This window comes from Mustela putorius, unplaced genomic scaffold, assembly GCF_011764305.1.
Source record: "Mustela putorius furo isolate JIRA1106 unplaced genomic scaffold, ASM1176430v1.1 tig00003834_pilon_pilon_pilon, whole genome shotgun sequence".
In the NCBI taxonomy this organism is placed as follows: domain Eukaryota; kingdom Metazoa; phylum Chordata; class Mammalia; order Carnivora; family Mustelidae; genus Mustela; species Mustela putorius.
In genome coordinates this window covers 58,899,468-59,043,646 of record NW_025421987.1, presented here as the reverse complement: position 1 = coordinate 59,043,646, position 144,179 = coordinate 58,899,468, and the positions used below count along the sequence as shown (strand labels likewise).

General features: G+C 39.6%; 1 protein-coding gene and 1 pseudogene across 5 annotated transcripts; both read right to left on the bottom strand.

The window, feature by feature from the left end:
* Positions 1–30,548: 30,548 nt before the first annotated feature.
* Positions 30,549–127,722, bottom strand: MME (membrane metalloendopeptidase). 5 transcript variants are annotated; one of them, XM_004755595.3, is made up of 23 exons: positions 127,589–127,722; positions 122,830–122,996; positions 122,058–122,093; positions 94,527–94,688; positions 93,489–93,569; positions 93,307–93,402; positions 93,072–93,190; positions 91,305–91,370; positions 79,128–79,262; positions 76,731–76,832; positions 74,683–74,819; positions 74,481–74,574; positions 73,223–73,351; positions 72,373–72,471; positions 69,971–70,051; positions 68,580–68,683; positions 51,688–51,746; positions 45,264–45,383; positions 43,627–43,760; positions 42,737–42,802; positions 39,662–39,757; positions 39,273–39,349; positions 30,549–31,738 (listed from the first exon to the last, which is right to left on the bottom strand). In XM_004755595.3, the coding sequence occupies exons 2-23, from the start codon at positions 122,984–122,986 to the stop codon at positions 31,639–31,641; spliced, it is 2,250 nt and encodes a 749-aa protein (XP_004755652.1). In that variant the 5' UTR covers positions 122,987–122,996; positions 127,589–127,722; the 3' UTR covers positions 30,549–31,638. The 5 variants fall into 5 exon arrangements, with proteins under 5 accessions (XP_004755652.1, XP_004755654.1, XP_012913190.1 ...); XM_004755597.3 differs by lacking the exon at positions 127,589–127,722 and adding an exon at positions 127,316–127,409; XM_013057736.2 differs by lacking the exon at positions 127,589–127,722 and adding an exon at positions 127,270–127,300.
* A 14,444-nt stretch (positions 127,723–142,166) lies between these two features.
* LOC123394668 lies at positions 142,167–142,331 on the bottom strand (annotated as a pseudogene).
* Positions 142,332–144,179: the final 1,848 nt, after the last annotated feature.

The following is a 144,179-nucleotide window of genomic DNA, read 5'->3' as shown; positions in this document are numbered from 1 at the left end:
CGGCCCAGCAGCTCTCCTTTCTCCCTGATGTCTCTAGGCAAAAGGTGAGCATTTTTAAAAAAAAAGATGTATTTATGCATCGAGAGAGAGAGTGAGAGAGAGCAAGAGAGAGAGAGAGAGTGCACGGGGTGAACAGTTTTGCAAGAGGGATGAAACGAGCACCTCACGACTGGATCCCTTCTGAACAGCTGCCGCTCACACCGCGTGGCTGCTTCACAAGATCCCGAATGTTCACTTAGTGGCCTGGTCATAGATGTTGACATCCAGTCTCCAGGATTCCTGCAATGGCCATGATGTTCCACAGAGGCCAATGGGACAGGGGTGGGAGACATCCTGTCTGGCACCAGGGTTGCCAACTGAAATGTTTACTAGAGCAGATGCCAGCAAAGTGCTTAAATGAACTGGCACAGGGGGGACGAGGTGAACTGCAGTGCGCATGCTCCATGGAAAGGACTTCGTGGGGCGTCAGTCCTAGCTGCTGCTGCCCAGCGACTCCCATTTTTAAAGAGAAGCCAGATATCTGTATTTTTATGAGATTCACTAACTCAGTTCTGTAATATTTACGGAGCCCAACAAAACATGCATGTGGGCTGGGTGTCCATTTGAAATTTCTGATTTAGTACTATGATTTTATCTTATTTTTAAAGATTTTATTTATTTGACAGACAGAGATCACAAGTAGGCAGAGAGGCAGGCAGGGATTGGGGGGTGCGGGTGGGGAAGCAGGCTCCCCTGCTGAGCAGATAGCTTGATGGGATGCCATCCCATGACCTGAGCCGAAGGCAGAGGCTTTAATCCACTGAGCTACCCAGGCGCCCCAGCACTCTGCTTTTAGGTCTTTCCTAGTCTCTCAGTCATTGACCAAGGTTATCGGGTTTTGTAAATATTCATTCCATATAACTGACATTGGCCTTATAGAACAATATGTGCAACAGAAGAGGAGTTGAGAGAAAAATAATAAGGGGATCCAAACAAACACCATCCAATTTTAGTATATGTGCTGCCGAAGCGAGCACAACAAACACCATCCTATAAGGTGCACTAGTTATAGTAATAGTAACATTAAAAATATGCATATATTATATTCATTTATGATGAAATCAATCACTCACTACATTACCTCCGGTAAGTAACTTAACTTCTGTTTCAATTTCCTCGTATGTCCAATGGGGATGTATTAGTACTGACCTCAAAAAGTTGTTGTGAAGACTAAATGAGATAATGCGTATAAAATAATTTGCAGAATTTATGATATAAGAGGTTGGGGGGATCCAAAAACACCATCCTTCTTCATTGCCTGAGATCTGAACCAGTTGAAATATAATAAAATTCTTCCACAGAGACCTAAATATCACCACTATCAATGGGAGGGCTAGGTTGCAAGTCATGTCAGCTTGACCAACGAAATGGACTTACTAGCTGCCTATGTCCCATTGTTGGCCTTGAAACAGTCTACGAGAGAGAAATTTTGCTTTCAGGGGAGCACTTAACCCAGGGCACCAACTATCCCTGGTCCAGATGCGGAGGGAAAAGAGGCTTCCTATCTTCGTTGGCTCCCACCTCTGGTATATTAGATCTATCTAACTGAGAAACATTGTCCAAAGGCTTCCTGCTAACAAGAGTTCTCCCGCTCCTGTCAAGGGTGGGTGGGACAAGAAGCCAGGGATATTGAGGGGAAATCATCTTCAAGGAAAAAGGTAAGGGAGTAGGGAGGGAGTGCTTTCCCTAAGATTTGGTAGGTGGCACTTACTAGAATGATCCTGAATCTTCCCTGTGTTAGCCTGTAGATGAATTGCAAGATGAGCCTTGCCCAGATATAATCGGTGCATCCCCAAATTGGAATTCAGCAAACTGTGTTCTGTAGGATCCAAAAGAAAAGCGGGGAAAAATGGATTCTGGGTTCAAATAATTTGGAGAAAATGCAAATTACAGAAAAAATAGATTTCTCCACCATGGGACGTCTTAGAGTTTTCTATATGCTAATTTGTACTTGACATGGTGATAAATATGTAAAATGAATGCCTCTGTTTCAGACTTATTTGCGCCAGGATACTTTTCTCCTAGCATGTTTATCAACATTCCAGAAACGCTGTTCTGGGCATGATGGTTAGGGAAATGCTAATTTAGATTAATTTTAAATCAACCAATTTATCCAAATACTTAGGAAACACATTACCTACAGCATATTGTATGTCAGCTTACTATAGACTTACACCAAGAAAAAAAAATGAGCACACGGAAAGCAAAGCAAAGTATACTTTATTAAATGCTCCTGCCTTTAAAAACATTGGGGGTTTTTTGGTGTGTTTTGACTCAGAAAGGCAAATAAAAGTGACTAAGCTAATTCTTTCTAAGGCAAAGATTTATTCTTTTGTTCAGTTTGGGTTGCCAGTGCCTTTGTCATTACTAGCTAGGCCCTCCTTCCTGCAAGTGAGCTGGTTTCTGCATGTGGGCCACGATGTACACTTTTTGGAAGGAGGGGCGATTTGAATTTGGGGTCTGTCACATGTAGGTTTCTAATTAAAGCAAAAGATTCTTTAAAAAACAAACAAACAAAAGACTAGTTTGTTTGCTTTCCTCCTAAAATTTTCTTTATAACAATTTAAAAAATAGTTTAAAATTATCTATAAATAATTAAAAATAATTATAATAATTTAAAAATTCTATAAAATAATTTTTAAAAGCCACGTGCCTCCAATTCCTTTATAATTCTTGTTCCAAATGCTCTACTAAAAATGATTTGTTCAAACATTAACTTCTGAATGTTTTTGGCTTTATTCAGCCAGTTTATTTCTGCTTTGCACTTGGCAGGTATAGAAGTCTAACCAGTTTCTAAAGCTATGGATAGTTGTTCTTGCATTTTCTTTGTATTTTATATTTCTTTGTATTTTATGTTTATATTTCTGTGTATTTTAGCCTCGGTGTGTTGTTAATAAGAAATATAGCAACTAATATTTACAGTGTGTGTGCCAAGCATATTATTTCATTTGATACTCACAAACATCTTCTGAAATAGATGTGACTGTTTTGCCCATTTCACAGATGGGGTTTGGGGTTTATAGAAAGGCTAAGCAGTTCCCGAGGCCACCTAGCTTGTCCAGAGCAATGATTTGATGGGAACTCAGGCGGTCTGAACCCCATTGTCTCCCTTAACCACATGTCCAGCTTAAGAGTACTTGGAGATACCGTTCTTAAAACCCATCTGGTTCTTGAAGACTTTTGTAGAGTCATAAATTTGTATGAATCCAAACATACTTTGTTTACTGTTCACATGAATGAATCTATATTTGCTAACTCCCGGGGCGCTCTTAATAATTTAAAAACCACAATGTTCAAACTGTCCTGGGAGGAAAAGATTAATAGGAACAAAGAGTTAGCGGATGCTGTTTAATTGGGCAAGCATGAAAGGCCAAATAAAAAAGAGAAAGACTAGTTCTGTTATGGACGGGATGTTACATCGCCGGGAATGCGGACTGTCTTCCTGAAGGCATAAGTGGAAAAGGATGGGACCGACGCACGGCAAAAACCCATGCCATGTAGGAACATCAAGGAGACTTTACAACTGAGGCCAGGGTCAGATAAAAGCAGCAGAAATGCTAAGGCCTCGGATATCTGAAAATTGCTCTCAAAGTATTTGCCAGAACTAAGACTTATCATACGTAGGGACCTTTGCAGATGTGCCAGAATTTACACTTTGTCAGATCTGAATTCCTAAAGGGCACGTGATCACAAGTGAGGATAAATGACCTCTTCAAATGCAGAGAGGTTCCTTCTTTCATTGGGATACATTGGGATTTTTTGTTTTTCCTTCTTTCTGTTGTTACAGCTTGAGAAATGTCCCATCCATGTGAAACAGATTATGCTGAGTGAAATCATCTGAAAGAATATTAAAGACACATTGCAGCTTTGCGTGGCATATTCCTTACTTTGGGGGTGTGAGAGGGAATTAGAGTTCATGATCTTAATAATCTTAATAACACTCAGGGATGAGTATCAAGTTTGATCTTTCAGGCAGAATTTCAAATTATGCTCTCATGTTCTCTTTCCTTCCCTTCCACCCCTGCCCCATTGAGAATAGAGGTTTTCAAGTAACCTTTCTTTGAACCTGTACCAATGCTACCAGATGAGATAACGACATGCCTGAAATGGAGTTTCTACCTCCACAGACGTACAGTGGCATGGAATATCCCGCACTCACATCATGTGAAAGAGGACTGTGAAAAAAGCTCCAATAGAGACTTGAAACTTGGTAGAACCCAGAGTCGGCAAAGTCGAAGTTGGCCTGGGGTTCTTAGAGATGTCACAGAGGAAGAGACTTCTGAGTTGGTGTGAAAGGATAAGCAAGATTTTTGACTAGCAGAGGAAAGTAGTAGGTAGGAATTTCAAGTTTAAGATTAGCTTCACTCCCCAAGGAGCAGTGGGATTTGCAGGTAGTGAAAGGTTGCATCTCCAGTTGAAGGATGCAAATCTAAATCTAAATGAAAGATAAAACAACACACAGGCGCTTTTGTTTTGGTTTCAGCCTGGGGATTGCTAGTTTTCAATCTTTGGGTTAAAGATCAAAGGGCATGAGCCCACCGTCAACAGATCCCCTCCACCACTTGGAACTTCAGCTCAGTTTTTTTTATTACCTTTTTCTTAAAAGGGAAACAGAAAATCAGGTACCTGAGGAAACTTAGCATAAATGACAAAGGCTAAAAAACACACAAAAAATAGATAACACTAGGAAACCGAACATGAGAACAGAGAAAGACAAACTACCATCACTAGCTTGAGAGAGATAAGAAAAGATATTGCATCTTTGAAGCATGAGCATGATGCTCTTATAACGGGAACATTAAAAAACCCAACTCTCAGAAATTAAAAAGTACTGGGATGCCTGGGTGGCCCAGTTGGTTAAGCATCTGCCTTCAGCTCAGGTCATGATCCCAGGGTCCTGGGACTAAGTCCTGCGTCAGGCCCCCTGCTCAGCGGGGAGCCTGCTTCTCCCTCTGCCTGCCATTTTCCCTGCTTGTGTGCTCTCTCTCCCTCTGGCAAATACATAAATAAAATATTTTTTAAAAAATTAGAAATATATAGCAGATAAAAGAAAATTTTAAGATGAATGTTATAAAACAGAGAAGAGCTCCTATAAAGCAGACTATTAGTTTTCTAGGGCTACCATAACAACGTACCACAGTCTGGGTGGCTTAAACAACAGAAATTTATTTTCGCACACTTCTAGAGTCCAAAAGTTGAAGGTCAAATATCAGCGGGATTGGTTTCTTCTGCAGCCTCTTTCCTCAGCTTGTAGATAACCACCTTCATGTTCACATGGCGTTCTCCCTCTAGGTGTGCCTGTGTCCAGATTTCCTTTTCTCATAAATACCAGCCACATTGGATTAAAGCCCACCCTAATGACCTCACTTTAACTTAATTGTCTCTTTAAAGATGATATCTCTTTGAGGTACTGGCCAGGAGGACTTCAACATATGAATATTTGGGGAACACAATCTAGATCATAACACAGACCAAAAAGACTTAGAAATAGAAAACTGGAGAGAAAAGTCAAGAATGGTAGAGAACTGGGAAAGAAGATCCAATATTTGAAAAATATGAGCTCCAGAATAAAAGAACAGAAGAGAAAGAGAGAAGAATAAGTCACCAATGAAGAAATTTAAGAAAAATTTTAAAACCCAAGTTGCAAGACTAAAAGGTGCTCTATAGCAAGAAAATGGATGAAAATAAATCCACACCAAGACAATTATCGACAAATTTTAGAATGCCAAAGGCAAAGGAAAGACCCCATAAAAATGTAGATGGAATAGTACAGATCATAGATGAAAGACTATGATCTTTCATAGATGAAAGACTAGGGATCAGAACACTTTCAGGCTTCTCAAAAGTGACACTGAGAACTAGAAGAGAGTGGAGAAGCGCCTTCAAAAATTTGGAGAAAGAAAATATTTTCTAGTATGAATTCTGCATTAGGCAAGTTATAAGTCAAATGGACAGCAAAATATAAGCATGTTCATGTAAGTAAAGTCTCAAAATTTAATCTTTTCAGTACTCTTTTCCAGAGTTTCTTGAGGTTATATTCCACCAAAATTAGAAAGCAAACAAAGAAAACTACAGATAGAGTAGTTGTTCTCATTCTTGTCTATCCACTGGTATCAACTGGAATGCTTTAAGAAATACTGATTTTTGGGTCCCATCTCCAAAAGTTCTGAGTTAATTGGTCTTAGACAAGACAGAGGCATCAGGATTTCTTAAAGTTATGCAGATAATTTTTATGTACACTCAAGGTAGACAAAGAAGAAACAAAAAACAGGAAGGGACTCTCCATGGTGATAGAGAAGAAATTCTCCCAGTAAAAAAAAATCCAGAATGAGATGCCTTCACAAATGTTCTACCAAACATTTAAAGAAGAGGTAGTACTTTTCTTCTCAACCTATTCCCAAAAATAGAAGGGGAAGGAAAACTTCCAAACTTATTTTATGAGGCCAGAATTACCCTGATATTGAACCCAGAGAAGGACACTACAAAAAAGAGAACTATAGGTCAATATCTCTGACTAACATAAATGTAAAAATCCTCAACAAAATATTAGCAAACTGAATCCAGCAATACATTAAAAAAAAATCATTCAACCACAATCAAATGAAACTTATTCTCAGGACACAAGGGTGGTACAATATTTGCAAGCTAATCAAGATAATACATCACATCTACAAAAGAAAAGATTAAAACCATATGATCATTTTAATAGATGCAGGAAAAAGTACAACATCCATCCATAACAACCTTCAACAAAATAGGCTCAGAAGGAACATGCCTCAACATAATCAAGGTCATATATGAAAAACCCACAGCTAATATCATCCCCAATGGGGAAAACTGAGAACTTTTTCTCTAAATTCAGGAACAAGACAAAGATGTCTACTCTCAACACTTCCATTCAACATAGTACTGGAAGTCCTAGTCCTAAAAGAAAGGAATAAAAGGCATCCAGACTGGTAAGGAAAAAGTAAAACTTTCACGATTTGCAGATGACATGATACTCTATATAGAAAACCCTAAAGAGTCCATCAAAAAACTAGAAATGATATATGAGATCAGTAAGGTCACAGGATACAAAATCAATATACAGAAATTTGTAGCATTTCTATATACTAATAATGAAATAGCAGAAAGAGAAATTAAGACAGCAATCCTATTTACAATTACATCAAAAATAATAAACTACTTAGGAAGAAACTTAAACAAGGAGGTGAAAGACCTATATTCTGAAAACTATAAAACACTGATAAAAGAAATGGAAGATGACACAAATGGAAATATATTCCATACTCATGGACTAGAAGAATTAATATTGTTAAAAATATCCATACTACCCATGACCATCTACAACTTTAATGCAATCCTTATCGAAATACCAATAGCATTTTTCACAGAACTAGAATGAATAATACTAAAATTTGAATGGAACCACAAAAGACCCTGAACAGCTAAAGTAATCTTGAAAAAGAACAAAATGAGAGGTATCACAATCCCAGATTTCAAGATATATTACAAAGCTGTAGTAACCAAAACAGTATGGTTCTGGCACAAAAACAGACACATAGATCAGAATAGAGAGCCAGAAATAAACCCACAATTATATGGTCAATTACTCTTTGCAAAGGAGGAAAGAATTTGTAATGGGAAAACGATAGTCTCTTTAACAAATGGTGTTGGAAAAACTGGATAGCTACATGCAAAAGAAAGAAACTGGGATAAGGATTAAACTCAAAATGGATTAAGGACCAAAATGGATTAAGGACCTAAATGTGAGACCTGAAACCATAAAACTCCTAGAAGAGGGCTTAGGCAGTAATTTCTCTGACATAAATTATAGCAACAATTTCCTAAATATGTCTCCTAAGGCAAAGGAAACAAAAGCAAAAATAAACTATTGGGACTACCTTGTAATAAAAAGCTTTCCCACAGCAAAGGAAATAATCAACAAGAGTAAAAGAGAGCCTATTGAATGGGAGAAGATATTTGCGAACAACATATCCAACAAAAAGTTAGTATCCAAAATACATAAAGAACTTATACAACTAAAGACAAAAACCCCCAAATAATCCAATTTAAAAATAGGCAGAAGTTATGAACAGATATTTCTCCAAAGAAGGCATCCAGATGGCTAACAGACAAGTGGAAAGATGCTCAACATCACTCATTATCAGAGAAATGCAAATCAAAACTACAATGAGATATTACCTCATACCTGTCAGAATGGCTAAAATCAAAAACAAGAGACAACAGGTATTGCCAGGATGTGGAGAATAAAGAAAACTTTATATACTGTAGAGAATGCAAACTACTAAACAGTACAGATGTTCCTCAAAAAATTAAAAATAGAGCTACCATATTATCCAGTAATTATACTACTGGGTTTTAATCCAAAGAATACAAAAACACTAATTCAGAAGGATACATGCACCCCTATATTTATTGCAGCATGATTTACAATAGCCAAATAATGGAAGTAGCACAAATGTCCATTGACAGATGAATGGATAAAGAGGATGTAGCATATATACACACAATGGAATATTACTCAGCCATAAATAAGAATGAAAGCTTGCTATTTGCAACAGTATGAATGGAGATAGAGAGTATAATGCAAAGTGAAATAAGCCAGTCAGGAAAAGATGAGTACCTGATGATGTCAGTGATATATGAAATTTAAGAAGCAAAACCAAAGGGAGAAAGACAAACCAAAAAATAGGCTCTTAACCATAGAGAACAAACTGATGGTTACCAGAGGGGAGGTGGGTGGGGGGGATGGGCAAAATAAGGGAACGCCTCATGATGAGCATTGAGTAATGTACGGAAGCATTGAATTGCTATATTGCACACTTGATGCTAATGTAACACTGTATGTCATTTATACTGTAATTAAAATTTATTTATTTACTTAAAAATTTTTTTTAAGATTTTATTTATTTGTCTGAGAGAGGGGACACAAGCAGGGGGGAGTGGCAGGCAGAGGGAGAAGCTCGATTGGAAGCCCGATGAGGGTCTCAATCCCAGGACCCTGGAATCACGACCTGCGCTAAAGGCAGATGCCCAACTGACTGAGCCACCAAGGCGTCCCTGGAATTAAAGTTTAAAAAAAGAGATCAGTATTGTGATGCATTGCAGATGCAGATGGTGTGTTTCAGACCACCCCATAGGAAGCTCTGCACTAAATTCTCAGTATGTTAGCCTTTTAAGCATTTAGTCTTCTTGTATCACCAATTCTTAGCCAGGTGTCTATCACATATTGAGTACCTAATAACTGTTGTTGAGTTGGTACAAACTTATTCCTAGGGCTGGTATCTTGAACCACAAATTACTCCTATTATGAAAAGCAGAAGCTTTGGGGGAGCTATAATAAAGCTTATTTCCATAGACCATCATTAGAGATCCTCACTGTCTCTCTCACAAGGCACCTTTTCAATCTGACCTGGAATTATACTTGTGAGTTACCTGGCATATCACCTAAGCCTTCTGGAACTTACTCTGTGTTCTTATACATGTCTATCCTTTCTTGTGTGATATCCTCAATGCAGGATCTCGTTCATCTCATTTTTGGCCTTAGGAAATTTGCTGATGCTTTAAAATCCAACTAAATGTCACCTTCTCACTTAAAGTCTTCTCCAAATGACTCTCTCCTTTTTATGTTTTTCTAAAGTACTTTGTCAATAGTCTGTAATGGAGGTTTTTAAAAATCCTGTTTACAGCTGACAGTATTCTTCTTCTTCTTCTTTTTTAAGATTTTTATTTATTTACTTGAGAGAGAGCATAAGCAGGAAGGAGAGGAAGAAGTAGGCTCTCTGTGAGCAGGAAGCCCAGGGGGCTTGATCCCAGGACCCGGGGATCATGACCTAAGCTGAAGGCAGATGCTCAACTGACTGAGCCACTCAGGTGCCCTAACAGTATTCGTATTCTTCTTTTTTTTTCTTTAGATTTTTAAATTTTAATTATTTGACACAGAGAGAGTGATCACAAGTAGGCAGAGAGAGGAGGAAGCAGGCTCCCCACTGAACAGAGAGCCCAATGCGGGGCTCCATCCCTGGACCCTGAGATCACGACCTGAGCCAAAGGCAGAAGCTTAACCCACTGAGCCACACAGGCACCCAGCAGTATTCTTCTTACAGAAGAAATTGCTTTTGTTTAGGATAAGGTCTTGATAATCCCCCAAATAGGTAAAAGGAGAGCAAAAGATCTGGCATTAAAAAAGTTGCCCAACTGCTGTGCATGAGACGTGAGCAGGAGTATGCAAGTGCCTCGAGTAGGGGGTGGCATTGTGGGAAATGATAGAGTAACTGGCAGAGTAGCCTAAAGGGTTAGGATAGGGACTTCGATATTGCATTTTAGGATGTTGCATCATTATGGTACATTTCTGAAGATTTAAAGATAAATAAAGATTTAAGATAAATATTTTTTATAACAAATTATTTTTAATTAAAATTAATAATAAAAATTTATAATAACAAATCATAATAATTAATGATAAATGATTATTTTTATAATAAATTAGTTATAAAAATCATTATTATAAAATGTATTATAATATATTATTATTTAAATATATCTTTAAAGATAAAGATAAAGATAAAAATAAATAAAGATAAAGATTTAAAGATAAAGATTAAGATTTAAGATAGGTCTTTTAGGGGCACCTGGATGGCTCAGTGGGTTAAAGCCTCTGCCTTTAGATCAGGTCATGATCCCAGGGTCCTGGGATCAAGCCCCACATCAGGCTCTCTGCTTAGCAGGGAGCCTGCTTCCTCATCTCTCTCTCTCTCTCTCTCTCTCTCTCTGCCTGCCTCTCTGCCTATTTGTGATCTCCCTCTTCAAATAAATAAATAAATAAATCTTTAAAAAATCTTTAAAAGATAGGGCTTTTAAATGTGTGGCATACATTTAAAAGACTAATGGATGTAAGCTTCATTTTAGTCCATTTGTCTTTGGGGAGGCACATTTGGCTTGAAAGTGGTCAAAATAAAGGTGCACTCAGAAGACAGAGTAAAAAATAAGGCAGCAGAGCAGAACATGGAGGCTGACGGTGTTACGAGTTATGGGACAAACATGGTGATTTAAGTCATCTTCTCTAGATCTCAACGGACAGCAAAAGCCTTGGCTGCTTTCTGGGTTGCAACTCATCACAGAAGTTATCTATAATCCATTTTAGATTATAGATGATTATAGGTGATGTGTATAGTACCTGGGGGTCCCACTGAAAACATGGCTGCCTCTGCTGTAGTCATGGATCTGAGGCAACTCAGAGAAGGAGAGCGCTAGGCAGAAAAGCAGTGTATGTCTGTGATAGTCATTGTGAATGTCACCTACTGGGCTCTTACTCCCGTGCTATACATTGTACTGCTATTTGAGAGATCTTATATAGGTCTAGCCATCACAATATTCCATAAATTTCTTGTAGGAATGTTACACTTCTGTGAACTCCCTTTGCCTTGAATGCAAGTTTACGAACAAGCTCGAGGGTGGGTTTTATGAGGGCAGAGATGGTACCTGTTGTGTTTAGCACCATATCCAAGGACAGTGCCTGGCCTGCTCTATAAATAAAAGAAATATTTGTTCCAGTAATGAAAAAAAAAATTAACAGTTGCCCAGTAAATTTTTAACTAGTTTCTTGAATAATGCTTTCTAATGACCTGGAACTGGAAGAAATGTGATTGGCAGCTGATGAGAAATAAGACACAGAAAATACAGAATGTGCTGATCTGTGTAACCTGTCTTTAAAGTTGCTTTTTCTTTTCTTGGTGCCAACTAACCTCATGTGATACACAATGAAAGCATGGTTATCTTAAATCTGTGTTGGATGCTTTTCCAATTAGTTCACAAGTGAATTTCAATATTTGCTAACAGATTGAATTGGGTCCACTAAGACACAACCTTGCTTTCTGTGCTATTTGAATTCTATTCCCTTTGTGCTTTAAACCAAACTAGAAATGCATATGAAAGTATGATCTGAGTTGGGTTGTTGGAGTATACTCCTAAAGGTTCCAGGGAAAGGTGTCTAGGAAGTGTATCCTTGCCCGTTGCTTTTCATTCCCCAGGTTTTCAAAATCATAACCAGCCTGTACTTAGCTGAAACTTGGGACTGAGTTTCAGTAGTTTCTGGGCAGGATCAGTTTCCTCTGCGACTTGAAAACACGTGTGTCAGTTTCACATGCATGAATCTTGAAGCACACAGTTCCAGGAGGCATTAACATTACTTCCCAGACTAAAAGCTTTTATCTTTATGAGCAATTAATGTAATTAAATACTTGGTTACATCTGATGGCCTCATTTTCCAGATACACGATCAGAGTAGAATAAATACATATCGATCAAATATTGCATTACTTTTGCCCTCTGAGTTTTTATTTGAGTTTTCCAAGTAATTTTAGTGTTATATAATTTGCAGCTGTTCTCTTGTTGCCCTATATACTATTAGTGTTTTCTCTTTTAGTTTCCAGGGACATCCGTAACAAAGTGCCATGAACTAACATTAGCTCCTTCTGAGGGCAGTGCAGGAGAATCTGCTCCATGCCTTTCTCCTGGCTTCTGGTGGATTGCTGACAAATGCTGGTGTTCCTGGCTCATAGATGTATCACCCCAATCTCTACCTTCATCTTCATGTGTCATTTTTCCTATGTGCATGTTAGTCTTGGCGTCCAAACTTCCCCTTCTTCTAAGGCACCAGTCACATGGGATTAGGGCCCTCCCTAATGAACTCATCCTAACTTGATCATCAGCAAAGGCCCTATTTCCAAATAAGGTCACACTAACAGGACTGTGGGTCAGGATTTCAACATCTTTTGGGTGGACACAATCCAGCCCATCATGGTTGCACAGCACTGTCAGGGACTGTTGTAAGGCAAGGTGAGTAAGAACTAGAAATTTCTTTGAACCTTCGAGCTGGGCCCTGAAGGGGCAAAGTACAAGCCCTGGAGGGAGAGAGACAGAACACTTCACACGCTGTGGGAAAAGAGATTTACCGTGATTCCTTTGATTGCTGTCTAACACTTGAACCAAACACAAATAGAAAGGTTTTTTTGAAAGAGGTAAGTAGTAAAAAGGAGCTGAATTTCAGTCCTATCTCTGCTGCTTTTCCAGCTAAGTAAACCACTATAAGCAAACCAACTTCTGGGAAAGCCTCTCTCTTGTTGTCTATAAATGGAAGATCTAATAGCTAGAAGCTTCAATGAGATACTGTATGTAAAGTACCCCAAATTGCATCTATAATTTAGTAGAGCTCAAAAATAGGTCTTCCGGGGTGCCTGGGTAGCTCCGTGGGTGAAGTGTCCAACTCTTGATTTTAGCTCAGGCCATGACAATCAGGGTCATGAGATGAAGCCCCACAGAGAGCTCAGCACTAAGCATGAAGCCTGCTTAAGATGCGCTCTCTCCTTCTCTCTCTGCTTCTGCTCCCTCCGACCCCTACCCACTGCATGCCTTCTCTCCCACAGGTCTTCCCTATCCTTTTCCTGCCATGGGAAACCTGTGCTTCTGTGCCCCAAGACATGGCTACCAGGCACAGTTCTGTATGTGAGGGCTGGCCAAGGCCAGAGGGAGGGTACTGAGGAAAGTGATGGGTGACAAGGGTAGGGCTCCAAGAACTTTACTTATGCCTTAGAACATTACTGATGGGAGGGGGGAAAAAGATACAAGAAACTACACAAGATTAGACATAAGAAACAATGTCTTATGAAGGAAATGGAGAGAGAACTTTGAATCTAGGTACAATGGACCTCATTCAGTGAGAAGAAATAAAGCAAGCCTGGGGCTCTGTTTGTTACGGTTCACAGTGACATACCATTCTCCTTATTTAGTCACACTGAGACTTCTCAGATTTCAGTGAAATACATTGTTAGACTTTAGACATCATCTAGCCAGCTCCCTCAATTTAGAAGAGAAATTAAAGCATGTAGAGACTAGGCAACATGCCTAAGGTCACAGCCTCCTTCATGACAGCTTCCCTTACCTCCAGTCCCATTCCCTTTCCTTCTGGGGTTGTTAATAAGCAACAGCAATAAAATCATTTTAATTTTCTGATTGTCAATTTCTCGCTCTAGACGTATAAGTGGGATTTGATTTTCTGCTTTCTTTTCCCCACTTCTATCAAAACGGAGGTTTTGTTGGTGTTGAGTTGTTCTGTGGTTGAAGCTTGGATTATTTGAAATAGAATTCATTACATTGGGAAGCTTGAATCTTTTCCTTTCCTTGCAATTCTTGTTCTTTTTTTCTGTAAATAGTCTTCTTGACATGGTTTATTACTATGTATTCCAACCATTCCTCTAGCTATTCTTACCATTTGATTTTGATTTTCATTAACTACCAGGTGTTAGGCAGCTGCTCTGCTCATTTTGGGTTCATCCTAATTTTCGAGTTCCTTCTTTATTAGCCTGGGCTGTTTTGTAGAGGCTATCTTTAATGGCTTGGCCCAATTTCAAATTACAAAATAGGTTTTAATTAGTTAGATGCTTGCCAAATCCAGTTGATTTCAGAATGAACCACGGTTTTAAAATATTTTTCACTATTTTTCATCACTGGCCTTATATGATGACTTTATTTGTAATCTTGGATTTAAAAAGAAGTTATCTCATAATGATCAAGGCTGGGGAATGCCAAATAATTCTAAATTTGTTTTTCATGGTGCATAAGACACAGGCATTCAAACAAAGGAATTATTATGTTAGTTTTGTATTTCCTAATGTAGCTGGTATCTTACAGAAATTTATTGTGCACATACCCATTATTATTAGTTTCCAGAAAGCAACAGTCTCTATCTTTCCCCAGTAGAACCAAGTAATAAATAACCTTATTAGCCACCAGGTCAACTTGTGGTGATAGACATTTTGGAAACCTATGTGACCACAAATATTGTTTTATTTTGACTGTTGCATAGTGTATTGGTAAGTCTATTAAAAATTTCTTGGATGGGGTGCCTGGGTGGCTCAGTGGGATAAGCCACTGCCTTCAGCTTGGGTCATGATCTCAAAGTCCTGGGATCGAGCCCCACATTGGACTCTCTGCTCCATAGGGAGACTACTCCCCCCCTCTCCCTGCTTGCCTCTCTACCTACTTGTGATTTCTCTCTCTGTCAAATAAATAAATAAATAAAATCTTTAAAAAAAAAAAAATTTCTTGGATTGACGAAGTCTTCACCAATCCACTTCACCTGCCCTGACCTCTCTACCTGACTTATCAAGGAAGATGTGGAATCCTAAGTAGTGAGCAGGGTAAATTGGTACCTGCCTGGCTGGCCTGAGTCTGGGTTGGGGAGCCATGCATTTTCCTGCTCTCTATTCAGATCTCTGGGCATAAAATCATTTGGAAAAAGTGCTCTTCTTTTCACAAATTCCTCAGTAGTGTCTACAACTGGGTTGCCCTTACAGGTAATGGAGCAGATATATATACTTTAGCAACAGTTCTCTGTGGAGAACTCATGAAAGATAGTGTGAAATATTGGTTGCGCAACTCCCTGATGTTTTGTAGGAAGGGTTCAACCCACTGAATATCTTTGGATTAGAGACCAATTAGTCTGATAACCCATGTCATTTTTAAGGTATCTGCTTCCTCTTTTCTTGTACCTCAACTAGTATAATGTTTCCACATACCATTAAATCCCCTTTCAAATCTCTAGACACATTTAAGTATGCCTCACTTGCTCCCATGATCACATTCTGAGAACACTCAAGAACCATCAAGTTTGCTGAACCATGTTGCTTGACTACCTCTTGGCCTCCTCGTCATGTTAGACTACCCTTTCTACCAATCCTATTCTAGCCTCTACAGTTTCCCAAGTGAGTGTAGTGACTCATATGGTCACTATTTTTTAAAGAATAGAGTGTTCTAATATATGTTCCATTCCCTGGGAGCTCCCAGGAAATGGAACTATATGGAACTCATATAGCCATATTGGAATTTCTTTGGTGAGAATGTGTAGAACGATTCTTTGGAGGACTATATTTATCGATATAGTGTTTTTCTTTGGTGAGAATGTGTAGAATGATTCTTTGGAGGGCTATATTTATCGATATAGTGTTAAGGTCAATAGAATATTTTAGGCTTGAAAATGGTTTTGGCTCCAAGCTTGAAACTCATGGAAACTCACATAAATTATATTTCATGTGGAATCAAAGTATATTTCAATATGTTTGATATGAAGTAGGGTGAAATTTCTGAAAGTAAGGATATCCAAAGTCTAGGAAGCTTTTAAAATGCCTTGGTTTTGCCCTGCATGGCTCCCGCAGCCCACCCAAAGCTGATAGGCCAGAGCTTCACCTCTGTGCCATTCCATAGCCTGACTATTGTTGATAACTCTGCAATAAACACCAGGTGCATGTGCTCCTTCTGTATTTTTGCATCTTTTGAGTAAATACCTCGAAGAGCAATTGCTGGGTCATAGGGTAGTTCTAGTTTTAACTTTTTGACAAATATCCATATTGTTTTCCAGAGTGGCTGTACCAGTTTGCATTCCCACCAACAGTGTAAGAAAGTTCCCCTTTCTCTGCAACCTCAGCAACATCTGTTGTTTCCTGTGTTGTTAATTTTAACCATTCTGACAGGTGTGAGGTATTATCCTATTGTGATTTTGGTTTATATTTCCCTGATGTTGAGTGATATTGAGCACAGACGTCCAAGTTTTGCAACTGTCTCCAAGAAGCCAACCCCAGATCACCTGGTCTGGAGGCCAGAAGGCTTTAAGATCAATTTGTGTGATAGAGTGCATTAACAAAATGAAATATTAGGATCATACAATTATTTCAATAGATGGAGAAAAACTATTTGACAAAATTCAACAATGATTTATAATTAAAAACTCTCAACAAAGTTGGTACTGGTGGAAAGTACCTCAACATAATGAAAAGGTCATATATGTTAAGCCCACAGCTGACATCATACTCAACAGTAAAAAGCGGAAAGCTTTCCCTTTATGATCAGGAGCAAGACAAGAATGCCCAATTTTTCTACTTCTATTCCACATAGTATGGAAGTCCTGGCCACAGAAACTAAGCAGGAAAAAGAATAATAAAAGCTATCCAAATTGGAAAGAAAGAAGTAAAACTGTCACTGTTTGCAGATGACATGATTTTATATTTAGAAAACTCAGAGGACCCGAATAGATATTTTTTTTTTCAGAAAAGATCTACAGGTGACCAACAAGCATATGAAAAAATGCTCAACATCACTCATTAACAGGGAAATGCAAATCAAAACCATAATGAGATGTCATCTCACACCCGTTAGAATGGCTACTATCAGAAAAAAGGAAATGACAAGTGTTGATAAAGTGTGGAGAAAAGGGAGCCCTCATGTATTGTTGGTGAGAATGTAAATTGGTGCAGGCACTGTAGAAAATGTGGAGGTTCCTCAAAGAATTAAAAAGAGAACTGCCATATGCCCTTGCAATTCCACTTCCAGGAATTTATCTCCCCCCCCCCAAATGAAAACACTAATTCAAGAAAAATGTCTGCACCCCTATACCCGTTGCAGCATTATTCATAATAACCAAGATATGGAAACAACCAAAGTGCCCATCAATGGATGAAGGATAAAGAAGATGTGGTGTACATACATACAACAGAATACTATTCAGCCATACACAGAATGAAATCTTGCTATTGGAGACAACATAGATAGACCTTGATGGTATTACGCTAAGGGCATTAAGTTAAACAGGGAATGACAAATAACATATGATTTCACTTAAATGTGGAATCTAAAAAACAAATAAAAAGAAACAAAACAAAACTCATAGATAAAGACAACCAGTGGTTGCCAGAGGGGAGTGGGGTAGAGGGGTGGGCAAAAATGGATGAAGGGGATCAAGAGAAAAGAAATTTTAACCTCTTAACTTTCATAAAATTAGGGCCAATATCGTAGAACGGGGGGCTATCCTGAATCCTTCCTATCTGGCATATGCTACAGTTGATACTTCATGGCATCTTCCACACGATTGCAGGGGACTGGGAGTTTCAGTGGACACCAGATTATAACTGATATGTTTAGGGCTGTTGGCTTCCAAAGCTCTCAAAATGACTGCCGTGGAAGAGACTGCGAATACTCATGACTAGGAATGAGCTCTCTACACTTCTCAGTCTTGTGACTAGTTCTGGTCAATAAAATGTGAGTGAAAATTTTGGCTTTCACTTCTAGCCTTGGGTGCTCTGTGTGATTTCCCCAGGAGCTCTCTCTATGTCCCCCCACCTAGTCCATCTGGTGTGAAACAAAGAATTCCAAGATGGTGGATAAAAATGCCAGAAGGAGCCAGAAAACAGTCAAGAGTCAAAGAAGAACACCCAGGGAAAATGTCCAGCTGCACCAGATATCAGGTGAAGAAGAACAAAACTTGGATTGCGCTTTCCAGTTTGGGAGAATCTTCATTATAGGGGCTAGCATTGCTTACCAGGACATGTTCAACTGTCCTTGGAATTTTATTTGTTTATTCATCTGAGTATGAGCTCTGGGAGTTAGTATGAGAGAAATGGCTGCCAAGGACAACAGCAAATTTCTTTATTTTACTCTAATTCTCTTTTGTCATATTAAATCCTGAATAGGACCAATTTCCATACTGTCATATGATTTGTAGTGTATGACATCTCAAGTTTAAGCCCACAGTTTCCTTCTTGATATATGTTAATCTCTCAGTGGCTGCAGGGTCCCTGACATTGTATTATATAGTTTCTCTGGGCACTCATATACAAATATTTAAATTTTGTTTCTTCCTTCCAGAGATGGATGACTTTCTAATGGCTCCTCCTATTTGTTAGTACACAGGCTGAGCTGTTGTAACAAGCAGACCCCATCCTCCTAATAAAATGCACTCAGACTCAAGCCAGATAGAAGTTTCTTTCTCATTTAACAGTCCAGAATAGGCCCAGAGTGAGCCTTCCCAGGGACCCAGAGTCTATCTGTCTTGTGACTTTACCTGCCCAGATTGAAACTAGCTCATCGACACATCTGTATGTTCCTGGATGTACTATGGAGTGCAAGCACTCTTTAGATAATAAGATCGGGAAGCTGAGTACTTCGCTTCTGTTCACATTCTATTTGCTGTAACATTATGACATGTCCAACCACTCCTGACCAGAAAATACAGTCTCTAGCTGTGTAGCCATGTGCTCACAAAACTCAAAAATTCTGTCATAAAAAGGAAGAAAAAAAGGAGAATGGGCACTGGAACACAGCAGTTTTTACCTGACAAATCACACTGGGACATTAGGCTACATTTCAGTGTCCAAAAGGGATCTGATTGTTATATTCTGTACTACTGTATAGTAAGTATCTTTGCAGAGGAAAAGCACGGACATTCCTTGAAATAATAATCAATACATTTGTTATCATACAGCAACCTTATATTTTTCTCATTTATATTAAGCAACGAATGCACGGATAATGCCCTTTCCTGCAATATGTTTCAAGTGCCCTTTTGTGAGCCTCCATTGTATTTACCCTAGGATCTGGGGAGTCTAAAATAATTTCTACCAACCAATCAGAGCGGTCCCAGTGGTAAACAGATGGCACACATATTCAGGCGTCAACCAGCTCAGTATTAGCCCTGTCTAGGGGCGGGGCAGGCTCATCAAGAAGTTGTTTAGAGTGAAATGAAGAGCCTAATGAAAGGTAATTATCCTAAGGGAAGTGAGAGATGAGATTTTAAAGTTTTTTGGCAAAAATAAGATAAAACATAAAACAAAGGGAAGAAAAGAGAGAGAGAGAGAGAGAGGGAGGGAGACAAACCAAGAAACAGACCCTTAGCCATAGAGAACAAACTGCTGGTCATCAGAGGGAGGGTGGGTGGGGGATGGGTAAAATAGGGGAAGGGGATTAAGGAGGGCACTTGCTGTGATGAGCACAGGGTATTGCATGGAACTGCTGAATCACTATATTGTACAATTGTACACTATATTGTACAATCACTATATAGTACAACTGAATCACTATATTGTACACTATATTGTACAATGTGTGTTAACTACGCTGGAATTTAAAACAAAATAAAATTTTTAAAAAGTTTGGTTTAGGAGAAAGGAGATCCTTTCAGTACATTATCACCGAGCATGTTGCCACTAGTTCTGATTTGAGTCTTATGTCAAGAGGTCTGCAATAACAAGGCAAGTAAACACTGTCAATATATCTTTATTTGTTGTATAATGAAAGCATGTATTTTTTATTTATATTTTCCCCCTTAAAAATAAAAATCTTTGTGGGAGGTGGGAACGTAAGGTATCAATTACATGGTAGTTGCTGCAGCAGAAAGATTCCGCGCTGGAATCTCTGGCAGTAACAAGTAAGAGAGCCCGCAGCTGGGATCCCCATGCCCTCGGTGTCCAGCGTCAGCGCTCTGGGAGCCTTATTACTGGGAAAAGGTGGCCATGTCTGTCCCTTTCATGGGGATTAGCAGAGCAGTAGCCCCCTTTGTACATTAGGAATTGGCATGAACAGGAAAAGTTTTCGGAGAAACCTGGGGCCAGAGAGGAGAGAGTTCTTGAGTGGTTGAGTGTGCTTGCCTTGGTGTGACAAGGAACATGAGTGTGGTCCTCAGAGGACCACAGAATACATTTGGGAGGAAGTTGAGATCTGGAATTTGTTCCTACATAATGAATGGAAGTTAAGACAGAGGGAAACTGGGGGGGCAGAAAGTCTCACTTTATAAATGAGTTAATGTTTTATAAATGGTTTATAAATGGTTAATGTTCTTAATCTGTTGTGTACAGTGTTTGCGGCCTTATCTAACAGAGCTCCAAGCCTGCTGCCTCACTGCTCTTGGACTTGTCATTGATTTGCCCTGATTCCCAGAAGAGGGAGGGGCTCCCACACAGCATCCTTTCTCTTCAGGGAACAAGGGATGCTGAAGTTGAAATTAAATGAAACTCTTCCCTAAAATATCCTCCTCGCTTTTCTCTTCAACTCTGTTTCTTTTCTGTTTCCTTGACCTCCCTTTGAGTACCATTGGCTACTTCTGATTCAAAGCTCCACAACAGACCTAGAACCACACTATAAGCAAGTCTCCCTTGTTCTGGTCTTCTGTTACAATTTTCTTTTTTTTTTTAATAATTTTTTTTAAAGATTTTATTTATTTATTTCAGAGACAGAGATCACAAGTAGGCAGAGAGGCAGGCAGAGAGAGAGGAAGGGAAGCAGGCTCCCTGTGGAGCAGAGAGCCTGATGCAGGGCTTGATCCCAGGACCCTGGGATCATGACCTGAGCCGAAGGCAGAGGCTTTAACCCACTGAGCCACCCAGGTGCCCCTGTTAAAATTTTCTATTCTAATGATGTCTGCTTAGCACTAGCCTTGCCTCTTAACTTTAACCTTTTCATTTAAATTCAGTTATTCAACACATCATTAGTTTTTGATGTAGCATTCAATGATTCATTAGTTAGTCACATATAACACGCACTGCCCATCATATCACGTGCCTGAATAATGTTAATCTGGCAAAATGTTACATAAGTCACTTTATAAAATGATTCAAAAAAGGGTTTGAGATTGGCTTAGTTGGAATATATTGGAAATATTTTGACAGGAGTGTTTGGTAGTAGAAGGATTGGGTACAATGACATACACTCAACTCATGGTCTCCAAACCGGAAAGAACTTGATTGCTGCACTGTCTGGATACTGCACCAAGCCCAAAAGGTACTATGGTGAAGAAAACAGACATGAACTCTCGTGTTGGTTCCTAGGTGGCTGGTGTCACATTAGCACAATCCCCTTTTTTGACAGAGAATCAGGCTTTAAATTTCAAATGCACTTACAATGTGTAAGCTTTTTAGTCTGGAATTCTAGGTCCCCACAATTGGGCCCCAAACTACTTGAGAAGTAAATTTTCCTCTGGTTAATTGTAGACACCCCCTTCGGCTCTTTGAAGGATTGTCCCATTTATCAACTTTGACTCAAGTTGTTCTCGTCTCTTGGAATTCTTGCCTTGATATTTTCTCTTTAAAAATCTGTCTGTCTTGGGGCACCTGGATGGCTCAGGTTAAACATCTGCTCGTTCGTTAAACATCTGCCTACAGCTCGGGTTGTGATCTCCAGGTCCTGGTATCAGCCCCACAAGGGGCTTTCTGCTCAGCAGAGAGTCTGCTTCTCCCTCTGCCTCCGCCTCTCCCTGTCCCCCACCCGCCCCACTCATGCGTTTTCTTTCCCTCTCAAATGAATAAAGAAAATCTTAAAGAAACCTATCCATCTTTAAAACCTGGTTTAATGATGCATCTTACCGAATATAGTCTCATTCAAACTCCTTTATCATTTCTGCCATGACTAGACCCTATATCATAGTTAGTCTGATGTCAGTTAACCTCCTCAAGTTAGCATTAGTCCACATGTTGCCATTGCATAAATCAGAGGAAGGCACCTCTTTCTCAACACACCTTACATTCATAGATTGGAAAACTGTGACATGTTAGAGTACTGAGAATATTAGAGCCATCAGTGAGAAAAGTTACAAAACACAAATCTGTTATATCTAAGACAAATAAGAAGTCCCCTAGATTGTGTTACTTCAGAAGACCCCCCTGGTTTCACTTATTAGGTTTCACGCTGCCTTTGGTCATGGCCAGTGGGTGCTGGTAAATGATAAACAGCTGGATCTCTGGGAAGAATCCATCAACCAACCCATCAACCGAACAGCCAATCCTGACTTGCAATGTTGGCTGATCTGAAACTTCCAAAGTGGTATCTACTGGCTCACAAAGTTCATAAAAATGTAAGAATCAGCTCTTATCAGCTGGTCATAGCTGGCTCCCGCATACCACAGGCTGGGCTTTGTTCATCGATATTTCTTTCTACAGAACTCAGCAAGAATGAGGAAGTCATGAGCAATGCACATATGGGACTTGTGGGTATTGGGTGTTGAGAAATAAGGAACATTCTTGGTGTTGCTACCAAGAACAGCACGCACTTGCCAGTGTGACTATCTCCTCTTTATTTTTAATGTTTGAGTTCTGGGGCAATATGTCTTTTTTATGACATAGCTGAAGTGTAAAAGTTTCTGAGAACACAGCAATTCATTAGCTTGCCCTAAGGTAGAAATAATACCTGTAAATAACCTTTCAGGAAAACCAATATGCCAAGTGCACTAAAATCTCAAGGCTGTTTTATGATTAGCACTTCCACGGTCCTGGGTTTCTATTTTCTCAAAGCTTTGCCTAAACAACTTCTATTTTAGTTACTTTAGTGGATAAAGCCATAAATATTTTCCTGACATATTAGTGCTTATACAGGGAAGGCCCTGTTGGTAGATAATTAGTTTGCATGCGGAGATGAAACGTGGGTGATAGGCAAGGCTTGTTAAGTATCAAACACCTAATCTCTGAAAGGTGAATTATGTTTATTTTATAAAGGCCAGTGTTTCAGTCTTTGCATGAGTGAATCAGGTATGACATCGTATTAGTGGAGAATAATGAAAATTTGTATCCAGTTATTTCAAACTGACGTCATACCATATACTTCACTACCTAGTAACAGATAATAGTTTAAGTATTCTTTGATTTGATAAAGTCGTGTGTATTTGCCATTAGAAGATAATATCTGAGTGTAGCATAATATTCAAAAACGTTTAAATTATTCTGAAGTATTATGTAACTTGCAATATTTATTCCTACCGTATTTTCTACAGCTGCTATAACAAATTACAATCTGTTTGTGGTTGAAAACAACACAGATCTATTATTTTACATTTCTGTAGGTCAGAAATCGAATAGGGGTCTCCTAGGGCCAAAATAAATGTGTCAACAGGGCTGTGTTCCTTCTGAAGGCTCTAGAGGGGAGCCTGTTCCCCTGCCTTTTCCACTTTCTAGAAGCTGACTGCATCCTTTTGTTTGTGACCTTCCTCCACCTTCACAGTCAGCCACAACTGGTGGAACTCCCATCGCTTCACTCTGGCCTTGGCTGCCTGTTTTCGTTTTTAAAGGCCCCTGGGTAATCCGGGATGATCTCGCCCTCCGAAGGTCCGGTAACTATGAATTCTCCTTTGCCCTGACATATTCACAGGTTCTGGGGATGAGGAAGTAGACACCTTTGGGGACACACATTCATTTACATTTTCATGTTTACTTCGGCGCAAACGAAGTTTCGAAGGAGTTCGACAGCTTCCCCAAGGTCTCTGGGCCGACACCATTTTCTGAGCAAAGTGAAGAGGACTTGCCCAAATTGTTTCCCGTGGAATAACCGTCTTACTCAAATCTTCAATTTTGTTTTGAGTGTGTTCTTGCTTTCACTCTTTACTTTTGAAGAACTCCTCTGCTATTTAAAGTTTGCAGGTTTTGTGCTTTTTCTGTTTCAGGAATGTCTAGTGAGGAAAATGGTTTAAAAGGGATCAAGTAAATGACTCACCTAGAGCAACATGAAAGACAGCACAGGACGAGGAAAAGACAAAATTCTAGTCTTTTAGCTAAAAGCCCTCATATTTTTAAAGACCTACCGGCTTTATCAGTGTCAAGAAGTCAGAGGTAGACCATCAAGGTATTGGGGAGCCAAAAGCTTGCTGTGTAGCCATTGGGCTGGTCTTTGCTTCGACCTTGTGTGTCCCTAGGTCTCTCTGGCTCTCTCTGGATTCAGATTTTTTCCATAACACTGTGCCCTAGTTCCTCTGCACGATGATCTCTTTCATCATCTCCAAGGAGTTTGGTTTGCAAAATATTCCATCTGCCTGCCTTCTGGTTTTGAAAAGGCTTTGATCTTAACTCTGATTTTGACTCTTAGACAATGGAAATTCAGAGAAATCGTTATTTGCTAAATGTGATTTAGCAACAGGACTGGAATCAGAGTAGAATTCCAAGTTTCCAGGAGTGGGAGTAATATCCTTATCATACAACTTCTAGCAAACACAAGAAACGCACAGGATTCCTTTCAAAGTGGAGTGATAATGAGAAAAGTTTGAAAATAGTGTCGGATATCTGAAGAAATAAGGGAAGCTTTTCTTTCAAGAAATGCTTACAAGACATGTAAAAAAGCTAACAGTGAACACGGGATAGCTGTGTCAACAGTCTCACAGGGCACAGTCCGTCCCCTTAGCAGTATCTGTCTTCGCTGGTGTCAATGTGGACTCCTTATTCGTTGGTTAGCTAATTTTCTGCAAGAGATACACTTAGCCACTATACTTCCTTGCCTTCTTCTCCAACTGACAAAGTCCCATCCATCTTATCAAGTGTAACATTTAAGTGTTACTTCTTCCAGAATGCCTGGCATACTAGGAAAGAAAATTTTTCTGAATTCTCCGAGTTTGTTTTCTTATTATCTCTTGGCACATCCCACATTCAGCTGCATTTGTTTGTGTACAGTTTTGATGTCTCTACTATATTAAAAGGCCAGCTGTCTTATTTATTTTTATCTTCTAGTGGGCCCAGCAAAAGATAAATAGGCCTTTTTATGTGTGAAAAGGTGCGTGATGCTTCATCAAAGAAGAAGTGAATGGATACAGTGAACAAGTGTAGGGCCAGCCAAAGACTATCACTTCGTCTTGTTCTTCTTTTCCAATTATTTTTATTTTTGCTTCTAACACAGTACGTTGAACAGCAGATGTTCTAAAAGTATCTATAGATATAACTTTAAAATACTTAATGTCCTTTTAAAAATCACAATGGCTTTTGTAAAGCCATAGAAGTAATTGGAAAAAAAAAACCACATTATTTTTCATTTATTTTTCTTAAAGGGTGTGTTTTGGGAATTATTAGCTACAAATGAGTTTATTTGGATGGGCTGAAATGCATTTTATACTGATATAGAGAGTTTTGATAGTAAATTTATGTAGATTTTGGACTTATACATACCCTGGTTTGGTCCCTGGTCTTATCATTTACCACCTGTGTGAATTTGGGCAAATTAATTAAACTTCTGTGAAACTCAAATTCACCATCTGTAAAGCAGGGGTACCAACATTACCTCACAAGTTAGTTATATTAAGTGGAAACTCTATACATACGTTGCGTACGTATGGTATAATAATGGTATTATTTATACCATTTATAGTAATGTACGTATAATAATACATATGGTATAATAATTGTATTATTTCTCTTCCTTTCTACCCTTCTATTATTGACTTTAAGTCTGCTTAAATAGTAAATCTAAAATGCATGTCTTCATTTTGATCACACAGAATTAAAGTTGGCACTTATTCAAAATTTAATATGTACAATCTGATCCAAACTGAGATGTCTTATAAAGCATTTAAGAAGCATCTAGTGTTACCAGTGTTCTGGACATCTGCTTCTTTAGCTTTCTCTCTTAGGAATGGTGATTTCTTTTCTTTTGGAAAGTTACTCTTCTCTGAGGATAGGGTAAGGGGATCAATGATCATAATTTCTACAACATCACCACTTCCCCACGCCCTCTCTAGTGAAGTAGACATGTTTTCAAAATGGGCTTTTTCTCTAGGATTTTCATTGGGTTTTCTCTAGGATATTAAATGTGGACTATAGTTAGATCCCGTGCTTCCTCTGTGAAGGAAGCAGCTGAGCCTGGGCATGGTCGACCATCACGTCTTTCTTTTGGAGAAAGGCAGCTGGCAACAATAAGGTAGGCACATGAAAGAAGGCCCGATTACTCAGACATGCCCCCTGTTTGGTACTGTGGATCAAGAAAATCTCTAGATTTGGCTAAACTAGCATGAGCGTGATCTTCATCTATGGCCAAAGTCAAAAAGAAACACATGGAAGCAGGGAGTTACCTCGGATTCATTGTATCCTGCTGTCTCCTCCCTATTTAACCTTTAAATTTTATTATCTGACCCCCAAGTAAATCATGGTGCCTCTCAGGTAACATTTAGGTCCAGTCCCTATGTAATTTAATGGATACTGTTTCAGTCATAGGCTATAACCTTAACCTTGGCCATGATTTGGTAGATGGTAGGGTGTTGTATGGCGGCAGACCCAGTGGGAGAGAATGCCAACATTAGCATCCTCAGGGGGAGTAAAGACCCAAAAATCTCTGAAGCACATGGTTTGTTCTCAGGGAGCCATTCTGAGCACAGTCAGTGGAAGGTCTGAAAATTCCCTTGCTCTGTGTCAAGCGGTGTGTATCAAAGCCACCTTGGGAAACAGATCTGGCTTATTGTGGGGGAAGGAGGCTCCTGACCAAAATCTACTTCACTGCATTCCTTGGGTCTAAGTTGCCTGAGTACCAAACTGGATAGTTTCTTAAATAAATGAACACATCTTAAATTCAAAGGAATTTGGTTTCTTTTTTCCTCTCCCTTCCAACTTCTCTCCCTTATTTCTTCTTATCTTCCAAGTAACATTTTTTTTTTTTAGGTGACTTTTAAGGTGTAAGGTTTTTACCTTAGAGAAATATGTAAAATACAGAGGAAAAAGGAAATAAGAATCACCTATAATACTACCACTAAGATATTCCCTATTAATTTCTGGCACATATTCTTCCAACTCTTTTCTATGCAACAATATTTTAACATAATTGAAATGATAATGTATTTCTAACATTGCATCCTCTTCATGTTTTCTTTGAACAAATCTAAACATTTTCTCCTATTTCACTTTTTTCTTCCTATTGCTTTGATATTAAAGGTAGAGCTGCCATAAACATCTTAGCATCGCCTCTTTGATGCCGAATTTCAGGAGACACAGAGCATTGATAGCATGTGTTTTGAAAGATTTACACCAAGGTAAATAGATAATCTGGATACTGTACTTGGTCCCATTTTTGTCTTCCTGCATACAGAGAAAACTTTTCAGTTGCATTATAATTTGATATGATCAGAGCAGAGATGACAACCAAGTGCATTTATAGGAGTTAACAGACGTTAACACGTCTGACACCTGAAAAAAGTATCATTAGTTTCTCGGGAGGAAGGAAATTCAGAAATATAAAACTTGGTCACAATTGCTAGACTTCCAGTCTTCCCGCACTGTTCAAGCCGAGAGCCCATCATTATTTCTGGCAAGAGTCTATGCTCATTTTTCTGCCAGGCTTCTCCTGCACAGTCTAGAGGATCTGCTTTGTTGAACAACAAAATAGAAGCACAGTAGTTTGGCTACAAAGTGGAAAATAACAGTAGTATTTCTCACGTTTTAGAGGAAATGCAAAATACAAAGGAGTTAAAATTAAGACATTGTTAAAGAAGAGATTAGAATGCAATATACACGTGCCACTTTGACAACAGTCACAGGTGGCTCCTCTCTTCACCTGATTAATCAAGTCCAATCCTTCATTCAGCCCAGGGATGGTACACAAAGACAACTTGTGTTTCTACCTAAGTCATCATCTGGTTATGCCTCTGACTCTGTAACACTTGGAAACCTTTTCACTGAACTTTTGCAAAGAAATCAGACCAGAAAAGCATGGTATGTTTGGAAGAATGCAGTGGTATATGCAAGAGAACATTGGTGAAATAGTTTATATCCTTCATTTTTAAATGAAGCCTGCAGGAAGCGTAAGATGGCAGGGACAAAAGCTCCATTTTGGCCATAACATTTTTCAAGGGGAGGCTGGAATAGGCAGAAAAGCAATACTATGAAAAATGTTTGTTTTTATTTTGTATTTTTGAGACTGGAACTGATAAACTTTCAGATTTTCCATCTTTGACGGGGTCGGGGGGGGGGAGTCTTCTTTCCAAACTAACAGGTATTTTCTACTTTGAGAATTCCCTCTGTGACAACAGGAATAATAAAGGCTTTAGAGAAAACTAGTAAGAACAGCATGGACCCAAATGAGATCACACTTTAGTACTTGTCTTTGAGATACAATGTGGTCTAACTAGACTCAGGCAATTACACGAGAGTTCTGAAATTATCTTATACATTGGTTCTTCACTGGGGGACAGGTTACGAGCAAGGAAGTACTGTACACATTCTCCTCTTGTTGAGAACTACTGATAGAATCTTCTTTTATTTCATGTGGGAAAAGCAAAGGCCCAAGAGAAGGGATCAAATGCCCAAGGTCACTTTGTCATTAATGGCAGCTAATACTAGAAGACTCTTCTCCCAGGATGGCATCGTTTCCACCTCACATCCAGAACCCACATGGACACTGCAGCATGGAGGCAGATTCCTTACCAATGAGAACTTCTTTCTCTGCTCATTCCAGAGTTATATTGGCTCGCAACCCTTTGTGTCTCAGCTTCTCAACTCTCTTCTTGACCAGAATTCAGCCACGATGAACTAGATTTATGTGTGAGATTACAAATAGGCCTCACGTAGTGGAACAACTCCAGGTGATTGGAACTCATTGAGAGACCCACACAACTCAACAACGATGCCATATACAGTTAGTAATATCCTCACGTGTGAGGGAGGGGGTAGGTATTGGTCTTTTCACTTGGGTGTACCCCTTAGTCCCAGGAAATCTGACATTTCTAGACACAGGAGATCCAGGCATTAGAAAGGCCTTTTCTTTCTTTTTTCCCCAGAAAATTTCACTCAAGTCCTTCCATAAAGGATGGGAGACAGACGTTTTAAAGAGTGGGGGAACTTAGTATCTTTTCGTAATTTATACTAGTTGTTCTTCAGCTGCTCTGACAGGATAGAAACTAAATGATTCAAAGACAGTTGTTTATTTCAGAACTGGACACTCCTATTGCTCTAACCACCAATCTTACTTGTGTTTTCAGTTTCTTTAAGGAAATATATCCATAAGTAGAATCTGAATTATCCATAATAATGGTAGCAGTGATATAAGAAAAAGATAAAGCTATCCATGTCTAGTTTAAAACTGTATTTTCAATATTTATAATAAGTTGATGAAATATTTGTGGAAATGAGCTCATTAAAATCTCAAGTTAAGAAAGATAGGTAAGTGCAATTATGTAGGCTCATAACTGCACCATTTGTAACAGCCCCAAACCAGAAGCTTCTCACATGCCTATCAACAACGGAATGGACGAATAACCACACAATAGGATAGTATTGAGTAATGACACTGAGAAACCCATAGTCGAATGCAACAATACAGATGAATCTCAAAATGTAACACTGAGTGAAAGAAGCCAGATACAAAAGAACACATGCTCATCGATTAAAACTAATGTATGAAATTAGGAGTCAGGACAGTAGTTGTCCTTGGAGGAAGGAAGTGGTGGTTGGAAGTACTAAGGACTAAGGCACTAGTAATGTTTTGTTTCTTAAAGGTGCTGGTTGCAGGGCTGTGTTCAGCCAGAGAAAGTTCACTGAGCTGTAACTCATGTTTAATGAAACTTTTGTGGATACACTATATTTTCATAACTTTTAAAAAAGGTAAATGGGCATTTTTCAAGAAGCAAAAACACAAAACATATTTTGAAGAGTAGTTCCCTCATTTTCATTTTTTTAGGAAAAAAGGGGAAAATGCCTCTTTTGTAAACTATTAATCAAGTAATGAAATTAACCAAACGAGACAAAAGGACAGGGAAAGAGAAGGAGATAAAAGCCTCAAGAGATAAATTCCTGTCAGGGACTAGACAGTGTCCTCCCCGAACTCTATGTGAGTTAGGGTTTCAGAAGCAGTCTGTGTGAGGTGGGGAAGCCTCCCATCTATATTAAGAAATGCACTTTCCAAAGCTAGACAGCTGGCACAACAGGCTTGGTGAATAATGGGCTTATAATTTCAATTTATTATCAAAATATTTCCATCAGATGACACACCTGAAAAGATAAGAAGATGCAGAGCTCCACAGACGCAGTGTTGTCCTTTTATCATAGCCCTCAGGAACAGAGTTTATTTTGAAAATCCCGCTTTAGACAACTGTCCAATGACAATTTTTAACCCAGAGTTTGTGCTTAAAGCTTTTGATCAATATGATTGATAAGTTTAAAAAGTCCCAAATCTTCCTGTGTACATCACTTTACAGATCTTGGTCCATAACTATTCATCTGTCTGAAACGTCAGTATTACATGATTACTTATAATAATAATTACTTAGTCATAAATGTAGTTAATAATTAAATATAAAAATTATTATTTATACATTACTACAAATCTCTTAAAAAGATCAAGTTTTGAGAGAGAGAGAGCTAGAGAGAACAAGAAATTGCTTAGAAAATTGCAGGGAGCCCCAAGAATCTCAGTATTGGTGAAAGCAGGTACAATGAAAACCAGTTTCAGACATTCATTTTAGCCCTAAGAGTAGCTTAAAATAAAATGATCTCAGAATGAATAACTGATGATTGGCAAAATTGGTTTAAAAATTACTTTAAGTCCCAAGGCCCCAAGATGTATAAGAATTCTTTGGAAGAGTTCTGTAGGAGCGAAATATTGCAAATAAAAGTAAAGATAAGTAGTTAGGCAATGTGCTTTTAACCCTCATGTCACAACTGTGCTGTTGGAGCCAACTGTATGCTTCAATCTCTTTAACTTCCCTTTGATTAGAAATCCCAGTCTACATCGAGTGTTAAACACTGTTTTCAAACTGGCAGATCATATGAAAAACAGAAATGAATGGTAATATCTTCAGAGATCAAGCATTATTTACACAGTGAAAAGTGATTGATTTGATAGACACCGGACCCCCCCTCCTCTCTCCACACCTTTTCCAGAATAACCTAACTTCATTTCTAATATGATGCTCTGTCATCTCTGTGAACTAACCCCATGTAATTACAATGACCTCTGTGGATAGAGTTCCCCATTTCTGTGGTGTTGGCCACAGAATCTAGCCAAGGGCCACACCGCTTTTTCTGAAGATCACCAAACTCGGCATTTCTTTTCTGGATTCATGTATGAATTCTTGCGGCAGTGGAAGGCCTCTGAAAACTCGGGGGAGTTCTGCAAAGTCCCAATAATCCTGTGAAACAAAAAAAAGTCATTGTCAGCATTTGATACTTAGGCCTATGCCATGTAGGAGCTCTACAGAATTTCTTCATGTAGGCCTATCAAGGGAATTTGGAATTTACAGCCTGAGAGGAAAAAAAAAACATTCTACTCATTAACAGAATTTTTAAATGGACAGGCAACAACGTACAGGAGCACAGATTTTGAAGACTGTGTGGCTTGAAGCCTGGTTATGAGTTGTATTTATTTAGTGCCTCTGTGCTTCAGTTTCCTTTCCTGTAGGATGCATATAATAGTAACCTGCATCTTACTGTTGTCATGGGGGAGTTAATTTAGAAACACCCTATGCATGTTGTAAAATAAGTGAATAGTTGATATTCAGAATTGCAGTTATTAGAAGAGGAGTTTGGTCAAAAATAACATCACGATTTTTCAGTACATCTTGGAGGGCTCACATGATAAATATAATAGACTTTAAATAGATATTTGTTGATCTGATCTAGTAAGGAAGATCATTCTTTTCTTTTTTTTTTTTTCCAAAAGAACTTCATAGGTACCAGAAACTGGATTCAGCCTGAGTTAACTGGAAAGGGCTGGCAAAAAGTCAACATCTTCTTATCTCTGACCTCAATGGGCAAAAACAACACTGACTGACCCACTGTCGGCACCAAGCAGCATTTGAGAGGAGAGAGAGGTCAGTACAATGATGCAGAAGTCATGTTTTCCCATAAACCCCAACCAGCTCCCTTCCTTCTCTTTCAGCTGGGACCATCCCACCACACCCACCTTGGGTTGAGAGGAAGGACAGGGAGGCAAATAGACGAGAGTGGTGGGAAGACCTTGGGCAAGGGACAGGAGAGTATGTTCTAATTACTGAGCTCTCCATACATGGCAGGTGTGCTAAGTATAAATCTTGGCAATCTTATCTCCTCTGACCCATTCTCCACACAGCAGAATGATCTCTAAAGTTTAGGTCAGATTCCCTAATTCCCTTACTTAAAAATTTCTAAGGGCTTGAATGAAATTCAACTCCTCTCTATGGTCTCCAATGTTCTGATGGTTCCAGCCTACCTTCTCGGCCTCCTCATAGTATGTTTCTCTTCCTGTTTCTCATCAGGCTCAAACTACACGGACCTACTTTACAGCCATCAAACCAGCCATTTCTTTCCCTCTTCAGGGTCTTCTGTTCCTACGGACCAATACCCTGGAAATTACTGCCAAATGACTCCATGATCTACTCCTTCTCAGCTTTCTTGCCTCTTCGCAAAGGCTTTCTTCAAAGAATGTCCTAATTAGTTCCTCTCACCAGCAGTAGCCCTATCAGTTCACAGTGATTTGTTCTCCTTCTTGACTTTGTGACATCAGCTTACACTGTAATCGGAGAGCAAAATCCTGTGCATCTCTGGCTCCCTGCTGCCCTCCACGCAAAGCCTCACACAGTGCTTTGTGTATTGTAGGACTCAGCACATACTTCCTGAAGAAACGAGCCTGTCAGCTGGTCATGGTGATTACAGATATAGGAGGAATAGGACATTACGAAGAAAAACACTGCTTAGCATTTTTGTGTTTATTTGCTACTATGGACCAACCATGAGAAAAAGCAAACATTTCTTTTCTTTATCCCCATTCCAGGAAAGACCAATCTGTATCTAATTTCTAAAAGTCAGACTTCACCACATCAACCATCTCTCCATTCCCAATATCACAACTCCCCTATCCTTCAGGGAGAATGTAAACTTTTTGGTTGCATGGTTATTTATTTATTTATTATTTTATTTTATTTTTTTAGTACTCCTATAGGAGTCCTAAAGATTAACAGGAGTCTTCCTGGTACGGGAGTGTTGAGGTGGGGTGGGGGCCAGATCTCTTAATCCCCCTGAGATGGAGAAGACAGACCCCCCCCAAAGGTGAGGAGGGGCCCAGAATGGTGGGTTGTATGAATGACAAAGACATGCTTCCCACTGTGAGCAGGGCCCTGAGAAGACCTCTGAGAGGATGGCGAGTAATATGGGGCAGACTGAACTTCAAGGGCAGTGGTTCCTGAGGCCCTTGCCCATGACCACCAGAAGGAAATGAAGCTGCCTGACTTCAGATGAAGCCCTTGAACTGCAGAGATATCAGCAGGGCCATGGCAGGCTGGAGATAACTGGAGGCTAATTCCCTAGTTTCTGGGTCTTCGGATTCCCACACAACCCTAAAAAGGAACACACTGAAAACTACTGAAATGTCTTACCTCCAAGCTTAGGGTGGGAGCTTGGAGATTGAATTAATTTGCTATAATAATGATGATGATGATGATGATGATGATGATGTGTCATTTCTTATATCTGAAAGCCCAAGAACAAATTCACTTGATGCTTGGTCAAAAGTGGTCATATATGTAGGAACAAAAAGACTTTTTTATTTTTAGTAATCTCTAAACCCAACATGGGGCTTGAACTCACAACCCCAAGATCAAGAGTCCCACGTACTACCAACTGAGCCAGCCAGGCACCCCAAGGAATAAAAAGATTTTTAAATATCAGGAATTTGTATTGGTCTTTAGTCTGTTAAGTTTCTAGACTCATGGACTCTGAGACAGAGAGAAACCTTGTTTCTTTTAATTCAATCCCCTTCCCACTTCAGGAAGCCCTATGTGCTGGCTGAGTGACAATCATCACGGCAGTCTGACTTGTTCCTCAAATGGAGCAATAAGCTCCTTGATGGACAGGGAAAGCATCTGGGATCTACATACTGGAAGAAAAGCTCTTTTCTGTTTTCATTTTATTAAACTTTTTTTTTTTTTAAAGGATTGTATCTTAGATATAATCATATGGGGACAAGTACTGCAGTAAAATGTCCAAACCCATGATTTAATTCTACATTTGTTAAAAAAAAATGAGGGGAATGGAAAAAAACAAAACAACCCACACACCTCTAAGAAGGGATGTCTTCACAAAGCACCCACGGCTGTTAGCCATGTAGCAACACTCAACCTAATGCACACTGACCTCTCCATTTCCGTTCCAGCTCTTCTCTTTCCATCCAAAGGCTTCACCTAAGATCACTTGGTGCTGAATAATTAGGTCAACCATGTACCAGGACTTCACTGACCTTCCTAGGATTCTGATTACTGTCTTATTGTTTACATTAATTCTTTGGGTGGATGACATAAATAATCTATTTCAGAAAGTGGATACATTATTAATCAAATGAATCCCTTATCTTAAGAGTGGGGTCATATTTCATTAATATTACATAAAAGACTTCCATGAATTTCATGCTATATGAAAACTGTACAGTGTTTGTGTTTATAATAACAAAAGATAAATGACTTTTATTGGTTATTTCTTAAAGTGATTTACTTGAAATTTTGACTTTATTATATAAAATGTTTTATTGTACTGTTGTTGTTTATTCCCTTGGCAAATAATCACTTGTTTTAAAAACATCTAAGGGATATGGAGCTGAACTTCAGCTGACCAAGAAGACTACTCCTGATTATACTTAACTGGATTTTTAAATTACTGAAGGAGCTTTTTGCAATTAATTGGTCTTCTGACAACCCTTTGTTACTTCTTTTAAATGAATGACTTGGTTACAAGGTTAACTAGCTGCATTCATAAATATACTATCCAATCTTTATCCCTGTTTTTCATGATTTTGTTAAAGGAAGGTCCCATTGATCAGCACATGCTCCACTATAAATTCACAAAGAAACAAATGCCTGAGTGGATTCCCAGATGTGATCTGAAGATTAACATTTACAAAATATCAGAGACAATGTTAATATTTAAGGCAAATAGAGGAAACATTAGTATTTCAAAGAGAAGATTTAGCATACACATACTAACTAATGGAATAACAGGGAACAGAATCACCATATTACCAGAATATGTCTACATAACACACCAGAAAGAATATCTTACAAGTACTAGAACTTAAGCTGTGGAAAAAATATCTTGTTTTATTAGTGGTGTTAGTTCTATGAAGTCCCCTTTTATTCTGAATGGAAGATAATATTGAGCAACTTAAGCATCTAAATGAGCACTACTTTTACTATTTAGTATACATTGGTATCACTTTGTCCCTTTGGACATGCTTTAAAAAATGTATCAGACCCTTATATACTGTTGAGAAGTATTACATCTGGATAACTTTAGAGACACATCTGTAGATTAGATGGCCCATATGAGCACAACAACCATTCCAAGTGGGGACAGCGAACAGAAACTGAATTTCCAAAAAGAAGTCATTTAAATTGTGAGTTCAATTTCTAGCACATCAAGGAGAAATGTTTTTATTTTAAACACTAAAGTTTTAGAAGTTTATCTGAAGTACATAAGACTTTAGGAGGAATAAAACAATTACAGCTCAGACCTAACAAGTGGTTTTAGAGATTCAGCTTTATGTCGAGTATAATTTGCCCTCTGTTTTCATACTGTGGTATTCAGGCACAAGGTTACAAAATCTCTCTCTACTTCAGAAATGTTTCTACACAAGCCACTATGCACAATTTCTCAATAGCAATTCAGCGTCTATTAGATTTTAAGGCTCTTTAAAAAATATGTTTTACTTTGTACAGCCAGGAAGCAGCCTGTTTCCAAAACTAAATGTAACCTCAACCTTTTGCCAAGGAAATCCCTTTACCTCCAGAGAAAATAATAATTTCCTTGACAAAAGGTTGGCATTCCATTTACCCTTTTTAAAAAACAACACATACTTTTCATACAATAAACAAAAAATAATCAGAGGCATCTCTTGCACCAGAACAAAGAACGTTATAAATAAAGCCGCGAATAATTTTACATATTTTATAATAAAATAATAGGTATTTTTACAGAGAGCAAATTTTATGTATTTATAATATAGTTGTTTTCAGTTTAAAACTGAGGGTAGAAAACAGTTACATATTTACCTATATATCATTTAATCAGTGATCAGTTACTGACATTCTGAATTATCCAGACGTAAGAAATGGGCACAAAAATCCCCTGACTCTCAGGTAATAAAAACTGTTGCAAACTCCATATGTTTACTCCTGGGGATTCTTATTCTGTTCAGACCTTTTTTTTTTTTTTTAAGATTTTATTTATTTATTTGACAGACAGAGATCACAAGTAGGCAGAGGCAGGCAGAGAGAGAGGAGAAAGCAGGCTCCCCACTAAGCAGAGAGCCCAATGTGGGGCTCCATCCCAGGACCCTGAGATCATGACCTGAGCCGAAGGCAGAGGCTTTAAGCCACTGAGCTACCCACGTGCCCCTGTTCAGACCTTTCTTATCTAAAAACAATCCTAGCTCTAATTTTCAAACTTATATATATATAATATATATATAATATATATAATAAATATTTTTTCTATATTAACACTAACGCTCTTAACTTGCAGGATAATCCTAATGTAAAATATCTAGAAAGTGAGACACAGAGGTTAAATAACAACTTATAAATGGCAGAGCCATGGGTGGAACTCAAGTGTTTCTTACTTCAAAGCTTGCATTCATTTTTCTTCCACCATTCAATTATAAGGATCTGCCTCCTGAGCTAATCAGAATGAAGGAATAGGATGGCAAAAGGCAGGCTATATAGTAACAGAAAAGAGAACGAGGGAAGAAACAAACAAACAGGAAAACCCTAATAAAAAGCCAAAATGAAAAGTCAAAAAAGCATCACCATATCCCTACTGGTGGCTCTTTAGTGTAGAAATAAATAGCTCTCCACAGTCTAGCTTTTGAGGATCTCTCTAAGCTAATAAATACTAAAATGCCAACTAATAGTCATAGCAATAGTCTGTGTCATTAAGAAAAAAATGGTGGGTTTTGTTCAGGATACAGTGTTAATAAAGCAATAAGGCAGAAAATGTATTTTAAACAGAAATTTTAATCCAGCGGTTAAGGTAAAAATGTTAATACTCAAGGGACAAGTTTTAGTTATCAAAAACTTCCAATCTGCAAGCCCCATTCTCTCAGGATGTACCAGGTATTATAATAATATTACTTACACTCATTAGGTTTTTGCACATATATATGCTTTAGCTCATGAGGCTATAAAGGGAAGAGCTCTGACCAATTAGACTGTGATCATGGTTTATGTGAGCTTATAAAAATTGCCCTCTGTGCTTCAGAATGAGATTCCCCTATTTTCTCATCTGAAGACTTCAGTAAGGAAAAAGACAACTTCTAAAAATGAAAACAAAAAGTTACTTAGATAAACTGCAATGGGAATTAATCCAGTGACTTTTGCTGCTCATTATCTAAAAAGAAGTTAATTTGACTTTTCTAGCAAGACTGAATTTACCTTGGATCACATACTTAATGGGCGTACAATAAGCAGTTGTTGAATGAATGAAATTTGAAAGAACGGTTAAGGCAAATTCTAAATGATGGTGATTACGATGGTGATACTAGAACAGGCTGAGTAAACTCTTTAATTTGTAAATGTGCTCTTTTATTGTTTCATAATTGAATGTGGTTTTTCCCCAGGAGTGAATGATCCAGGCAGTATGTGTACATTCATTTTAGGAAGGGCTTTTAAAACTCAGCCCATTAATTCTCTTTTATTCTCAAACTGTTTTCCAAACCACTCTACGAAATTTTAAGTTTGTTTTTTTAGAATTCCTGCCTGAGAAGTATTGTTGATCAGTAAATCAGTGATGAAATGTTAATATTATGTGGGAAGGGGGAGCATTAATAATTCAGTCCTAAATTGGATACACGGGGATCCAGGATTTAACACTGGAACAATGGTTAGAGTGATTCTCTTTCGATACAATGCTCTCTTAGATTTTCTCATCTCCAAAGGACTTCAGATCTCTTCAAACTCAACCTTTCACTCTACAGAGCATTTCTCTCCAGCATCCTTGATGGGCTGTCCTCTGACCTCTCTGCTTCAACGTACTCTCTTCTGGAGTTCTGGGGATAACTATGTTATGTTGGAGAACCTCTAATTAAACCACATTTCTCTTGGGACACCTGGTGGCTCAGTGGGTTAAAGCCTCTGCCTTCAGCCCTGGTCATGATCCCTGGGTCCTGCAATCGAGCCCCCGGGCTCTCTGCTCAGCAGGGAGCCTGCTTCCTCCTCTCTCTCTGCCTGCCTCTCTGCCTATTTGTGATCTCTGTCTGTCAAATAAATAAATAAATAATCTTAAAAAAAAAAAAAAACCATGTTTCTCTTTATACATTGAACGGAAATCTTTCTTTGGAAAGGCTACTCATTGGTGCTAGGCCTCAACTTTTCATAGGCTCTTAAAAATGTCTTTGTGCTAGCTTTAAATAGGGCCACTATTCTCAGGCAACATCTTTGTTGGAATCCATCAAGCACGAAGCATAGGTCACGTACATTCTGAGGCTAAGAGCAGTCAAGGTTCTGCCTATGTAAACATGACATTTATCCTGCTGTGTTCTGTTGATCCTATCCATGACCCTCAAAAGGAAAAACAAACAAACAAACAAAAAAAAACCCTGGTTTTCCAAATTTTACAGTCAGAGTTACAAAAAGCTAATTTCGGAATGTGGAAGTAATGGAATCAAATGTCGGAACAGTTGGACTGCTGCTCAAATCCACGCACCTGAAATTCCCTGGACTGTGAACATCTGTTTTAATGGAGTTGACAGCATACTCTGGCCTGTAGGTGCCACACCACACCTAGGGATAGGAACAGAAAAAGGAACTTAGTGTGCTTGGGTTCCGTCAAAGAGTATTTGTGTACGAAAATTAAATTGGAATTCTGCATTTCTCAACCATTTACTCTTCAAATAATGTTCAGTGATAGGCAACCAAGAACATAATTACCATTAATATGAGCTGATAGTGTTTTATAAACAGTAAAAGTCAGTCACGTCAAATGCTCTGCCACAACTGATTAAAACAAGAAAACTCAGCATGCAATATCTAACTAACTATGAAATTGTAACTCAAAATGATTTTCGTATCTATCAATCAAGAAAGATACAATACCTGGGCAAAGTTCAAGAAGAATAATTGTTTGTGGTTTAGGTCAAGTCCAGGAAGTAATTTTTCTTCACCATTCTTTTTAACATAATTCTGATAGGCCTAAGCAGTTAATGAAATGGAAACATGATGATTATAATTTTCTAAATTCATGTATAAATATGTGCAAAAGACCATCCCACCCCCTGTAATAATCTATTTGCATATGGCAACCTACAACTGGTTCATGGATTAGAAAGAAAACCAGAATTTATTTACAAATGCTTTGAAAATGTCAATGATCAGAAAGTGTCAGTTGAATGAATGGATCACTTATGTAAATGATAAAAAAACTTATCTAAACGTCATTCTATAGATAGATGGATAAGTCTTGCCAGGTGGAAGAATGAATTGCCAAGGAAGTCATTCTGTAATTGCCATATTTAGCTCAGTTACTACTCTTAGCAAAAAAGATTTACTCCTGACTTTGAATGATTCATGCCAAAAATCAAGGGATTCCTTAAGATCTCTTAAAAATTAGTATCCTATGATTCTAAGCATGAAGATGAGTAATTGTGGTGGCACCCCAGAAGACAAGGCAAATGGACTAACCCTCAGTTACATTAGGAAGAAAGAATTTAGGTCACTTGGATGTCAGAAAGTGTCTTTAATTCTTAAGGCTCTATGAATACTATTGAAAAATGCAGTTTTCTTCTACTAAACATATTTAAGGAATTTACAATAAACTTTCTGAGATGTGTTACTTCCAATTTAATACAAAGGAAAGTGATCAATTAGATAAGCAGAAGATATATTTCATGTCCTCCTCCTTGCCATTAACACAGATTAATTGAGTCTCTATTATGTAAAGATACTAGGAACATGGGGAAGACTTGAGCCTGCTCCCTCCTGGGAGCTCACAATCTAGCAAAGGGGACAGGGTATTAGATGCTATGATTTCATGTATAAAAAATTATAATTTGCCGGGCACTGGGGTTGCTTAGTCATTAAGCATCTGCCTTTGGCTCAGGTCATGATCCCAGGGTCCTGGGATGGAGCCCCACATAAGACTCCCTGCTCAGTGGGGAGCCTGCTTCACCCTCTCCCACTTCCCCCTGCTTGTGTTCCCTCTCTTGCTGTGTCTCTCTCTGTCAAATAAATAAATAAAATCTTTAAAAAATGATAATTTTCGTCATTATAGTAAGTCTGTACTTGTTTTAGGTGAAGATCGTCATGGAAGTACCATCAATGCATTTTTTATAGCATTTTTACAGCAATGATTTTTAATCCGTCTGAATTTTAGAAATAACTGCGGGAGAATGAACAGTGCCCATGCCTTCCACTTCCAGGCAAGATGAGTGAGAGGGACTGGATTCACCTTTCTGCTGCAACAACAAATGATGGGCAAAATATATGTGCATGACACTGGACATCAGGCATAAAAGAGAGTGATTGCTCTGAGATGGTAAACAAATAATTTAAGCCCTATAAATGTCCCAGCTTATTGCCTTAAGCATTTCCAGGCTACAACACAGGGAAGGGAAACTCAACTGGAGCCCAAGGGACTGCCTGAGTTGAGAAGGAGCTGAGAGTTCGAGGACACCAAGGAGAGGGTCCTAAAGAGGAGAAAGCTGTACAGGACAAAATCTCTAGAGATCAGATGGGCACCTCAAGATTCACCCAGTAGGTCTTGCCTCAGCAGTGGAGAATAATTGTCCCTAGACTGAGCACTACCCTAGCCCCTCTAACAAGTTATAAAAGCAAGGTCCAGAAGGATCAAACCATTTCTGAGGAATTTAATCATGTCCAAGTATAAAGCTCAAGAATATCTGTAGGAAAATAAAAGTACCTAGCATCCAACGAGGTAAAATGCACATTGCCTGGCATTTAGTCAAAGTATTGCCAACCATTCAAAGGAGCATCACTCTACCAGGATTCTGCTGGGACTCACTCTTTTGTCAACTTTGTAGGCAGTTGAATCTTCCCAAACTCACACTTTGATCATCCATGGTCACTGCCAAGTTATGGGCTCTACCTGTCATCTCTCCCACAATGCTCTGAAGCTTACCCTTTCCTGGCCCAACCACTGCCTCCTCCCCTCTAATCCATACACTTCTATGGTGGGCAAGTAATCTTATAACCTCATCCACTGCACAGAATACTCCATCCGTCCTTGTCTTAGAGAAGCCTGGTTTTTCCTGGGGCACGTGTCCCCTGTACCTTCTCAAGCAGATGGTGTTCATTATTCCAAAGCAGATGGTGTTCATTATTCCAAATGTCAACTACCTCAGCATTGGAAGAAACACTCAAAACTACCCTCACTCCTTGTTGCTTCCAACACCATTATTCCTCTACTCATTTGTGAAAATCCCTACTTTTTTTGTGCACATGGCATCAACTAGACCATCTTTTAATCTCTGCTCCAATTATCAAATAATGACATATTTTATGGAGGGTTCACAGCTGTGTCTCTAACACTGAGAATAGTGCCAAACACACAGTAAAGTCCTCAACAAGTATTTGTTGAATCCAAGAATGAATGAAAGGCTAAATGAGCTTCTAAGGGATGTTCCATCGATACACTCCGTTGGGTGTAACAGTTTGGATGACCAGAAGGCCGTGTGTTGGAGCTGTATCACTTCAGTCTCTCACTGGGTCATTGTAACTGGACTGTGGTTATCGTCCCAAAGATTGCATCACCTGCTGTAAAACTGAAGGTCCTATTTAATACATTGGTCAATGACTGAAAAATCCTTTCGAGGAGGCCCCTTTTATAAAAAAAAATAATATTTTAGAGCTCATTTCTTAGAAAAACGTTGCTTCCTCTGTGGAACTTGCATGCCTCCTCATTTCTGCTGATATAACATTCCAGGTTTCCTCTTCTCAGCTTCTCAGAAGCCTAGACTGTTCAGCTCAGTCATAACCATACTGCTTTTTCTGGCTAGCACACTTACAATCCCCTTTTCCCACGTGTATTTTCTACTTTCTATTCGTTGTTTACTGCCTACATTATATGTGCCTTTTGCAAAAGGCTTTAAATGAATGATTAAATAGGATATTATCACTCCAACCACTAAAATGGGAGAAAGTGTTATTACTCACTCTGTATGCTTGGCCAATACCTCCATTATCAGCAATATTTTCTCCCAGCGTATTAATTCCGTTGAGCTGTTAAGAAACAAAAGATGCTTAAAAATCCTTACCTGTATTCGGATTGTTAAGAAGGCATCAATAATGCACTTAAGACTGGATTTGTCCATTCTTTAAAAAGTTAAAAACAGAAATCCCATATGATCCAATAATTTCACTACTAGGTAATTACCCAGGGGAAATAAAACTACTGACTTGAGAAGATATATTTATTTACTGCAGCTTTACCTTAGCTAAGTTATGGAAGCAACCTAAGTGTCTTTGGATAGACAAATGGATAAGGAGGAAGTGAAACACGTGTACACATATGCACAATGGAATGTTATTCAGCCATAAAAAGGAGATCGTGCCGTTTGAGACAACGTGGATGGACCTAGATGGTATTATGCTAAGTGAAATAATTTAGACTGAGAAAGACCAATACCATATAGCTCCACCCATAAATGGAAACTTAAAAAAAAATGAATAAGCAAACAAAAAGCAGAATCAGAACTATAAATACAGAGAATAAAATGATGGCTGCCAGAGGGGAAGGGACTATGGGGAGGGGCAAAATGGGTGAAGAGCAGAGGCAGATACAGGCTTCCAGTTATGGAATGTGTAGGTCCCCGGAATAAAAGCAGAGCATAAGGAATGCAGTCAACGATACAGTAATAGCAATGTATCAGGAAAGATGGGAGCTACTCTTGTGAACATAGCACCATGTATAAACTTGTCAAATCATTAAATTGTACACCTGAAACTAATGTAACATTATATGTCATCTATACTCTAGAAAAGAAAGCAAAAGTGGTAACAAAGACTGAATATATCTGAAACTTTTTAAGAGAATTCCAACGTACGTGCTGTCCACCTGCTAGGTCCCAGGAGAAGTTTCCATACTGGTACACCATGCACTGGGATTGGGCTTTAAAATTATTTGCTGACTGTTGAGTCCACCAATCAACGAGGTCTCCATCCTTGTTAAAATTCCTGCCTGTAATAAAATGATTTAAGTAAAAGGGGAACTCATTACATCAAGAATTGTGGTTAAGATATCTTTAATTCAAAAGGTACGGACTTAAGATTGGATATATCCATTCTTTAAAAAGTTAAAAACAGAAATCCCATAGGATCCCACTCAAGTGGGCAGGTAATGAGAAGAACTGTTCCCCTTTCACATCCCGTGTTGATGAAACGTGGACTGTGAGGGCCTGCTTTGCTTGTGGGCCTTCGTATTGATCCAGGCTTTGTACCCACGTGGTTCCTGAGACCTCAGCCGAGGCCACCAGTTAAGTCACTCCTGAAATCGTGCCTTGTTTCTCTTGGATGGTTTTCATATGGACCAAGTCTGTTTAATTTGATATTTTGAGACTGAAAAATACTATTTTTATTCTGCATTCATTTCATGTCTCAAACCCCTCATGAGACACTGCGGACTCAGAATTTCCCTCTACTTCAAGCACAAAGAAAGAGTCACTTTTTCTCCTGGAGCTTTCCTGCTAACCCTCCTCGATCTTTCCTTTTTCTGAACATTATCTGCCACGTTTTAACACTTCATTTTATCATCCTTTTAAATAGTTACTTACGATATAGTGAATGAAAAGAAGGCTACAAAGGAAAACTACTTGGCCTCACATCCTGATTCCACGTTTGGAATTCCTAGGTTTGTAACTTTGAGCAAGTCTTTCATGTGCCTCTACTTTTTTCCATTAAAAAAAAAATGGAAGTGGTATTAGTACCTACCCATGAATATTATTATATGCTTGAATTAACAGGCATGTAGTAAGTCCTTTCCAAAACTGTACCGTTCCTGTCATCTTTTCTTTTTATGGCTCTAAAGTTAAGTCTAGTTAAGGCTTAATTATTTTCTTTCTGTTATTTTCTTCCTATTGTCTCTCCACTCGCAAACCAATTTTTGCCATAGCTTCAACTATCACTTCTCTATTTATCTCGTGCTTTTTTCTACTTCTATGCCTCTCAAATTTCAATGAAACTCTAAATCTATTTTTGCCATTTGAGGCAGCATATAAACATTTAAGTGCCCATGATTTGCAAAGTCCTGAACTAGGTAAAGGATGAAAAAAAAAAAAGTTCTTCCCGTCCGTGAGCAGTTTAAGTCTTATAGGCACCTTTCTTTTACTTTTTCATTATTTTACATCTGGTTTAAAACATGGACCCTGTCCTCTAGAAGTCCAGATAGATAATATGTAATCATGAAATAAGAGCAAACATTATCGTTGGTGTTAACAAACACAGTTATCTTCTAAATGTGAATATTTGTGTTACTTTGTCAGAGTGCAAAGCGCACACTGCTTATCTCACTACTAGATATTTCTGATTTTCCTAAGCAACAATTTAGAAGGAACACTGAAAGTATGATTATTAGTCAATGGTACCCTTTTGATTAAATGTGTTCTCATACTGATCAAGTACAATAACACTGTTCAAGTTTATCAGGGTGTGTCCCAGCCAAAGGAAAGTGTCCATGGTACTTTACCATTGTCATCGAAGCCATGGGTGATTTCATGTCCTATGACCATGCCGATACCCCCATAGTTTAATGAGTTAGACTGATGGGCACTGAAGAAGGGAGGCTGGAGAATGCCTGCTGGGAAGACTACAAGGAAAGAAGATGGTTAAAAATGATTTGTGGCATTCTTCTCTGACGGCAGGGCTGGGCTGGGCTTTCTGCCTGCTAAGCTACTTTCCAGTTCATCAGTTTGACTTAATTGTATACAAAAGTCTTCTTGTGATGAAACAAGAGTAGGTCTTTTATGATTGATGACAACAAAGAGTTCATCCCAAAGCAGCACCAGGATCTATGATTTGTAATCATGATTCACTTGTATAAGTGATACCGTATAATCACGATATGAGCTCTGCTAAGATTGTTGTTTGCTCTGAGGAGTTTAGAGCTAGGAGAAATTACCATCTTCATTCAGAAGAACTTTTCCCACTGCAAATATTTGGAAGGAACAGTTATTTAATAACACAAATACTGCTTTTTTAAAAAAAAACCACAAGTATTACTTTTAATGTCATCTCTAACATTTTATCATCTATATTAGCTTGTTAAATAAACAGAACTACTCGATCGAAGGCTTCTCCCAACCACATTGACCTACGTTATTTCCCACAAGGCATCTATGGCTATTTATTTCCTTCTTCTCAGTTGCTGTCTTTCTTTTTCTTATCCTCACCTGCTCCAGCACCTCAAATACCAATCCTTTGAGAACAGACACGTGTGCACCTGTAAGTACACTTCTTTACTTGCTGAGTCCATTTTCTTTTTTTTTTTCACTCATTATCTCCAGCACCTAAATCTAGAATGGTGCCCGGAACAAAACAGGCGCTTAGGAAATATGTTGAATAGGTGAATTATCAATGATAAATGAGTGAGCCAATGAATTTACCGTGGTGTCCCAGAGACGACTAAATAAATAAATCACACTTTTTTTTTTTTTATGTCCACCTTGACATCTGCCTTATCTTGGTTAGCCTTCTACACTTAGATGTCTCACAAACTTTAAATTTCATGTGTCAAATATCAAACTCGTTTTCTTCTAAGCCATCACTCTCTTGACTTTATGTCTGCTAGTGGCATTTGAAGGGTCTCAACCACCTGGCACGACATTTTCTACTTATCTTAGACACCTATTTTTTTTAATTTTTTAAATATTTGTTTGTTTATTTATTTATTTATTTTTACCAAGTCTTAACACAGTCTACTTAGGAAAAGACGAGGTCATGCATCTTCCTTCCAGGAGCATCATCTTCTGTTTATTTCCTCCTATCAGCCTTATTGCCATCATCCCACTTCATATTATCATTCCTTGTCTTAAGAATTACTTGAGGGGCGCCTGGGTAGCTCAGAAGGTTGGGCCTCTGCCTTAGGCTCAGGTCATGATCGCAGGGTCCTGGGATCGAGCCCCACATTGGGCTCTCTGCTCAGAAGGGAGCTGCTGCTTTCCCCTCTCTCTCTGCCTGCCTCTCTGCCTACTTGTGATCTCTCTGTCAAAAAAATAAATAAATAAAATCTTAAAAAAAAAAAAAAGAATTACTTGATTTCCTACATGATCTTTCCACTTCCTGTCTCACCCAACTATAACCTATCTTAAATCTAATCCATCCACATCCAGATTAAAGTCTAACTCTGGTCAGGGGCGCTTGGGTGGCTCAGTGGGTTAAAGCCTCTGCCTTCAGCTCAGGTCATGATCCCAGGGTTCTGGGATCGAGCCCCACATCGGGCTCTCTGCTCAGCAGGGAGCTTGCTTCCCTTCCTCTCTTTCTGCCTGCCTCTCTCTCTGCCTGCCTCTCTTGTGATCTCTGTCTGTCAAATAAATAAATAAAATCTTAAAAAAAAAAAAAGTGTAACTCTGGTCATTATCACTCCCCTGATTTAAAAAAAAAAAAAAAAAAAAAAAAAAAACCTTCCAAAGGATCGGTTTGGTGCTTTCTAATTAAATACAGCATCTTCTTTCTGGCCTTTGACTCCATGGTCTTCTCCTACTTCATCTCTCTTATGCCCCCTCCTCCCCTCTTAATGCTCATACTTAGCAATTTCATCTTTCATGTTTCAAAATCCTAGTGTCTACTGAATTATGTTCTTAGCAAAAAAAAAAAAAAAAAAAAAAAAATCTTCAGTATCAACACCCATCCATGTAAAGCCCTAAGCGATCACTATTTGGGATTCCAAGAACACAAGAGAAGTCCCTGACCTTAAGAAATCTAAGATCTAGTTCAAATAGTAGCAAATGTTGTTTCTTTTTCTTTCCAGTGAGGAGAATATGGCAGCACCTCAAATGGATTTCAAAAGATAAATATTAGATATTTATAGAAGAGACTTTAAAAAACATGCTGGACAATTTAAGTGCTCTCCAGAAACTTAAAAAAAGAATCTGGAAAGTTGCCACAACATCCAAAATGACAAAATAGTTAGAAAATAAATATTGCTGTCCTTGGAGAATTTTGATGAAAGTTATACCTCACATGTAGCTGCTTGAGTTATCAACAGTGCCAAGAAATTATTTTTAGCTTAAAGTATTAAAATTATGTGCAGTACTTTATTAACTTAAAGTGAATACTATCTCCCACACTATGTACTTTGATTAAAATCCACCCTTTATATAAAATGTTCTTATGAAACGTGCTATCAAGACTAAACATTAACTGTAAAGATCCTGCTGCTTAAATTATATCCTAATATGTCACTCTTCAGGCAAGTGATAAGATTTTTATGGCTCATATTAATTACTAGTCTTCAAGTTCAGCTTTGCAAATTATGACTTCCCCTTTTACACTGTCAGCTAAATCTCAGTGATGAGGACTTCCCCATAGCCTACTGCTGTTACTAGTAGACTTCACAACTGTTGATAACAACCAGCTGCTTAGTTGTACATTTTTTATGTTCACGACTGTCAACAAGTAAGTTAACTGAATAAGTCATTGATCCATACCACAAAAAATTCTGTTCCTCCCTCCCGTGCCCTCAATTCCCTGGTTTGGTTTGTTAAGGCTGCAAGCAATTCAATTTCAGAATCTTTGATATAAAGGTTGAAGACATTAGGTAAGATCAATATTGGGTGAAGAAAGTTAAATATTAATTTTTACGTTAAATGGAATAGCAATATGTTTTGAAACATTTGCTCTTGATTTTAAAGTCTGAAAATAAGACTCCTAAGAACGAGGAAGGTACCTTTAGAAAAAGTTGTTATTTCAAGGTAGTCAAACACCAATAGGCTGAATACACTAAATGATCCACGGAAGGTTTCTGGAGTCGATGGGGCAAATGTGTGGGGAATGAGAGACAGTGAATTCATCACTTTCGGTATGCCTTTCCATACGGGAAGGTTTTTGTTTGTTTGTTTTTTGTTTTTAAGATAAATTTTTTTTTAAAGATTTTATTTATTTATTTGAGAGAGAGAGAGAGAGCGAGCATGCACATGAGCCAGGGAAGACAAAGGAGGAGGGGGAAGCAGACTCCCCGAGCAGGGAGCCGATGCGGGGCTCGATCCCAGGACCCTGGTATCATGACCTGAGCCAAAGGCAGCCACTGAACAGATTGAGCCACCCAGGTGCCTCTGATTTTTTTAATTGACATGAAATGGCAGGGGTGCATAAAGCTTAGAAAATAGTCTACTTGTGTGAGTTGTAACAAAAAGTCATTGGAATTGAATTAAAAAGAAGAAATTATTAATATGAATAAATCCCTATATGGCAATAAAACAAGTTCTTTTTTTTTTTTTTTTAACCATAGCATAGAAAGGCCAAGCCCATGAGAAATTGTATGTGATCTAATTTAAACTATTTGTGTGCAGATGGAAGGGTCATTTATGAGACATATGCTAATTTTTTTTAAAAAGATTTTGTTTATTTATTTGAGACAGAGAGGGAAAGAAAGAGCACAAGCTGGGGAGAGGGAGAAACAGACTCCCCACTCGAGCAGGGAGCCTGATGTGGGGCTCGATCCCCTGACTCCAGGATCGTGACCTGCGCCAAGTGCAGATGCTTAACCAGCTGACCCACCCAGGTGCCCTGAGACATATGCTAGTCTATACCAGTTCTAATTCTGTAATGCACAATATCAAGATTAAAAAGTTGTGTATCTATGTATATAAACAGACAGGCAAGCATACACACACACACACACAGAGCTACAAACTCACTTTTATCAAGAAGAAAGATGGAGGTCAGGATCTTTAATTATCTTTTAGTTAAGACTATCCCCACTTTGAAGATTTAAATGAATTGTCAGAGAGAAAACGTACACATGTCAAAGATTTCTCCTCTTGCATGACACTTTCCCTTCTTCTGAACTGCTGTTATTAGCACACATAGTTTTTCAGATTTCAAGTTTCTATCTGATGATTTATCTTGAGAGTCTTTAAAAGGTCTTTCTTACTAAGAATGTTTATTGTAGCCAATTCTTAATTATTCAGAGGATAACTATCTATTGTGTGAAATGCTAGGCCACTTTTATCTTCTTTTTGCTTTTGCTGTGTGCGTCTTTGGTTTGAGGGTGTTCATTTCAAATTGAGAACATTCTGTCTTCTCTGATCAGGGAATCTCCAAGGCAAACCAATTTCAAGCTGGCTCCAGGGATATGGGATCATTCAGAGCCAAACAAGGTACTGTCTTGACCTGAAGTGGGTGGATCTGCTCCAGAGAGGGGCTGAAGGGATGAACATGCCAGGGTGGTCCTACAGAGGGCCTTCTTGTTGGAATGAATCATCATCAGGTCTGATAGGATCCAGGGTCCTTCCTGAACTGGATTAAAATGAAGCTACATCCCTTAGTCTATCCTAATACAGACAAAGGCCAGGCTGTCTCACTTTGCCTTGGAATTTCACTAAAAGGTCATTCTGCTTAAGATTCTCTCTGTTACCGTCCCCCTCACCGCCCCATACACGTGCATGAACATGTGTGCATGCTCTCTCTTTCTCAAAAAACAAAACAAAAAACAAAGTGAAGCCTCTTCAGAGAGAAAGGCACTTCTAAGAAAGGGTCTGAATGGTTTCTAGGAATACCTCCCAAAGGATAGACTGCATGGTTCTGAGTTGATCATTAAATAGGCTCTGGTAGGAGTTTAGGTTATCATTGTACTAACTAGGAAATGTATTAGCCTAGACTTTGAGCTAATTGATTTTAAGAGGTGCACATGCCTTCTTTCGTATTTATACATTATATAAAGAAACTTTTCTGATTATTCATTTTCATGTTATCTACCAAAATAAATTCCAGATGGATTAAAGAGTTACTCCAAAAATAAAGACCATAAAAATACTAGAAGAAAATGTAGATAGTTTCTTACTTTAACTCTTCCTAGGTTTAAAAGCAATGGGGAAAGCTATAATCAATCTTTAAAATAAAATAAGGTTATAATTTCATAAAATTTGTTTTTAGCCAATGATAAAAAATCTTTCAGGATTTTTCATCATTTCTAATCTAATTAGTAACAGAGCTCAAGAAAAACAAGGCTCAGGGCAGACTCTAAAATGAACTCTGAGATGTTTATTTTAGAATAATGCTGAAATTATCTTCCCTTTTGATTCTTGACCACACTAAGAAGTGAAGGGCTAGACTTCGTGTAACTGGAGAAATTGACTAACCAACTTCTGTTTAGTACAACTTTGGTAGTACTGAATCTGTTTGGTGCCTTTCTATGTATTTAAAATCCTTGGGGGGAAAATGGGTCCATCTATGTAATACTTAAGAAAGAATTTAAAAATCTCAAGGTCTTCCTAGGAAGAGAATCAATATACTTTTGTTATAGTAAGCCATTTAGTTATATCACTCACTCACTTAATAGTTTCTACACAGATTCCTACAATACTACTCTTACTGAACATTTTTTTTCTTTTTTGATTAAAAGTAATCAAGTAAATGTAATTTCACATGGTTCAACTTAATATAACCAACTTTTCAGATTTCTGAGAAATTTGGAGTTGTCTAGAGAAACAGGTGATACAGATAGGGACCATCCCCAGCAGAGCCAGTGTACAAAATTGCCAGGAGAACCGGATCTCTGCAAAGCTGGTTCTTGGAACCTTAAACTCCTTTAAGATTCTGATGCTTAGAGAGTCCTACAGTCAATATAACTTTATGGAGCTATAAGAGATGTTTAAAAAGTTTTTAGAAATAAAATAAAAGCACTTAGACATCAGATAAACCACTTAGCCACAAATGAGAACACTGCAAAAGAAAGAAAACCACTTATGTAATTTGTACTGACTTAAAATTTGCTATTATAGTGGAAAGAGGTACATGGATGCATTTACTTTCAAGTAGTACATTCAATAAAGCAATCACTCAGCCTCAACTGTGCTTTTATGGGGAGCACCAAAAACTGGTCATGCAATCAATGCACTACAACTTGGTAACAACAGAGAAATATTAAAGAGTTATTTAAGAATAGGCCTTACCTATCTGATTTCTGCCTGAAGAATAAAATGCATTGACTACAGCTGCTCCGCTTATCCACCTATGGAAAACATAAGAACTCGTTACAAATTGTACTATTAGTCTCCGATTCAATGGGCTCACCACCATAAAAGCATTATTACTATTCCAAGGCCAATATTAACTTTCTGTTTGAAATATGATCAACAAGTTAAAATTAGCTCACTAGGTGAGCCATCTTGTTCAAAAGTATTTCTACTTCTTGAAAAATCAGTATGTATCCATGTCTGCAGTCCATTACCTCACTTGTATGAATTTTTCTGGAGGTACCTCATAGTACAAAACCCATTCAGATGTACCTTTTTGGAAACTGCAAATGGACTGACATAATATTGAAACATGTTTACCTTTATGTTTCTAATACTAGGTAACTATACCAACCATTCTGGAGTATTTGACAGGATATTGAACTACAAGTTGTTAAAATTTTAGATTCAAGTGTAATTTTTTTTTTAATTTCCTAGTTTATTTAGACACTGAGATAGTGTCTAAATAAGGTATTTAATTGCAGGTAATCTGCCTCTGACTACTGCCATGTTAAATTATTTTCTTTTAATGCAGCGTTCCAGCTAATTAAGCAAAGGCATGCATTTGTACGATGACTGCAAAATGAAATCCAGGTGGTTCTGAAGTAGGTTTGTCTGCCTGTTTGTCTGTGTAGGTGCCAATGTTCCCATGTCTTTCTGCTCAGATGTTATGATGACTGGATAACAAGAATCATTGTTGGAATATTACTCAGCCTTAAAAAAGAGTTAGATCGTGATGTTTGTGGCAATATGGATGAACCTAGAGAGTATTACGCTAGGTGAAAGATGTCAGGCAGAGAAAGTTCAGATGTCACATGATTTCACTTCCATGTGGAATCTAAAAAACAAAACAAATTAACAATCAAAAAGCAAAACAGACTCATAAATACAGAGAACAAACTGGTGATTGTCAGAGAGGAGGCGCATGGGGGCATGAGCAAAATGAGTGAAGGAGAGTGAGAGGTACAGACTTCCAGTTATGGAATGAATAAGTCACTGGGATGAAAGGTAGAGCATAGGGAATGTAGTCAGTGCTATTATAATAGGGTTATATAATGACCACACTTGTGATGTGGATAGACGGAGTTGCGAAATCACTATGTTGTACACCTGAAACTAATGTAACATTGTATGTCAACTGTACTTCAATAAAATAAAAAATGAAATCATTGTTAAGCCCTTTTTTTGCAACAGGATTAATACCCCCATCTTAATAGAACATTACATATATCTCTATACAGTCATTGAAAAATGGACAATACGCGACTTCAGATAACCTCTTACATGGCAGCACACATGCATACACTTAAAACAATCCTATATTATTAGCTAATGGCTTCATTGTACTTACATCACTTTCAGGACAACAATTAATGGGCAATTATTATCCTATTTATGGAAGGAGTTTAGAGTAATCAGTACAATGAGATTAAATTAGAACACTTTCCAGACCCTGCTTTGCAAGGTAAGCAAGACAAAGTCAGCTGCCCACGTCAGTACTTTAGCTACAATTTCTGTAACTATTGCAGGATGTCAGATTTGAGTCCTATTTTGATCTCTTAAAAAGAACCGAGAGAGCCATATATAACAACTGTCTGATAAATTCTAATTAAGCATGGGCTTTATCTCCAACAACATGATGAAGATGTCCATATAAAAAAAATTGGGGAATTAATGGGGTGCCTGGGTGGCTCAGTGGGTTAAAGCCTCTGCCTTTGGCTCAGGTCAAGATCCCAGGGTCCTGGGATCAGGTACTGCATTGGGCTCTCTGCTCAACAGGGAACCTGCTCCCCATCCCCCCTCTGCCTGCCTCTCTGCCGACTTGTGATCTCTGTCTGTCAAATAAATAAATAAAATCTTTTTTAAAAAATTGGGGAATTAAAAAAATACCCAGGCAGCATTTCTGTAAATTCTTCTTCTGAAAGAAAGTAAGTTTGACAACAGGGTAGATGGTCGATCAATGCCGTTTCTTTAGTTTGATGTCACCGTCATTCTAAATAGAGAAAAACATTTTCGAACAGGATGGTGTGACCGATGTATCATTTGTTCCAATTTCATCACAGCTGAGTCATCAGTATTTTAATTCCTTGCAGGTTGAGGATTACAAGCATATAGCTGTATTTATTTTAATTCAACTCCACTCGATTTCCATATGATTTGGGACGACTCACAATAAAAACATGCAAACCCGGGGGTGTTAAGACTAAAATCAAGAGATCTGGAATTATACAGAACAAGTAGATTTTGTTTGTGTGACCAAAGAGTATTACAAAAGGAAATACTTATATAAGTAAAATCATGCTAAGGAAAATTGATTTTTCGGAACTATGTTTACCTATATTCACACAAGTATCACAACTCAGGTTCAAGTAGGGTTCTAAATTGTCTGGCAAGGGGACAAAATGGACAATGGGCTCAGGCTACCCCTGAGGACAAAGAGCATTCCTTACAGGGACTCCTTAGAAAGGTATTTCTGAGTGTCCTCAAAAATCCTGATAGCAAATATGGCAGTAGATCTGATGCGTAAATAGCTTAAAATTATTAACTTTAATTGTTATAAAATTGATTTAATGTGTTTCCAGGTCTCAGTTGTTTTAAGGCTCAGTTTCCCAATTATGAACTGATTTAGTAGCAATATACTCTGCATGGACTTTTGCGGTAATCACAAGTAATATGCCAACTGTTTTGTTCTGAACTCAGGCACATGCTAAAAACGAAAGACAAAATGTGCCATTCCAAAATGTTTTCTCAAACTAAGTAGACTGCAGAGGGAAGGAGTTAGATATATAAAACTAATGTTTCAGACAGCGGCAGAACTCAAAAGCAGGGCACAATAACGTTTATATACCCTTCTCATGTTTATTCCTTTTGTAAAAATAAATGCCATACCTTTGTTTTAGCACTTTTCTGCTCTTCTGTTACATTACTGCGAGGGGTTTAAGATTGCATTTTGATTCACGTTTATAACTTTGCAGGAGGGAGTGTTTTACATATTAAAATGTCCATGGTGAATTATATTTTAAGAAAATACGTAGCTATTTATGATCACAGAGTTCTCAAATAAAATTAGAATTACGACAGTTAGTTTCATGGAGCACTATTGTGTAGTGTTTGTCATTTCTTCCTTGAGAACTTACACAATGCACCGTCAGACCACCCCCGCGTGATTACCCAGATTCAAAAGCACAGGGCATACTGTTCTGGGAATGATAGGAGCCTGAATACTGTGTTCAGACCACTATATCTTTTTTTTTTTTTTTTTTTTTAAGATTTATTTATTTATTTGAGAGGGAGAGACTGAGCATGCATGTGAGTGAGGGGAGGGAGAGAGAGAATCCTTAAGCAGACTCCCTGAGTGGGGAGCCAGGACACAGGGCTCAATCCCAGGACCCTGAGCTCATGACCTGAGCCAAGACCAAGAGTCAGATGCTTAATGGACTGATCCATCCAGGTGCCCCTGGATCACCACATCTTAAATAAAATGATGATGACAGCTAGAGGTTCAATGTCTAATACATCCAGCCAGTTGTGAAATATCTCACTATGTTAAAGTGAAAGCTAAACCAGAGCAAAGAAAATACTTTTCAAGTTAAATGATGATGTAACAAAAACTGCCAGTTACTCTGATGTGGATGCAGCCTCAAAGTTTCAGGAAAAGCTTCCATTTATGGGACACAGAAATTTGATGGGGAATAGCAGCACAGAAAAGAGAAAATGCTCAACAGAAGAGAAAACAAAATGGTGGCGCTTCTTGCCTGAAAACACCGGACACTGCAGGTCACCTGAAAATACCTTTCAAAATCCAGACCAGACCCAGACACTAGCAGCGTCCCGGAACAGGAACTGGACCGGAGAGACGAAGTAGTACCCTGTTCTTTGATTTTTCTTCCAAATCTCTGTGTATAGGGGTTTGGGTATGTGGGGTATTCAGTGCAGAGCAGGAAAGCAAGAAAGAGGAAAACTTAAGTTTTAATTTTGGAGCCGTAATTTTGTCAGGTGACCTGATGCTTGTTTGGGAGCACTCCACCGAACAAAGAGCAGCATGGCTCTCAAAGCCGAAAAGTGTGGATAGGAAACATGACCGAAATATCCTTGAGAGGGGGACCAGGTGTTTCTCTTCTAACTCTTATTACCCTGAAGAAGTCAGGCGGTGAGGAAAGGAAAGCACAAAGACATCATTTTTATAGCAAGGAGGAAAGGCAGACGTGGACAGGCTGATCCTCCAGCCTTTTGAATGTAACAAACCCACCGGATTGCAAAAGCACCTGGAGTGAAACTCCTCTTTCACCCGCTCATGTGTAACTTTCAGACTTAAAACAACAAAACGGTTAATGCCCCTTTCCCTGAAAGTGTTCGGTTTCCCAGCATCTAGTGGTCCCAGAGCAACTCCTTCAAAGTCAGCCTCTATTTTCCTCAAGTGCTCCTGGAAAGGAGAATTCTCATTTTGAAGCCACAGTAACCACTGTAACCCTTCACATTTATTCATTGTCTCTGACCCAGCCTTCGGAGCGTCCCGGATACTATCATTCATCTTTCAAAGCAGTCACAGAAGACAGATGACACTTCCAGTTTTCAGGTATAGAAACTGAGGCACAGCATGCTTTTTTGACCTTTATCTAATACACTTATACGCGAAGTGACTCTACTCGGAAAGGAGTATGTAAACTAAAGGGAAAGGGGAGCTTCTCATCTTCCATTACAACCCCCTACTTCTGAGCCGTTGATCTGTGCAATATATAAAATTTCAGGACCATGATGAACGCCATTACCAAAGTCTTTAAAAATGTAAGTGCTTTTCATTTACTTATCTTCGATATGCACAACTCACTTTTATTTATGTACACTAGCAATGAACAATCCAAAAAGGAATTAAGAAAACAATCCTATCTACAGTACTACTAAGAAGACTAAAACACTTTGGCATAAATTCTACAAAAGACGTGCAAGAAGTGGATGCTGGAAACTACAAAACACCATGGAAAGAAATTAAGACTTAAAAACGTGGAAACGATATACGGCTTTCATGGGTCAGAAACCTTAATTTTTTTTAATTGAGGAAACATTAACATATAACGTTATATTAGTTTCAGGTATATAATAGAATGCTTTGATATGTGTATACACTGCAAAATGACCATTACAATAAATCCAGTTGCCAGTCACCATACAAAGTCATGAACATTTTTCCCCCTTTTTCTTGTGGTGATTTTTACGCTCTTGGCAACTTTCAAGTATGCACCACACACTATTGACTATAATCAGCATGCTGTACATTTTCTCTGTGACTAATTAATTATCTTATAACTAGACATTTGTACCTCTTAATCCCTTTCTGTCTATTACCCATCTCCAGCCTTCCTCTGTACGGGCAAGCTCCGTTCTGTTCTATGTATCCATGAGCTTTGTTTGTGCTTTTTTTTTAAGATGCTGCATATCAGAGAAATCAAACAGTATTTGCTTCTCTCTGTCTACCTCATTTCCCTTAGCGTAATACCATCAAATTCCATCCATGTTGCCAGAAATGGCCAGATTTTGCTCGTTTTTATGGCTGAGTAATTTTCCACTGTGTGTGTGCATGTGTGTAGATGATGTATATGTATAAATATACACATTCATACACATATATGTACCACATCTTCTGTATCCACTCACCCATCAATGAACACTTAGGTTGCTTCCACATCTTAGCTCTTCTAAATAAAGTTGCCATCCATACACAGGTGCATATATCTGTCTATACTAGTGTTATTATTTTCTTTGAATAAATACCAAAATTGAAATTTCTGTGTCATACAGTAGAGTTCCATTTGTATTTTTAGGAAGCTCCATACTGTCTTCCATAGTCGCTATACCAATTTACACTTCTACTAATTCCACTACTAGTGCATGAGAGTTCCCCTGCCAGCACTTGCTGTTTTTTCATCATTTCATTTCCGTCATTTCAACATCAACAACTTACTGTTTTAATCATCATTCTAACAGGTGTGAGGTAATATCTCATTAGGATTGATTTGCATTTCCCTGGTTAGTAACATTGAGCATCATTTCATGTGCCTGTTAGCCATCTTGTAGGTCTTGTTTGGGAAAATGTTTATTCAGATGCCCTCCGTACTTTTTTATTGGATTGTGTATATATACATACACATACACATACACACACATATAAATAATTATGTATGTATTTTGGATGTTAACCTCTTATTGGATAAATGATTTTGAATATATTCTCCCATTCAGTAGGTGACTTTTTGTTGTTTTAATGGTTTCCTTTGCAGAAGGTTTTAGTTTGATATTGTCTTTGCATTTGGAGTCAGAGCCAAGAAAATCATTCCCAAGACCAATGTCAAGGAGCCTACTGCCTAGGCTTTTTGATAAGGATTGCACTGAACCTGTCAATTGCTTTAGTAATATAGGCATCTTAACACCATTCATTCTTCCAATCCAGGAGCATGGAATATCTTTCCACTTATTTGTGTCATCTTCAATTTCTGACATTCATGTCTTTTCAGTATACAGGCCTTTCACCTCCATTTCTCTCTTGAGTTTGGTGAATGTCTTTATGACCACTACTTTTAACTCTTTATTAGATAGGTTACTTAACTCCATTTCAACTGAGACTTTTTTCCTGAGGTTTTAACTTGTTCTTTCACTTGGAACATATTTTTCTAATTTCTCATTTTGTTCTACACTGTTTGTTTCTATGTATTAGGCAAAAAACTGTTGAAGGAGTGGCTTTGTGTAGGAGAGGAACCTTATTGTTCAGCTTTGCCCTAGGTCTTTGTTGTCTTCCAACCTTTGTAATTATCAAAGCAACTTGATTTATTCTTCATAGATCCCAGTTGTTGATGGTGTGCCAAGACCTGTCCGTGCTTCAAAGGGAGGAATCTTATTTAGTACCCAGTTTCAGGTTGATGGGAAGACCCTCAGGCAGCAATTTCTAAAGTGTGCAAGTATATACAGCTTTGAAGGACAAATAATCATAAATCCTGCTGGCCTCTAGACCAAATGATCTGCAGGCGTCTTTGGGCTACAGTTACAAAAACTGGGACTCCAGAAAAAAGTGTGTAAGCTCCTTTTGGGGAAGTACTGGGGAGATGTAGTAGAGGCCGAGGGAAAGCACCAAAGATGGCGTCCCCCAGCCTACATTCTCTGCGAGCACCTCCACAGCCTCTAGATTTGTGGCAAACTTGAAGTCTGCCCTTTAGACTGAAGCTCCAGGATAACAAAATGGGTCTTTTTCCATAGGAATACTGGAGGTGTGTTTCAATCTTTGGTCTATGTAGTGCCCTGGGGTGGTTGCCTACCAAAAACCATCTCTCAAACTGTTAAAGTCCTGGGGAATCCAGGAACACAGGCCCTTGGCCACCAGAGCCAGCTAATTAAGAAACACCTCTGTGTATACTGTATCTGGCTTCGGCAAAGCAGTAGAATGGCACTCTGAGGTAGGCTAACAAGGCATAGCTGAGGCCCCTAGTGTATGCTATCAAGGTAGAGAGAGAGCAAAACTGGCACCAACCCACGCCTCTGTCACTACAGAGTCCCAACAGGCCCATGCCCTCTGATAGATGTGGTAAGATTAGCAAATGAATTTCCTTCACATAGAGACTAGGCCCTTTTCAAACTTCTACTATTGTGCTGATCCCTGGAGAGAACTGAGTCTGCAGGTGAGCCCTTTAAGGGTGTTACCTCCATTCCCTCCAGCCCTTTGCACCTCTTGGATTTGAATTCCGTTAGTTTTCACAGCCAACATCTTTCCACTGCAGGTCTCACGGGCTGGGCTGCCTGATGTGGGGAACAAACCCCTCATGCCTCAGGAAGAAGCTCTGGATTTATGAGATCCCTCCTGATTGGGGGTCACCGTACCCGGGATGGGTTTCTGGCAAGATCACCTATCTCCCTCTCCCATCCTTCTCAGTTTGGGCCTTTTACTGTTTGTCATGAAGAAGCTGCCCAGCTAGTTTCTAGGTCTTCCACATGTAGCTGTAGATTCAGTGTGTCTATGGAAAGAGGAGAGTTCAGTAGGATCTTACTGTGCCACCATCTTGGACTGCCCCTTTGAAAGTGCTCCTTTTAAAACTGCTTCAAATTTAGGTTTCCCCCTTACCCTAATGCACTTCAGGATGCAACCCCTACACCACATGAAGTCATTCTAGAAGACCATCATGACCACACTATAATAACAGCTACTTTTTAATGAGCATCTAACTTATATGCCAGGCACATTATATAATATATAATAGAATAACCCCATAAGGCAAAAATAGATATTACTTTCCTCAGTTTATAAAGGAATCATTGATGCTCAGAGATAGTATGCAGGTTGTCTAAATTTACACAGTAAGTGGCAGAGCAAGAATCTTAACCCACAGCCCCCCTTCCCTCACCTGACTGCAAAGTACAAGCTCTTTCCACTGTTCCGTAAAGGGCAATATTTTTTACCCAAAGGTAAAAGCACAATAGGACCAAAGAACCCCTTTAAACTATTCACTGTTGCTGCATAAGAGTTGTTAACTTTAGTACTCATCTGATTATCGGAGAGGTGAGAGCCAGGACTCCTATTCTGACATGACACTGGGAGAATTCTTCACTCCTCTTTCAACTCAAGGCCATAGAAATCACTAACCTGGTTTTCTTCCGGGAAGTCAACCAATTGCATGTGTTTCTAAGTTTGGCAACAAGGCACACTCTTTTTAGTCTTCAATAACTGTATGTGTGTATATGTACAGATGCGTGCTACCTCCACTTTGTGATATACCAAATTCAGAGAAATTCCCAAATTGAGAAATACATGGGTGGGTGGATCATTTCTGTCAGAATTTTCTTTTAGTGATGATTTTCCTAATTTAGAATAATCTTGGGATCTTTCAGGAAAGAACTGAAACTTCTTCCTTCCCATATAACCCTTAGCAACGCTATAATTTGACATTATTGTCTGTCTAGCTCATTACACAGTAACTCCATGAAGGCAGTGATGTTCTTTTTTTTTTTTTTTTTTTAAATTGTAGTAAGAACACTTACCCGAAGATTTATCTTTTTAACACATTTTACCACACTGAAGTTGACAATACATTACTGTAAACTGTAGATACAACGCTGTACAGAAGATCTCTAGAGGTTATTGATCGTGTTTAACCTAAACTTTATACCTGCTGATTGGAAACCGCTCTCTTCTCTAGTCCCTGGTAATCACAATTCCATTCTTTGATTTTATGAATTTTCCTACTTTAGATACCTCATGTAAGTGGAATCATGTAGTATTTGTTTTTCTCTGTCTGGCTTATTCACTCATCCATGTTGTTGTATATCGCAGAATCTCCTTCTCTAACTGGTGTTCCATTGTTCGCATATACCATCTTTTCTTTATTCATTTATCTGTCAATGGAAACAGGTTGTTTCCATGTCTAAGCTGTTGTGAATGGTGCTGCAATAAAAACGGGAAGGCAAATATCCCTTAAAGATCCTGATTTCAAGTCTTTTGGATATACATTTAGAAGTGGGCTTGCTGGGTCATATAGTAGTTCTATTTCTAATTTTCTGAGGAACCTCCATATAGTTTTCCATAGCAGCTACACCATTTTGCATGCCTACCAAAGATGTGCAATGGCTCCAATTTCTCCACATCCTTTACCAACACTTGTTGTCTTTTTTGTCTGTTTTGTCATAATCATCCTGACAGCAGTGATGTGTGAGCTCACTGTGGTTTTGATCCACATTCCATCCCTACTCAGAGATGTTGAGCATCTTTTCATTTGTCTGTTGGCTGTTTGTATGTCTTCTTCAGAGAAATGACTATTCAAGCCCTTAGCCCATTGTTAAATTGGCTTATTAGTTCTTTTGTTAGAGAGTTTTAGAAGTTCCTTATGTACTTTTGAGATTAACATCTTTTTAGGGATATGATTTGTCCATATTTTCTCCCACTTCATAGGTTGTTTTTTTCATTCTGTTGATTATCTCCTTTGCTACGCAGAAACTTTTTAGTTTAATATAGTCTTACTTGCTTGCAACTCTATCTCTAGGGCTTAGAATAGTGTTGGGAACATGAGAGGCACTCAATGCGTCCTCCAAGAGAGAAGAGCCTCTCTTCCTGAGATGCTGGGGGTGGGGGGAAGCACTAGGCCTAGGTGAGGCACTGGGGCTATGCAGGCTGTAGACAGCCATGACCACTAAGAACTATGACCAATGGAACATCATCCCCTCAAGATGGCAAACTAGTATAAAAGTTCCAGAATTCTTTTGCAAAATTCTCCTAGTTTAAAACGTCAACCTTTAAATTATTGAATTCTCTTATTTCCCCTCCCCCTCTAAAAACCAAACCAAACCAAACTTTCCTGGGATGCTAATTAAAAAGCAGAAATGTTTTACCCCTATCACAGTGAGCACCGAGTAATGTATAAAATGGCTGAATCACTACACAACCTGAAACGAATAGAACACTGTATGTTAACTCTACTGGAATTCAAATTTAAAAACTTCATTTTAAAAAAGCAGAAGTGTTTTTACTGATAAAATGTGTTTTGCTTATGGTCCTAAGGCACACTGGAAAAGCATAAAGCCTGTCAGTTTAATGGGAACATACAAGATGGAAAACTAAAATTTTAATCTATTACAACATGCGTAGAACACAAGCATCTCAAGGCAGATATTGCCGTAGGGAAGGAGAATGATTTGTTCAAGTTTGGTCTAGCTTAGTTATTCTGTCTTTTTGGCTCAGTAATACTTGATGAGCCAAATAATCCTTTTTGTAAACCTTCCCCACATACCTACACTCATGGAGATTCATTTGTGTCTCAAGAATCTGTCACTCTGCACCCCCACCCCAGACAGTTCCTACCAACTCCCTCTGTACCACCTCATTTACCCATATATAATTTACATAATATATATAATGCACACATACATAATATAATAGCCTTGCATGCTCTTTTTCTTTGGATAACCAAGCTCACTGATACAGGACTTCATGAAAAGAAGTCTGACTCTAGAAATAATTAGTGAAGGGGAAACATCAGAATAGTTTTTTAAAAAAATATATTAATTTATTTATTTTGTATTTTTTAAAAGATTTTATTTATTTATTTTTGCAAAAGAGAGAGCACACACAAGGGGAATGGCAGGCAGAGGGGGAAGCAGGCTTCCCGCTGAGCAGGGAGCCCAATGCCAGACTCGATACCAGGACCCTGGGATCATGACCTGAGCAAAAGGCAGATGCTAAACCGATTGAGCCACCTACGCGTACCCAGAAGGGTTATTTTAGAAAGAAGTGAGGTTCTTCCCTACCTCTGGTGACTATGTTCCTTTTCTCCTGAGTGTCTTGATGTACAGAAACCAAGGAGGAAAACTTCTTGGCTCTTATCAAACCTTCACAGTTAGGGCCATAGAATTTTAATGCTGGGAAGAACCTTAGAAATGTTATACAGTCTAAATCAACCCACTCGTTTTATAAATCAGGTAACTACATGCCTTTTAAAGGGCCACAGGTAGTAAATGGCAGCCCCAGGACACTGAGAGAGTTCATGACTCACTGCAGTGCCAAAACGACGATGTCACTTCACAGGGTGCCAACCTCCCCGCCATGTTTGGTGGGATTGGCCTTTCAGGAAAAACCACAGACAGACACAGCTGTTGGGCAGCCAGCCTCAGGAGGACCAACCACTTGTTTTAGGGACTGACGCCACCCAACTAGTACAGACTAGAAAACAACAGCAGGCTTGAAGAAATAAAGATAAAGACAAATGAACCAACCGTTTTGTTTTGTTTTGCTTTTTGTAACTCCTCTGCTCTCTTCCTTATTAATTTAAAAGCTGACATGTTGGGGGGCCTGGGCGGTTCAGTCAGCTAAGCATTTGCCTTTGACTCAAGTCATGCTCTCAGGGTCCTGGGATCAAGCTGCCCGGTCAGCGGTGAGTCTGCATCTCCCTCTCCATCTGCCCCTCTCCCTCTGCTCCTGCTCTGTCTCTCACTTTCTCTCTCAAATAAATAAGTAAAATCTTTTAAAAAAGTAAATAAGTAAGTGCTGACATGTCCCTTCCAGAGAATGTTTCATTAATACTTGAAGGTTTAATTGTCATTTTAAAAAAGGTGCTGCGGAGCCTGGGTGGCTCAGTGGGTTAAGCCTCTGTCTTTGGCTCTGCCTTTGGCCCAGGGTCCTGGGATCAAGCCCTGCGTCAGGGTCTCTGATCAGCAGGGAGCCTGCTTCCCTCCCCCCCCCCCGACCCCTGCCTGCCTCTCTGCCTGCTTGTGACCTCTCTCTGTCAAATAAATAAATAAAATCTTAAAAAAAAAAAGTGCTCTCCTAGCACTTTGTTTCTCTGCAACAGCACCAACAAAACTCTGCCTTTTATCAGATTTAACTGTTACTCAGTTGCTTCTTTCCCTAGATGGTGAGGTCCGAGATGTAACTGTTACTCAGTTGCTTCTTTCCCTAGATGGTGAGGTCCTAGATGGTGAGGTCCGAGATGCGGGTCCACATTTTATTCCTCTGTATCCTTTATAGTGCGTAGCACAGTGCTTTGCACACGGCAGCTGCTCAATAAAATGCCTATGGAACTGGTTCCTGTCAATGTCTCTGTGTTTTTATTTTGATGCATAACAGTGGGAAAGATACAGCAATGAAATAAGTCTTAGTAGTTTATGGTAAGTAACTCCGTGGTTCAGTGGTCATGACTTACAAACACTGCCACAGAACAATGATATCACAGAAAGTTCTATCCTAGGAAATGAATAAAATAACATCAAGTCTAAAAACAAGAAAGGGAGTTCTTTTTTTGTTGTTGTGCATTTTGTTTTCTTTTTTGAGTTTTGCTAGCTCTATTGACTCTAATTGAATAATCATGTTACTGGAAGTAAATAATTAGAGATCATATCTAATTAACTTTGCCAGTAGATATTATATTCTCCATTGAGCACTATTACTATCTGATAATATGACATATTTGAAATTCTTTACAAACTGGCACCAAAAACCCAGAGAACATAATGTTTCAGATAATTTTGGAAATACTAGGCACTCAGAAACCGCATGAACCAAGCTTTTTTAAAATTTAAATCCATGCCCTTCGCAGTTGTCAGCTGCTCAAATGGGCAGAAGGCTATTTTAGCGAAATGATTAAATCAGGTATTTCACAGACACACTTCCTGACTTTCTCAATTTTTTTGAATCTGTTAAACAGTGATAACAGCAGAAAGCTGTTGTTTAACTTCACTAACTATGATGGTAAAACGGTGGGATGTGACAATCTTTATCTTAGCGGCTGAGTCAACTTCATCAGCACGATCACAAACTGGCTATCATATAATTTATGAACCCCACAAATACCGAGGAAAGGTCTATATTCTAGTGTTCCAACTCTAGAGACACAAATATATGGTTTTGCTTTCAATAAGGGCTAGCACAGGCACGAGGTGAAGAGAAAAATGCAAGGGGGTACTATGAATAAGGAAGGAATGTTCCAGTTGAGTCCAACAATGTGTAGGTTTCTGTGAGATGAACAAAGGCTGAAAGGGTGGTCCCAGGTAACGAACAAGGAGGAAGAAAACATGCAGCAATGACTGAAAGTAATTCCTATGGCTGGAGCTTTGGGCAACACTGGGCGGGGGTAGGGGAAGAATCTCAAGGAATTCTAGAGAACTAGTGAGAGGAATGCAGAGCCTTGTACCTGTTTTGTAAGACAGGCAACAGGTATATACTGAAAGGTTTTCATCAGGAAATAATAGGACTCGATCTGTGTCTTTAAAAAAATTCTCTAGGCTTGACACAGGACCAGAGCATGGGAACACATCCAGATCTCTGATGTCAGGCTCAGGGGACCCTTCTAAAGGAAAGCTCCAGAAGCATTCCCAAAGGAAACGAACAATGTTCACTGAGTAACAGTGCGCAGATCTGGAATTCTTGTCCAGCAAGAACCCATACCCCGCTCCCAGTCTTCAGAAAGAAATGGCCTCAAAACTGGAGAACGATTCCATGGTATTGCAGGTTTGGTTCAAGACCTACAGAGCAAAACTCAAGAAAGCCAAACAACAGCAATTAGCTGGGGCGGAAGTCAAGACCAGCTCTTCCAAGAGAAATATGGATGCACCTCCGGTATCCCCCAGTGGTGTCTACCCTGCTTCCCTGCTTTCCACAGATCACCAATTCCTTCCTACCAACTCAGCACATGCTCCAATTTTAACGCTCTCCCAGACCATTCTGTTGGCAACAAAATAGTCCATTTTGGCTGCTGCCAAGATCCTAACATCTCCTCCCTTTGTGCCATTATGGAATCTCAAATTCTTTCCAGAAGCTTCACTGCTAATTTTATTGGTTCTTCGTCTCCAAAAAGAACTTCATGAGAGAAGCTAGACACAAAACATCACATACTGTAATGATTTGCAATGGTTCCCATACAAGAGACAGACATAAGATCTACATAACATGGATGCATTTCAAAATCATCTCTGTGAAAGAAAAAAGACACAAAAGGGCCCACGTGGTGGAACCGAGTGGAAAGAGGTACCAAACAAAACTTACGGGAATGGGGATGTTACATGTTGTAATTAGGATGGCAGTTACCTGCATGTATAAATTCAAACAAAGACATGGAACTATAACTTTAGTATTATGTACACCACAAAAAAGAAACAACCAAGGGAAGGACCCAAAAGGTTCTACTGAGCTATGCATTCTGCAGATGCAACATTCATTGAAATAGTGTAAGGGCACCTGGGAGGCTCACTCAGTTAAACATCTGCCTTCAGGTCAGGTCGTGATCTCTGGGTCCTTGGATCAAGCCCTGCATCAGGCTCCCCATTCAGCAGGGAGTCTGCTTCTCCCTCTTCCTCTGCTGCACCCCTGCTCATGCTCTCTCTCTCCCAAATAAATAAGTAAAATCTTTTTTTTTTTTTTTTTTTTATTTATTTATTTATTTAACAGACAGAGATCACAAGTAGGCAGAGAGGCAGGCAGAGAGCGAGAGGGAAGCAGGCTCCCTGCTGAGCAGAGAACCCGATGTGGGGCTCGATCCCAGGACCCTGGGATCATGACCCGAGCTGAAAGCAGAGGCTTTAACCCACTGAGCCACCCAGGTGCCCCAATAAGTAAAATCTTTTAAAAAATATATTGTACAGGGGTTTTACTTGTGATTATTGTAGGGTAAGAGGACTCGGGAGAAAACCAACACATATGATGAAAGGGAATGAAAAATGCAAACTGTATTACCAAACGATTACAGAACTTTGGACTCTATTAACTTAAAAGGAAAATATCAAGTAATAATTCAACCATTTTTAAAATCATGAAGCATCCTTCTGGTGTCATATGGGTGCAGGTTATATTCGCTATTTTCAGAAACACTACCTGACAATATTTCTCTGTAGATATTTTATACAGTACTGGCAATGATTAATTGTAAGCATATGTATTTTTAAAGAAATGAAAATCTCTAGACTTGTAAGAAACTTCTCAGATTATCAATTTACCCATGAATATTCTTTTTGGTGACTTTTTGTGGGTTTCCAGAAATAGGATTTCACAACCGATTATAACACAAACCATATGCACCCATTCTCCTTCCTTCTTTGCTAGCGAGGGCATGACATTCTCCAGCCTCTGCAGCCTTATTTTTAGCACCAGACAATACAACATTTGCTGCACTATAAACTCCAAAGTCAGCAAAAGAAATCAGACTCTCTTATGGGGTACCTGACAGGTTCAAAATGCTCTGTAGGGATTGAAATGTATCGGCGTTGTCGTTTAGGAATTTTGTCCAACCTGTACTTGGTTTAACTGGGAACAGAACAGCCTGCCATCAGACAGTCCCCTGTCACTTTGTACCTTTCCCAGCACATTTCCTTTCTGGTGGTAGAGCTTATTATATCATGCCTTTCCTACCCTCTGCTGTGATGATGTAATATAATATAATCAAAGTTCACCTTCAATCTCCTAGTTCCCAATGATACCTTGACTGAGTGTTCTAAAATATTAATTTAATAAATGAATAAGTGAAAAAATAAATGAACACGCGAATAAACCAAGCAACTCACTGGCACATTATTTTTGTTCATTACCACACAAATCAAGTTAGTATGTTTATTTTTCATTTGCTCATTCATTCATTCATTCATTCGGTTTCAGCTGAAAACTTTCTATGCGTTCAGCACTGTGCTGAACAGGCAAAAGGAATGAGAGCCCCTGTTCTCCAAGAGTTAAGAGCCTGGCAAGAAAAAGTCAACATGAGCAGCTCTAGGGATCTAAGTGCAGAAACCCATGTGGGTAAATATGTTAACCACACCTAATTAGTTGAAAACTCGAGGCTGAACTAATGTTAATGTTCATATGAAGCACGAGTGCCCCTAATAAGCAGAGATGAAGAGCATTTGGAGGCAACTCCCATGATCTCCTATTTGGCTGCCACAAGGCTGAGGGTGTTACACAGAGCAGACTAGGAAGGGGATGGGGCTGTGGATGACTGACCCAAGGAAAACAAGTGGGCACTGGGCTAAGACCATTCTCAGTACCGCAAGTGCAGTGTCACAGAAGGCTTGTGGGAGCGCTGGGTTACCTAGGCTAAGGCATTCCTGAGGAACTTGTCGACAGAGTAGAGGAGATAGGCAGTAAATGAGAGAAAAACGAAGAAATAGGGTAGCCTGAGGACAACTTCATAAAAAAATTTTATATTTTCTTAAATCTTTGACCCATGTCTAGTATGACAGTCTTAGAGGTGGAGGTACTCACTCCGTTGACAGACGTTGCACTTTTTAAACATTATTTTAAATCGACTTCTTTTTCTTAACCCAACAATGAGAGGGACAAAGGCCCTTTTCTGAATGAACATACAAGAAACGAATATACATACTCGTCCTTGTCCACCTTTTCTCGGAGCTTCTTTAGTTGTTTATTTTGGCTGAACTTCAAGTTTTGAATTATGTTCTCAAAGTATTCATCTTCCTTGTAGTTCAACTATATTACATAAAAGATTTTGGGAAAAGTAATCAAAATTTTTGCTAAAAGCATAGGGATATGTTCTTAAACGTATCAGTTAATGAAGTTAACAGACAGCATTAAAACCTACCAAAGAAGGATTGAATTCTCATTAGCCTAGTTCTCTATCCCAGGTCACTGGTGCTCTAACTCAATCACTACTTTAGCCTATTCTTCTGGAACTAATCAATGAAACCAAGTGTCTGACAAGCTTTCCTATATTGACATTAGCCCTTACATGATAGGTGAGACAAGAGTCCATTCTTAATTTAGCGCCTACTATGTACTGGGCACTGTTCTTAGCACTTTATATATATTACGTTTTTAATCCTTATAATCTTACGAAGATGGGCTGGCTATTAGCACTATTTTAAAGCTGAAGAAACTAAGGCAGACAACTAAGTCACTTGCTCAAGTTGGTGAGTGGAGGAGCTGGGATTTGAACCCAAGTAGTTGTCTGTGAGTCTTTGCTCTTAGCCACCTGACTCCTGAGACAAAGACACCGCCACCCCCAGGCCTCACATGCTGCAGCCCGTCCATCTACAAGAAGAAACAGTCAAGCTTTTCTACAAATGGAAAGAGACGAGAGGACACTGTGGCTTGTAAACCCGCATGGGAGGGATCAATGGATTAGTAATCACTGTCATCCCCAGGTCTGGGCAAGAATCACCTTACTGCCGCCTGGGTTTCTAGGGAGTTGCAGGGACCACAAGGAGCGACAGGACCCTCAACTGGGTCTGAAATCAACAGCGTTGTGACTTGAATTGATTCTGTTCTCTTTTCACTGTTACATTACCAGAGGGGAATAAAACTGCTTCTGGTTTTCAAACAGTAGGATTTTGTTTTGTTTTATTTTATCAATACAGAGGCATGACCTGGTTTTTATCCCATGGAGGAATAATTGGAAAGTGGAGGAAAATGGAGGACTTGACTTTTTGGGCTTATACGAGAGGAAATAAGGAGACCGAGTGCTGCCTGTTGCTCAACACTCTGATGTCCGCCCTTGATGCATTTCAAAGGACACGAGATTTTCCCACTACTCTTCAGTGGACTATATGGAAACCGAAATAACAAAACCCAAATATGAACCAGGCCGATGAAACAAAAGGCTAAAACTAAAATGCAGTTTTGTCTTCAGCGTAAAAGGCTTTATATAACGAGACCTTCGGGTTTAGGCCATTCTACATCACTTCTGGCACCCCACAGCTAGAAATGACATTCCCACCCACCCTAGGTATCACCAGCACAGTCTTCATAGAGACCTACCTCAGCGTATTCACTGTTCAGTTTATTTTCATTTGTAATAATGTCATCGGGATAGCCAATTCTTTCTTTAATGGCTAGAGCCTAGGAAAAATGAAAACATTGAATGTAAGGGTGATTGTGTAACTTCCAAATGCAAACATTATAATTTGCCATGACTAGCGATCGAATAATTTGATCCATATTGCTTACAAAAATAGTATTTGACAACACTTAGATAGAGATCTTTGAAATGGTTTCTCACTGGAGTCCAAAATAAACGAGAAACAGTTCCAAAATTTTGCTTCTAATACCCTATTTTCATAGGTTCCAGCTTTCCCAAAAAACCAAAATGAAAACTGACAAGGCATCATTCCACATGTATTGTACTTCTATGAACTTTTTCTCTGAAAGGCTTTTTTTCTTCAATTTTATAGGAGGGCTAATATTTAGAGCTTCCATTCTAGCAACTTATAATTTTCTTTCCACTTCACTGACTTAGCTCAGAAAACAGATATGGGTTTACAGCTTTAGTACTAATATTCCTTCTGAATATTGAGTCCTGGAGTCTGTATGTTCTCTTTTGGTCTCCAAACCCAGTGTACCTACCTTCCCACAGTTAAGTGAATGGCATTATTTAAATAAATAGAGAACAGGATTTTCCTTGTTATACCAGCTCACACTGACCACTTGCTTACTACATTTCTAACTTTTATTTTTATTATTTTAGAATTGTTTACTTTTGTTATTTCATTATTGCTATTTGTTTCCTATTATGATTTCTATTTCCATTTTTTTATTTCTCTCATTTTTCTCAAAGATATTTGACTTTTGATTCTATCATATTATATTGTTCTTAAATAATTTAATTATGTTACAAATCTGTTTCATAAGCACAGGATTTCCGCAGCAGATCAGACAGGATATGTGTCAATAAGTCAGTTTGGCCAAGTCCGATTTCTTGTAGATTTCCACACCACTGCCCATTACAAACAGCCTCCTCTTGAAGGTTTTTTACTTTCTAGAAGACACTTCCCCAATGAGTGTTCTAAGAGGCACAAACTCTATAGAAACAGGTCTACATAAAAAGGATTTATTGTCAAATACTTTGGGTAAATACTGTGACAAAAATGTTAAGCAGACTTCTTTACTGCAGTCTAACGTGTAATGAGTATTAGATACGGTGCCTGAAAATCATACCCTAGGAGCATGTAACCTAGTCTAAGGTGGGGGCAGGGAAGCCTTCCTACAGGAAGTAATTTCCTAAATTCTTTGAGACAGGGACTCTTTTTTTATGGAACTACTTATGGGTCCAATGGCTTATAATACCACCTTGGGAAATGATGATCAAGCTCAATCCAGCTGGCCACATCAAACAGAACCATGTCACAGAGAGCCAGAACACAAAAGGAGTAAATCCAGCCTGAATGTCAGGACCCAGTCAGTGATGGATAGGTAGGTATATTGCAGTGCATAAATTTCAGACCTAACCCAGCCACAGCTTTGGGATAGCCGAAAATGGCAGTCCCTTCACATGATTTAATCCTGGAAAACAACTAGACTACAGCTTGGCTTTCATATTATAATAGGTTCATAAAATCTTTCTTTATCAGTTTGAAGAATGGTCTGTTCTTGCCACCCCAACTGGAGTGGAATTATCAGACTGTATGTGAATACTACTCCCAAAGCATATACAGTTTTCACTGGACATGTTCCTCTTAGTTTTATACTTATCAAGACAAATAATCATAGTGAGTTTAAACCCAAGACTTTCTTAAACATCTGACACCTCTGTTCTTATGCAAGATATTAGGAGTCCCAATACAGGTACACAATGGGGGTAGAGAGGAATAGTTACACGAAGGCTCCCTCAATATCTCTCTACCTGTAGAGCACCATGTAATACTCAAGTAATACATCACCTTACCTTTGCTTGACAGAAATTTAGAATTTTTCTCACTAGGTCATATAAAAATCTAAATAAGGCATGTTTTCAAAATTGAGCTGGAAATCTGTGATTAAAAATTGGAAGGATATTTTTAGGCTTTGGTAGAATCCTTTTGGATATGTTGTATAAAAAGAGAAATAGTATGAATCACTGATAGTATTTTTCAGATAGTTATTGTTCATACAAGATTCCTTCTTATTTTCTGAAGAGTCCTTTTTAAAAAAAAAAAGGAAAATTGGGGATATTTCAAAATTTTGAATTGAATATGGAGAGTAGGGGTTTTTATTATCTCAAGATAATAAAAGGTGTAAATCACAGAAACAAATCTTTATCCACGAAAACTGTTCCTGGAAATGACATCTTGAAGGAGATTGCTTTCATTTTATGGAATCCCTGAACTTCCTTAAAAGTTCATCTTTTCATGTAAAGAAATTGTTTAATAGTTAGTGCTGCCTTTTAAAATTAATTAATAATTTACCTTTTCCTCAGCTTTCTTTTTTGTTTCAGCATCCATCCAAGTGAGGTCATCTAAAGTCTGAATAAAAACCTCACGGATCTGTGTAATCAAATCCTCAACCTTAAACCACAGAAACAGAAGACAAATTTAGGACATGAATTACTTTTTTTGGTAACACAAATTTTAAAAAATAGGATTATAAGCTGTCTTTACAGAACTCAATAACATGTATTTATAGACAAACTGTGACATAAACACATGGATATATGGGGATCATTATATTTTTCAAGGATTCTTGCTACTACCAACACTAAGGATTAAACAGAGTCTTACACACACCTTAATTAAAAAGTCATCTTTAGAATGTAATGGTTTCCATGATCATAAAAGAATTCACATAAAACAGTCATCACTGTTAGTAGTTCAATTAAGCAAGAAGTAGTATTTTAATAAGTTTCTTTCACTTTAAATTCCATCCTCTTCATTTCAGTAACAATGAAAAATGAAGTATATTTTTTTAGTATCTCAAATAAACCCTGGCTTACTTTCAACATTTTTCAGAAAACACTGATTCTTGGTCAATCTTGCTAATAGAAGAATTTACAAATGTCTCTATCAACAGAACATGAGTGGGCACCGGGTATACACTGCTTCCAGAAAATGGACAATTGGTTTTGGATCAGACAATATTAAGATTAGAAACATAACCAGACCCTTGGGAGAGTGAGGGGGAGTCACTAAAAAATAACAATAAATCATGATTCCAAGATTTTTCTGCCAATCAGTAAAACTTGAGCCAAATTTTTAACTATTGTAACTGCACATTGAGGCAAGCCACGAACTGATAGGAGTGTCATGCTGAAAACATTACCACATGTTTACTCTCTCCAGCAAATGCTGCTTCCACATACAGCCTTCCCACAGCATTTTCCATATTCCCATTGACATAGTTTGCACAACGTCTCCATGTTGCTGTTTCTGATGTTGTGCCATAAAGGGCCTATGGGTAAGAGAAAGGAAATGACATCTGACCACAAATAGATGGCCACAGCAAAGGTGAACACACATTCCACAGGACTCTTTTCTTTATGTCCCCTAAGTTCTTGCAAATGTTCATTGCTTCTCTTCACAAGGCATGTTGTCCTCACCCATGACAAAATGTAATCCAATTGGACTGTTTACTTATAAATAATCCAAAAATAAGGTATATTTTCGGTAGCATGTCCCAGTAGAACTTTCGGCTATTACAGGTGAATATCCTTCTAGACAGCTTTAGAAAACAACAACAAAATGCCCTCCCCTCAAAACCAAACAAAAAAACATAATAGTTCCGACTGCATAAACATAAACATGAAGTAATGTTCAGTTTATGTAACAGGGGAGAAATCTGGTATACAAGGAAACACATTCCTGTTTTTTAATGTTTTAGCTGAACTTCCAGTACTTAGAAGAGCTGTACATATATAAATTTAAGTACTAACGAGGGGATTAACTGAAGTAAGGGAAATTGCGCGAGATGCCATTTTAACATTCTTTAATTTTAAAAATTTGCCCACATTTTGTTTCAAAGAGTAAATGCTAAAAATTTCAAATAAGCAGTTATTTCCTTTCCATAACACCAACCAGTACATTTGCCAAAATGTCTCCTTCTATCCCTCCTGTCATCTCCCCTCACTATTGTTTAAATAGTGAAGGTACAGCCTAATGAAAGGCCTTACGGTTGCCCCCAGGTAGGCGCACTATCAGTGGATTGTCTACATCAATGTAGTCCATCTGTCTGCATGTCTAGTGTGCTGTATATAAGCACCTGACAGTCAAATTATCTGAAATATATACCCTTGCAATTACTTTCAACACAACAAAAAACCAAGCCAGTATTCTCCCACAAACTGCTCCCATAACCAAATGCAACTCCTTCCAGAGAAATTGAATCTTGGTGCCAGAGCAGGACAAAGCCCATAAAAGCTGGCTTTGCTAGGCAACATAGCCAAAATATGGGCAAAGCAGCCAACACTTGGCATGTTGACTCCTGGCAAAGTTCGCCACATTCTAGCAGCGTACATGGCAAGCCTTCATAACCATGTACTCCTTATGCTTTAAGTCTTAAGAAAAGAGATTTTTTTCTTCACCTTCCGGAAAGCATTTCTGGACTCCTTGTAGGTTCGGCTGAGGCTGCTTACACGATCCATTATGAACTGCCAGGACATTAAATTTTGAAGATCTCTGTATAAAAAAACCCACCACCCAGCAACAGAAAAGATGAGGCTGCAAAGCTTCTAAAGAGTGATCTAAATGTAAATTTTGAGGACATAGGCACGCTGACATACCTACCTGGCAGAATATTTGGTAAGAATGAGCTTAAGTTTGGTTAAATATTCTGGAGCATAAACCACCACATCTTCCTCATTTGCAATATTAATATTCACAGTTGACATGATTTCATTTGTGAAATTTGACCAGCTGAATGGCTGGAAAAAAGCAGGCATGAAACATTCAGTAATTGTGGATTTGCCTTCTTGGTTCTAAGACTCAATTATGGTCATGGAGTCAGACATGGTTAGGGTGTCAGTCGCCTCATTCTGTAATATCACAATGGTCAGTCTGATATTTGCTTGGAATTTTTCCTCCATTGTTCCAATCAGTTTCTGAATTAAAAAAAATTAGTTCTGTAGCATGATTATTCAGATAGCAGCATTAAACTAACCAACCACTTCCAATCAGTTTCTGAATTTAAAAAAATTAGTTCTGTAGCATGATTATTCAGATAGCAGCATTAAACTAACCAACCACCTAAGAGCAAAAGCAAAGCCTCTAAGGATAGAGAATATACAGCTAGAAATTTAGCTCAGTGTTGCCCATCTTGGTCTAACTCACACACACAGAAAGGACATTTAGCTTTAAAAATAAAGCTTCCTGTAGTGCCTGAGTGGCTCAGTCATTAAGCGTCTGCCTTCCGCTCAGGTCATGGTCTCAGGGTCCTGGGATCGAGCCCCACATGAGGCTTCCTGCTGAGCAGGGAGCCTGGTTCTCCCTCTCCCACTCCCCTTGCTTGTGTTCCCTCTCTTGCAGTCTCTGTCAAATAAATAAATAAAAATCTTCAAAGACAAAAATAAAATAAAAATAAAGTTTTCTTGGTTTACACAAAAATTTAAATGGGTATAAAGTGTTTATCTTTTAATAGTGGATATAACAATCCATTCAAACACCATTAATACACCTCAGCGGAGATCCAGCTATAAACAACAGCATACTATTGTCATAGGGGAGGTATAGTAATGTTAGAGATACAACACAAATGGTCCAATGAAGCCGAACACCATATCTAAAACTATCAGTATTGGGTCGATAGGCATGCAATTTTTACACTTTGGAGCTGCTAAAAGATGAAATCTTGTATTTTATTCTCTAAATGGGAATCGTGGTTATTCAACCAACAGTAGATATAAGAAAAATAACACAAACATTTGCGATTATGCAAATCTTGCTAAAATGCCACATTTCAGTGTTTGAAAAGTTCACACATTTGTAAGGATATAAAATATTGATAACTTATTAAGTATTAATAATTGCTTTTCTCAATTTTCTTTGGTGGTTTGGACCAATCTTTCAAAACCAGATTTATGAAGCCCTCATTGTATTAAACAGTTCTATGTGACAAATTCCTAACAATAGGTCATGTCTTTACAAACCTCCCCCCCCTTTTTTTACTGTAATTAGGGCCAGAGAGAATTCTATCACTGAATGTGATAGTTTATTGATTTTTCCATGGATCTTGCTTCAGTTCCCAATCACGTGCATCAACTAATACACAAAGATACATACATAGCCCCCCCAAAAGATTACTATATCCTAGCTAATGAATTACTACTATTCATAATGGAATTTATGAGCCAGATTTTTCTCCTTATTTCTAGTGTTCTATGTTTCCATCATTGCTCTGAACATCTAGGTTCATCGCCTTGATGAGAATATGGCAAGTTCTATATATAAATTATCCTTTTTAGGACTTCAAAAAAAATCTAGTGATTTTATTATTTGACTGTCCAAGTCCAATGGCTATATGATTGTCTCTCAGAAGGATTTTCCATTTTAATGTTTTCCAAATCCTTTGCTACAACAGTTTCATTGCACAGCTGCCTTGAAAGGAATTTTACCTTTGATATTCACTCTAACTCAATATAATACAATGACTTCACATAGGTCTGTGTTCCTTTTTCCAGTCTTGTCATGAAATCAAATGGTTGGTGTCATCTAAATTCATTTTAAAAAGTTCAATCTATTTCAATAAATAAGTTATCACTGAATTTTAACAAACTATACCTCACTATTATAATTTTGGAAATGGCACAATAACAGAGAGCACGAAACTTGCTACTTACCTTCCCATCGATCTCTAGTGAGAAGTTATTCTGGATCTGGGCTAATGTCATTTTGTTATAAAGAAGCATGGGGTCATTTCGATCTTCAGATTTAGTTGTAGCCTACGGATTTAATTTTTGATCCTTATTTTACAATTATCCATTCTTATTTTACAACTAAGAATACTTCAGAAAAACATAACTCTCTATGAGGGGAAAAGAAATATGAAATAGGTACAATATAAGTTCTATTTTCTACACTTGTTTTATGGTTAAAATAAACTCATATCAATGAGAAAAGTGAAATTTGGGAGATTTTAAGCATATTCAATAACAATCATCAAGATTTGGCTACCGTGTTAAGTATAAGATACTTCAAAAATCTTTTCATACTTTGACAACTGCTGACCAAACACGGGCAGTGTCCACAGGCCTCCTTCCTTCTAAGGGTCATGGTCAGCTCAGTCATTTCTGTGGTTGTTTTATATGGTAACTTCCTCAAATACAATCACCTGCAATGCATCTCTCAAATATCCTCTCCCACTTCCTCATTGCTACCATTCAGTATCCCAGTTAATATCCAGATAAGAAAAAAAAAAAAAAAAAAGAAAAGAAAAGAAAGAAAACCATAACGATTTCTGCAAGAATTTCAAGCCAAGTAAGAGAAAAATTTCCTAATACAAAGCATGGTTATCTGAGGAGAGTGATAGCATCTCCTACCTTTGTGACTGTCCTCTTATCCTGCCTAGACAGTATACTCTACACTCTACAGCATTAGACTCAACAGTTTTATTTACTTATTTTTCACAGAATCAAAAAAAAATGCAATAACAACTCCCCAACTAGCAGCTGAAATAGAATAAAAGCAACTTTAAAGTCAAGAGAGACCAAAGGTAGCTTAACATGGGAGTTATTTCTGGGTTACAGTAGCCCCTTTAGGTTATTGATTTATTCACTACTTTAAAAATTATTTATTAGGGGCGCCCGGCTAGCTCAGTCGGTAGAGCATGAGACTCTTAAAAATTATTTATTGAACATATGAATGGAATAAAAAGTTGGATAATGCCAGAGATACACAGGTCATTTAAAGAAGACTAAGACCTCACCACAACCTAAGTCTAAGAGAGGAGAAAAAAACACAGGTGCAAATCATTTTGAGGTAGGATATGCCTATCAGAGAGCTGAGGCTGATCAAAGGAGAACATGGTCTGGGAAGGTGCAAGTGGCAGAAACCCAGGGCAATACACTGTTTTCCTCTAACTCTTCCATTTCCAGCACAGAAACACCTGTAACCCACCCAACCGTCACTCATCCAACCATGGTTCCAAGCAAAGTCTGGTTCTGACTGGAGATTTGGGGTTTCACGTAGCTCCGGGAAAGCTAAAATTGCCCTCAAAGATTTTTAGTCTTCAAGATTCTGATGGCAGTGGCAAACACCAGGGGGATTCAGGAGCACAGACTTGTCTGCAATGTCAGGGAGAGCCCTAAAGATTCTAGACTAAACCAACCGTGGGTTTAATCAGTAACCTTAATGCTGCTTAGACAGAGTTCACTCCTCGAGACTGCAGACTCTGTCAGAGGAACATTGGACAAAAAGGTGCCAATTCAGACTTCAAGGGTTCATTGGGACCAGAAGCAACTCAGGAAAACACGCTCTGGGCTTTGCTGTTCCTGTCAGAACCTCTGAGCCAGCCTGGCAGTTGGAACTTGGTCACACTGTGTGGTCACATGGTAGTGTTCAGGGACTAATATTAAGCAGAGGAAGAGTCAATCTCTGTGATCACCTTAAACTTTAAAATAAAACAAAGCAGAACTATACACACCAAAACTAAAATAGCTTTGTGGAATAGTTAGCCATCGCATGTGCCCTGAACCTCGAGGACATCCCACCAACCATCTGACTGCAAATAGTTAAGCTTTTGGTATAATCCACTTATCTTAGGTAATTAAGTGTAACTAGTTTAATATTTGTCGAACTTAGTTATGTCTCCTGGATGTCAGGAACTCAGTTTACTACAAAATTCTATAGTTTCAAAGGTTCTCTTAAAGTCAATGATTCATTTCTGAGCTATGCATTTTTACCAGTTGTTGAAAAAGTTGCACCTTTTTACCTTTCCAATATGTTAGAGAGGAGAAAGAAAGAAAAGAGTGGGAACACAGGATGCCTGGGTGGTTCAGTCAGTTGAGTGGCTCAGGTCATGATCTGGGGGTCCTGGGATCCAGCCCCATGTGTCTCACGTCTCAGGTTCCCAGCTCAGAGGGGAGCTTGCTTTTCCCTCTGCCTTCTTCTCCCTCCCGCCAGCTTGTATACTACCTCTCATCCACTCTCTCTCTCTCAGATAAAGAAATAAAATCTTAAAAAAAAAAAAAAAAAAGAGTGGTAACATTATTCAATGTATCAGAGAAAATGTGTTTTACATTGGCAATTTCTTTTTCCAATTCCATAATTTTCTTCATTTCCAAAGAAAACTGGTTTTCATCGATGGGCAGTCCTTTCTCCTTACGAATCAGTCTGGCCACAGAAATCATAAAATCTACATACGCTGTACAAGCCTGCAAAAAATACACAGCAGTGAATTGCTGGAGAACATTCTAAATATTTATCATGGTAATTTAACTTAAAATTTATTTATAATTTTTGGTAATACTTAAAGCATAATAAAATAGAAGACCTTTACTAAATCCTAAAATAAATGACCTACACAAATTCTTAGAAAGTCAACATGTGGGGCACCTGGGAGGCTCAGTGTTGTTAATCCTCTGCCTTTGGCTCAGGTCATGATGTCAGAGCCCTAGGATTGAGCCCCACATCGGGCTCTCTGCTCAGCGGGGAGCCTGCTTCCTTCTCTCTCTCTCTGCCTGGCTCTCTGCATACTTGTGATCTCTCTCTCTGTGTCAAATATATAAATAAAATTTTAAAAAAAGAATGTTTAAAAAAAAGTCATCATGTATCTGAATTAAAGCGGAACAAAAAACTATCACTTTGAAAGTACTAAGTAATTCATAACCATTTGGTTGGGGAATTCTGTCATTTTCAATTTTTAATCATTATTTAAAATTGCCTTACTAAGAATACAGTTGCAAAAACACTTGATAAGTAATAACCTAGTAGTTTTTCTTAAATAATAATAAATTCCTTTCCTGAATTCCATCTCCCAAGTTTTCTCTGCTTATATATATCTTATATATCTTTTTCAACTGTTCATGAAGAGAAGGCCACAAACTCACATACACACAGGAAGGACATCTTTATGTCTCTTCTGGCCAAGCAGTTGTTTTTGTTTGTGTCTTGAGTTGTTGTTGTTCTGTGTGTGTGTGTGTGTCTTTGTAAATAAGACTGTGTTCTCATGAGGTCCACAAACCTGGAGGTTTTAGTTAAGACTAGAGATGCTCACCTTAATATGTTAATGTAAAATTTCTAGATTTAGATATTGGCTCTTTCCTAAGGACCTAAATTCTTTCCATTTTATCTTCACATGCATTTTAACTTTGTGAGGTAAGCGATAATCTAGTTATATTATTAACCTCTTACAGAATATATAAGTGACTAACTCAAACTAAGAGTAGCATCAACACCAGGAAATTGAAGACCACTCCCGTAATCTCAATCGTTGCTGTTCAACCATTATTATCCATCAGCAGTTAAAATAAATTATGATCTCACCTTGTGAAAATTTACTCAAAATTCAAGTTTCTAGCACCAGCTTAACGACAAGACAGACAACCACAACTGGGGAAGTCATGTCACACAAGTGTAGGATTAACGGGCACATCTATGCTTCTAATACTCATTCCCGGGGTGAATACCAAGGAAGGTTATACAGTCCTTAACACCTTATAGTTTCAAGAGGGTTTATATTGATTATTATATTGATTATATTGATTATCAGTGAAAGGGCACACTTACATTCACTATGAGTATGAAAGGCCCATCTGAATTTATAGCAACTATCAAGAGGATCAAACATAAAACTTATAGGGAAATATTTTATCACACAAGATGTACAGGTATTATCAATTTGAAAACCAAGAAGACAGCTTAAGGTAAGGTTTAGTTACTGGCACTCCATGACCTTCAGTGACCTTTAGTAAGTGCTAAGTAAACAGTTCCCCAGGGAGAGGGTTTCCTTATTCTCGGACATCCAGCCAGCATCTCTATGCATCTACCTGCTGCTCAACTGAACTGACTGTTTTCAGCTGTGGGCCTGTATTAAAACCCAATTACAAAGGTCGCAGGGATAAAAGGATGTTTTTATGCATATTCTCACCACGTCCATTCTTTTCCTATTAAAAGGTAATCAGAATTCTTCTTTCACTTGGAAGTAAACAAATCCGTCTGAGTTCTTATCTCCCGGGACCAACTATTCCAAACTATAAGCATGCGGTGTTTGGAATTAACTATATTTCAAATTATATGAATTCATCTGCATTCAGCAGGGAATTACTACCATGAAGGAAACGGTAATTTGAATTTTCCAATAGCAGTCTGCTGAGATTTTGGTTTTTCTCTTCTGTGGGCTGCATTTTTGTTAACGAGGTAAGAAAGCAGTAACAAGAATGCTCTCCTGCATGCCATTGCCCCCGTGAACTGGTTCTACTCCAATATCTTATCTTTATAGATACACTTCAAGACTATGGAACTTGGCAAAGGCAAGCACAAGAACTTCGGATGGTGCTTCTCGTCCGCCAAGCAGGTCCAGTTTCTCAGAAAACTGGAAGCACAGGCTCTGTCAGCAGCTTCTGGGATACTTGACTCTTTAATACAGCTACACGGAACACACCACTTCCTTTAATGAGCTCCATTACCTGGCAACTATTCCAATGTAACTGATTAAAACATGTGTCTTAGTATCTTGATTATCTTTCCTGGCTTCCAAATTTATCTCGTAGCTATCAGAACCCAGGCTTACTCCTGCTGTTAAATATATAAATATATAATTTATATATAAATATATAAATATAATTGATATGTTAATCATACAAGGTATGATTCTCTACCCTAAGGTTCTCATTTTCTTCCTTGAGATACTTTGTAGATATGCCAAATGATAGTAATTGTCATGATTTGGGGAGAAAGTAATCAACATATATTTTAACACCTGAATAGTGGGTTGACTAGGATATTTTTAAAACTGAAATTCAATTTTTCTATTTTGTCACTGAGAGAGCAATTAGTTACTAGGACAAGGTCTGAGTCAACCACCTTGACAGTCATAAGGTAGTTTTTGTTGAAGCCTTCATATGGAGAATCCTTGGGGTGAAAAAGAATCCACCAAAATACCTACATGGCCCTTTGAAAAATTAAGACATTGTAAATCCCAATTCCTATAATAGCACGTTCAAAGATGACCATTGGTTTTACACGGTTTTATGGGAAAATCCATATCAGTTTTGTGACTTTTTAAATAACACGCTATCAATGAGATGATATTTACTAATACCCAAGACCATGAACTGTCACTCTAAGTAGAACTATCTTCGCTTTGCAGGACCAAGCACTGATATTTAAAAATTGGCTCTGTTCAGAAATTGGGCTTCTCCTGCTTGGATTTTGATTGCCAAAGAGAAAGACAGCAATGATCTTTGACTCCTGTGCTTTAAACTTCAATACCTTTGTTTATGAATAACAGCAAGATCTAGGGATGAACAGAAAGCTTTCCAGTTCGACTGGCTGATATTTGGGTGCTTTGGCATGATAACCACCTAAGGACCAGGAGCTTCACTTCTAAAGATTCTGTTCCAGGACACCCTGCTCTTCCTGATTTTCTGCTTTCCCCTTTCTAGGGAAGACACATGGAGCGTAAGGTGCCTGAAAAGTCACAGAACTGTGCTCTTCTTAGCCACTAATACCCGGGGATTTAAAATGTTACACAGAAAGTTTCCTGAAGGAACACACAGGGGACATCAAGCAGGAAAAATAGGTTTCCTACCAAAAAGGTCTACTGTTTGTTTGTTTTTTTTTCCCTGTTTAAACATCATTTTCAGGGAGCACGCAGCGGCCAGCACGTGGAGACTTGCTCCCCAAAGAGGGACGGCAGAGATCCAGAATCACACAGCCGTTTCTGGGGACCAGAATGCATAACGAACCCCTGGTCTGAGCAGGAGAAACAAAGGATCAAGAAGATCTGTGACGGACCCGCCCAGGGACTCCTTGGAGCTTTCATCAGATTATTCATGAGGAGAACCTTATTGTATAACTTCTGAGGAAGTCTTCTTGAGAAGAGGCATGTAGTTCCTTTTATAAACCCGATTTAATCCATCTCAAAAAATTCTCTCGTCAATGCCACACAGCCAAAATGAGTCTCGTCATATCCACCAAATCTCGAGTTTAAAAGCTCAGCTTTAAAAGTCTCAGCTGCCTGTGCAAATGATGAAGTAGTGGGCATTCTTAGAGGATGGGTGCCCTGACTCAGAGCTGGTGGGAATCAGGAGTTACTATCTTCCCTCACTCAGGTCTGCGCTAGAAATCCCTCCCATGCACTCGCTTCACATCTCATTTCTACTGCTGCTCCAGTTTGCTACTGCAGAAAAATGAAATCACTCCAAACTCAGTGACTTAGAACAAAAATACTTTCTTCTAAACACAATCATTATGAAAAATTACTGAGTATGAACTTATAATTTAATAAATTGTATTAAAATAAAAAATAGGAGTGCCTGTGTGGTTCATTCATTAGATGTCTGCCTTCAGCTCAGGTCATGATCCCGGGGTTGTGGGATCAAGTCCCCCATTGGGCTTCCTGATGGGGAACTTGATCCCACTTCCCCATCTCCCACTCCCCCTGCTTGTGTTCGCTCTCTTGCTGTATCTCTCTCTGTCAAATCAATAAATAAAATCTTTGAAATGAGGTGAAATGAAATAAAATAAAATAAAATAAAAATAAAAGCTCCTTTATGTTTTGTTAAATACAGATACCTGGGCTAGGTAAATCCTCCTGACTGTTAGTCACCTGGTGCCCAGAAGGGACAAAATGAGGTCAGCAGTTTCCCCTTTAGGATCTGTGTTATCAAGTCAGCCAAGTAGCAGCCAGTGATCTTTTTAAAAATCAAATCAAAGTACATCTAAATTATCAACCCACCCCATCCGTAGTCATTCACCTTATATCATATCACCTTGATCTCTTTCCTTTATCACACTACTATCTGCATTCATCTTATTTCCTTAAATTATTTACTTCTTTGTTTTCTATCTCCTCCCATCAGAAGGTGAGTTCCAGGTGAACAAGGACCTTTTCCGCCTTGTTTCCTCAGCATCTCTCCTGCCTAGAAAACTATCTGTCACATAGTAGAAGCTCAATAAATACCTACCGATTTAAAAAATGAAGTTAAATTTTAAGTATATTAAGTAAGCTTCCTTCACTTCCCTCATCAGATTCTCAGCCCAGGGCTGGAACAGTTTCTCTCAGCATGTTTTGGATGAGCGGGCAAACAAACTCCTCTCTGGCTTGCACCCGCTCATCTAAAAGTCTGCAAACCTCAGCCTGTGCTCCTTCCTTCTTTCCTGCTCTGCATTTTCTCTTATCAGACACACAGACCCTGGATCATCTCTTTCTGGCTTCCAGCCATCCTGGCCATGCTCCAAGTCCTCTATCCTTGACATTCAAACACCTCCATTCTTTATAAACCCTCAGTTTTTCTAAGAATGTTCAATTTCTTTATGCCTCCGAACAACTTCTCCACCATGCCTCGTAGCACTATCTTCCTGCTCCACCTTCTCTGGCTCCCAACCACTAGACCACGGGTTCCCTCACTTATCTTTTAGCCCTGAAATGCTCTGTTCAAATAAATACCTTACTGATGTACAAGCAAGTAACATAAATTGTGGTGGATAATCTTGAAGTATGTAGACGTGAAGGTGTGGCCCCAAAGAGCCCTGCCATGGACACGCATAAAGAGGTTAGGAAACCACTACTCTGGCTGATTCTACTTTCTCAGAGAGACAAACACAGAGCATAAACGTATCTATAGCCCAGTTACACTCTGATATTTAGGGCTGCTAACATACAGATTTCTTTACAAACGAGGACAAGGTAACAATTAGCCTTGATAATCTAAAGAGGGAATGGAAGGGAAGCTTTGAAAACAATTCCAATTTATCCCCAAATACAGAGTTCAGAGACTCTTCTGAAGGTGTGTGATTACTTAAGAAAATTCAGGCCATCATTCCTTTCAGTGAATCAATCAATGTACAAAAGAACTTTCTCATATAAGGCTGATTTCATTGAAAAATTCTGTGGAGGGCATAATTATTTTTTACAGGTAGTGTGTATCTTTCATATTGTTTTCCTTGCATGAAATTTATACCCTTGGAAGGGATCAAACTGTTTCAAATCTTGCTACTTCTGTCCTTTGACATAGTAGTGTGTCATTCAAATTAATCACAGCAGGCTTCTATTGCTTACAATTAATATTCTTAACTGACGCATGGATCTTTTTTTAAGATTTTATTTATTTATTTAACAGAGAGAGAGAGAGATCACAAGTAGGCAGAGGAGCAGGCAGAGAGAGGAGGAGGAAGCAGACTCCCTGCTGAGCAGAGAGCCCGATGTGGGGCTCGATCCCAGGACCCTGAGATCATGACCTGAACTGAAGGCAGCGGCTTAACCCACTGAGCCACCCAGGTGCCCAACACATGGATCTTTTAATCTGTGAGTTTAAGCAAGTCATTTTACTTCTTTGGGTCTCTGTTTCCTCATTTCTAAGATAAGGATTTGGACTAAATCCTCTAATGTCCCATTTAGCTCTTCAAGTCTGTGCATGAGTAACCTTAATTATTAAGAAAATACAGGATCCTGGGGTCCCTGAGTAGTGCAGTCAGTTAAGCATCTGACTCTTGGTTTTGGCTCAGGTCATGATCTCAAGGTCATGAGACTGAGCCCTGTGTCAGGCTCTGTGCTCAGTGCTGACTCTGCTTGAGTTTCTCTTTCCCTTTGTTCCTCCCTTCTGCTTTCTCTTTCTCTCTCAAATAAATAAATAAATCTTAAAAAAAAGAAAGAAAGAAAGAAAGAAAACATATGATCCTGTCATGTAAAAAATAAAAGAATATATATCTCTGGCTTCTATTGCCTGAGAGCACATTCTCTCTTTAAGTGAGAGGGAAAGTACAGAAAATGAAAAGGAACAGAGGTGTTTAAAAGTTTAAAACAACCAGAGAAATACAATATGTATTTTTCAAGATATAACACTTAAAACTGTCAGAATAAAAGCACACAGTAAGTTTGAAAGGCAGGAAGGTCTTTTAACAAGAGAAAAATAGGTTTTGTCTTTGAGGAAGAAGGTAAGAAATAGTTCTTGAAAATAAAAATGTATCATCTATTTTCATTACTCAGTTGTGTAAAAAAGACAAGGCATTTTACTGTTTCCAATGCCACATAATTATCACAAAACAAAAACTCCATTTGGAGGGTATCAAAAGCAAGAAAAACAAAACAAAAACAAAAACAACTAACAAAAAAAAAAACAAAAGACAAAACCAAACAAACAAAAAACACCAAAAACATGAAAAAAACAAAAAACAAAAATCAAAAAAACCCATGCTTCTATGAGACAGAATGGGTGGGCTTTCTTAGTAATCGTCCTGTTTCCATTGTTCATACTAAGTTTGGCTTCATATGGAGGCAGATGCCCTGAAGGATCTGGATATCCCTGAAAGAGGGGTCAAGGAGGACCTGAGGAAATGGGCTTAGGTAATGATTTGATCAAAATCTGTGACTAGGGTCCTTTTGATCAGAGGGGGTGTGACCCTCCCTCATCCCCAGCCCCTGAAGCGCATCTGCAGAGCCAGACTCCACAGTAGAGTTTGAAAATCATTGGCTAGAGGCACAGGCAAAGAAGCCAGGCTCTCTTGTCAAAAATGCAACACCTTTCTTGGTAAAAGTTTGGTCACCTCATATTAATCCTCAAATTATTATTGCCAATAAAATGAATTGCCAAAATAAATTATTGCCCAATAAAGTTATGCCACTAAAATGATGTGGTATGCAAAAATACGGGACCCGCAAAGTGTGTGAACATATCTCAGGCAAGCTGAATGTAGCAGAGAAAGAACTGGAGAGTAAAAATGGAGAACTTGAGGAAAAGGGATGCACGGTTTATGAGATGCGTGTAAGACGCTTGCTTAGAAAATACAGTCCCTTAAGTGGGTAGGAGAAGAATAAATGAAACAAGATGGGATTGGGAGGGAGACAAACCATAAGTGACTCAATCTCACAAAACAAACTGAGGGTTGCTGGGGGGAGGGGGTTTGGGAGAAGGGGGTTGGGGTTATGGACATTGGGGGGGGGTGTATGCTTTGGTGAGTGCTGTGGGGTATGTGGACCTGGCGATTCACGGACCTGTACCCCTGGGGATAAAAATATATGTTTATAAAAAATAAAAAATTTTAAAATAAAAAAAAAAGAAAATACAGTCCCTCAGCTACTGATGTTCTAGAGCTCACACCTGCCCCCAAATCAAGGTGAAGAACTAGGCAAGACCTCGAAGGATTGGGTGCTTCTAGCTTCCTTTTCTTTCCTCTCTTCCCTGCCATGTTCCCCTTCAACTGTTCATCCCCATTTTCATCCCCTGATTCGTTTAGTAGTCACTCGATAATTCTTAAGGGTCAGAATCTGACCTGGATACTGGAAATAAAGCAAAGAATAATCAAGACATGCTACTGTTCATTACTTTTACAATTTCCCAGGGGCAAAAAATGACTTTAAATAAAGAAGTATCCAGAAACCCATGTAGTACGGGAACATCAAGGTATCTTCCTCTACTTAGAAGTTTCAGGGAAGGCCTTCATAAGTAAGTACAGTTTAAGTGTCAATTTAAAAGGTGAGGAGAAAGGAAGGGGGCTGAGCAAGCGGTAGAAGTGTATGGAATGTTCCAGGCAAAGGGAAACAGCATATATAAAAGCCTGTAAGGGAGAAAATCAATGCAGACCAGTGATACACTGATACAATGATATTAAGACTTCTTCCAGCTTTATGACTTTCCCACTAGAAGTTATTTCGTTAGCCTATCCTTTTCACCATTTTTTTTTTTTCATGAAGCAATACAGCCCTGAGGAAAAAGTCCTTATGGGGGCTGACTTTTTTCAAAGATAGCAAGGTAGTGTGAGAACTATACCTGATAGCTGGCTAGGGATGCAGAACAGAAACTAAGTGAGGGATGATGGGTGGAAGTGACTGGGAGACAGGAGCAAACATCATGGGGGCAGTAAGGAAAAAAGTGGAATTTCTTCCATGGCCACACATACTCTCCCCCCTCTCCCTGCAACCCTCTTCCCCAAATATCAGATTTAAAAATATATATATATTTTATTTATTTATTTGACAGAGAGAGAGAGAGAAAGAGATCACAAGTAGGCAGAGTGTGGGGGGGAGCAGGCTCCCTGCTGATCAGAGACCCCCCGCCCCCACCCCCACCGACAGGGCGCTTGATCCCAGGACCCTGAGATCATGACCTGAGCCAAAGGCAGAGACTGAACCCACTGAACTAACCAGGCTGATATTTTAAAATATCAGATTTTCAAGGAAGGGGAGGGTCCAAAAATATTCTAGTAATTACCCATTTCCAGGATGACAGAGTTTATCCTAATATGCCAACTTCCCTCAACTGGTTGCTTGAGCTGGAGCACCGAGTTGAGAAGTATTCCAGGGACTGAGGTTAGCAGGAATGGGCACAGTGACCAATAGCTCTATTTATGGAAGCAGGACAAGGCAGCAAGCATGCTATGTGTTTATGAGCCTAGTCCAGATCATCAAAGGGCACCTCATTTGAACCGATGACTTCCAGGCTGTAAATGCCAGTGCTGCTGGGTTTTCTTTACCACTTGTTCATTTAAAGAACCCTACAAGCATAAATTACTATTTACAAAGTTGAAATGACATAATGGAAGGAGCTATAGACAGGGACCAAAGTTCTAGCTCTGGTTCTACTACTGTTTTTCTGAGTGTTCTAGGGCAAACCTCGGAGCCTCAGATTTCTCTCCCATGAACTTTATAAATTTTTATGACTCATTCCAGGTTTGATCACCAATGTGTTGTTTGACTATAGATACTATAGTATCTCCTGGCCCAGCAGATGCAAACAGTGGCAGGACTGCTAAATGCCTTTGATGCCCAAGATCCCCTTCTGCCTTTTAGTAACAGAACTTGACTCCTCGTCGACCAAATTTTAAAGAGGCACATACAGGGCTTCCCAGCTGAAGACTACATTTCCCAGCCTCCTTGGCACTTAGTTGTAGCCACATGACAGTGTGCTAAGCAATGGAATGCATGCACTTCTGCATCACTTACACAAAGAGAAATCTCTTCTCTTTCCTCTGGCATGAAATGTGAGCATAGCATTGGTGAACCAACTCTGTACAAGTAGACGACTATTAAACATGAGAAGAGGTCAAGGTTCAAGCAATAAGATGGTCAAGGAAGCTGTGGCCCAGCCATCTCATGGAGCAGAGCTTCCTTCCCCACCTGACTGCCTGCCTCCTACTGTACTATAGGAGACAGAAATAAGCTTCTCTCTGGTTGCAGCTTCACTATTTTTAGGACTCTGTTACCGTAGGTTGGCCAGAACCCAACTAACTTACAAACTGAAGGGCATACAGGGACCAGAAAGGCAATACAAGTTAGTGGTCATCTAAATAAAGACTTCTTAAATCTGGAGAACAAATGCCCAGTGGCAAGACACAAACAGCCTAGTCCAACTGCTACTACATGGGAATGCAGGCCGAGGGTTTCCAATCTTACTAATTTATCAAGAAATCTGGATTCTCGAGCAAAATCTTATAAGTTTAAAAAAACTGGCAACTAATCCAAAATTTAAAAACACAAAGAGGGATGCCTGGGTGGCTCAGCGGTTAAGCATCTGCCTTCAGCTCAGATCATGATGCCAAGGTCCTGGGATCTAGCCCCACATCTGGCTCTCTGCTCAGCAGGGACCCTGCTTCTTCCTCTGCCAGCCGCTTCCCCTGCTTTTGCACTCTCTCTCTGACCAAATAAATAAATAAATAAGTAAAAACTTTAAAAAGAAAAAATTGCAACAAAACTTCAGGTTATATAAAAATGCCTCTATATAGACTCAAACCTCTGATGGCCAGTGTGTGACCTGTTCTAGACGATGAGATAGCACTGAATTTAAAATGCATAAAGACAGGAGCACCTGGGAGACTCAGTCAGTTAAGCCCCTGTCATGATCCCAGAGTCCTGGGATGGAGGCCCACATCAGGCTCCCTGCTCAGCAGGGAGTCTGCTTCTCCCTCTCTCTCTGCTGCTCCTTCTGCTTGTGCTCACTCTCTCTCTGTCAAATAAATAAATAAAATCTTATAATAAATAAAATGCACAAAGACATCCCTCATCTCAAGAGAGAGCTTGTCTCTTTGGGGGGGGGTGTGGAAGTAGGAAACTTTATCACACTGGTATCAGAGTTAAAGTACCAAAAAAATATATTTTTAGGACTGGAAAAATCTGAATGTTTTTAGGGCACAATCTTAAATACGAAAAACATTCCAGTTGATGATGATGATCATGTAATATAATGAGTCAAAAATTTCTCAATCACCCTCAACTCTGGAATAGGAAGTAGCTTGAAAAGCCTATAATAGCTGCAATCCACACAGTAACTAGATTATCATAAACTCTAAGACCCCACCTCCCTTTGACTGTCTGTGCTACTAATTGTGGCCTTTTATAATACACCTTCTTCTTCATTTCAGTGTTGGTTAGCCACTCAAGAAGAAACTTTACAGTGAATTTAGTCCCTGCCACTTGAACTTAATAATAAGGCAAACTAAATTTTGGCGTAAACATATTTACCTAATTGTTTTCGTTAAGCGGTAAGTTCAGACATAACCCATATATTGTAACCTATCAGGATCATCAAATACAGACTTAACCTTACCTCTGAGTTACAAAATAATCACAAGGAAAACATTTAGAGAACTAAGATCTTTTGCAAGTATCTGATAATGCATAACATAGCTGAGTGTATCTTGTGTTGTTTTTTACACCAGTAAGCATAGGCACACGGGTGTAGTGGGAGCACAGCAAGGCTCGGAGACAATGTGAAATACCCCAGGTGTCCAGCAGGTTTCTGTGTTGTAGGAAGCCCCATTGACTCACTGACCAGCATTAGAGTCAGAAAGCTGCGAAGGTTTTGTCTGAACCCAAAGTGACCGATCTAAGCAGTTCCCTAAAAATCCCATCCAAGAGATCTGAACGGGTACTCAGTTGCAAAATGTGTCTCACCACGGACCACTCCCCGATCCTGGCTTGGCACTGCCCTAGATCATGATTCATCTGCTTAGTTCTCAAACAACTCAATTTATAGAGGAAATGAAACACTTAAAATTCACTTTTCAAAATGGGTCATCTGACTTCAATAGCAAGAATCGAGACACAAATCTGGAATTGCAAGTTTCCTTATTTCTCAAGAGACGTTCATTCAGTCTGCTGAGAACATTCATTCAGTCAAAGGAAGCTTGCTATCGTGTGTAATATTGTCTGTTCGGAGTGAGGAACACAGAAGGTGAAGTTCCCATCTGGCCTTAAGTCTTTGTATTATTTGTAAGTTTACACCAATTGTTCCTGTAGTTTTCTGTGTTTGTTTGTTTACCTCTTCGTATATCCCAGTGCACTCATAGTAGTCTCTGGAGGGGAGGCCAAGTCGAGGCTGGTCAATCTATAAAAAATAGACAAGGAAGAAAATAAGCCGTTCAGTTGATGTCGGACAGTTGGGACAACATAAGCATGTCTATCTATGTATGAACAAGATCCTAGTGTTCTTGCGGCTAATAGGGGTAATAATCAGACAGTGAGTGACTACAAATTAGGCAATGGTTTCAATACCACCTGGAAGTGTTACTCTGATGGACAGTTAGGTCATCTGGAAGATCATGTTGCAGGTATTTGAGGAAAACCAAAGAAAACTTGAATGAAAATACACTGGGAAGGATTTTTTTTTTTAATGTAAAACGGATGGGGCAGGTGGACAAAAAAATGTTACAATTTAGGACTTGCAATTTCTAAATTACAGATTTACAGGACATTTGGCTTCCTGAGATCCTAATATGCTCTCCTAGGGGGCATTCTCTTCTACTCTCACCCTTAATGGGGATGGAAAAAAAACAAAGAGTGGAAACCTCTATAGTAACCCTAGAACGGTTTGGCTAGGGCAAATCTTGCCAGAGATTTCTTTTTTTTTTTTTTTTTTTGACACTCCCCACCCTAGGAGGATAGAGGAGACTCCTCCTCAGTTCTCTCCTGCTCTGCTCAAATCCGGGCAGCTCTGTGTGTGAAAGAGAAAACAAGGCTCGTCTCTGGTGTGCCTGGTCCACTGTTTTCCAGTAAGAGCCACTGGAACACACTCGCAGTTCTGTGGGATTGCTTCCGAAGCACTACATGGTTAGATGACGGCGGGGCAAGTGAGAGCATGGATGGATTAGAGTGAGGAAGCCAGCAGCTGAAAGAGCCCAGGACAATACGAAAGAAACAGAACCCAGAGGATTGGTATGGAAAGAACCTTCTAGAGAGGGCTCAGCCCCCTTTCCAAACTCCAAACTCCCCCTAGGGATTCTCTTCATGGTGATCTTGGGGGATGCTGGCACTTAAGAGTCAAAGGAGTGAATTCTGGAAGGAGAAAGGGGTTCACCGTAGAAGAGAGTTGCGTTCAATCCCTTTTATGATTTTGATAAAAATGGTCATAAAGATTTATGCAATAGTGACATAAATATGAATCTTTTCATACTTGCAACTTTTGGGGTACTTTCTTTTAAAGGAAATAAAATAAAAATTCTGTAAATGTTCCAGTCCATTCCAAACATGCTCATTAAGCATTAATTTCATCTTGGGTGGTACCTTAAGTAAATGTAAATGAATGGCTTACATGAGAAAAAAAATTTAATAAATCCATTTTAAAAGAATATTTTATTTACCTTCACCAAAAGAAAGTTCAGATACTCTTTAGTAACAACTAAAATTGTATTCAAAAACTTTTTTCTATGTTCTTTTTGGAAGCAATTAGAAATTTTTGGTTTCTAGACTTGCATTACTTATGTAAACCAAACTATGCTCCTTTCGTGAACACACAGAGAAATTGGATGTTTTTTCTAAGTAGGAGCCCCTTTCATCTCTTTATTTTATGAAGAAAGCAGTGTCTAGACCTACAGTAGCAGAAGGGAGAGATGAATGTCTGAAACACAGCACTGAGAAAATACTTTCAAAATTGGGAATCCAGGTACTGGGGACAGAGCACGAATTTATTACTATCTTGTTCATGCAGATCAAATGAGAATATTCATTATTCCTAAATATCAGTAACAATGTATGTAGATGTTTTGTTACAATTTAGAGATAACTTTGGCTGTCTGCCACACAAACTTACATGAATTATGTGGTTCACAGAGTTCTTATCATCAGTGCCAACAAAAAAATTAAGAATGACTTTTTTCCCATATTTAGAATTTAGTTGTGCAATAGCTTTCTCAGCTGTCCAAGAAGTACCTAAAGCAATGAAAGGTGAAGTATATTTTAGAAGCTTTAGTGCATTAATATGATACTATAATAACACAGATTTGACATGGAAATTATTTTTTAAAAAAGAAGGAAAATTGCTTTACCATATGTTTGTTCCCAGTTTTCTGTTGCTACCGGCCAATCATATATATCTGGTAACAGACTGAGTAGAGGTTTTCCGCCTCTACTATCAATGGCAGCTTTTGAAAACAATGAAAATAAATTCATTATGAAATCTTTGCATTTGGGGGCACACTGTTAAGGTGATAAAATGGAGAGCACTTACATTCATTTATACAAGATCTGTACAATGTTTTTGCTTTCTGTACTGCTACTATATCTTCAGTTTTGGGTTCCTGAAGAACATCTGAAAATAGAGCATTTAATAAACTACATTAACATAATTTCTCATTTGCAGCTGTAATTAACATTTGCAGTGCAAAGGTACAGGAAAGAAGCTTGCTTTTGTGTATGTTCCCTCCTTCCCCATTCTAAACCCTATAGGAAAAGCTAAACCCCTTACTAAATCATTATTCCTAGTGCAGAACTGGGAGTTGATTTCATTAGCCAAGTTAGATGAAAGTCTTTTTGATGAGATTATCTTTTTTTGTGAACAGTGATGTGTACTGCTCTGCCATACATAAGTTACTTTTTTTGAAATTGAGATTAAAAAGAAATAATAATACAGAGGAATATGGAATTTAATACAATAGTCTTCCTGATGGCTGGAAATAATTATCTTTGTGTGATTGTACTGCTCATGCTCCAAATAAACCGACTGAATTATTCTACTTGTTTGCATGTTTGAAAATAGCAAGAATTGTGTTTCTATGGAGTAACGTCTAGAAGAGGGGAACAGGAGATGGAGGAGAGCAGAAGACCAGATGAGACTTCCTCAGCTTACTGGGGAGAAGGTCTTAGCTGGGTTAGAATAAATATACCTTCTCTGGGATGCAAACACAGTAGTTCAACACAGTAATGACTCAATATTGACTTCAGCCAGGGCCAGCATGGAAAAACAATGGAGATGGCGTTTAGTGGCAATCTACTTCTTAGAATGTGAAATGGCGTAAGATACCATCTCTAGGGATGACAGAGCTTCATCGTACGCATACCCACACATGAAAGCAGGAATGTGGAGCTGCCAACATATCCATTTCAGTGTTACCACCCTCAGAGCGACTTAGTGGTGAGCCACAAAACTTGGAGGGATTATGGACTTTAATCTTCTGTGGCATTCTCTGTAATGGCTAAGAGCCGTAGCTTTAAAATATGGATATATTAAGAGAGAAATCTTTGATGCATAGACACAAACTCCACTAACCTTTCAAAACGACTTCTAGTTCATCTCTTAAAATGTCAAAGTTACTGTAACGGGAGCTGGTCTCAGGAATGACGTTGCGTTTCAACCAGCCTCCACAGGCATATTTAAAAAAGTCTGTACAAGGCTCAGCAGTGGCATCCATGTTCTGGATCAGTCGAGCGGCTGGAAGACCAGAGAAAGAAGGAGATAAAATGAAGGGTGTATTTCTTAAGTGTTTTGGAAGGGGGAATAAGAGCCCTGTTGTTTCTCCTTCATCATCAAGTCAACTGGACTGATGGTCCTTTTTCTTACTTAGTAACTGTCACTTGAAGAGGAATGGTGACTATCTACGTGGAGTCCTCTTTTCCTTTATTATAGCTGCTTGGGTTTCTTTCTGAGTGAGAGGTCTCGGTCCTCCTGTCCTACATCTCACCCCCACCTCCAAAGAACTGATGTTCTTGCTAGTTCCTATCTCAGATGAAAAAAAGAATACCCGTCTGCCTTAGCCAACCCAAGCCTGGGGCTGACACAAGGTGGTTCTTCACTCTAATAACTGAAGCTGTTGCCTCTACTCCTCAGGTTTCTATGTCTCTGAGACTCCAAGGGCTGTGGGATTGTTTTTTGTTTTTAAGTAATACCAACACCCCACGTGGGGCTCGAAGGCACAACTCCGAGAGCAGGAGTCAGGTGTCCATGTGGGACTGCTCATGGATTTCATCATTTTAGGGAGGATGTAAATCTGCCGTTATTACTTCTTGGACCTTGCTTACAAAATTTTTGCAATTCAAATTTGACATCTGATTTGCATTTGTTTATGTAGAGTCTGTCATTATAAAATTGGTTTTGAACTAAGCTTGTTAGCTTTTCTTATGTCCACTCTTTCATCCTAGAGAACCTCGATGAAAATGCAAATGAGCCAACAGCGAGGATCAACAGTGTGCAAAACACTGACTGTGCTGGGTGCCCCAGTTAGAAGGATGTATAAAATACAAATTACGGCTTAAGGAGGGTATTACGTACAACGCCCCCAGTTTCTAACACCTGAATAGTGAGAAAACCTTCCCATGGTCCTCCCCACGTTCCTTCTCCTACAAGTTGAACTGTTCTGCGGTGAAAACAAAAGAGCAATTGAGAACACAGTGGTATCGAGAGAGTGTTAAGTTCTCCAAGGAGCTTTTGAAAATACTGTGCTTCCTGAAGAAATTAATTAATTAATTAAAAACCTCCAACAATCGCTGAGGTGTGCGGATTCTTTCCAACTGGGAATGGTTCAGTTTATCTTCCAGCTGAACGTCCACCCCGCTCCCGTTCTCACCACCTTCTGGGTGTGTTTGCTTGGCGGCCCCTTCGGGCTCCATGTCTCTGACGCCAAGCCCTGGGTCATCTCCAGACCAGTCCTCTCTTGGACTCCTGTGCTCTGCTGTACAACATGACCCCCATCGTGGCCTCCCAGGCTGGAGCCTTGGGTAAAACTCTGCTTTTTCCCCCTGCCCTTTGGGCTTCTTGGTAACCCCTCTGCCTCTTTTCTGTACTCTTGCCATGATCAGTTTCTATTTTCACTCAAAGTCCCCCAACTACTCAGGGTGCTAGTACCCTGTCCCTTCTTGAATATATTCCCCACGCCCTTCACAGATGAAACTTCCCCAAATAACACTTTCACTAGTCACTCTTTCACTGGAAAATGTCAGTGGCTTGACACTGTCCAGGTTAAATTACGAAACTCTTTAAGTTGACCTCTAAATCTTTCAGAGACTCATCAAAAGTCTCTCTCCGCCTTCTCTCTTTTCCTCCCCCCTCTCTGTGTTTTCACACAAACTCTCTGCTCCAGCCAGACAGGCTTGCTGCGTGTGCCACAAACACTCCTGTGTTTCTCCACCTGGTGCTGCTGTTTCTCCCGCACTGCCCCCCTCTAACTTCTCTTCCTTTTCTTCCCAAACGCTACCCACTATTCAGGGTTCAGCGTATGTCCCATCTTTTCCCCAGAGTTCCCATGACTCCACACTTGAGGGATTATTTCTCTCTCAGGACTCCTGAAAGCTCATGGCCTCACTCAGTCCTGAGTGCTCAGATGAGGTTTCTCACTGTGGACACCTACTCCGTCTTCCTGACCAAGTTGATGAACTTAGCCTCTTTGTATTCCCATCACCTAGCACCTCATAAAAGGCGTGCATAAATGGTTGTGTGTGACCACCCTACTGAGTCACCGTGAGCCCCACTCCCTCCTCCTACACACCTCTTCCTCTGCCCCTGCGGGTCAGACCAGTTCTCATCTCATGGCCTCCAGTCCGCCCCATCCTTGCAATCAATGTCCACTGTTTCTGCTCTCTTTCGGGCCCTCTTTCTCTTAGGCTCTGCCCAGGCCCTTTCAACCAAGTTACAGCCCCAGGCCTCTCCCCACTCCAATCCATCCAATCGGACTGGCTCCTGTGCCAGTCCGATTATTGCCGTAAGATTTTCGCATGCCATTTCCACTCTGAGGTTTTCAGTATGTCCTGTCTGCATTTATAATAAAATCCAGAGAAACATATAAATATATACAAATATATAATAAAATCCACACCTGAAACTAATGTAACACTGTATGTTAATTACACATGAATAAAAAGAAAACAAGCAAAATCACAGATGGAATAAATGACTCAGAGAAATTTTATAAAAGAAAAAAATCCAGATCCCACAGCATATTGTCACTCTGACCCGTCCAGTGAGGCGTCTCTCTCCCCACTTCCTCACATGCGCCACCTGCCCCAATTAAATGACCCTGTTCGGTTTCTGCTGTGAACACCTTACAGTTTTCGGCTTTTGTAACTTTGACCATGGTGCTTCCACCCCTATTAAAACATCCTTTTTCATTTTTTCATGTTTAGAGATTTGAGGCGTTTTCAAGGCTCAGTTCAAACTGTCCTTCCTCACCAAGGACTGTCCTTACAAAATCTGTATCAGCTGCCATAGTACTCATTTTTGTTGTTCGAAAAACCTTGATCCCCTCCCCTAGACTGTGTGGTTCTGGGAAAGAAGGGAAAGCACTTTCCAGGTCTCTCACAGAGCTTCAGGTCGCATTCAGTCAAGACCTGTCGATAAAAAAAACTCTCACCTGAAACGTCAAGTAGAGATTAGAAAATCGACGTTAAAAAGGTAGAAAAAGTAATTCCCTTAAACGTTGAAGGAAATGAAGAGATGACAACTGGGGGAGTGAAAATAAAGGCCCTCAACACTGGGCGAATTACCCTGTTAAAAAGGGAAAAAAACCAGAAAACTGGAGCCTGAAAGAAGTATGTTCTAAGCATACATTTTTAGCAATTTTATGTAACTCTTATCTTTTAAAATACCTTTAAGTACTTAAACTGAATGTCGGAGAGGCAAGTGCCATATTGCGAGCACTTCCATCTCTTCCCCGCCAGGGAAATGGCTGGTTTGTGTCCTAACACCTCCAGGAGCAACGAACTGGAAGGGCAGGAGAGCCGTGAACGCGTACTGAGCGAGCCCAGTGAACACGGACAGCAACGGGCAAGTCTTCCTGCCTGTTTGGAAATACCTCACGCTCTTTTAAACACCCTGAAGGTGTTTAATAGGAAGAGCCGTGGCTGCCCTGGGCTCCTGAGCCTGACCCGCTGCCCTATGAAAAGCCTCTACACATCTCCCGTCTCCCACAAGGGAAACAAGTGCTCCTTCCCCGCTTAGGGGGAATTCGTCCTTGACACCCAGTGAAACGACTCATATCTGGAAAACAAACCAAAGAAGCGGCGTTCCGACAATTTGTGAGGGCTGGTGCAGGCCAGAGGTAGGAAGTGGCAACTTTGCCAACTCCTTCCTGTGGCACTTTTTAAATCTCCCTTTGACCAGAGAGCTCATCTGGGCATGGGTGCTTCCAATCACTTCAAAGAATGCTCTCTGTTCTGGCGAATATTTGGGGGCCGTGGGCCAAGGCAAGTCATGGGCTAGCACTTTTATGCCGGGGCTTTGATCAAGCTTCCTTTAATCTCTTATCGTGGGTTTGATTCTCAGTTTGCACCGTATCCTCCGGACCTCCTCTGGGCTGACTTTTCTTTGAAGTCAGCGGCAGACCTGTGGGTAGAAGGGCTGTAGGAAACAGACACACAACTGTCAAACTGGTTGTAATTGTTTCTAGATTTTGCACTTTGTTTTGAATTACTCAGCCTCTCCCCAGAGCCACACCTGGGCTCTTCAGATGTTTCCTTATCTGTGTGTTTCTGACTTCTGAGTAAACAAATGGGGTTTAAAAACAAATAAAATTATTCACCTTCCTCATCAGACACAGAAAATGATGTAGTAAAGGTAAACGTATGGACACGGAATGGTGCTGACCAGATGTCTGTATAAAAGCACAGAAAAGTCTAAAAGACATTTGCAGCAGTTATATCTGGGTTGGCGGATTATGCATGTGTTTAATTTTGTCTTAGTTGCTTATCTTTATTTTCCAATTTGTATTAGATTAACATGCATTGCTTTTGCAATAAGAAAAAAAAAAGCATTTTTTAATTTAAGAAAATAGTCACATAAAGACAAGAGAAGTAATCTTCTATTAATAATGAGCTTATTTCTTATGAATGACAATTCCAAATGTTCTAGGCTGATAATATATGGCATACCATTTTTTTTTTCCTAACTAATCTTCTTGTTACATTCTCCCAACTTCCTTGACTATAGAATTTTTAAAACCAGCTCAACTACCATCTGGGAAGTTATTAATTACTGTATTCATTACCAAGAGTCCATTGTGTGGGTATGGATTAGAAGATGCTGTACAAGCTGGGAAAATGTTTGGGGTCCTTAAATCAGGCAGACCTGTTTTGACTCCCCGAGCTTCACCACTTTTTAGTTGTACAAGATTAAGTAATTTCCCGAAGGTCAAGAAGCCAGTAAATGATGGAGCCCCAGGCCTTGTACTTAGGCTCCCACCGCTCTGAGTGCCCCACCTACTTCCCTCCATATTTTGGGTAGACCAGATGGGGCTGTGTGAGAAGCAGTGATTTGCATTCTCTCCCTTTCTTCTTTTCCACTCTTTCTCAGTTGCCCTTTATTTTCCCCTTGCCCTCGATTTCCTCCCCTCCCTGACACTCAGTAAGCATGGCTTCCCTCTTTCCCTAATGTCAGCCTTATCACCAGCACCTAGCCCTGGGTCTAAGGTAGGAGAAAGCATCAGGACTGGGAGGGTCTGTAGTACCCAGGAAGACGGAAGAGGTTAAAACAATAACAACAACAACAGATGAATTCTTCACAGCAGGGCAAGCAGATAGGCGAGTGGTGTGGAGCCCATTTGTACATCTTCTTGAAGTGGGCATGTAGCAGGATTCCTACATATAATCCACCGGACTCTGGAGAGTGAAAATTCTCCGGGTTGTACGTGTCAGAGCAGTTCGTTTCAACCCTGGCTAATCATGTGAGTCACCAGCATTCAAATGCCCAGGATTCACCCTGATCAATTAAATCAAATCATCTGGGTGGTCTAGGCATTTTTTTAAAGGCTTCCCGAGTGGTTCTAATAAGCAGCCAGGGGGAAATCATCAGATTAGAGAACAGAAACACATGGAAAATGAGGACAAGAGAATCCAATATCCAATTGGATTCAATACCCAATCCAGTATCCAATCCAACATCTGAAAGTAAAGATGGTCTCATACTTGGATGAACCAGGCATATCTCGGCTTGCTTTTCCAGTCTGTGTGAACGGGCTCCCATCATGACAACCTATTCTAAGTGCACTTCAGTCCCTTATAAATCCCTGGCCCAGTAGTGCAGGAAGCCACACAGGAGTCTCCTGTGTACAAGCCCACTCCTGCCCTCCAGGCCTCCACTCTACTCTATTGCCTTTGGCCTGCACGACCTTTCACCCCAGACCAGATCCTTGACGGAGCTCAGGGTGTAGGGACTCTGTGAAACTGCCCTCCATCTGTCATTGTCCTGGAGGAGTCCCAAAGAGACTCCTGGTGCCTCCAGGTAAATAGCTGACTTATATTTTACCTCCATGTTGCCCGCTCCCAAGAACCACAAGGACCGATGGGCCTGGCTTAGAGGAGACTATACTAGCAAAGCCTGCATTCCATTCAGAACTATTTCTCTTTGCTGATGGACAAGGCTTTGTTTAAGGGACCTTTTAGCTGAGTTTGACTTTACTCCTCTACGGATGAGTTCTCGCTTATCTCAGAATGCTCCTGGGCCTTTCAGGTGACAGACCTGGGCACAATCACCCCACCAGTGGCCAGACATGATTAGAAATGACAAAATGGGGGCACCTGGGTGGCTCAGTGGGTTAAAGCCTCTGCCTTCAGCTCAGGTCATGATCTCAGAGTCCTGGGATCGAGCCCCACATCGGGCTCTCTGCTCAGCGGGGAGTTTGCTTCCTCCTCTCTCTCTCTGCCTGCCTACTTGTGATCTCTGTCTGTCAAATAAATAAATAAAATCTTAAAAAAAAAAAAAAAAAATGATGAAATGCCAGTTACACTGGAATTTCTCTACCTGTTACCTCAAGAAGAGGAGATCCTTGGTCTGCCTTTGGATGCCAGTGGCGTCCGTGCCATATGGTCCCCCTTTCCAACCTATATACCCTGTTTTGTTTTTTTTAATTTAAAGATTTTATTTATTTATTTATTTATTTATTTATTTATTTATTTAAGAGAGAGTGAGAACATGCCCATGCACACATGGGGGGCAGGGCAGGAAGGGGCAGAAGGAAATGGAGAAGCAGGCCCTGAGAACATGACCTGAGCAGAAGGCAGACGTTTAACTGACTGAACTGCCCAGTGCCCAAAACCTTGCTTTCCAACAACATCAATAGTTTGCTAACTGAAAACAGGATTTTTGGCACTATGCACAAGAAATATTTCAATGTTTATACATATACATACCCTAAAGGCTAGTTTTCTGGTCCTGTGTGTGTGTTTTATTTTATTTTCCTTTTTAATGTGTGTGTGTTTTAAAGAAATTTCTGCATGTGTCAGGTGCTCCTGGGGATACCGTCAGTAAAATAAAGGAAATCTAAAATAAGTACAATTGTCACAAGTAGCAAATAAATAAACTGGATAACATAAAGCTTTGTGCTATGAAACTTTATTATGGACTTAACCTTATTTAATGTTGGTTCCTACTTAATAGATCACAGATGCTTTTCCATGAGAATGAATTCGTGGGAATTATGAATATGGTCAATTCTTTTTATTTAATGCAGTTTGTTGTAAAGTCACAACCAACACTGAATTAGCAAGTAGAGAGTCTTGGGGAAATACAGGGTTAGGTTCTTAAGAGCCTTGGATTATACAGCATTTTCATCAACTGATCAATACATAATCTTATTTTATGTGTGTTTTTATTTAATTGAAAGACATGTTATTTGATATATGTCATTGGCTATTAATACTGAACTCCCAGCTGATAGATAGCGCTATAACTCATGATGGAACAAAGCTTATCTAACACAGGTTTTTTTCCTTGTAAGGCATAACACATCTTTCTGGTACTTGGAAACACTAACAGCCCTTCACCACTATGTCTGGGAGCCATTTTAAACCAGGAAATTACCAACAAAAAGCACAAAAAATATGAAAAATACGGCACTAAACAGACTGAGAGAAGGACCTTTGCTTATAGTCCTTGTTGGGGACACGCGTGGAAGATGACTCACATCTTTCACCAACTGCTCAGGTCTGCAAATGACCTCAAAATCACCACAAGTGTTGATTCTGGGGTTACAAATAAATTTTAGCCAGTAGGTGAGTTAGCAAACAGGGGATTTGCAAAAAATTAGGACCAGCTATACTTCTGTTTTTTCTTTGAGGCTTTTGAACTATCCAGGAAATGTACAAAACAGGCAACAATATTAAGTGGGAATGGATTCAATGAACTTCATCCTCAATTATTAAAGTTATATTTTAGGGTCAAACATTTTAAATAGGTTAGGCATCTATGTACAACGTAAGTGACACATCTGATTCTACGAAAAGATTTCTTTCATGACCCTCTTACTCTGCGTGGGGCTAAGGTTTAGGAAATGGTACATGAACAAAACTGTTTTCAGCTTCTTCTCTCCAAATCAGCCCAAACTCTTGGCTTTTTGACTCCAACCACATTAACATTTTCATTTCATTACCTTAAAATGACTATAATCAGCCTGGATTATAACTGTCCTGGAAGTGTCCAGAAGAGGTCAGAGAAATGTTGGGGTACCCAGGAACAAATGCTCTTATAAAGACCTTAGGACACCCATTTCTGACCCAACCTTCTGTCCTAAATGTTTGCTTTATTAATAGACACTATGCCTGATATTACTTACTAGGCAAATTTGACAAGTTAAAAATCTTTTTTGACAACATGCTGAACATATTGCTGACCTCATTCCCCTGCTAATACCCTCCCCTCGCCATCCCCCAGCCAAAATTAAGGCAAAGTCAGAACGTTTTGAAAGAACACAAGGAAAATGCAATGTAATCACAACGGGTCACAAAGGACTCCATTCAAAAGGCAGTAATGTGGAAACTAGAATCTAGGGGACCATTCCTGAAGGGAAAATGACTGAAAATTAGCAAGCACACAGACTAACGCTAATAAAAACCAAATGGTTTTCATTACAAACATTCTGGATTCTTCCACGGTCCACTCCTCACTTTTAAATGAAATCCTTGTCCCCAAATTGCTTTTGTGATACCTTGGTTAAAGAAAGGTTGGGGGTGGGGTGGATGAGTACTTCACGCTGAATGTTCTTGACTGCTAGTTTATCATTTAATCAACCACTTCCTATCAACCCCTAGCTGAGTTCCAGCTAAGCCAAGGTCAAGTCTTACACCAGTCTAAACGGTCAGCACCAAGAAAAGCCCTCACTATACATTTGTTCAGCAACTGTCTGTGGATTTATACAGGTAGAGGGAATCACAGTGAATTTACTGAGAGCTGCAACTCTCAAGAAAGGAGACCAACTGGGGCACATGGCTGGTTCAGCTGATAGAGCATACAACTCTTGATCTCAGGGTTGTGAGTTCAAGCCCCATGTTGGGTGGAGAGATTACTTTAAAAAGACAAAAGAAAAGAAAGGAGACATATTATTTTGTGTTTTAGCTTGAGGAATAATTAGTTTATAACTATTTTATGTATGCATGTGACTGATTTACCTTAAATATATAGACAAAAACACACATGTGTGCATGTGCACACTTCTAAACGGTTAACCTGGAATCCATCTGTATCAGATTTACAGGGACAACCTCACTATCGGATTCATACATAGAGTGTAAAATATAGGATCTTCTTTTGGGTTCAGCCAAAGAGGCTCAGGTAATACTACTACTACTATTACTAATAATAGTCAATGATTGACATGTGTTAGGCACCAAGCACTTCCTGCTCTGGAGGCACTTTTCTAAAATCCTTAAAATTTGTTTTCCTTAAACTGTATATTTTGTTCCCATTTTAGAGCTGTAGTAATTGAGGACTGTTGTTGAGCAACAAAACCAAGGTTTTGACCTCAAGCAGTGGTGGACAGAGTCTGAGTTCTTCTGTGATGTTAAATTGTCTCTCTGGCTTTAAATTGTTTTTCCTTATTAATTTCTCTGCACAGTAAGATGTAATTACCCCTGTTTCAAGGAAATCTAGGCACAGAGTGGTTACGTGTTCAAGATCACCGATACGACTTTAGATAGAGCATAGGTCTAAACTTAAGCTGACATTTTTAATGCAATATCATTCTTTCATGTCCAAATAACATTAAAGAAATTTCAGAAGCTACACAGAGAGCAGAAGAGAAGCCAAATTAAATTATATGGCAACCAGTTTTGGGGGGTGGGGTCTGATGAACAATTAAGGCTTTAGTTGCTCTATAACATGAGTATAGCTACATGAATTCTTTTCACCTCATTTGGCCCTGAATTTTAGAATTTGTTGAGATAATCACAGAAATCTCAAGTCTAATGGACCCACAATAATAATCCTTTTTTGGCTCTTCTCAAATTAGTGAAATTCTTCAGCCTTATCTTATAGCCCATTTCAATGAATGGCTCACAGCCAAGAGATGACAGTCAACAATTTGCCAATAGGGATTCCTCCAAAATTCACAACCCAAAACATATTCTGTTAATAACAGAAAGCCCTGAAACTGTGTTACAGTTAAGTTAAAGTGCCATATGTCTAAAAATAATTTTTCTTTTCCAGGTCCAATTTGCATTTTGAATCCTAAAAGATTCTTTGCTAGCAAAAAGCTATTAGCGATTCTACTGCAATTTAAATACAATATATCACTTAAAATAAGTTATCAGGGCTGCATGTTGATTATAATGCTAATGAATAAAAAATGCTCCTTTTTGAAGAAAGATACTGAAGGTGATGAGAAAGGCTAAGCTGTTTCCTCAGCAACTCCCGACAGGCAGATAGCTCCCTGGACGTTGGCAGGTTTGTCCGAAGAGGAAGCAGGGAGTTTACACACCCGAGTTTCTCCCATGTAAGCATTTTGTTATTTCAGGTCATGTTATTGAACAAGAATGATCAGAGCAACTTCACTAATAGGTAATTACTAAGAACAACTCAAAACATTCTGCCTTTGCCACCAAATTTGATTAGACAGTGGTGCAAAAACTCGCAGCAGCAGGATAAGCTGGGTCATCAGTGCTTTTAGAATAATGAAGTCAGGGGTGCCTGAGTGGCTCAGTTATTAAGTAAGACTCTGCCTTCAGCTCAGGTCATGATCTTGGGATCGAGTCCCGCATCAGTCTCCCTGCTCAGTGGGAAGCCTGTTTCTCCCTCTCCCACTCCCCCTGCTTGTATTCCTTCTCTGGCTGTGTTTTTCTCTGCCAAATAAATAAAATTAAAAAAAAAAATACTGAAGTCAAAATCAGTTATGAAGTTTCTTCTCTAGTAAGCACTATTCAATTCAGTACATGTAACAAACAGCGCTCAGGTGACGTCAGGTTGTGTTTGGCTCCACTTCTGTTTTTTAATGAATAAATAGCCCTTTTATATTATAAAAGACACAGAGGATTATGCTCAATCATTTGCCTTCTCAAAAAAAAAAAAATTCTCCTCGTGGAGCATGAAAGACTCTTCATTTCATCTTGACAAATATTTTTGAGTCCCCCTATACATCGAACACTATTCGGAACTAAATACACCACAGTGAATAAGCAGGTAGTAATCCCCACCCTCAGAGCTTGTAGATTTTCTTCTGAAACAACACTGTTTCTTTCATAATGTACATGAACTCCTCTAGTGGAACTGTATCTAGCCATGCCAGACTAGAGGCGGACAAGGAGAGCCGGGCTAGTGGTAATGTGGGTCCTAGAGAGCTGGAAATGCTTCCCTTAGTAGGAATCGAGGTGGAAATTCTCCCAGAAACAGGAAAAGAGTGGGAAAGGGAAATACCTCCAGAAACTGTTTCTGTGCTGACCTGATTCTAGATTTAGCAAGGTAACTGAAACAACGGGGAAGAGAGTGACTGTCTTTGCTGCCAGCAGAGGAGACAGATGAGCAGAAGGGCTGAACTCAGGACCCTTGGCAGAGAAAACACAGAGCCAAGAAATCCGACTTCTGTCAGCAGGACAAAGCCTGAATAAGGACACACCTTTGCCGCCATATTGGTGTATCGGGTTCCCTGACAAATCACTTTGACTGGAGAACAGCGGTTTTGTGCCTTCAAGATAAGGAATCCGAGAATAAGTATAAGAAAATAAATAAATTATTTATTTATTTATTCAACCAATATGTATGGATAACTTACTATGTGCCCCACACCATGCTAGGTGCTGTAAACAGAATGATAAGTAAGTTGGAGTCAAAGCTTTTATTGCAGTGGGCAAAACTAGACATTGGTCAACTAACTACAAGTGAGATGTGAGCTACAGGTGTTTAGGGAGTGCTGGGAGTGAAGGAAGGATTGGCTGGGCAAAGGAGGAGAGAAGGGCATTTCATTCATTCATTCATTCATTGGTCATTCAACAAATACCTGAGTCAGGTACCAAGCTGTTCTCCAGGTTGAAAAGGTGGGTGATGGCCTTGACATGAGGGCTGGAGTGTAGAGGCTATGGGTGTGGAAAGGTAGGTCAACTTCTGATAAAAGGGTGCAGGATGGATAAAGACGAAGAGCTTCAGCACCCCCGGAGTGCTGCCTATCTTTGACTAGTGGAAGCAAAGGGATGGGAACTAATAAGCAGGAGCTTGGCCTTTGTCACCTTGTCCTGTGAGGGGGAGGGATGTGATTGCGAGAAAGCATTGACTTGTGTGGAGCCTGCAGGAAATGGCCAGCCTTGTCCTGTAAGTCCTCATCATGGGCATGTCATGGAGAGAGCTTTCCTTTTATTTTCAATCTCCATGGCTGGTCACAAAGTTCTAAAGCATCTCTTGGACACATGCCCTGCCAAATCAGCTCATGCTTCTCTGAGCTCTCGCTTGGATGGATCTTCTCCATGAATCCAGAGATCTTGTGGACCACAGACATTAGGCTGCTGGCTGGCCTCCTCTGTGTTTCATACATCACGACATCATTTGTATGACACATGGTGAGGTGAGAGAGGGAGCCTCAGATCATCGACGAGGCAAGATAACTCAAAGTATATTTCACAGAATATAAAAGCAATAATAATTGTAGGTACGCTCCCCACCCAAAGCAAGGAATCTAATCCCAATACTTTGCATGATGAGTAGATAATGGACGTTCCAAAAGAATCCTTCCTTCTCAGTTAAGTAAGTCTTCTCATAGTAAATTATCCATCTGTTATTTAAAAGCTTTGAAAAGCACACATGTACTCTATCAGCATCTTAAAACATTTTGATACGGCTTCTTTTTTCTGTTACTAAGCTGGAAGTAAAAATGACTTTTATTGTTCATTTAAAGTCAGATAGGCAATATCTGAAAAAAATTTTTAACTTTTCACACATAAATTGTGTGATTTTCTTATATTAAATAAAACAAGATAAAAACCTGATTCCATCAAGGTTTTAAAATTAATAGGTGTGGTAGTTGATGGCTGAGGGAAAAGGAGGATCCTTGGCTTTCTGCGCTGACAACCAAGATTGGTGAGCTGTTCCTCCCTCGGTAAATGAAGAAACATTTTCTTCCATGTAAACTGTTAGTCATGTACATAACTGGGCTCAGGTAGAGAAGTCTGGGCCAGTCTGAGTCTTATTTTAGGTAGATTACAAGGGTCAGCAACAGAGGGAATTCCCAGCAAAGTGCAACGGAGGGATGGAAACCCATAGCCAGTTGTGACAAAGGAGCCATAACCAGCCGTGTGATCCAAGAAAGTCCGCGAAGTTCTGGCAAAAGGTAATGAGGTTAAGAGCTAAGCTATGTTTCAGTCCCAGAAGACAGGGAAGGAAAAGCAGAAACTGGGGAATGACCAGAAGTGAGGTCCCAAGGGACAAGGTTAAGAACCCATGTAACTGGAGCTGGGGTCAGAGGCAGCTCAGGAGGCATGAGACAGAGCAAATTTGGAGTCAGAGCCACTGACTGTAACCTTAGTGAGTGCTTGGGCCTGAAATGGGTCTGACCCTGCCACACGGGCCCTGCGTGGAACACAACCAGTTGGTAAATCTTGCAAATGTTCTCACTTCTTTTCTTGGTTTTAATTTTACTACCAGAGCTAAAATAGATCGGGTCAAGTTTCATAGTGTCCATTTCTACTATCTTATAGTCCCTTTTAAAAGATTCATATTTGCATGGATAGGAGTTTATGGGGGCTTTCAAGGTACCACGTGTGCCATTTCTTCTCAACATATTGTTATATCCTTGCTACAGAATAATATAGATAGTGCTCTGAGAAATTTTCTGTTCAGTTAATGACTTTTTATATATGACTTCCTTTACTTGATCCACTCAAATATAATTAAATATTATTTCTCTGAACAAATACAACTATTAATATTTTGCTCCTTGGCTTCCAAGTTAGTGAGACCATTAATTGCTATATACATATGTTTAGGCATAATGAATTCATCTGGCTTCAGACTAGCAGAGGTATCAAAACAACCTAATTTCAGTCCGGTAATTTCATTATACCAGAAAATTAAGCCCATGGATTTAACAAAAGCTTTCTTTTCAGGAAGTATTTTTAAGTAACTACTGGATCCTCAAGCACATCTTATTATAAGTCTATAACGATTCGGGAGTTCTTTAAATAAGAATTTCTTTGAAGTTCAGGAAAGCCTTGATTAACCCAAGAAACTATTTAAAGATACGGGTTGGGCCATATCCATCATTTTATAGTTGACTTGCTTGTTTCTGCTTTAAAAATCAAGCACAAAGAAACGGATGCAGGGCTGGCCATTGGATGCCTGCTTATTGATTTCAATTTGACTGAACAATGATCTACTCTGTCCTGTGGACTAAACCTCCTCCCCATTTTTTTTTAGCTTCACAGCTAAGGTCCTACTACTGTTAGACTCCTCTGGACTAAAGTAGGATCTTCGTTTTTGTTTTTGTTTTATTCATTTATTTGTCAGAGAGAGAGAGAGAACACGCGAGCGAGCGCACAAGCAGGGGGAGCAGCAAGAAGAGGGAGAAGCAGGCTTCCCGCTGAGCAGGGAGCCTGATGTGGGAATCCATCCCAGGACCCTGGGATCATGACCTGAGCCAAAGGCAGGTGCTTAACCAAATGAACCACCCAGGCACCCCAGGACTAAAGTTTTTTTAAAAAAGATATTTTTGGGGTGCCTGTTTGGCTCATTTGGTAGAAAATGTGACTCTTGAACTCAAGGTTGCAAGCTTGAGCCCCACACTGGGTGTAGAGATTACTTAAATATAAAATTTTAATAAGTAGATACAGGGTATCTAGGTGGTTTAGTCAGTTCAGCATCTGCATTTGGCTCAGGTCATGATCCTAGGATTCCAGGGTCCTGAGATTGAGTCCCATGTCAGACTCCTTGCTCAAAGGAGAACCCACTTTTCACTCTGCCACTCCCTCTGCTTGTGTTCTCCTTCAAATAAATAAGTAAGTTAAATCTTTAAAAAATAAAGTAAAATAAACAAGATTTTTAAAAGATATTTTGATTTCTAAAATGTGACAAATCTGTTTTGGGTTGTTTTCATTTTTTTTTTTTTAATTTGGAAGGAAGACCGTGCCTGTGAGAAATGTTTAAACAGACACTTTGTCTTAAGAACTCACAGATTCACTTGGAGTGAAAAGATAAGTAAACATGAATTCATTAATAATTCTGTCAAGTGGAGCTCAACAGCATCAGGCCAGACAGGTGGCCTCCAGCATTTCCTCTCACTGGTTGCTACTAAGACACTTGAATTACGTAATTACATATGACAACACGTAAGCCCAAAGCCCTAACCTGTGCGAACTAACTTCTAGATCACCTGTCCCGTCCTAAGACTCAAGAATCTTCCTCTTGTCAGCAAATATTTACCTCCATTCAAAAGGAAATCTCCTGAAAACTCATCTCTGTGAGGGGAAACGGGATTAAAGGAGCATTTTAAGTGTTTAAGTAATAAATAAGTATTAAATGAAGAATTTAAGTATTCAGCTCTAAGCCCACTCGCTGAGTACTGCCACCAACTCTCTGCTTTAACCAAAACCCCTCCTCCTGAAGCTCCCAGGCCCTCCAGCATTTCAAGACCCGGAATGGCACAAAGAGCTTTCTCCTGTCACTCCGAGTAGCATCCAAATCATCACTCTTCACGGGCTTTATTTAGGCTTCGGCCAGTTGGACCATTCCAGCCTCAGCTACCGTATTTCTTTAACTTTCTAAACATTAGAAAGACGGACACCTCACTGAGTCTCTCCCTCCATGAAAGTTCGGCCATCTTCCCAGGTAACATCAGGCCTATGGAGACCACCTCCATTCCTCCTCAGCTAGAGAACTTCTTAAACTTCTCAACTGCCATGACCTTCCCCTCCACTTCACATCAGTACATGCATTTTTTATGGTCCCATTCTGATGCTGCCATCACCCAGAATAGTTCTGCCTTCGAGATCTTCAACTCGAGTAATCCTATGCTCTGACCTTCTGATCTGCAGAACTGTTTCCCTTTCTTTATTCCCTCTACACCTGCCCTTGAACTTCACTGAGAACTCACATCCCACTCTATTTTCCCTTTGCCTTCATCTTCCATCCAGCCCACATCCTGTAGTGCCATCATTTAAACCATCATCTCATCAAAGTATTCCATTCCCCTGCCCTCTGCAGGGAAGCCTACCCGGAATCCATCCAGCTGCCCTCCTTACCCTTCCAACTCTAGGCTGAGATATTTAATAATGTATTTTATATATTGATGGATTGACTGTCTCCTTTTTTATTGTGAGCGTCTTGTGAGCAGGGACTTTGTGTTATTCACTTCCACATCCTCAGCAACTAGAGCAGTGCCCAATAAATATCTGTTGGAGATATTATCAGTGAAAATCCCCTAACTGCCTGGTTTCATGCCATTTCAAATAATGGCCTTCAGTTTCAATAGGGTTATCAGTCTTGTGCACAGCCTTCCTACATACTTGGCCCTGGTTAGCCTTCCCTTCCCCTCTACACACTGCCCCTTTCCAGCTTTCAATACTCCCACTTTCTCCGCCAGCTTTTGCTTCTTACTTCGCAGCGGAAAGTGAAGTAACGGGATGGTGGGTGACATGCCTTTCTAACCTTCCCAGCTTTCAGATGCATTTGCATTCAGACCACCATTGCCTCTTTTCCCCCTGGCAAGAGAGGAAGAGGGGGCCCTCCTCTGTCTAAGAGGAGTCCTGACATCTTTCCCCTGGATAGGTCCTCCCTTATGTTCCCAGGAACAAGACATACCAAGTTTCCCACCTTCTGCCTGAAATTTCAACTTTTTCCTCTCTGCTTTCATTTCTCATCTTATCAACCTTGCAGCTGCACTTAACTCCAGCGATCTGATTTTTAACATGCTCTCTTCCTTTTGCCTTGGTGATTTTACGCTTCACTGTTTTTCCTCCTACCACCCTGACTTCTCCCCTCCATTTTGACTCCTCCCCCTCCAGCCTGACTCCTCCCCCTCTATCCTTTTTGGAAATCTTCATTCCCTTACCAGCAAATCTCAACCACATCATGCATATGCTGATGGTTCCTGAATCCTCATATCCAATCCTAACTTTGCCATGGAAGGCTAGTATCTCAAGTCTACACTGGCTCAAAAGAGACTTTTTACTGCATGTTAAAATCTGTCCATTTTCTCCACCCTGTTACCATTCAAACCCAGGCAACGATTAGCTCTCATCCCAAAAAGTGGGCAATGGAATAATTTCCTGCTCACAGACATTCCTGACTTATAGTCAGTGATCCTTCCCAACATGATCAAGCATGCTTCATTTAAAACCCTTCCTTCTGTAACTTCTCAGAGCTATTAGTAGACGGTCCAAACACTTTAACATGCACTACGAGATCTTACACCTGCTCATCTCTGTGCCAATACCCAACACTCCCCCTTCCCATCCCCACGTTCACATCCCTATACACACCCTCTATGACATAGCCCTACAGCTATTCCTTCGGTTCCTCCATCTTGCCAGTCTCCCCCTCACACTTGGGACACGGAAATGATATTCCCTCATATGGGTAAGTCTTCGCCTCCACTTTCGCAGGTATGAGCTAGCCAGCAGGCAAGCTTGAGAATGCTACACCTCCGCTTAAAATCCTCCAGATTATCCCTGTAAGATATTTCTCTGTTTTCTGTAGACTTTAGGAGGAATCACAACCCATGTGGTACATGATCAGGCTCCCATTTACTTTTCTAGTACCATGACTTGCTAGCCTAGTGCATCCTTCCAGCCATCATGAACCACATTCAGGACCTAAACTCACCAAGCCTTCTTCCCTGGTGTGCTGCATCTAGCCTGTGTTCGTGCTCCATGGGTCTGCCAGTCTCTGACTATCCTTCAGCCCTTAGTGGGTGCCATTTCCTCTTGAGAACGCTTTCCTGGCCCATTACAATCACTGTAGCTGCCCACTCCCATGACTAATCTGGTTCAGGTGCTCCCCTCTCTGCTTGCCTCTGCCATAGAGCTTATCCAAACCATTGGGTCATTTTGTTTCTTGGTCTGTCATACTGAGTGGACGACCACTTTTCTAAGGACAAGGTGTATCTGAGTTCACGTTCCTGGGTGTCTAGAAAAGGGTGCAACATTTAGAAGGTGCTCGCTTAATGTTTTGGGGGAAAAATCAACAAACGAATGGACAGATGAATGAGTAAATGAATGAGCAGATGAGGAAAGATGTGGTTCTGATGTCTCTGTGAAAACATTCCCACCCACATCATTCCCAGGACACTTGGAAGGATGTGCTGGTTCAACTTCAACATTACTAGCGAATAGGCCCAGTGCCTCAGCCACTCTAATTTAATTTTCACAGGGTGGCACAGATTGAAAAGCACCTGTTAAAGGAATTCGTTGGTTAATATACCCCTCCTTTTAAAAACACGAACATTTGTGTAATTCTTATGTACCTTAATATCAACTGATTTAAAATGTTAAAGTGCTTTTCTTCCTGACACCTAACAGAGACCACTCCATTGAAGGAACAGGAACTTGGCCTGAGTATTATTTTTAAAAATTTTCCCAAATTATCCTAATAAGCACCCCGAGTTGAGAATTTGTATTTTTCAGCATGCCTCAGACTTTATTGCACACACTCTTCTGCTGGTTGCTGATGGTTCCTGAATCCTCATATCCAACCCTAACTTTGCCACATATATTAAGATTGAAGCTGCAGACTCAGTAGGTCTGAGGTGGGGACTGAGAATGTGCCCTTTTGCAAGTTTCCCGGCTGATGATGATGCTGATGGTCTACGGACCAGACTTTGAAGAGCAAGGATCTGGTTATTCTCCTACTGCAGCATGTCTCTGGCTTATTTACTTTTAGGGGGTCGATCCATGGCAAGGGAAGGGCTAATGGTGAGAGTGTGCCAAGGCAAGCGTAGAGTAACTATGTATTCAAATCAGTGTACCTGTAGGTAGGTCCTGCTTTATAGGAAATTTGGATCTAAGCTCCCATTTTTCTGACGGTGCTCGTTTTAACTTCTTTACAGGCTGACCTGTCAACCACTGAGCTAAGATAGAGCACAGAAATCAAGGAAAGTGTTAATAAGGGATGACAAATTTTACCTGAGAATATCTAGAGTGTACTACTCTTTACTTTGTCTCCCTCTCCTTCCCTCTCTCTTGACCACACTTTCATCTTTAAAAATACATTGACTGTAGGGGCACCTGGGTGGCTCAGTGGGTTAAGTCTCTGCCTTCGGCTCAGGTCATGATCTCAGAGTCCTGGGATCAAGCCCCATGTAGGGCTCTCTGCTGAGTGGGGAGTCTGCTGCTCCCCCCCACCCCGCCTGCCTCCCTGCTTACTTGTGATCTCTGACAAATAAATAAAATCTTTAAAAAAAATACTGACTGCTTTTTGACTCTCAATAAGTAGCTTTAAACAGTGTATCTGTAACTTGCATGAAAAAAAGCACATTAAATGGAATATATCTGTGCCTTATACCTAAGGGGCACCTCCCCAAAGGATGTGTAATGTGAAATGGGCTGTCATTAGTCTTTGCTGTTTCTCTGTGAAATGAGACACTATAATTCCAATTTTGTAGATAAGGAAAATAAAACTCAGAAAGCTAAACTTACTTAATTAAGATCACATGCTAACAACACAGGATGTGGCCAAAACTTGCATCCTAGTTCCCCCATGCTACGTTGGCTTTAATGGAAAAAGAGATTGTGCCTTAATTATTCATAACACTTGCATCTCTTTGAAATATAGCTTACTATTTAACAGCCTTTCTTCTATACATATCTATGGCTGGAATTTGTCTATTTTCTATTCATCTAATTATTAACATATTGAAATGAATACAAAGTGGCCTTAGAAGGCCACATAAATTAATTCCTATACAACAGATGACAAAGAAAAAGGAGGATAAGAATAATGCTAATGTATCAGACGGCATACAAAGAAGTCCTATAATTACAGGGTAAAAAAAAAATTTGACTTTTAGTAGCAGTCTGGGGGAAAATGGAAACATTTTGGAGAACCCTGTATGTGAAACCAACACATTTTAAAGCAGGACTCTCCAGGGTAACTGCTCCACGGCAGACCCCGTATTCTGACCTTGATTCAGAAATGGCTGGTCCACCAAGCCCTCTGATCCCACCTGCATCCCTGACTCCCTCTGAAAGCAAAACCCCGGCTCATGCAAACAACGCTTCCAAAGTCCGATGCTGAAGTAATTTTAATTTCCTACTTGATTTTCTGTTTCCCAAGACTTTCATCAACATTACGCTCATAAAATCCAAGAATAGATACTCGCTCAAACAGAGATGCTTGAGTGAGGTTATTTGGAAAAATTTGGTAGCCCCTGAAAATGACCCATAACCATTCTGAATTGCAGAAATGGGACTAAATATTTAATAGCAATCAGGAGATCAAAATAAAATTACCTATAGACGGACACTGGGGAGATGACAAAAAGGGGTGAGGGTAGTTTGGTTTTGTTTCCTTTTTTTTTTTTTTTTTAAGATTTTATTTATTTATTTGACAGAGAGATGACAAGTAGGCAGAGCAGCAGGCAGAGAGAGAGAGAGAGAGAGAAGAAAGCAGGCTCTCCGGTTAGCAGGGAGCCTGATGTGGGGCTCAGTCCCAGGACCCTGAGATCATGACCTGAGCTGAAGGCAGAGGCTTTAGCCCACTGAGCCACCCAGGCACCCTTGGTTTTGTTTCTTAATGATTATATTAAGTTACAACTTGCATACCATAAAATTTGACCAAGACTTTTTAATAAATTTATACAGTTGAACAAAACCATCACCACAATCCAACTTTAGAACACTTCCACCTCCCAAAAGACTCCCTTGACCCATTTGCAGCAATCCCTGCCCCACTCCCAGCCCCAAGCAATAACTATCCTTGCCTTGTGCCTTTTGTAATTTTGCCTTCTCTGGAAATTTCATATAAAAGGAAGTGTATAATATGCCAGCTTCTGTGTCTGACTTATTTCACTTAATATAATGACTGAGGTTCACACGTACTGTTGTATGTGTCAACTTTTTATTGTTGTGTGGTATTCCCATTTATGGCTGTACCATATTTTGTTTATTCACCTGTTGATAGACATTTGGGTCTTTTCCAGTTTGGGCTATTATGAATAACACCATAATGAACAATCACATAAAAGTTCTTGTGAGGACATGTGTTTTCATTTCTCTTAGGTAAACACCTAGGTGTGGAATTGCTAGGTCGTATACAAAGAGTGTGTTTAAGTTTTTATGAAAATCACCAAATGTTTTCCAAAATGATTTTTACATATTCAGTTGTGATGTCCTGAGGTATTTTCCACTCACACCAACATATATGATGGCTCCAGTCTCTACATCCTCACTAACACTTCATACTGATTTGTTTGTTTGTTTTTATTAAGCCTTTCTAGTGGGTATGAGGTGAGGTTGCATTGAATTGAGAGACTATATTCCAGTTTTCAGTCAGTCAGAAACAGGCTCAAGAGCAGCCTCCTCCACTCCACCACTACACTGTATCTCCTCTCCTAAATGATCAGAGGAAATGAAGTCTTTCAGGATTCAAAGGTTTGGGAATTTTCCCCTCATGATTTTTTAATTCTCTATTTTTAAATTTCCCTTCAATAATCTATGAATATTACCAATTTGATCTTCCTATTATATCAAAGGGTTACTGGAAAGCACCTTGCTTTAGCCTATGGATTTGGTGATGAACAGAACAAAGGAAGACCCTCGAGCCACAAGGGGTCTTCCCATACCTCTCACTCTACCATGTTAAGTGTATAGCTAGGGTCCTCATCCCAGCCCAAGCTACAGTTTACAGACACTTTCCTTCCCATATAGGTAATTTTCATAGCTGTAAAACAAACCTTAGGATTCCAAATAAGCTTACCAGGCATTGCTAATTTTCTTCCCCTTTAGCCATTTCATTCAACTTACCTATGTTTTCCATGCCTTGGCCATGCATTAAGGAGGGAAAAATGGCAGTGCCCTCCTGCTTAAATTCTACCCAGCAGGTAAGAAAAATATGTTACATATGTTTGTATTTATCACATAATTGATTCCCTTCTTGGAAAGGATTTGATTGACAGATGCTAATTATAACCAGAGAATTTTTAAAGAGAGTATTGCTACACAATTGTCAGGAGAATGGTGTCAGGAAAGCTGCCCAAAGCAAACTGTCACATGCCACATTTAAATTAACAAGGCAGCTTCAGCTGGCTTTCCAATAAGATACCTGCTGTGGAAACCTGCTGTGTTCTTACTGCCCAGAGGATTTTTTTCCACCTTAATTACATAATGAAATAGCCTCATCTCCTACTCTAAAAGGCTGCCACGCACCAGGTAGCCCTCCAGAGTCCGTCTGATGTCTTTCCTGGACTGATCTAGTTGTGCTATGTTCCTTCATGGAGACTTCCGGGCTGTTAACAGGCAAGAAAGGAGAGAGACCATGGCCAATGGCGAGCCAGGGATTCCCTGTTGCTTCCAGGAAAAGGTCAGCTGACGCCAAGACACCTCACCTAGGGCATTACCAGAATCTGATCCTTGCAAAAATGATCAGGAATTTGAAGGTTCATATTCAGAATATGAACCCATTATCTCACCATGCTGAATCTATCTTTCAAGTGAACAGAATGCCTCTTTTCTTTCTATTAATAATTAAACACTCATCAAAAGTTTGCTTGGTAGGGAAAAAAAAAAATTTGCCTGGTGAGTAGAGAATTAAAGAGGAAAGGAAATGAACAATTCTGAGAGGTTTCATCCAGGTCTCCATGCTCTGTGAACCAATCTCTCGGGTCTACCATAATTATGCAGCATACAACCTACACAACTGTACGGACAGTCTTTTTCTCTCTCTTGTGCATCATATTGCTCATGTATCTTAACTTAGCTTCTCTATCCCCTGGAGAGTCTAAGACAACACTGTTAATATTTGCTTCTTTAGACCCCTCAATTCCAGGTTGTATTTGCTGTGCTAAAAATCACTGATGAAGATGTTCAATGTTCTCAGTAAAATAGTTGGTTTCTGGATTGAAGAGAGATTTATTTACTCTCCTCCTTCTCAGTGTGGATTTAATTATTTCAACGCTCAGAGAGTCTTCTTATGCCTCTGAGCATTAGGTTCTAGCAGGAGAGGAGGCAATCTGCTTTCATATGTACAGACATAGGGTATTAAATGTTGGAGAGACTCCTAGTCTCCTTTGAGACAACATGGAGAATTGGTCATGAGTATGAGTTCTGGAACCAGGTGCCTGGGTTAGAATCCTAGCCCAGGTTCAATCATCTGTAAAAATAAGATGTAATGGTACCTATCTCCCAGGGTCATTATGAGAATCAAGGGTGTTAATATGTAAAAACCGCTTACAGTAGTGCTAGACACATAAATAATCAGTGGTAGTTATTATTATTTTATTGTATTATATTCTAGTATTATTCGTCTGTATTCTATTATTATATTCCTCTACAAATCCATGTAACATAACATTCCTTCCCTACATCTCTATAATACGTTCCTCAATTTATTTTTTTTTTTATTTTTTAAAGATTTTATTAATTTATTTGACAGAGAGAGAAATCACAAGTAGGCAGAGAGGCAGGCAGAGGGAGAGGGGGAAGCAGGCTCCCTGCTTAGCAGAGAGCCTGATGCAGGGGTTGATCCCAGGACCCTGAGACTATGACCTGAGCCGAAGGCAGAGGTTTAACCCATTGAGCCACCCAGGCGCCTCTACATTCCTCAATTTAGTAATGAAGAGGCAGCTTGGTGGGAAACATCCATGTGTGTAGGTGGGCGCAAGTCTGAATTCTTCAGAGATAGCCTTCCAGTAAGTAGCTACGGAGGATGTCTTGGTTCCCTCTGACCGCTATAACAAATTACCACAAACCTAATGGCTTAAAACAGCACAAATTTACTATCCTGCAGTTCTAAAAAGGGGTATCAATGCAGCATTCCTTCTGGATGCTGTAAGAGAGAATCATTCCTTTCCCTTTCCAGCTTCTCAAGGTGGCACACATCCTTTGGCTTATGGCTGCTTCACTCCAACCTCTGCTTCCTGAACTTCTGGGCTTCTATCTCCTTCTTTGTTTCTAATGCTCCTCCTGCTCCCTTCCCCTTAAAAGAATGCTTGTGATTACACAAGGCCACCCAAATAATTCAGGTTAATCTCCCTCCTTTGAGATCCTGAATCCAATCTGCAAAGTCCCTTTTTTCCAAATAAGGTAACATATTCACAGGATCTGGGGACAGGAAGTGGCTATCTTTAGGGAGGCATTACTCCACCTACCACAAAGGGAAAAGCACTGGATATCTCTGGAGATCTTCAAGCCAATGGAACCTACTCGGAGGTGACTCTACCATCCCAAGGGGACCATGGCAATGTCTGGAGACAATTTCTGGCTGTCTCAAATTTTTGGCTGAGAGGGCAATGGTACGAGACATCTAGTGAATAAAAGGCCAGGGGTGCTGCTAAACATCCTATAATGTACGGGACAGCCCCCTCCCCCAAAAAGAATTATCCAGGCCAAAATGTCAACAGTGATGAAGCTGAGAAGCCTTGATTTAAAGCATGTGATTCCTTGAAATCTTCTGAGTCAGTAAGGCTTCAGCACAAAGGAAGCCAGTTTCAGGACTTAGAATCACATGGAGAAGTTTGAGAGATCACAAGTAAACTCATAACTCCATGTTTTTGACCATCTTAGATGGTAAATAAGAGATGAATAATATTACTCATGCTTTAATAGTAGGGTTTTGAACACTGCCTTAACTTGTTATTTGTTAAGTAGTGTTTGTTTTATTTTGGGTTTGGTGTAATCTTTCATACTGATACATTTCATACACACACAAATTATCTTTAGGTATGTGTTATAAACATCATTTGAGTCTATTATAGATATTTAAATTTACAGATGCTCAGATTTAACATACCTAATACCAAATACACTTCAAGATATCCATGGCCTGCAAAATTTCAGTTTTGCCTTAGTATGACTTGATTTCTATGTATTGACTTCAAAGGATCGAAGAGTTTGGTTTTTTTGTTTTGTTTTCCCCCTGGCTTGTCATTTATTTATTAATTTTTTTTAAGTCAACTCTATGCCCACTGTGGAGTTCAAACAACCCTGAGATCAAGAGTCGCACGCCCTACCGACTGAGCCAGCCAGGCACCCCCTGGTTGTAATTGAAAAGTGTCCAGTGATCCTTCTGAGTGACCCAGAGAGCAACAGGCACAGCCACTGTCTACTTGTGAGCTGTTGTGGTGATGTCCCATCAGGTCATTCCTATTCAGTTTACAGAGCTGGTTAGCCTGTGACGAATCTTATAAGCAAAGTATCAGCTGTCTTCCAAGAGCTTTATTGGCTTCATAAAGTCAACCTTAGCTCCTTTAAAGATGTCTGGTCATATCTGAGTCTCTGCATGTTTCTCTCAAATGCGACATTTCAGTCAAAGCCTGGGCCTCATAACCAATGTTTCCAATTAGGGCCGCATCAGCTCTTTGAGGGCAGTGGGGGCTCTGGGAGCCTGTGCAGCACACTTATCACTTGCCCTGACACCCTCATCCATCCGGAGAACGATTTAAGCTAGAACCAACTTTCACTGAAAGTGAGCACTTTGCCTAGAAATACCTACTTTTCCACTTCTCTAGAATTCCATGCTTGTGTCTGAATTCCCCCAGTCTTTTAAAGTCATCTAGAACTGTCAAGAGGAGACTTTATACTCTTTTCAACATCTTTTTCCTCCCATCTTTCTCTTCCCTTCCGTCCACTGGACTCTGCCCTTTGCCTTTCTTTAATACTCTCTTCTGCCCAAGAATTCCTGTAGAATTTTGTTAATTTGCAGCAACTTCTAAAAATAGCAGTTGTATCTTCTATGGCGGAAAAGGTTTACTAACTAGCAGGGGACTGTGGGCGTGTGAGCAGGCACGAGTGTGAATACTGTATCCACGAGTGTGTGTTTCATCTTCATTTCGTCTCTCAGGAATAATAGTAACTATAAACCTGGAAGTATTCTAACAGTTTGTAAACAGAGCTGAATAAAAACAGAGTTATTCAGCAACTGACGCTATGTCTACTGTATACGTTTCTCTGCCAAGGAACAGTTTTGGAACTGTTTTACATCTGGAATGATTTCTAACCTCCCATTAAAGGATACATGTCAAATATGTCTTAATGAATGGAGGTTTGCTAAACACTATTTTAAAAAGCTGAAGGCCCACCCCTAAGCAGTAAGTCACATCTAAGAGTCCAGATTCCAGGTATCACATTGCTAATTGTGGTAGGTACCCCGAGGGGAATCTGCCCAGATCTCTATGCCTCCCTAGTGAAAGGACTCCATTTCTTCAAAAACAAAATAAAAAAGAAAGAGAAAATGGAGTAAGAAAGAGAGAAAGTGTGAAAGAATCTATAGCTTAAGAAACTTAAAAGACATGTCAAGTGTATTAAGGACAGAGAAACTTGGAGACAGTCAGAGGTTCACAGGAGACAGAGGGTGACAGGTAAGCAGGAGGTTCTCGAAACAGGAAGGTAATGAGCTTATAGTAAAAGCAGCTGGTAAAGAGAAAAGTGGGGCAGGGTTTGGAGGAGGAGCAAAAGGTAAGATTGACAAGTTAAGCACACACCAACTCTGGAACAGTGACCCTGGACATCTCCCAGCCAGGGTATCTGTGCAGCCATTTCCTGGGGAATAAATAAACTTCTTTGGTTTCTGGGAAAGCCTTTGGATGGGCAAGTCCCTATTAGTATGTTGAGCAGCCAGTGGCTAATGTCCCAATCAGGCCTCCCTCCAGTCATGCAACCACATCTTAGGTGTCCTGCCAGCACACATGAGTTCCAGAACGACTACAGCAATGAAAATCTCAAAAAACAATACAGAAAAGCAAAGGGCAAATATTCAGAACACAAGACTACCACCTAAAATCCTGAGACAGTTTCTCATCATTATTTTGCAAAGGACAATGAAGATCAAAAACCCAGATAAAACCATCTAACAGCAAATGGTTCAAAATCATTTGGGACAGGTTATTTCTCGGAGGAAATGTAAACATTAGAAAGGAGGTTTAGACTCTCCTGCCAAAGGAGACAAGAGGTAAATGCCGTGTTCATATCCCAGGGTGTGGTGCTCAGCTGCGACCTTTCTTCTCCTTGTCAACATGTTTTTCTTTTATGCACCACAGTCTAACCGATGTGCTATCTCAGAACTCCACATGCTTTCTCTGTTCCCTTCTCTGACTTTACAGACTACATTTCACTCCCTTCTTGGTTCTCACTTGCTCACGACCTGCATCGAGAAATCAACATTAACGATACGGCCACGCTCACCAGTTCAATGGGTTGATTTTCTTTCTCCAACCACGGGGCAAGCTCCATTAAGCTAGAGATATAGTTCTCTATCATCCTACCAAACACTCCAGGTATGAAAAAAGTAAGTTCTTTTTTGGAATAAACTAGCTAATTAATCTACTACTTATATTTAGATTCTCCTTGACTATAAATAAATGAGGTATAAGGAATAAAAGTATAAACAAGGAAAATGTAGGGATGCTTGCCTATTAGCATTTGATTTTTAAATGCCATCCATTATTTGCAAAACTTTTAAATTTAAAAGCCATCTTCTTACCTGATTTTATGCAGTCTGATGACTTACAAATACCATCTAGAAAAAGAAGGAAACATGCATAAATATTTCCAATATGGTTTTCTAATTTCTCACTACCTTCTGTTCTCTTAAAAACTGCCAACTAAATAATCAATTCCATCAAGCAAGAGCTAAGAAACCCGAGTATTTATATCATTGTCAATAGCTAGAAATAAATATACAGAAATAAAATTGGCAAATCCTAAATTTAAAATTTTGATAATGATGATAACAGTGCATTAATTGTATCATCTCTACCCACTAAGACCTAGGTCTATCAGATTGAAATAATCAGCCCTTTTAGTCTGATAATCTTTTTTTTCTTCCTATTAAGGAACCAATCTTTTCTAACCCTTATTGTGAAAAACTTCTAAGACTCAAATTAGACCTCTTAGATCCCTGTGAGCTCCTTTACATTTTCATTGACACAACAAATTGCACTAATTGAAGTTGGCCATAAAATTGTGCACACCTTAATTAAATAAAATTACACATTAGAATCCTTCTAACATAAGCATGAGTACACTAAATATACTCGGCAATTAATAACTTAGCTCAAACATGACAGACATTGTACTTTAGTCCGAGTTCATTGTTTAGACATAGCGATGTGACATTTTATAAAGGAATCTTTAGACCACCATCCTTCAGCATCCCTCTCTTTAACACATTCATTTGGCAGATGAAAAAAGCATCAGATGAAGACCCCACTCTTGTGTGCAGGTATGTGCACACAAGTGTGGTAGTAACTCACCATCATAGGTTGCATAGAGTGCGATCATCGTTGCAGCAATGACAGTAAGGAGCAGGACAAGGACCGAGAGACTGATCTCCAGGGAGGTCCATCGTTGTTTCTTTGGCCTTGGAGTACTGATATCCGTTATATCCATCTGACTTTCTGATCTGCCCATCACCTAAAATCTGTAAATAAAAAAAAAGAAAAAGGTCTTTGAATACCACTAATAACAAATAAATAAATAGAGAAAAAGAAGAGGAAATGTATATACAATTTTCCATAGGCTTAATGTGGCTAAATAAAAGTAAAGAGTTAATTCATTTTAAATAGAAATAAATTGTTGTTGAAAGTCAGAATTTTGATTCTGAAAACAAAGAGTACAGAGCCAATGAATCAGACATGACAGGTCATAATCAATCCATCTTTCTCTCTTTCTTTTTCTTTTTTTTAAATATATATATATGTATCACTGATGATCCAAGCAAAATTAGACAAGAAGTCTCAGCTAAATACTCACATAGGACTCCTCTGGCAGTTCATAAGCAAATAACTGCTGCACCATCATAAAGCAAAGTTTTAAACTCACCCTTTTGAACTTTGGACAACATCAAAGGTGAATTTTGTATCTTGCGCCAGTGGCTTCTTTATAAGCATGGAAATCAATGACTAATACTTTGAGGTTTTGACTAAGCAATAATTTGAAACATGAATACAGATAAAAACAAAAAAGGAACAAACACTTGTGAGAGTTAATTTTTAGTCTTAAAAACAACTTTTATTTTACAGTTCAAAATTATAGCTACTGCTGATGTGGGTATCTATTAACTGGTTAGGCAACATTCTGAAAATGGTTACTTGTTAAGCCCAAAGTCAGCGGTTTACACTCAGGGATGAAAGATGTTACCCTTAATCAATGTTTCTTTATGCGATGGAAGAAGAAAAATATATATATAATTTAAAAAAATTCTACTTATTTAATTAAGTATTATTTAATTTGTATTTAAATTAATTTTTAATTGTATTTATTTAAGATACTTATTTAATTTGTATTTAAATTAATATGAATACTTCTACTAAGAGCTGACATTTATTGAGTACGTCCCATGTGTCAGTTCTTAGTGCTTTATACTAACTGATTTCATCTTTGTAAGGTGGCCACTAATATTCCAATTTTGTACTTAGGAAACTGAAGCACAGAAAATTCAGGTAATTTGTCCAACTACACAACTAGTAAATGTCCTTTACATACAACACATTTGGTCACTGCTTGAAATAGAAATATATCATCAAACAATAAAAGCTATTTTAGATCTTAGTGCCAGAAGTTTTGAGAGAGGGGGGAAGGGAAATCAAAGGCATGTAAGCCGAAATACTAAATTTCATTATGTTTCTCTTAGAGGCCTTGTGATTTTTTTACTGACCATCCACCAAAGCCCAGACTTCAATTTTTCTGCATGACTGTAGAAAAGAGCATCATAAACTGACAGACTAGCTGTTTATAGTTTGATACAAATTAAGCATATAATTTAGTTCCTAGATGAAGTGACTGCTCAGAAATACCCCTAGAGTTAAAGAGCTTTGTTGAATACCCACAATCTCCTGTGAGTGTGTTTTGTGGAAACTGAGGCACAGGATAAAGTTGAAATGGAGTCTATATTTGAAGTGTGGCCTGGAAGATCTCGCTGATAACTAGGAATTTAATCTCTCCAGTGAGTTATTAATAAGTGAACAACAAATGGACTTTAGAGTTCTGGATACAAAGTCTTAAGCATGCTGTTCTCTTGATTACACGAGGCTATAACCAAGGACAGACTATCAAATAAAAATATTTTATTAGATCATGAAAACTGTGTCTGCTCAATAAGAGTGGAATGTAATGTACCTGAATGTTAAAATGTCTTACTTAATGGTTATGTAACTCATGTTGGCTTAGTCTCACAGAGCCTGGGGTTATGATATGGAATTGCATTGATCGTGGTCCTTGGAGTTTTAATAGGGATGGTGACTGGGGAAAGAAAAGATGGGACCAAATTTAGTACTTGGACACCATACAGAGAGATTCATAATAAAAAGAATAATTTTCCCAGTTTCCCCAGAAGAATTCAAGAGCAACCCAAAGAGCATCTGAATATTAATCACATTTCCCTTTCTGGAGCATGTATCTTCCTGTTCTAGTATTTCAGAGACAATCTACGGAAGAGTATTTCTCAAATAATACGATCCACTTCTCCGTTTGGTTCTTAGAAACAATAATCAGTTTCTCTAGGGCTACGAACAAGGGCAGCCACAGGGTTAAATTAAAGCTGCTCTTTGGCACCACCAGGCTTCCAACTAGCAAGAAAACTAGTAGGTAGGCATGTCTGTCTTTCTCCCTGCTGTGTGACTTTTTCTTCACATCTCCTCCTTACCATGGAGATTGGGGTAAGAGGCAGCTGGGCTCCCAATGGTTGTACACCTAAGCCCACAGAAACTGTTATAGGGAAATAGAGGCAGTGACCAAAACTGCTAGTCCTTTTACTGGCATCAAAAAGGTATCATCTTTGAATCACCTGCAAACTCTCCATCTGCCACCCTTGTAAACGCTCTGCGACGTGTTTTTTGCTCCTAAGTAACACTTCTGAACAGCACTGAGCAAAAACAGAAATGAGGCCAGTGTAACTGCCTAGTTAACCTTGTCACTCATGTTCAGATATCTGTGGTGGACTCACTATTTTCTTGTAAGAAAACAGGGGTCAGAATCTCAAACACAGGATGGAAGATATCACCAACTCCCAGTCACAGAAGAGCCACCTCAACCACACCCAACTGCATTTTAGGGGAGGGAGGGTTGGGGTCAATTGCACAAAAGAATATAAAAAAAAAATTTATAAAGTTGACACAGTTCCATATAAAGTAGGATATGCCAAAAAATACCTAACACGTTTAAAACACTGCATCTCAATGTAGTGATATGGTCAGAAAAACTTAAACCAAAAAGTAGACACATCTCCAGGAAAGCATAGAGATCTAGGAGATCTAACCCAAAAAGAAATCTGTGAACTTCAGTTTAACAACATCCCCCAAAGAATAAATGATTATTTTGCTTAAGTAGAAACTGCATTTCAAAGCAATATAACACAGCAATTCCTTTATCAATTGAGAACAGGCATCACTTCATGACAGAGTCCAATCAAAGACCCTACAGGATAATAGTTTTGTTAAAGGGAAGCCTATAAACCAAAGTGATTTTCCTCTTCACAGCACTTTACCACGCTAGCATTTCTGCAAGCCCCTGAGGGTACACTACTGAAACAGTTTGTATGATGGAAACTGAGGCACAGGAAGCAGTAGAAACAGGTTCCATATTTAGGCTGTGGCTGCAGAAGCTGAGCAGGCTCAAGAGAAATCATTTCCTTTTTTTGCCAGGACATTAATTCGTAGGTGTTCCCAGGGCCCGGGGTACGGAGTTCCGGACACCAAGTACCAAGCACATCACTCCCATATGCAGTGTAGCTATTCAAAAGAAGTCACAGCTTGGAGTTCAAGAAAGTCTCGGACAAATTTCTGTCTGCGCTGGAACCCAGAAAGAACGCAAGAGTGAAGACGCTGCAAGCTTTCCAAGCCGATCTGCCGATTAGCAGGTTCTAAACGCTGACACCGCAAGTCAGGTTAACTACTTTTCAGTTTAATAAAATTACCATTTGCATCACCTATAGGGGAGGAACAGGCTCGATCAAGTGGCTAAAGAGGAATGTTTGGCTGCAATTATCCTCGTTTTCAAATACAAATAGCAAGAGACCGATCAGGTGAGGAAACTTTCATCTACAAAAGAACTCCCCTCTGCTCCCGCCCACCAACCCTCGCGGACACAAGCACGCTATCAGCATAAATTATGTAAGGCAAGATGAAGAGGTAGGATAACGAGAGATCTTCAGGTTAGGAAAAGTAAAAATAGAAAAGTGAGTTACAAATGAGAAGAGAATCCCACAGAAAACAAACCTTCCCTTAAAGGGGGGGGGGGGAGAAGAAAGAAAAAAGAAAAAGAAGAAGAAAAAGAAATCAGTGTCTCTGCAGCCGAATGGCAAATTCCTAGCCCCCAAATCCGTCCCCCTGCAATTCGGCAGCGCTGATCTCGACAGGCGAACACAACCCCCGGAGGCAGAGGCTGCAGGGAGCTACGGCAAGGAACCTGAGGAGTCGCCCCGACATCACTCGCAGAGCCCTCCTCCCAGGTCACCCTCTTTGCCCCTTTGCCTCACTCTTCAGATCCTAGTTGCGGCTCCTTCCCAGGGCACGCCTCCCTCGCCCACGCCGCAGGGTCCCGGGCGCTCGGTGGCACCCGACCCGAGCCTCCGACCCTGCTCCGCGCGCCTCCCGGGCAGCCGCTCCCCTGGGTCGGCTGTACCCGCCCCGTGCCCGGCCCGCCCCGTGCCCGTCCCGCCGGCTCCCACCACCCGCGCGCTCTCGCGCCCTTCGGACCCTTCTCCCCAGCTCCCAGGTGCTGGCTCGCTCTCCCGGGACTCACCAGTGGGATTCGGGAGAAGTTGGAGGCGGCTGAGCAGACACATCCCGACCAATGAGCGCGCGGGGCCGGGCGTGGGGAGCCCCGCCGAGCGCCGGTCGGTCCGTGCGTCCGCCCCAGCGCGCCCCGAGCGGCGCGGGCTCCGGACTGCGGGCGGCGGCGCCGGCGCCGAGCCAAGGCCGGACTCCCGGGAGGTTCCGGGCCCCGCGGCGGCCGGGGCCCGGGGGAGCGAGGGGGAACCGGGCATCCCTCGGACCCGCGCCCGGAGAGACTCACCGTGGCCTCTCAGCAGATCCTGCGCCGGGAGTTGGGCGGCTGCTCCCGCCTGCGCTCGGTCCAGCTTCGCCACTTGCACATCTCCGCGCCCCGCGCGTCTCGGCGCTCTCACCCCCCCTCCGCCTCACCGCCGCAGGACGAGCGAGAGGAGCAGTTCTCTGGGTGACCTGAAGGTTTCCGCTAGGTCTCCCGAACCCTCTCACATCTTGTGTGGGGGGCGGGCGTGCGAGTGTGCGAGAAAGCACCCCCCCACACACACCTCACCCTTCCCAAAAGGGCTTTGCCAAATATTCTTGGAATTGCTCAGCTTCGGGGCTTTCAAGAAAACAATACATTGCCTCTACGAGATTGTGTAGTGCTGATGAAGGTTCTGTTGCTCTCCCTAGTCAACCTGAGACAAAAATGATTCGGTTCTCGCACGCAGTCTTCTTTCGCTCATCTTTCTCGCTCCTTCTCCTGCCTCTTATCCAAGCTTCCTTCCTTTCTCATTTTTTAGGTTCTCTCCCTTCCTCTTTTTTGTTTTTTGTTTTTTCTTTCTTCCCTTTCTTTCGTTACCCCCCTCTCCCTTTTCCTTCTTCTTTCTCCTTCTCTATTTGCTTTCTCTCCTTTTCCTTCTCTCTCTTTCTTTCTTTCTTTCTTTGTCAGCCCAAAATGATGTCAAGAGCTATATTATGTACTGAAACCCCCCACTCCCACCTCCTGACTCTTGGGAATCCAGTGATGTGTATATCTGAAGGCTTGGGGATGGGGAGTGGGAGAGTAAGGAAAAATGGGCTACAATGTGTCTGCTCTACCTACTAAAATTAGTTATGTGTCTGGACCCTTGTCATTTTAGTGGAGTCAAGCAGCACACCATTTTCATGTAAGACATGCAATTCCTTCTCAAGGAAGTTTTAAGAAAAAGAGAATACTTTTTGCACAGAGGCGATTCCTTTATAAAAGCTGCCTTTAGCAGTTTTAAGTGTCAAGAGCTCAGAAGAACTAGACCTCCCCTATTGGTTTTGTTGTTGTGCTTACGTGATTTTTAGTTCAGTTATTCAATGCCAAACACGTATGAGTAGCTTTAACAGTGATCTCTTTCCTTTTTCGAATCATGTCTAATTGCAAACACAGAGAAACACACACACACACACACACACACACACACCCCTGGGAAGGTCCTACTGAAATACAGGTGACTTTTCGTGAACTTGCAATTATCTGTTTTTAACATCAAGCGACTGTCAGATTTTACATTTTTTACGTGGTAGAGCTGAAAGGCAGGGAGAAAAAGCGGTACTTGATAATAGTAAATGGAATACAATGGAGAGACATTTTTTCAAAAAGTTAAAACAATCATTAAATAATTGGATTAATATAGGTTAATCTAATATATAGGCTTCAAGAGTACTCTTGAAAGCGTATCTCTATGCTTTACTCTTTCTTGGTGCACGTGTTAGATGCCACTTAATCCACATGCAATCCTAAAATACAGATACAATTGACCTACAAATGAGCATAAGGAGCTTGGCTAAGTAAAAACCATCTAGAACTGTTTCAACTGGAAATGTGAACCCAGTTCATTCTTTTTTTTTTTTTTTTAAGATTTTAGTTATTTATTTGACAGGCAGAGATCACAAGTAGACAGAGAAGCAGGGAGAGAAAGGGGGAAGCAGGCTCCCTGCTGAGCAGAGAGCCCAATACGGGGCTCAATCCGAGGACCCTGAGATCATGACCTGAGCTGAAGGCAGAGGCTTAACCTACTGAGTCACCCAGATGTCCCTCATTTTTTTTTTTTTTTTAAGAAGATTTTATTTTTAAGTAATCTCTATACCCAATGTGGGGCTTGAATTTACAAATCCCAAGATCAAGAGTTCCGTGTTCTACCCACTGAGCCAGCCACGTACCCCTAAACCTTGTTTATTTTGATTCAAATGCTGAGTTACTGATATCCTCATTATACAGAAAGTCCTGAAGCATAGATAGGTGAGCTACTAAAATTCACTGTGTGAAAACCTAGATCTTCTAACACTCCAGTGCTTAATTTTTATTACTGTTCAGTATAATTACCAAAATGTTATTTCAACCTTACATAATCAACAGTGAACTAAAAGGAGTTCAAAAAAGTCCTCTCTTTTTTTTTTCCCAGGTAGCCAGTCCTCAGTTCCTTCATAGGGATCCCCATGTATTAAAAATGTAATACATTTCTTCTGATTAACATAATAATGAATGTTGGGGGGGGTGCCATGGCCAGAATAATCCCTAAATTTGCATATCAACAGGAAATGCAAGTCGAACTCATGCCCGATCTTAAGATGTCTATTTAAACTTTTCAGGCTACATTTTGTTTTCCAATTTGCACAAAAATTTTAAACAGGAAAAGTTCTTTTGTAAAGTAATAGAATATCCTTGTAGTTCATGAATATCTTATTACCAGTAGAAAATAAGGCAGTCTGATTTGTGTATAGTGCCTCTAAGCTTATAGCTGAAAGTTGGAAATAAAGGTGATTCACTTAAATTCTTTTAAAAATTAAAGATTTGTTAATGAGAACTTTTCAGACTGTTCTGTTATAGCATATATCATATATCATAGTTTTAGTCCTGTCTTGTGGCTCGAAGAAAAACCCTATAGGAAGCCAATTCAAAGATCCACTCTTGGTAAGAATATTTTACAAGAAAAAAAGAGTGGTTACAGAGTACACAGCAAAGGAAAGATGGCATGGTTAGTTATCTTTAGACTGTCTTTCAGCTGATAGTCAAGTTGTGTTTCCCACAAGAAATCTAATCTCATTAAAGTTTACCAGAAATTTAAGGGCTTTTATCAAATATGCTAAATCCCTTCCCAGAAGGAGGTTATACAAGTCTGAGAAGATTTCTCTTGTAAGGAATCTAATGAAAAGCCCCCAGGTTTGATGAAACTCAGAAAACTGAGATTTACAGAGGTTGTTCAAGATCATTCAATTTGGGGGGTTATAAAAATGGAGGAGAAAAAAGTCAGCCCAGCTACCATGCCTAAGTTATTAAGCATGGAATGCTTTGGTTCAGGCAAGTTGCAGAATAGATCCTTAAAAGCTGATCTTATATGCAACACTTACAAATGCTTGATAAAAGTCTTTCTTTTAAAGGCCCTCTAAATGCACCACTGAGCCAGCAAGAAAGTGAAGGAAAAGCCAAAATCATAGAATTCAGCCAGGAATTCAGCACGGCTTATAAGCACTAAAAATGGCCCTGCCCGGGGGCATCAACCTACCTCTGTAGGCCTCACCAAACCTAGAGCTGCAGTATTAACAGGACTTAGAAGTGCCAGGGACTTCGTAGGGAGCGGGTGAAAAGTCAGGTTAGAACTCCTACATAAAGCTGAGCCCACTGAAAAGAAACATCGGTAGTGCAAAGGTGAACTAGAAAACAGAAAAAACAGAACTCAAACTCCATTCCCACTTCCTCCCTTGCCTCCCCACGCCAAACATAAATGTTTGCTTTTTGCAGCTTGACTTAGGTAGGTGTATTTAGGCCCAAAACTTCTGGTGCAAATTCATAACCAGACTTCAGACGGACAGTAGGGCTAGGATTTAAACTAATTATGTGGCTTGAAAATTCCCAAGTTAAAAATCTATAATAAAGTGGCTTTATGTGAGTCTATGCCAAACAAAAACTGAGAGAATTATTATTACTTAACTTCTCTAAAGGAACTTACTGAGAATGAGTTTATAAAACAAAATGATACTGAAGTAGGGAAGCTGAAGGGTCTGCATTTTAGAACGGCCCCATCCGTCTCTGCTGTTGGTCTACCAGGCCCCATTTACTCATGTTCCATATTTTGCCTCTGAATCAGGCAAAGAAGCTGTATTCCCACTTCAAGGGGGAAGCAAGAATGTGAACCGTTCTCTGAATTTTGTCCTAGGCCCCAAACACCTGATAACACCTAAGAGGAGCCAGATCCCAAACATTTTCCAAACAAATCTCAGCTCGTGTGGCATCAATACCCCTATCTTCGGTAATTCATGGAATGACACCTACTGTTCACCTGACACTCACCTTTGATGGGAGCCAACCACAGATTCCTATGTACCCTAGACTCTTTTCCAATATAAACCCCTAGTCCCAAGCAGTGATGAGATTCATTCTCTTTTCCTTTCTGAGTCTCCGGGGTGTTCCATCTGCTATTCTCTGGCAGTCACCCTATTCAGTAAACTGTTTTCACTTTCTCGGGTGCACATTTGATTTCTATTCTGTGTGAAGTCGAGAACCTTCTTGATAGGTCCTGTGGGACCCTCCCCCGGGTTTGTCGACTCAGCCTGCCTGAGTTAATACTAGATAGATCAGATATTAAAGAAGGAGTGGTAAGCAAAGAATATAGTAGCAACATAGATAAATCTAAGCAAACATTTGACTAACAAAATATCTGGGCACACAGATGGCCAACAGACACATGAAAAGATGCTCAGCATCCCTGATGATGATCAGGGAAATACAAATCAAAACTACAATGAAATAAATACCCAGTAATGCAATTGCTGGGTCAAAGGGAACTCTATTTTCAACTTTTTGAGGAACCTCCATAATTGTTTTCCAGAGTGGCTGCACCAGCTTGCATTCCCACCAAGAGTGTAGGAGAGCTCCCTCTTGGGGTATTTGCTCCCAAAGATACAAAGGTAGTGATCTGAAGGGGCACCTGCACCCCAGTGTTTGTAGCAGCAATGTCCACAATAGCCACACTATGGAAAGAGCCCAGATGTCCATTGACAGATGAATGGATAAAGAAGGTATAGTATACACACACACACACACACACACACACACACACACACACACACAGGAATACTATGCAGCCATCAAAAATGAAATCTTGGCAATTGCAATGACATGGATGGAACTAGAGGGTGTTATGCTATGTGAAGTAAGTCAATCAGAGAAAGACAATTATCATATGGCCTCACTGATATGTGGAATTTGAGAAACAAAGCATAGGATCATAGGGGAAGAGAGAGAAAATGAAACAAGATGAAACCAGAGAGCCATACAGGGGAACTGGGTGATGGACAGTGGGCAGGGTATGTGTTGTAATGAGCATTGAGTATTATATAAGACTGGTGAATCACAGAGCTGTACCCCTGAAACAAATAATACATTATATGTTAATTAATTGAATTTAAATTTTAAAAAAAGGAAAAAAAACTCTATGGTGAGATATCACCTCAGACCTGTCAGAATGGCTAAAATCAACAACACAAGAAACTACAGGTGTTGGCGAGGATGAGGAGAAAAAGGAACAATAGTGCGCTGTTGGGGGAATGAAAACTGATGCAGAGCCATACTCTGGGAAAAAGTATGGAGTTTTTCCTCAAAAAGTTAAAAATAGAACTACCCTCTAATTCAGCCATTGCACTACTAGGTATTTACCTGAAGACTACAAAAAATACTAATTCAAAGGGATTTATGCACCCCAATGTTTATAGCAGCATTATCCCAATATGAAAAGAACCCAAATGTCCATCGAATGATTAATGAATAAAGAAGATGTGATATATGTATATAATGGAAAATTACTCAGCCATCAAAAAGAAAGAGATACCTAAAGGGGTGCCTGGGTGGCTCAGTTGGTTAAGCGTCTGCCTTCGGCTCAGGTCATGATCCTGGAATCCTGGGATGGAGTCCCACAACGGGTTCCCAGCTCAGCAGGGAGTCTGGTTCTCCCACTGACCTCTCTCCTCTCGTGCTCTCTTTCTCTCTCAAATAAATAAATGAAATCTTAAAAAAAAAAAAAATAAGAAACCTAAGACTATAGAATGGTTAAAAGCAAAATGATGGGTAAAGATACATCAAACAAATATTAACCAAATGAGAACTAGTGTAGAAATATTGTAATCAGACAAAATAGACTTAAATTTGACCCCCCCCAAAAAAGAATAATCAGTTGAGTAGGGTAGTACAACTCTAAACTTGATTACATCGGGGAGCATGCATTTAAAAAAAAAACAAAAATTACAGAACTACAAATTAAAACTAGTTATTCACCATGATAAGGATGATTTTAATATTCTTTTCTCAATATTTGATAAATCACATGCACAAATCAGAAAGGACATAGAAGATCTGAATAACAATACTAACAACGTGTCTAATAGAAATGCTTTGATCATTTCACCCAAGAATTGGAGAATACCCACTTGTCCTTGATAATTAATCTTATGGAAGCTGTGGGCTAAATTTTGGGAGAGGGAGTTTCTACAGCAGTTTGTATCTTAAGGCCTCTTTCCCTTTTTTTTCTGTTGAGAATTACCTCCCTGAAGTTCGTGTTTCAAGGAGATGGCCTAGATAAGAAGGTTAGAGTTAGTTTAGCTTAGGGGAGAAGACCAAACAAAAAAAAATCCTATCAGGTTCTGAATAACAACTTCTAGTTTGATCAACAATTCAAAAAAATCGTTGTTTGTTTGTTTTTTTAAATTTTATTTACTTATTTGTCAGAGAGAGATCGAGTGCACACAAGCAGGCAGAGGCAGAGAGAGAAGCAGACTCCCTGCAGAGCACGGAGCCTGATGGGGGACTCCTTCCCAGGACCCTGGGATCATAACCTGAGCAGAAGGCATTGGCTTAACCAACTGAGCCACCCAGGTGTGCCATCAAAAAAATTGTTTTAAATATCCTTCAGTTTCAGCTGGGAAACAGTAAGTATTTCTGGCAGTACTAAACAGCACCTTGGACTTCAGAAACATCCACAAATTGAGTGCAAAAGCTATTTTATTTTTCTCTTTTTCAGGTAGTGATAGTGATGGGGGAGAGCTAACTCTGGTGAGAATCCTCACCCTTAGCGGGCTTCTGCCAGTTTTCCTAGGATTTCATCTGCAGGCTACATGTGGGGTTTAAAGCAGAGGGTGTAGCTCTGGTATCTACCAGAATTTGGCAAGGTTTTCTTTAATTTAATTTTAGTTTTCCTGAGCTGTTTAAGGGGATAACGTAGCAGTTTACTGGATAATTCGAAAGAGTATCATCAGCTCGGGGAGGGGTCCGTATGGAGGTCTTCCTTTGACAGTACGCGCAGGGGCATCCGAGAGACCTCTGACTTGGTGAACTTCCGTTTATAGACTTAGAGTCTCTTTAGAGTGGAAGGACGACTTAGAGGATAAATGATAGAGAGAGTGCTATACAGGAGGAAGGAGGGGAGCAGAAGGAGTGAAGTCCGTCTTTCGTTTTAGGTACTTCTTGTGTCATTTTTGTGTGGGTGATTTTTTTTTTTTTTTCAACGCAGCTATTTTGGAATCTCGAAGCCTTTTGAAGCCTTCTGCATACCAATTAAAATAGGTATCTCATTCTGTTTGTTTAATTTGGGAACACTATTTTTAAGTGCGCTTCTTAAATGATCTTATCTAATGGGAACACTTCTCATAATGGCCAATGTAATGTCCCTCCCTGAGGGCTGGCCACAAGTTTGTAGGACCCTGACCACAAATGGAATTAAACCCCTACTTTTGTCCAGCCATATTTTGGAAATCCCAACCTGACAAGTTACTATGTTCTCAGGAGACAAAAGGTTTTTTGGCAAGATTCTGTCATTATTGTAGATATTTCTAAGTTCCAGGACCACAGCAATTAAACATCAAATAAGCAGGTGTGCTGGAAGGTGGCACACTTAACCTCCTTAGACTATATGACTTCCATTCTTCTTTGGCTAAGCCTTTGGATCTCTTGGAGCCAAACTAACGTTAATAAGGATGTGCCACTGGGATGGAGATTGGGTGGTGTTTCAGAATAAGCCTCATTGCTCAGAGATTTTCTTAAGGTTGGCAGATGACCTAGGGTCACTCTAACCTGTCCTGGGACCGCTTATCCTAACCTGGGAGTCTTTAGCGTTAAGGAGCAACCACTTTAACAGCTTTTAAGTGCTCAATCCATGCCCATCAAATTTGTGCCTTTTTATCTTCCAAGAGTCCCATGAACACTAGCCTTTACTTAGTGGACCCAATCTGATCACAGATCCAGTCCAGTTCTTAAGTTGGACCCAGTCCAGTGTTTAAGTTGAACGCAGTCCAACTACCAGGATTCCCCAATGTGGAATCTAGGGGTTGGGGAGGGGACTGAACCAATGGACCCCAAAGAATGGGGATTTCAGACTGATTGCAAACAAATGGGGAAATCTAGCTGCCACTAGCAGTTCCCAATATGGCATCTGGGGCAGGATTCCAAACAAATGTAGAACTGCCAACTAAGCCACCAGTAGTTCCCAATGTAGAATCTGGGGACAGAATCAAGGGTTGGGGTTTCTAGTCAAATAGGGAACTAACTGGAAAGTTAATCAGATAGGTAGTTTCACATAAAGAGAGTGGAGCCCAGAACTGAAAGGAACTTACCCACAGGCCTCAGAAACCACAGAAATGGTTAGAAAAACTGAACTCAAAGGGCTCTCAGGTTACCACTCCTGTTTTTCTTGTTGTCTCTGAAGCTATCAGGAGTTTGCTCTGATGTTTGCCACTGCTGCCACCAAATCTGTTTTTAAAAAGTCAACTGTGGAAAGTTGAAGATCTAACTGGCTTTATTAGATGAGTCATGAATCAGGCAGCATCCCAGCTAGCAAAGGAAGAGGAGCTTCAAAGAGCAGTACAAAATGGGATATCTTTATGGGCAAAGGGGGCAGGGACAATGGAAGAGTGGGTTATGACATCTTCCTTTGGGGACTGGAAGGATCTATCAGGTGGATTACTTCATGACTGCTTAAACCAGATTGACTGGTTTAAGATTACATACCTGGGGAAGGTTGTAGTTACATTAGATATTAAGTCTTGGTTTGCTGAAGTGGGGCTTAGCACAAGTGACTCGATTTGGGGACCTATTTCTTCTTTTTTTTTTAGCAGTATGTATAAGAGAATGACCTTGCAATTAGGAATCATTTCAAACCCCAAAAGGCTCAAAACATAAAGAGTTGGATATGTTTAGTTACAAATTAAATTCTTTCTGTTTGCCAAAAAAACTTTGTAAAGAAAATAAAAAACAGTGCACTAAGGAAAGATCTACAACATATTCAAGTGGAAAATTATTGGAATATTAAAGCCAGACAATCCCCCCAAATGGATAAAACACAGACATGAAAACAAAAGCTAAGTAAAAATGACCATAGCCTATAAGAAGGTACACAATCTCATTAATGGGCAAAAATCAATTAAAACTCCAAAATAAACCCAAGTTTTATTCAACCTGACTTCTTACACATCACTGGGAAGAGTATTACTTTGTACAATCTGCCAGAAGGAAAAAAAAAATGTAAAGTTGTCCTTGAGGCACCTGGGGGGCACAGTTGGTTAAGCATCTGACTCTTGGTTTCAACTCAGGCTGTGATGTCAGGATTCTGGGATCCTGCCCCACATTGGGCCTCCATGCTGAATGTGGAGTCTGCTAAAGACTTTCTCTCTCCCTTTCCCTCTAACCCTCCTGCTCATTCTCTCTCGCTCAAATAAATCCATAAAATCTTAAAAAAAAAAAAAGTTGTTCTTATAAAAAGCAAATGATATTATTGGCTGTCTTTTCAATGGGATTTGGGGCATTGCCTAGCACAGAAGTAGGAAAACTTACTCTGTAAAGGGCCAGATAGTTAATGTTTTAGACTTTGTCCACATACATTTCTGTAGCATATCCTTTTTTTCCCCCTTTAGAACTCCTTAAAAATGTAAAAAAAAAAAAAAAAAAAAGTATCATAGTTTGTGGACTCCATAAAAACAGGCTACTGACCATTATTGGATCTGGCCAGGCAGCTACAGTTTAGGTATCCCTAGCTAACAGATCCCCCAGGATAAATCCGATTTATTGGGGTGTATACCTTGGGTGGCTTTCTACTGACCTTGCTATTTTGCAACTGTAAAAAGGTGGCCTTTAGTGGAAACCAATAGTAACACAAATGCATTTGTTTGGGAATTTGTAGGAAAATGATAGCAATGGAAATGATTCTTGTTTAAAACAATGCCAATAAATATTTTCTGGCAAAGACACTAATGATTTCCATTGAAAAGATAACCCCAAACATATCATTTTATTGGCTTAGGCCAATAAAAGTTTGACAGGCCAATATAGATTTGGGGGGAAAAAAAAAACCAACACACTTTAGCAAAGAATTTTGGAAAACATTCGCATTATCTGGAAAGTCAAAAAAGCACATGATTTACAATCCAGCAATTCTACCTGCAGATACATATTCCAGAAAAAAGCTTGCACATGTGCACCTGGAGATATGAGCAAGACTTCATCACAGCATCATCTATAATAATAATAATAATGAAAACCCCTAGAAACAACACAAAAGTCCATTGATGGGAGAGTGGGTAAAATATTGTAATACATTCATAAAATGGAATACTAGGATATTACACAGAATGCGAAATGAGCAACGGCAGCCAAACAAATCAGTACGGATGGTTCAGAAAAATCATGTTGAGTGAAAAAGCAAGCGAATCTCACGCAGGATTGTATAGATACAAAGAAAACAAAAGATATGAAGATTTTGTCATCAGGGAAGCCACGGATTAGTGAGCAAGAGAAATGCAAACAAGCGTTTACAACAGAACATGGCAATTTTCATAATTGAGTTACATACAAAGTTCATCTGATACGTGATAGGCAACCTTTTACCACTGGGCATATCAGAATACTTCATCACTTAACACATTTTTTATTTGATTTGAGGAATTTGCTAGATAGAAGAGAGGATAAACACATTCAAGACAGAGGGAACATAGAGAACATTCTCTTTGTCTTGAATATTATATGAGATACATTGTAGTTTTTTGATGATTTCAGATGGTTTAGTATTGCTGAAACACAAAAGGCATGGGGAGGGAGAACAGATTGGGGGCGGGGGTGTATCTAGAGAGAAGGCTGAAGAGGTAGGGACCAGATAATGAAGAAATTTGTACGTGCTGCAAACTGTGTACACTTTGTTGCAGATGATAGAAAACCATAGTGGAATTTGAGCGAGGGATCAGGAAGGTCAAAATTGTACATGAGAACGCCCAGGCTGCATTGCTGGGCATGGAAAACATGGACATAGGAAGCAAAAATGTAGGCAGAGACATCTATTAAAAAGCTAGTGCAATGATTGTTATATAAAATGTTTTTGAAGGCACCTGGGTGGCTCAGATGGTCAAGTGTCTGCCTTCGACTAGGGTCATGATCCCAGGGTCCTGGAATGGAATCTCTCATTTGAGGGGAGAGGGGCCCCTCCTCCCTGCTCCGCGGGGAGTCTGCCTCTCCTCCCTCTCCCTGTACCACTCCCCCTCATGATCTCTCAGTCTTTCTCAGATAAATAAATAAAAATTAAAAAAAAAAAAGAAATGTTTTTATGATAACTGAATGATCTAAGGCGATGAAAGATTTTCAAGGAGGTGGAATCCACAGGATTCGTGTTTTTTTTTTTTTTTTTTTTTTTTTTTTTTTTAAATATTGAAGGTAAAGAAGCAGGAATCTGGATTGAGTCCTGCAGTTTGGGGCCGTGAGGTGAACCTGCCATGTCCTGAGATAGGGAACAGTGAGTAGTGAGCAGTGACAGGATGTCAGACATCTTGTTGAAATCGTAGAACTTCTCTCAAGTGCTAGGACATAACAACGGGATGTTCATTGCTTCTGGCAGGTCAGCAAAATGTCTGAATATTTGTTATGGGCCGAATGCAATAATTAACTGTGACGATGGGACCCAGAAACATTGTAACTTCGAGTCTCAGTCACCAAACAGTTTTCTGATTGGTCATAACTGATGGACTGAAAATTAAATTTCAAAACGTGGAATTGAGCCTATTCCCTGCCTAAACTGTTCCATGTGCTCGGATTCTGCAGGGCAGGAAAGTCCCTCCGGGGACACGTTGCACTTTCCCCTCACATGAGGACGTGACTAAGCTCAACGACAGAGCCCAGAGCCGCAGAGCGCGTTCATCCCCCCACATTCCCAAGCAGCTCTGGAATTCCTTTACTGACAAGGTATAGAGAAAGGGCAAGAGTGCGGATTTGGCAGCACGGCTTGTGTGGACAGGCTCAGCATTTCTCAAACCTGGAACCAGTTCTAGCTGGGAGGGAGGGTTGTCTGTGGCGGGCACTTTGAGGATGCCCATCTCCACATACTAAGGAACATGTGCGTCTGATTCCCTCCCATTAGACCTCTCTCATGCATTTCCTGTGGACATCTGTGGCAAGAGCAAGGAGTTGAGTACTACACAACAGCGGCAACAGGAAGAACCCAGATTGGGGACAGCTGTTCATCCTTGGCACGGTCTACCTTTAAATTTCTGGTTCTTTCTGACTCTGACCTTGAACGGGTGTCTGTGTGTTGTGTGTGTGTGGGGGGGGTGTTGCTGATTACAAATAGTGGAAACTAGGACAAGCAAGATGAAGAAAAGAGATGTGGCTTCCAAGCAACCTCTGAGTGGAAAGGTTTGCATCTTACCTTGATATAATTACATGGTAAACGTGATCAATTCCCAACTGCTCTTAGATCCGTAGTTTCCAGGAAAACGGCCAAATGAAATAGAAGTATCTTGATTTTAGACTTTGACGGTTTCTACTTTATGCCCCCTAGCAATTCATTTGCAAAGATAAAGTTTATCTTTAACGCTGTCATTCTTAATCCTTTCCGGCCAACAGTCAGCCATTCTTACCAGCCCAGATTATCACATTTACCTACATTCTTTAAGTCCAAATGAAAAGTGTTTTTTTTTTAAATTCACCCTGATCTGTACAGGCAGATGTATGCACAGAGTGGCTTTTAGTGTCCATTTTTAGTATAATGTTTAAAATAACTGAATGCGAAAGCCTAAGCAAAACTCACTGCTGTCAGTAATTGTTATAAAATCTTTTCCAGTAAAGTGCTTTGGGGATACTATTTCACAAGTTTGTTCAGTGGGCATTGATACGTTTTAACTTTCGAAATTAGGCCAGAAAAATGAAAGAAATGAAAGTATTAATAGGATCCATTTGACTAGAGCAAAATTTATGTCATTGAAAGCTCCAAAAATATTGAACAGTGTGCTCAGTCTTGTTTGTGCTGCTATCAAACTAGTTGTATTATTACAGGAGGGTTATTGTCCGTTCCCCTAGCCCACCTGTGATATCTATGGTTATTGGTGGAGGCGGCAATTACACTCCTGGGGGAAACTTATCTCTTCCTGTTCTCTCTGGTTATGCCCATTTCCTGCTGCTTCTGGAGCTAGGGAGGGAGGCAGGTCCCAATAAGGTATTTCTGTGGGGACTGGCTGACATCACAAAGATAAGGGATAGGTTTAGTCACATTCTTTGTAAACTGAGCCACTATCAGGGTATTAAAATAGCTAAAGGTAATGGAGCCTATCCCTAGTCTGTTAAACGGACAGTATAGCTTTTTACTCATTTGAAACTCAATGAATTTCTTTCTGCTAAGGAATTCAGGGTCAGATTAATTTCTCCAGTAACTCTTTGAAGTAGGTGTTAATAAAATTAAAAAAGGTTTCTCCATAAAGTACAAATTTTTCTCCCCCTTTAACAGCTCGGATAAATTGCTAAGGCACAATTTCACATCTAGCAGGGAGTGATTAATATTACGCTAAAGTCTCAAAGAAAAAGGGTCAGATGAGTACTCCTCAATGACAAGGATGCTCACAGGCCATCCAGATCACTCACTTGCCTGTTCAGCCTTCTCCTGGGTGTGGACAAGCCTCTCCCCTCTGAGCTGCCCTGCTCTAATCCTCTCCCCTTGTTACGGAAAACCCTCTTGAATTTTAGCCATTATTTCTAGCCCTGTGATTTTTAAAAAAATCCCTAATACGTGTATTTCCTGAACTTTCCCTTCTCAGTTCCACAGCACTGTGCTAATACTAATCTCTCCCATCCTTTCTTCCCTCCTTGTATCTACCGAACAAAGCGTCTTTACTCCTCTTCATCTCCCTACCATTTATTCCTTGATTGTGCTTCCCCATCCTACTTTATAATTTCATGAGGCTTCTGGTCTCATGGCACACAACTAACAAATCTTCATCAATTAGTCCAGTGCATTTCTTCAGTGGCAGACCCACTTTTCCCTCCATTTGTGGGACACTTCACATACTCATGCTACTGGGACCCAACAAATTTTATGGAATCCGCGTTGCCCAAGTTCATCTAGGCTTGCCACATCCAAATGGTCTTTAATGACTTCTTTATTACTGTCCATATAGTAAGTTCTCACGTTGTAACGTTTTTTTCTGTATAGGATCTCTTGCATTCTTTCCCTACATTTCATTCCCAAAGCCAACATTAACCAGCATGAATTCTTTTCTCTTATTTTTCCAGGATTATTATATCAATATTTTAACTATTATCCTTACCAAAAACCCCCCACAATTTCGTCTTTTCATTGTATCAGTTCATTGTTTACTATTGTCCCTGGTTGATCACCATGAATCAAGGAAGAATTCTCCCCTACAAATTTAAGAAGAAGCATGGCCTTTCTGACACCTTGCTTTTGGACTTCAGGCCTGGAGCTGTGGGACAAGAAATTTCTGTTGTTTTAAGGGACCAGAGGTGGTATTTTGTTAAAGCAGTCCTAGGAAACTAATACTGATATCTAGGAGCTCATTAAGTACATTGGGGGGAAAAAATCATCCAGATATAGGTAGCAGTGTGTTCAAAGGCATAGGGAAGTGGAGAAGTACCCAGAGGCATCTTATCAAAGCAATTGAGTTGCTTACAGGATCTGTGTAGGTCAATGAATAATATGAATACATTATACAAACAGTGTGTGCTGTTCCTACACTTGATCTTAGCCAAAAGGCCGAGAAGCGATGTGTGTGCTGTTCCTTATTGTTCCACACAATGAGTATGTGCCTGAGAATGAACAAAAGAAATGAAACACAAAGCTTAGCCTCTTTCTTATTTTTCCTGAGCCTCTCTTCATTGAGTGTTTTGTCAACGGTTAATACAGTTGTGGAGAGTACTTTCAAAAAAAAAAACAACCCAACAAAAAACAACATAGCCTCTATACATGAACTGAACACCTTATCTGGTTCTCAACTAAAGAAACAGGAATCTAGGGGCACCTGAGTGGCTCAGTGGGTTAAAGCCTCTGCCTTCAGCTCAGGTCATGATCTCAGGGTCCTGGGATTGAGCCCTGCATCGGTCTCTCTGCTCAGTGGGGAGCCTGCTTCCTCCTCTCTCTCTGCCTGCTTCTCTGCCCACTTGTGATCTCTGTCTGTCAAATAAATAAATAAAATATTAAAAAAAAAGAAACAGGAATCTATTCCAATATGGACAAAACACTGCATATATTTTAATTTATTTAATTTATTAATCAAATTATCATTAATTTATATACTTATTAATTAATATATTATAATTATATATAGTTAATTAATTTATATTTATTGCAACATTATTTATAATAGCCAAATTATGAAAGCAGCCAAGGTATCCATCGGTAATGAATGGTAAAGAACAGGTAGTATATACATACATACATATTGTATGTATATACTACAGGATATTATTTATCCATAAAAATTAATGAAATCTTGCTGTTTGCAACAACAGGGATGGAACAGAGTATAATGTTAAATGAAAAATAATTAGTCAGAGAAAGACAAATAACATATGATTCGACTCATTGTGGAATTTAAGAAACAAAACAAATGAGCAAAGAGGAAAAAAGAGAGGGAGAGAGAAACCAGGTTTTTCACTGCAGAGAACAACTGTAACCTTAACTGTAGAGGGGAGGTGGGTGAGGGATGGGTGAATTAGGTGACGGGGATTAAGGAGGGTTCTTGCTGTGATGAACACTGGGTGATGTATGGAATTAAAAAAAAAAAAGGCCTCAAAGACGGAGGGGAGGGTATAGGTCATCAACAGACCAGCAATTTTTATTTTTTTACCATGCCAGTGTAATTCTGATACAGCTTAACAGAGCTTTTTTTTTTTTTTTTTCCCCCTTTAACAGTTTATTCATGTATGGTACTTTTAAGTATAAAAAGAACTGTCACATATATTAAATAGCTACATATATTCACTCATATCATATAACATGTACGTGTGTGTGTGTGTGTGTGTGTGTGTGTGTGTGTCTGTATACTTACAGTGGGGAAACTGAGATAAGGAGAAATCAAGGAATTCTCTGAAGTCATAGAACTAATAAAGGGAAAACCAGGATATGAATTCATATATTCTAACTTCGAATTTAGCATTTTTCCAACTTGAGTATGATGACTGCCTATATATATGTGATTTGCCAGCACAGAGTTCCTCTTCAGGGAAAATTTTGCTTTCCAGGCAACATTTGACAATGTCTGAAGACATTTTATGTGAAGGGGTACAGGTGGCATCTGGTGGACAGAGGCTAAGATCTGAACATCTTACAATATGCAGGACATCCCTTCAGAAAAAGAGTTATCTAGTCCAAAATGTCAGTAGAACCAGGGTTAGAAAATTGTGATCAAGCCTAATGACTAATAATGAATATGATTACTACTATGCTAAGAAATAATTATTCCTAAGCAGTGTTTTATTTACCCTGGAAATATCCCTGATTGAGTACATAGTAATTCTCATCTAACCAATGAGGAAACTAAAAGGGAGAGATTAATTTGCCTCAGACAGTGGCAGGGCTAAAACTGAAACACAGGTATTTGTTGCTAAAGGGTTT

Excerpts from the sequence above, each read along its gene's own strand:
- MME (XM_004755595.3), bottom strand. The coding sequence starts at position 122,986 with ATGGGCAGATCAGAAAGTCAGATGGATATAACGGATATCAGTACTCCA. Across the intron at positions 72,472-73,222 it reads CTGGAGAGAGTAAACATGTG|GTTGAGGATTTGATTACACA; the intron begins GTAATGTTTTCA and ends CTGTGGTTTAAG. Across the intron at positions 45,384-51,687 it reads TTCAGGCAGAAATCAGATAG|TCTTCCCAGCAGGCATTCTC; the intron begins GTAAGGCCTATT and ends CTTTCCTTGTAG.